This window comes from Diceros bicornis, chromosome 2, assembly GCF_020826845.1.
Source record: "Diceros bicornis minor isolate mBicDic1 chromosome 2, mDicBic1.mat.cur, whole genome shotgun sequence".
Taxonomy (NCBI): Eukaryota; Metazoa; Chordata; class Mammalia; order Perissodactyla; family Rhinocerotidae; genus Diceros; species Diceros bicornis.
In genome coordinates this window covers 46,727,532-46,871,710 of record NC_080741.1, presented here as the reverse complement: position 1 = coordinate 46,871,710, position 144,179 = coordinate 46,727,532, and the positions used below count along the sequence as shown (strand labels likewise).

Here is a 144,179-nt window from a genome sequence, read left to right as displayed (position 1 = left end):
GAAACTTCCCTTTTGTCATCTCCCCATTCTGCCCTCCTCCATGATTCACTAAATGAGCACTCAACTTCTGTCAGCTTTGATTTTTTGATGTGTGAAAACTACAGCCTTGGGAGTTTTAAGAAAATCCTTTCTCTCTCTCTGAAAAGTCTGACTTTCAAGACCATTGCCTTGCTATGAAATTTTAAGACTACTTCAAAACTCAAAGCTGAGAAAAGACATCTTTGATTCACGCTGTAGCCATCCCCCTCTTCCTTAGAGAGGTTTGCCTCTGCTTCCTGGCCCAGGCTGTAAGGGAGAAAAAGAATGGATTATGGAGAAAGGAATATATATTAGATGATATGCCAAACATCATCTCACTGCATTATTTAAAAATAGATATAAATGCAAACAAAAACTAAGAATAAATATCACTTTATATATGTCAAGTGAGGAAAAATGCTTGAAAAATCTTAATATCTAATGTGGATGAGGATGTGCTGATGTAGGCACGGGTGAGTATAAGTTTGTGAAAGCAATTTGGAATCTGATTTAGCAAAACGTATCACCGTCCAACCCCTCCAAGGAGAACAAATGCCCTTTGCAGGAGCGGATGCTCCTGGGTAATAGCCCTTACCCATTTGCAGGGGGAACACTCAGGAATGTGCTAGAGTTGTTCTGTACCACCCTTTGCACCTGCTGAACGGGCAGGTATGTAGCCAGAGTCTCCAAATCATTCAGGGTTGCAGGGGCAGAACCAGGAGATATAAACCCTCTCACCCCCCCCCATGAGAATGGCAGAGGGTACCTCGTGCCTGGCAGAGCCCTCGCTCTGTGAGGTTGGTATCATTCGTGGAGGGCTGTCCTTGTGGGGGCTTGGGGGACATGGGAAGCCTTACCTCTCTCTGGAAGCAGGCTGGGTTGCCTCTTGCTTTCTGTGACCATTTCCACACATTTCCATAACCTTATCATTAAAGAGACTTTGCTTCCTCTGCCTACGTCTATTGTATCTTTCCATTAGGCATATCACATCATGCAGCGACATCCATGTCACCATGGCTTCTTGACACAGGCCTCCCAAAAAGACTCTCAGCTGCTCCTGAAAAGATCATGCCTCTATAAACACTCAGACAGGTCATCACAATCTAGAGCTGTAACTACGGGGAAAATATCGAAACCTAGGGCTGCCCCTGCAATCAAAACAGCTTAATCCACGTTCCTGACAACGCCTGAATTTTCGTCAGCTCCACAGGGGTTCCCAGAAATGCTGTCTCATCCCCATAAGATAACCCAGCACCTGAGGTGATACCTCCCGGGTCAGTGAGTATATTTCCTGGAGTTACTATGTCACATTCCTTTGATCTGTTCATTGAGCAAACATCTATTCATTGAGCACCGGCTAAATTCTCAGTCCTGCCCTTCGTGGACAGAGCATTCGAGCTGAGACCGATCTTGGCTTTTTCACCACCGTGGTGCTGTGCGGGAAGAGGTGGGCAAACGTGACTCACTCTTTCAAAACTTGAACAAATTTTTCTGCTTTCCTCAAGCCAGGAGTTTGAATTCACCTTTGAAGGAAGTCTGCTTCTTTGGGGAAAAAGCCTTTAATGGATGTATTACTCAGGACTTTTTCGATTGTTGCAGGCATAAACCCATTTCAGACCAGCATGGGCCAAAAGGGGAATTTGCTGGTTTAGGTAACTAAAGCCCAGGAAGTTGGGGCCTCAGGGGAGATGAGAGCTAAGGCTCACTCAGGATTCTCTCCCTCTCTTCCTTGTGTCTGCTGTTCTCGACTCCTTGGCTTTCTCCACAAGGCCAGAACCAACTTCACAGCCACCCTTCCCCTCACTCTGGCACCCACACCTGCCCACTCCAGAAGAGATCCAGAGAATGTCTACCTTCTGGTCTTTGTGAGAGATAGAGAAGGGTGAGGAGGTCCCAGTAGTGACAGTAGCTGAGGACAGAGGTGAGGTAGGGGATGTTTGGAGAGCGTGTCTATGTCTCACAGGCCTCACAGAACCTTGGGAGCTGAGGTGAAGATCAGGGCTGCCATAGACTGTTGTGTAGGTTGTGCACTACACGACCCTAGGTACACCTCGCACTGGAGAGGGCTGAACCAATCTCTTACAAGCAACTACAGTGCATTGCCCATGCTGAGAAAACAGACCACATGTGACACAAGCCACAGACACTTAAGCAGGGGACACAGTGAGAAGAGCCAATACTAAAGTTGGGTCAGATGAACTGTACCTCAACCCAGACCAGTGGGAGCCTACAGAGGAGGACAACCCTGCAGAGTCCTCCTCAACTGATCTCATTTTTGAGATGAAAGGGGCTAGGGAAGATGCCCTCATGAGGGGAAAGGGCCTCATGGGGAGTGTGCATTCTAAATCGGCTGAAGGACACGGTTCTGTAAGGTTTTTTGGTTTTATTCTGTAAAGTTTTATTAAAGAATCACAAAAGGGCACAAATCCTAAGTGCCCAATTTGATGCATTTTCATAATTTATTACACTTTAGTAAACACCCCTGTGTAGCCAGCACCCAGACCAAGAATCAGAATTTACCAGCACCCAGAGCCCCTCAATTCCCCTTGCAGGCCTCAGCCCCGACCCCCGAGTCAGTGGTACACTTTTCCGAATGTGTGATAAACCTCAACGAAAGCCTCAAGCAGTACAGGCTGGTTTTGCCTAGTTTTGGACTTGGTGCAATGGAACGTGCAGTTGATATTCCTTCGTGGCCGGCTCCTGTGGCTCACCACCGTGTTTGTGACATGTACCCGTGCTGCTGCGTGCCATCACGGCTCGTGTGTCCCCACTGCTGTGCAGTATCTCACGGACTGAATATGCCTGTTTTAGTCAGCTCCGGCCACCGTAACAAAGTACCACAGTCTGAGTGGCTTAAACAACAGACATCCGGAGGCTAGAAGTCCAAGATCAAGGTGTCAGTAGGCTTGGTTTCTTCTGAGGCCTCCCTCCTTGGCTTGCAGAAGGCTGCCTCCTCGCTGGGTCCTCACCTGGTCTTTCCTCTGTGCACACACATGCCTGGTATCTTTGTGTGTATCCAAATTTCCTCTTCTTATCAGGACACCAGGCAGGCTGGCTTAAGACGCACCTTAACAGTCTCTTTTAACTCCATCACCTCTTTAAAGGCCCTCTCTTTAAATACAATCACATTCTGAGGTACTGGGTGTCGGGACGTCAACATATCGATTTTGAGGGACACAGTTCAGCCCATAACAGTGCCTCTACTGTTAATAGGCATGGGAGTAGTTTCTAGTTTCTAGCAATTATAAATAGGGCTACTGGAACATTCTTGCACATTTTTTTCAAAACATATGCATCCACTTTGGTTCACTCTCTAGCTAGGAATGGCATTTCTGGTCATACAGTCTGCATATGTTCAGCTGTAGTTGATACTGCCAAACAGTTTTCCAGTGTGGTTATCCCAATTTACTCTCCCATCAGCAGTGGAGGAGAGCTACAATTGTTCCACATCCTCTCCAACACTTGGAATTGTCAGCCTTCTAATTTTAGCCATTCTAGTGGATGTATAGTGGTATTTCATTAGAGTTTTATGTTGAGCCTTGAATGGACTGAACTGTGTCCCCCTAAATTCATATGTTGAAGCCCTAACACCCAGTGTGACTGTATTTGGACAGAGGGTCTCCAAGGAGGTAATTAAGGTTAAATGAGATCATAAGGATGGGGCCTGGATCCAATAGGATTAGTGTCCTTATAAGAAGAGACACCAGAGAGCTCTCTGCTCTCAATCCCTCTGTCCCCCGTCCTCTCTCTGTGCCGTGTGAGGAGACAGCAATAAGGTAGCCATCTACAAGCCAGGAAGAGACTCCTCACCAGAAACAGAATTGGCTTGCACCTTGATCTTGGACTTCCCAGCCTCCAGAACTGTGAGAAATAAGTTTCTGTTGGTTAAGCCACTCAGCCTATGGTATTTTGTTATGGCGGCCCGATCTGACTAAGACAAGTCCCTTTTTGTATACTTATTGGGAGCTTGAATATCTTCTTTTGTAAAGTGCCAGTTCAAGTTATTAACCCATTTTCTATTGAGCTGTCAGTCTTATCTATTGATGTGTATGAGTTCTTTCTGTATTTTGAATCCTCTGTTGGATATATTTATGACAAATATCCTCTCTTATTCTGTAACTTCTTTTTCACACTCTTAAGGGTGTCTTTTGACGATCGGAAGTTCTTAATTCTAATGTAGTCCAGTTTATTAAATTTTCCCCTTATGGTTAGTGCTTTTTGTGTTATATTTAAGAAATCTTTTCCTCTTCCAGGGACTGTTAATTTTAAAGGCAATTTTAAGTAAAAATCAATGAAGGTTCAAAGTAGGATGGGTCATTTGGAGAAAAAAATTTAAGCAACATTTTTATGTACATCTGAGTTGTAATGTGAAATTTTCAACTCCATAACATATATTTTAGATTTAATTAGATTGTGAAAATGAAGTTAACTGGGTGACACTTTTAAATATTAATCATTGAATATCAGAGTTGGAAGAATCTTAAAAGTCTTGCTGTTCGTCAATTTGATTCAGGTCAACAAATGTCCACTAGCCTGCTCTGTCCAAGCTCTCTGCTAGGAGTTAGGAATGTGAGAGGAGGAGAAGCAACCGCGTTCACAGGGCTGGGGCCTGGCAGGGAAGGCAGTGTGCACCCAAGTCATCAGCTGCGGATGCCGAGGGAGAGCCACTGTGAAGGGGCGTGTCCCAGGCAGCACGTGGCCGTGGCCCTAGAGGAGAAAGCAACATTTGCTTGAGAGGGGAGGCCTCCCAAAGACGAGAGGGACTTAGGAAGTGGATCTCAATCTGCTGCGGGTGAGTCTGAGGGTGGGTACGGACGGTGTTTTGTTCCAGGGAGAGGGAGTAGCTGGCCTGTGGTGCATGTTCAAAGGGGCTGGATTTGAATGGGGCGTGTGGAGTCTGCCTTACAAAGCTTCTGTGTGCCCAGACTCCAAACCTGCCTTCCTAAACCTGTGATGGCAACAGGTGACTGGCCAGGAAATCTGGGATCATGGATCCAAGGACCAAGGCCAGGATGCTGGGTGGGCTGCATCTCCGACTTGGTAGCATCTCATTGCCTAGATTGGCTCTTTGGGGGAGTAGGTGGTTTCTCAATTCACCGGAGAAGGCCCCCTTGCAGAAAAATTGGTTTGGAAGACCCAAACATGAAAAAGAAGCCATGGAAAAGGAGTCTTTCTTTGCTGAATCCCCCAGAGTGATAATTACCTCCCTTTATTATAACTATGTTTTGATTTTAAATGCCTTGCTTCTTGCAATAATGCATACCTGGCAAAGAAACAAGTTTGCGACTGGCTGCAAAATGAAAAATGATGGTCAGTGGATAATTAAGAAGGAATGGAAAGGCCCGGCCTCGTGGCTTAGCGGTTAAGTGCGTGTGCTCCGCTGCTGGCGGGCCGGGTTCGGATCCCGGGCGCGCACCGACGCACCGCTTCTCCGGCCATGCTGAGGCCGCGTCCCACATACAGCAACTAGAAGGATGTGCAGCTATGACATACAACTATCTACTGGGGCTTTGGGGGGAAAAAATAAATAAATAAAAATTATAAAAAAAAAAAAAGAAGGAATGGAAAGAGAACAGACTTGATTAAGCAACAACTGGGCTCAAGGCTATTCTAAACACTTTACTCATATTATCTTATTTGATTATAACACAAAGGTAGGGTATAATGTTCCCCATTTTACAGTTTCCATGAGCAAACAGAGAGTCAGAGAGGTTAAGTCACACAGTCACACAGCTCAGTTGGTGACAGAGCCAGAATTCACGCTTGGGTCTGAGTTCCACCTTCTCTGGCTAGAATTACTGCAAAGAAACAAAGATGCATGATGAGTGTGGGGCCTGGTTATTTCACTGCCACATAAAAAAAGACAAATACCCCAGAGAGGAGAGATCAGCAGCTTAGTGTGGCTTCAGAGGACCCAGGCAATTCCACAAACAGGTCACTCCTGGCCAAAACTTCTTCACTTCTCCATGAGCCTGCCCTTCCTAATAGTCACATACGAATGTCCCTGACTTTCTGCTGTCCTGCCTCCAAATGTTTCCATCTCAGCCTTTCCTTTTAGAACATTCTCCAGGCTTCTAAATAGGTTCTCTTTTCTGTTGGTAAAAAACAATAATAATTTAAGGCTTTGATTCTAAGCCTGTTACATATGATTAACTTTAACTGGGCTGCATGATGATTCCCTTATTGGCAATTTGGAAGTGTCCTTACATGCCAGTGGGCTTGAAAAATATTCCCTGAGAGCCTTTCTTGGTCTCCAAGTCCATTTATCTGCCTGGCGTTCTCTCCCAACCTTACACTCCCTCTGCCCTCCCTGTCTGCCCAACCCCCAGGTAATTAAGTATCTCACTGGGCTGTGCAATGCTCAGATCAAAGAACTCAGGGATGTTTCAATCAGCCAGCTGTCCCAGCTGCCCTGCATCTTCGTCAGAGTGTCTGATGGATTTCTGCACTCTCTTCACTCTGAGAACTCTTAGTTCAATGCCTTTTTAGGAAAGGATTCCCGAGCAGGAAAGCTAGAGAGGTTTTCATCTGAGGTGCTGCATATTAAACAGCGTTCAGGAGGAGATGAGCTGACATGATTGAGGAGCTGGGCTGGGGGGAGAGTAGAGATTCAAGCAGGTAGAAAATGTGGCTGAATGCTGATCAGGAAGGAACACAGTCACAGATGGAAGCTGTCTAAAAGAAGCCAGGCTTGGGAGAAGGCTCAGAAGAATGATTTCACCCACATGGAAAAGATGGTCATTGTTGTATTTTCCAAAGATGGATGCAACAATGTCTCCCACCCCTCCCCATTCCCCATGTTCTTCTAGAATCTTTCTGCTCCACCTTCAAGAGGTAGGGTCTAATTCCCCTCTCCTTGACATTAGGTGAGCTTCTGTAACTGTCTCAATGAATAGTGTATCCTTGAAGTGACGCTACGTGAGACTTCGGAGGCTAGGCCGTAAAAGGTGATCCATATTCCACCTTGCCCCCTCTAGTCCTCAGTCTTGAAGCCTTCAGCCCTGAGGCCACCATGCTGTGAGGAAGCCTAAACTAGTCCCCAAGGAGAGGCCACACAGAGGGCCTGACACCGCATGAATAGACAGGTGCCTGGCCAGCCGCCAGCTGCTTCAGCCCCGGCTCTCCACGCTCCAGCCATTGTCTGACGGCAACCACAGGAGAGACTCGAGCCACAATCGCCCAGATTAACCTTTCCCTAGCTCCTCTCCTACGGAAATCATGGGAGATGGCATACGATTACTGTTGTAAGGCACTAATCGTGGGGGGATTTGTTACGCAGCACTAGATAGCTGCAACAGTGGTCTGGCCAAGTTTATATGAGACAAGACATGAAGTAGGGAGTTGAAGTCATTGCAAATCATTTGAGGAAAGAAATAGTTTGCTGCCTTTCCTGGACTTTTCATTAAATTAAATTGATAGAATCCTCACTAGCCTAAGACTTCAAAATGATGCCATCCTTCCTTATTACAGCCAGATGTGAAGGCCCAAGCACCAGCAGCTTGACCACTGGCTATCAGGTTCAAACTGCTACTTCTAGGAGTCCCATCGGGGTGTCCTCTTGGGCCTGCTAACATGCCGCAATTTCTACCCCGCCTCTCCCCGACTTCCCGCTCCAGCTCCCACTCCTCCTGGCCAGGATCATTGCCCACAGGGCCACTGCCACTGCTCAATATCAAACACCAAGGTGCAGACCGAGGGTCTACCATCAGTGGTTCTGGGGCAGAGGCAAGGAGACCATCCTCCCCACAGCCAGCATCCCACTGTGCTCCCTGGACCCTAAGACAGTTGTGCTTGGATCCAAGGCCTCAAAAAATATCACTTGAGCAGTTTCAGTCTCTAATCCCTTTCTCTTCATGGTTCAAAGCACAGGTGCCATAGCATCCCTCCTGTAGTCTTTTCCTCTCCTCCAGCCCATCCCTCAAATATAACTCATCCCTCCTCTCCTCTTACAGATCAAAAGCTCCCATGTACCCAAAAAGATGCTGGGTGGGAGTAGAGTGTCTTTTGCACATTGAGGTCCTGCACAGCCCACCAAAGCTGCTCTCTTAACTGGAGTCATCTCAACAACGGCCTCATCTCCACAGTACGCATCGGACCTTTGAGGAGCCAGAAATGAAGAAAAGGACTATTTACATTGCATTTCAGTGAAATGAGGGTGAGGAAATAGAGACACAAGACCTGCTGGCAATAAAACTCTTTCAGCTACGGGAATCCTTCCTGGTGAATGTTGTGGGAGCATCATTGCAAGTTTCATTCTAGCCTTGAGCAGACACCAGTGCCATTATGGGAATACATAACAACAGAGTGATTTGCAAACTACTTTGGTTTAAAAATGCATTTAAATTATGCCAAGCAGACGGAGATGACTTTGCACCATAGACTGGAAATCGGCCAAGAGCTGGTTACCCGAGTCAAGGTCTATGGGATCAGTTGGATGCATTAGTGGAAAGGTACTGAGGTCTGCAAGGACAACTTTTGTTCTACTGAATGTTTTTATAACCAGACAGAAGAGAATCTCAGCTGAAATCTGCAGCTGTTTCCCCACTTGGAGTGTCTAGAAAAGACATTAAAGGTGAGGAAACTCTTTCTTGAGACCTTATGAAAATTAAAGACATGGTGAATAAATGAAAAGCAAAGATATAGCTGTGAAGAGACAAGGAAAGACATGTTCAGTGTTCGAGAAAGTCAATGGAAAAGGCATAGGAATGGACATGTAGAAGCAGAAACAACTGTGATCACAGACTGCAAATGAGATTCATCAGAGACTCTCCCACGGTGAGAAGCAGCATATTCAACACAGCTTATACTCATGGCCACTCAGATAATACTTTCCCCAGCTCCCACCTGCCCGGAGGTTTTTCAGGAAATAACCAAAATGTCCTCACTAAGAGCAGTACCTCACCCCCAGCAGAGAGCTCTGTCTGACCCACCATCTCTTTCTTTCCTCCCTGGCCAGGGAAATGATGCCCTTCTTTGACCTGCCCTCCTTTTCCTGTGTATTTCACTCCTCAAAGATGAATTAATTCAGTCTCACTGGAGCAGACGCATGGCTGCTTACCCAATCACTCCTCCAACAAAACCCAGTTTTAGCCTGGTCTCCACCTGCCTCCGTGGCAGTTACATGATTTGTGGAGTTGAGCCCATCCTCATCCCCAGGGGTGCCCTAATTAGTCTAACCCGGTGTTTGTGGTACCACGACTCTCGCCTGTGATTGGTTTAGGGAGGAACCCATGAAACAATTCTGGCCAATGAGAAATGAGTGAAAGTTTATGAGGAGCTTCTGGGAACTATTTCTTTACTGATAAAAAGACACACACAGGAAGAGATGCTGCTCCCTCTTATCACAGACGTTGTTGGGTCTGCTGATGATGCTGGATCTGTGGTGACCATCCTGGGACTAAAGATAGCTGAGGATGGAAAGAAACTGGGTCTTTGGTAATGTCATTGAGCTGCCGAATTATCGACGCTGGGGACATCCAAGCTTGGGTATTTTAATTGTTTAATCCATTTGCAGTTGGTATTTGTGTTGCTTGTATTTGAAAGTATACTAACTGACATAACCACTTAACTTTCTTCCTCCTCCATTCTTCTAACTCATGTCCAGTCGCCTTGGGGAAAGAGGGTTGGGGATGCTCTATCTCTATCTTTTTCCTTTTTCATTCCTTTTATGCACCCAAAGATGGCTCTAATAATTGCTGACAAGTTTAGGAAACAGCTCAACCTTGTACCTGTGTCATAGAAATGGAGACCCTTAAGTTTTAAAGTGAAATGAGAAATCAAGTTCCAAAGCATTGGTTCTAATTTCAGAAGTCACAGATATCTTTGAAAATCTGATAGGAACAAAGACGTAGCACCTTAGAAAAATGCACGTGCACACACAAAGTGCCCACGTGCTAAAGCTTTCAAGGAGGCTCAGAAAGCATTATTGAGAATCTCCACAGCTGAAAGTATATTCATGGTGCTGTGTGCCCAGCCTATTCTAGATTATTCTATTCAAGAAATGTGATGGAAAAAATTTCCTACACTAGAATTCAAGGGAAGGCTTTAAAACAGAGCAGTGGGTCGGGAGCAGGGTGGGGACATATTGTTCTCAGGAAAGAAGAAGTCATAAGGAGATGGGAGTGTATTCTCCAAAGGTTTGTGGAATGGATGGAGGCGGGGAGAAATTTGGAAGACAACCAAGTGGAAAAGGGAAGATGATCCGGAGCCACTCAGACGGCAGATGGTCACAGTGTGTGATGAGCTCCTCTGCATAACCCCTCAAATCTTCGTTGACTTTTCCAAACTCATGAGACATTCTTTTCCTACAGAAAAGAATGATGGGGCTAAGGTTTACATCTGGGTTTGATGTGAGGCAACACACACAGACCTGGACTGTGGAGACAGAGAATAGTATAAAGAAAAAAGTTAAAAAAAAAAAAATGATTCGGGGGCCAGCCTGGTGGCGCAAGCAGTTAATTGCGCGCACTCCACTGCAGTGGCCTGGGGTTCCCAGGTTCGGATCCTGGGCGCACACCGACGCACTGCTTGTCTAAGCCATGCTGTGGCGGCGTCCCATATAAAGTAGAGGAAGATGGGCATGGATGTTAGCTCAGGGCCAATCTTCCTCAGCAAAAAAAAAAAAAAAAAGGAGAAAGATTAGCATCAGATGTTAGCTCAGGGCTGATCTCCCTCACCAAAAAAAAAAAAAGATTTGTATTGGAATTTGCAGAAACTATGAGGAAAGCTCTGAATTACCTAATCCACTACACAGAATGTTTAAGTCGAATGTACCAAACCTCCAAGGGGCAGGAAGGCCCCAAGTGACGTTCAGATCACACACACAGCCCTGAGTTATAAGCAACGTGCCCAGAATGGTACAGTTAGTAAGTGAAGAGCTGGGATCCCAAGCTCATTCTGACTCAGATCCGCTAAGGTAAAGAAAAACATTTTCAACGTTATTTTTCTTAACCACTGGTATTGCCACAATATTGTCTTCTGTTTTTATTTTAACTGTGCAATAATCCAGCTACTTACATTATTCTTTCACTCACATTAACCAAGAATCCATCATATGGGTAAGGTATTCAAGGTTGGGTTTTAGCTAATATATACAAGCAAGATCTAGAAGAATATACCTGGAAGAAGATCCTCACGGTGCTGGATCAAGGGGGTCAGAATATAAACTGAATAAGGAAGAGTTTGTTGATATGAGCACACTCTCCCATGACACAGGATTTAGCACCCAGAGACGGTTTTAGAGGCTTGTCCTGACACCCTGCTGAGATGACTCTGGGAAGCTTGGAAAAAGCAATGCCCACATTAAATGAAGTTGAAATACCAAAACTGCCATGGAAGACTCTAGAGAAATGGATCAAAAGACTAGAAAGTGGGCAGCTAGAATGGGTCTAATCTATAAGACTGAAAGACTCCCTATCTGACTATTTTCCTTGGGAAGGCTTGGTGGTCACTCCATTTACCAAGGCAGTAAGGAATGCTCTGGTAAGGGGCACCAGATTTGTTGAGAAGCTCAGTGTTGGCTGTCTGCTGTAAGCAGATGATAAATATAAGAGTTACTATCACAGAACTGGGCTCCCTGGTAACAACGGGTCTGATGGGATCTAGGAATAGCAGAGTTGATGTGACAGCACTCAGCCATCGTAATCAAGGTGGGAGTAATTACCAGAAGGGATGACAAATCTGAAATGGCAACCAGGGGGCCTGACCTGCACAAATCTATGGAAATGGATAATAAGATGATGTTCCTAGTGCAAGATAGATAGGCAGCTATCAAAGGGTATTGCTTTATGTATATAATCAGAAATGATCAAGGATGAGCAGAGGGGCAAGGTCAGCCACCTGAATAAACAATCACAATCCCTTGCTCTGTTTCCAGACTTGAGCCAGTTCTCAGACTCAGAACCCATCAACTGAAGGAGATGTCAGGTTCCCATGGGGAAGAATCCTGCAAAATCATGCCAACTGAATACAGTAGTGATTCCCCCAGTCCTTCCCCAAAGAAACCCATGGAAATTACTCAGGTAATTGCACAATGAGGAAAGAGAAATGCCCAGATCTCTTGGCAGCAAAGGGCCATCATGGTCCCCCTATTAGATTGGGGCATGTAGGAGTCAGATAATAAATGACGCCCTAGCCCAGGTTCATCTCACAGTGGGTCCGCTGGGTCCATGGACCTATCCAGTGGTCATTTCTCCACCTCCCAATTGTTTAATTGCAAGAGACTTAGTTGGTAGTTGGCAGAATCTTTTCATTGGTTCCTTGACCAGCAGAGTAAGAGCTATGTTGTAGCAAAGACTAAGTGGAAGCTTCTGAAACCATATCCACTCCTACTAAGACAGGAAATCACATATGATATCACGCTTTAAGGGGATGAAGAGATTAGGCCATCCTCAAAAACCTGAAAGGTGGTCGTTCCCAATATATCCCCATTTAATTCAACAGCGTGGCCCCTGTAAAAATCAGACTGGCCATGGCAGATAACAATAGACTACTACAAACTTAACTAAACAGTAGCCCCATTGCAGCCGCTGTGCCAGATATGGTATCTCTATCTAAGCAGATTAACACAGCCTCCGGTAAGTGGTGTGTGCCTATTGATCTCGCAAATGCTTTCTGTTCCATACAGATCAGTTTACGTTCACAGGGGAACAACAGTATACACCCATGGTCTTGCCCTAGGGCTATGTTAATTCACCTCTCTGTCACAATAGAATCTAAAGAGACCTAAACCATCTAGATATTCCTCAGAATATCTCACTAATCTACCATAGAGATGACATTATGTTAATTGGACTAGATGTACCAGAGGTGGCAAGTACCTCAGATGCACAATCACTTCAAAGAATGGGTAATAAATACTACAAAGACTTGGGGCTGCAATGGCTCTGGGACACAGGGGGACATTCCATTCAAAGTAAAAGACAAATTTTTGTCTGTTGGATCTTCTACCTCTACCAAAGAAGCACAATGCTGCCTATGCCTCTTTGGGTTTTGGAGGTAGCATTTTGAGGAAAAAGCTTTGATCCAATTTTGGGGTGACACTAAAAATTGATGGTTATGAGTGGGGCCCAGAACAAGAAAGGGCCATGCAGTAGATCCTGGCTATGATACTTGCAGCCTTGCTGCATGGGTCGTATGACCCAGAAGATCCCATTCTACTAGGAATATCTGTGGTAGAAAAAGATGCTCTGTGGCGCCTCTGACAAGCCTCAAAAGGAAAGGCACAGGCAGACCCATAGGGTTCTGGATCAAGATCATACAACTGCAGGAAAGAACTATATGCCACTCAAAAAGCACCTAGCGTACTACTGCACCTTGGTAGGGACTGACCATATGACATGGGACATCAAATGACTCTGTGGCAGGACTGCCCATCATGAGCTGGGTAGCGTCAGACCCATCAATTCACAAAGTGGGCAGGCCTAGCAGCAATCCGTCATAAGGTGGAAGTGGCACATCTAGGACGAGGCAGGAACAGGGCCAGAGGGCACAAATAAGCTGCATGACCAGGCAGTGTGGACCCTCAAGCCACCCACCACTGTTGCACTGATGTCTCTCCCTCAGCTCACCCCTGTGGCCCCATGAGAGGTCCCTGTGACCAGCTGCAGAAGAGGAAAAGGCCTGAGCTTGGTTCCTGTGTGGGTTAGCTCAGTGTGTGGGTACCAGATGAAAGGGACTGCTGTTGCACTGCAGCCCCACACAGAGGTGAAAGACAGCAGGAAAGGAGCTCTTCCTGATGGGCGGGGCTTTGGGCAAAGTGCAGCTGGTCAGCCACTTTGTGTGGAAAGAGAGTGGCCTGAGATAATATACACAGATGCATGAGCAGTGAAGAAAGGCTTAGCTAGGTGATCAAGGGCCTGGGAGGAGCAAGATCGGAAGATCAGGGACAAGGAGTTCCCAGGAAGAGGCTTATGATGGCCCTAGAGGTGTAGGCAAAAATTGTGAGGATTTCTGTGCTGCATGTTAATGCCCATCAGACTATCCGCTGCAGAAGAGGCACTAAATAATTTAGTGAACAGGGTGATTTGGCCAGTAGATGTCAGTCAGTCTCTGTCCCCGACCACCTAGTGTTGGCACAGTCGGCTCCTAACGGAGTAGCCCTGTGGCAGAGATGGAGTCTGTGCATGGGCCAACAGCATGAGCTTCCACTTACCAAGGCTCATCCAGCTCTTGTACCTCTGAGGATCCTCCTTGCCAGCAACTGAGACCAACTCTGAGACCCCAATATGGTATTATCCTTCGAGGAGAGCAAGCAGCCACTTGGTGGGAAGTTAATTACCCGAGACTGGGTGGTGATCCCTCTTGTCCAGGACTGGCACATACCCCAGGTATGCGTTTTCCTTGCCACCTGAAAGGCCTCAGCAAGCACCACAGCTACACACAGCCCTTGAAAAGGTCCACTACAGGGAGCCCAGAAAGGTTCCAACACGGTTCAAGGGATTCTTCTCAGGGGTGTAGGAGAGAGGAGATAAAGGGAAGTTGAGATCTCAGAAGATCTTGATACCGACCCAAGACTCTCTTGTAAGATGTGAACTTTGGCACAGAGTTTAGATGATTCGTTTAACCCTTCCTGGGTCTCACACCAAGACCACAGCAACCAAGCACGTGGAAGATGGTGCATATTATCAGCTCTTGTGAGGCAAGGCAGATGTTTGCCTGGCTTCTCTGAAAATGTCAAGCCCAAACATTTCATGGACATTAATTACCCCAGTGTCTGTGCCAATGCTCTGTTTCAACTCACTAGAGAAGATCTGGTCTTTGTGCAGCAAGCAATTAAGAAAGAAGGAATTTTTGGATAGATTTCAATGAGATGTAAAATAAAAATAGTGCTCAATGCACACTTACGTATACATATGTATGATGTTTGTAGTAAAAGTATAAAAACATACCTGGGAAGGATTGACACTAGCTATGGGGTCGCGGTTACCTCTGGGCAGGAAGGGAGAGAAGGTATCTGTATCAGTTACTTCATCTTTCCAAAATGAAATACCATCTGGAGCAAATGTTAACTTGTACGAAATCTGAGTAGTTGGTACATAATTTTCTGTATGTTTGAAATGTTTTATAAATTAAAATGTCTTTTTAAAAATATATATAAATTTGTGGATGGAAGTCACTAGAGTAAAGGAGTCTTTCCCAGTGGACGGGTATAGCAAGACCCTCACTGAGGCTGTCTTTCTATATACGACCGATGGTGGGGGCTTGACCACAGCACTAGACTGGGCTTTCTTTAATGTAATCCGACAGCGTTAATTCCCCGCTTAAAATCCCTCCATGGCTCCCAGTTGTCCTCAGGATAAGCTGATATGCTTTTGGCCTGAAGAACCCAGCCCTCGATGATGGCCCCTTGACCTTGGTAATGTCACCTCTCACCACTCTCCCACATGCATTGCCTGCTCCCCAGAGGCTGAAAACTCCCTGGAACTCCCTGAGCACGCTCGCGCTCGCCTCTGAGACTCGCCCTGCTGCTTCCACCATCCGGTCTCACACCCACTACCCAAATCTCTCTCTTCATCCTTCAGCTCAGATGTCACCTCCCCCAGGAACCCTTCCCAGATAGAGCTTTCTGGTTGCTTGTGTGAGCACCCAGCATGCATTCACCCGCCCTCCAGAGACAGCCCCCAACATCCACTGGAGAACCACGCACCCCCGGTTCTGGCGCGCCTGCTGGAGCAAGGCTGAGTCCAGCCCCTCTCTAGGGCCACAGTGTGGGTGTGGGTACGAGTGCTGCACTCCGTTGACGGCCGAGACGGCCTCAGGGACTGCAGACGGGGAGACTCGGGCAGCTCGGGCTGAGTCAGAAACTGCTGTTGGACTGGTAGCCGAGAGACGAGGGAGGCTGGGCCGCCTTCTCGTGATCCCAGGAGAGGGCTCACGTGAGAATGGAGCAAACGTGAAAGGGAGGAAAATACAAACACGGGTCCCGGTGGTGACCAAGGCTGAGGCAAGTGCACCTGACGGGGCCGCCCCTGGGTCCTCGTGTATCTAAGCCAGTCGTTCCCTGCACTCATGCCCACACCCACCTGCCTCCACACCAGTTTACTTGGGGTTCTGTCACTTGTCATCAAAAAGGGTTGGCCAGGTGTGCCTGCCCTGCCTGCCTCCCCACAGACTATGCTTCCCAGGGCTCTTTGTGTCGTTCTCTGGAACCAGCACCGAATTTCTGTTTTCTTAAATCAAATTAAATGTGACTCCAAGTCCCTTTACCTGGAGGACGTGCCCTATCCATCATTTCCACACCTCCTGGGGATTCCACCAAAATTCCAGGGTGTGCGCAGTGCTGGGAAAATGGGGGAGGGCCCGTCTTGGTCCCTGGTGGACACCGACGTTACTTTGGCTCCTTCTGCTGCCCGAGGCTGCTGTCAAGTGCTTCTCGCCACCCCTGGCCTGGCACCGCGACTCCCCGTGACCAGGGATGCCCATCATAGCAGTGTCTTCATGGGGAACCCTGCCTGGGAACCCTAGCTGTGTTCAAGCCCTACTTAATGCCCAGCCTCCAGTCACTCTGCTCCCCTCACCCAACTAGGGCTGCTCCCCATCCTCCTCGAGCTTGCACAGGCCCCTGCCCTTCAGGATGCCACCGCGCTCATTCCTTGTTGGAGAGGAAGGCCTGAGGGAGGCCCCTCGCCACCCGGGCCCCTGAAACAGAAAGAGGCTGCTAACAGCGTGTGTGTGTGTGTGTGTGTGTGTGTGTGTGTGTGTGACAGAGGCAGTTGGTTGTTGGGTTTTTGGTTTGGGGGTTTTTTGAGGTGAAATTCACATAACATAAAATTAACCATTTAAAAATGAACAGCTCAGTGGCATGTAGTACATTCACAATTTGTGCAACCACCACCTCCATCTAGTTCCAAAGCATTTCCATCAGCCCAAAAGAAAACCCCAGCACCCAGTAAGCACTCACTCCCCATTCCCGGATCCTCCGGCCCCTGGCAACCACCAGTCTGCTTTCTGTCTCTATGGATTTGCCTATTCTGGATATTTCATATAAATGGAATCATATGATATGTGACCTTTTACATCTGGCTTCTTTCACTTGGCATCATGTTTTCGAGGTTCAACCATGCTGTAGACTGTAGCAGTACTTCATTCCTTTTTATGGCTGAGTAATAGTTCATTGTATGGATTGCACCACTTTGCTCTCCATTCATCCATTGACGGACACAGATGGGGTTTTTGTTTGGCCACAAAATGTTTATACAATTTTGTGTGTGTGTGTGTGTGTGTGTGTGTGTGTGTGTGTGTGTGTGTGTGTGATGAAGATCAGCCCTGAGCTAACATCCAATGCCAATCCTCCTCTTTTTTTTTTTGGTTGAGGAAGATTGTCCCTGAGCTAACATCCATGCCCACCTTCTTCTACTTTATATGGGACACCGCCACAGCTTAGTTCGACAAGCAGTGCATCGATGCGCTCCCGGCATCCAAACCTGCGAACCCCGGGCCGCTGAAGCAGAGCACGCGCGTTTAACTGCTTGTGCCACCGGGCCAGCCCAAAAATGTTTATACAATTTTTTTAACAAGTCACTAACACTTGCATGTCCCATGATTTCATCTAGATGTCCAGCTCCTCTTGAAAAATCAGATCTTGCAACCTGGGGCCCAGCCGACACCCGGGAAGCGGGTGCTGAGCAATGCTGTCCCAGCCCCTCTCTGCCAGTTCCCTGCTTCCTGGCTGTCATTCATTGCTCCCTACCTGAATCCTACAGGCACTTACAACCCTGGCCTGACCCTTAGAGCACAAACCCAGGTCTTTGGGGAGAAGGCAAAGGGGAAAGGGCCTTTTCTTTCTTCTCTGCTTGCAAGGGCAAGACATAATTAACATCTCCATGGAAGATCTCCCAGCCTGGAAGCCACCAAAGCAGCCTGCAGCTGGGGACCATGGTCAAGTCGCTAGCTTCTCTTCCCCAAGACAGGGGCTCTGTGAGGGCAGGGACTGTCCTGGCTAAGCCTGGCCAGGGGTCAGCAGTGCACTCATCTGTTCTGCCAACTGTGTCTTGTCCCCACATCAGCTCATGCCCAGGCTGTGGCCGTATACCAGCTTCCACAAACAGACTCCCGCCACTCTCAGCGTGTCGTGATTTCCGCAGATCTTGCTCAAGTTGGAGGAATGAAATAGAAAGGTCACTTCACAGGGTGAGGGGCCTTGCAAACTCCAGTCCTCCCTTCCTTCATGCTCCCCATCTCTCCTCACGGCTTCTCACACCAGCCTTGCTCCATGCACCAGGCTTGGCATCACATTTTCCCAGCAAAGGTGCATTGTTTTGTATGCTAGTGGCTGGGAAAGTAAGAATATGTTACTATTATTAAGACAAAACCTTGTTGAGTGCAGTCATTTGAGAGGAAAGAGGGGCTAGAACAACGTGGATGTCAGAGTTTTGCAGCTCAGGTCATTGTTCCAGCTGCAATCCCTCATTTTGAAGTGGGCTCATTAACCGAGGTCCCAGGAAAACCAGGCCAGCCCCAGTGGAGGATCGGAGCCTCCCTGGGGGCTCTCTCTCCTCTTGCAAGACCCCGATAAGCCCCTTTACACTCCCCTCTCTTCCCTCCCCTATATGGCGAGGACTGCACTTAGCAGCCCCGCAGGCATTGGGCATTAGCTAATTAACGCCTTCACCAGCTAGAGATTTTACACTCAGCAGTAATTATACACTGGGAGTTATTTCCGCAGAAGCCCACTCAGGACAGCTCACTTTTTAAATAAGGACAGGAAATTGTCTGCCCCCTGGGGGTGGACCAGTGCCTGGAAAAATGCCAACATTGTGGAATTCGGGGTCCTTTAATTCTACCATGTTCTGAAATGGTATCTTTTGAAGAGTGCTTGTGAGTCTAGGACTTAATTTCCCAAAATGAACCTAGCAGAGCCCAAAATAGCTCTTTATCCCCCCTCCAGAATGGAGTCCCAAGATCCTGATCTTCATTTTCCTGGAAGGCGAAGGGGAGCTAATCCCAGCGAGAGCCCTGTCCCTGGCACCCGGGACACTCACACTCGTGTCTCTGAACCCTTGGGAAGACTCTATGGGAGAAAGGATTTTCCCTGTTACTGGGAGGACTTGAAGCCCCCAAGATAGCCAGTGACTTGCCCACAGTCTTTCAGCCACTATGGGCCAGAATTTGCCCTGTCCCTCTGCCTCCCCGACCCAGCTGTCCAGGGCTTGGTTTTGTCAGCAGTACCCTCTGGCCACCTTTGGTTTGGGCGTGAAAATCTACTTGTGGTTTCATCACTTGTGTCCCCCATTTGGAATCCTTGGGTTTGGGGTTGTTTTTTCTTTCAGCAGATGAATCCCCATTTGGGGTCCCTCTGGAAGATGGACCAAATGAACGCTCTCAGAACCGAGCCTCTGCCTCCCCAGCCCCAGCCGCTCATACTGGCACTCCATTCAAAAGGTCAAGTCCCTGTCCCTAGGGCTGGTGAGAACACTGGCTCTGGGACTTCGTAATGAAGGGCAGGAGTGGGGGTGCCACATAGACACTCCTGGCTCCAAGGCAGGTGGGGTCACTCTGGCCCGGCACCCACTGGTTACCCCATTCTGGGGGCCGCCCTGAGCCAGCAGCCCGGGGCTGGGCATGTGGAGAGAAGCCCAGACAGGGCTTCTGTTCCCAACAGGCTTTCATCAGCATGTCCAGCCCTCACACTGCCAGGGGAGGAGAACCTGATGCCAGCACACAGGAGGGAAGACACTGGGACTCAGGGTCCCCCTGCCCTCCACCTTAACCTCATGCACCCGTTCCACAGATGCAGTGGCTCCAGTAACCCGTCCCATGTCGCCCAGCTGAGGCTAAAGAACAGGAGCCTGAAGCCCTTGGGAAAACAGGAGGAAGGAAGCCTGATTCTCAGCCTCAGATAGACATCCTCCAAGGCAGACCCAAAAACAAGAACTTGGTGGCCTAAGTCTCTGGGGTGGCAGATATCCTGATGCCCCAAATCCAGCCCCTAGTACAGAGCTACACTTCATAGGTCATCAATAAATGGCTGGTGGTGGAATGTTGGGATAAAAGAGGCCATGAACCCTTGTCACAGGCTGGGACGCCTGTTCCCACAGGCTTCATATGAGGCTTCATGGTCCATCTTTTTCTTCCCAGATTCCCCAGCCCCCAGGGGCAGCCCTCCACCCTAAGAGAAACTGAGACAAGGATGAGTCAGGACATTCCTTCCCTGCCGACTCACCCTGCCTGCTTGGGATCAGAATCAGCCAACACCCATTCCCAACACACTGGTTACACCATCCAGGCACCACCCACGCACCGATACCCACCCAGCTCTGCCTTTAAGGGTGACACTTGACTTGCTGCTCTTTGGAGGCCCACACCCCCTCTGTGGCTTTATCCTCTACTTTAACCCTCCCATAGAAGCACAGAACAGATTATCCCGGCCCCTGGGAAGCACCTCCAGTTCTCAGGAGTCAGGTAAGTAACCGCTGGTTTTTTACTCTGCATACTTCTGAAAGGACTGGAGGCTGCTATTTACAATAAGAAACAAAGAGACAATCTACTATTAAGGCAAGGAATGAAACAACAATAACATTGTAATGAAGTCCATGTGTGTTTGCTTGGCAGGGGCCAGGAATTTCTTGTATCAGAAATTCGGATCTAGAAATAGCACTGCAACTTATACAAAATCTTGCTCTGAGCCTCCTAGCAGGCAAGGGGAAAAGTGACTTATGCTGCTCTCATTATCAAATCATAGAAGTATACCACATCTTCTCAGGAACTCAAACTCCTAGTAAATTTTTTCTAACACAGAGAGAGGCTTTAAAAAAAAAATAAGTATTGAGGGGGAAAAAAGGAAAGCAAACTTACTGCTAGTTTTGACAACTTGACTACTAAAATCTAATTAATTATCGCCTGCAGAAAGCATTGAATGAGCATGGACTGAAGCATTCGTGGAAAGTTTTACAAAACATGCCAAGTTACTTTCCCTGTGCAGTTTTAAAATCAACTGTGGAGCCTGCAAAAATGCAAATTGCTGACCTCAAACCTAGACCTATAGACTTGGAATTTCTGGAGGGAGGGACCCAAGAATCTGCATTTCCCTTGTATTCCTCCATGGAATTCTTGGGCACTCTAAAATTGGTGAACTGATTTAGAACTTCCTTACACTTGGAAACTGCATGCCAAGTTGGACCCGAGGAAAGTAGCTCCCCTCCTCCCACTACTGTGGCTGTGAGCAGCAGATGAGGAGCAGCTGTACAGCACTGTGGTAGCTTTAAAACATGTCCCTAATTTCTCTGATACTTCTCACTTTAAAAGGTACTTCCCCTTCCTTTAAGTGTGGGTGTACTTTGTGACTTGCTCCTAACAAACAAGATGTGACAGAAGTGATAGTGTGTGATGCCCGAGATTGGGACATGAGAGGCATTATAACTTTCTCTTTGTTTTCTCTCTTGGGCTGCTTGCCCTGGGGGAAGCCAGCTGCCATATCCAGGGTACACCCAGGCAGCCCTATGGAAAGCCTAATGGTAAGGAGCTGAGGCCTCTAGTCACCAGCAGTGTGAGTGAGCCTGCTTGCTATTGGATTCTCCTGCCCCAGTCGAGCCTTCAGATGACTTCAGCCCTGGCCAATGGCTTGAGCGCAACCTCACGAGAGACCCTGAGCCAGAACCACCCCAGCTAAGCTGCTCCCAGGTTCCTGACCCACAGAAACTGTGAGATAATAAATGTTTGTTATGTTAAACCACTAAGTTTTGGGGTGATTTTTTTCTTTTTTCTTTGTTCTTTTTTTGCTGGGAAAGATTTGCCCTGAGCTAACATCTGTTGCCAATCTTCCTCTCTTTTTTTTTTTCCTCCCCAAAGCCCCAGTACCTAGTTGTATATTCTAGTTGTAAGTCCTTCTAGTTCTTCTATGTGAGCCACTGCCACAGCGTAGCTACTGACAGATGAGTGGTGTGGTCTGTGACTGGGAACTGAACCCAGGTCACTGAAGCAGAGCATGCTGAAGTTAACCACTAGGCCATCAGGGCTGGCTCTGTGACACTGTAGTCACAGGTTCAAATCCCAGCTCTACTTAGCAGCTCTGTGCCCTTGGACAAGGTACCTAACCCCCTGAGCATCAGTCCCCTCTGGCTGCCTCCAAACAGCAGAAGGGAGCCACTGCTTGATCCTCACATCCCGGAAAGATCACCAACCTGGAGTCAGATCCAGTGACTAGGATGCCCTGAGAACAGGGGGCCTGCTCAGTGGATAGCCAGTTCTCTTGAGGGAAGAAACTAGATCACATTTCCTTTCAAACATCTTCCGTCTTACGCTTCAGACAAAGGCTTTCAAACTTAAAAGTCAAGATTTTGTCAACTTTATTCTCTGCAGGACAATGGGTCCTGGTTCCAGTAGCCTGGGCTTGAGGAAGGCTCTTAGGGTACAAGTGAGGAAATTCAAGTTCATGTAGGTCTCCTCCAGTCCTGTTACCAGCTCGCAGCTTGCTTCTCCTGGCTTTGCTCCTTAGGGCTGACCCCCGCGACTCCTGCCCTTACAGAGAGCTGAAGGTCCTGGGAGCTCTACATCCCTACCCCTCTCCAGCAGCCTGTGGCCGATAACTGATGCATGTCGGGGACAACCACCAGCTCCTCTGCCTCCAGGCGAGACACGCCCAGAGCTCCCCCCCGGGATCAGGCCGAGGCTGCCACTTCACCTGAAACCTCCCCCTTGGGGGGCTTCTTCCCCTTCTCTCCGCCGCTTTCCCACTCTCCTGTAGGTTCTCCTGGGAACACTCCCTTAATAAATTGCTGGCACTCAAATCCTTGGTCCAGGTTCTGCGAGAATCTGACCTGAGACTGCGGGAACACACTGATTAGTACCCCCAAGAGCCAGGCCACGAGTTACCATTATTGGACATGTGCTTATGGGTTGGGCTGTGCCCTCTCCATTTACAGCCAGATGTCAACAGGCTTCTTTTGGGTGCCAAGTTACATTTGGAGAAACTGAGCATTCTGACGGTTAAGAGACGGGCCCAAGCCCCATGACAAAGGCAAGTGCTGGGACTCGGTCTCAGATCTCTTCCTTCAAAGGCACACTCCTCCTCGATCTAAGGAGGTGTTTCAACTTTTTTTTAACCCAGAAACACAGACCTACTTATCTGGTTGCCACTAGGACCACATACCTTCCAAAGAAGAGGCAGCCCTTGAAACTCAGCCATTAATGGCGGTGCCAGGATTCCAACCCAGCGTGGTTAGTTCCACCCTGGGCACAGCGCTAGAGAAAATGCTGCTGCCTGCTCCCTTGCAATCGAGCCTGGTGTTAAAATGTAGCTGGTGGTGATGGTGGACTCTCCAACACTGTGCCCCAAAGGCCCCGGTAGGGTGGAGAAGTGCACTTTCACATGAACCCACCAGTTCCAGCTTCAGACTCCCTAGGGAGATGGTCTCCGCTGGAGGCAGGGCCCCAAGTGGCACTGGAAATGTCTCGGGCGGGGGGTGAGCTGAGCCTCCTCGCTTTCACTGGGTTTCCCCAGGCGATCCTGGTCTGCCCCCGTTCTCATCTCCCTGAGCTTTCACATTGTGCTCCAGCTACCCTGAACACACAGAGCTGCTTCATCCCTCTTGGCCTTCGCTTGGGCTGTTCCATTTGCCTGCAGTGCCCTCTCCATGCTTCACTCGATCATAAGATGTTTATTATGTGGCTGGCAGTGTGGTATAGTGGCTAAGGGCTTGGGATCAGGCTTGAAATCCTGTGGCCTGGGCTCTGTTCCAGGCTCTGCTGCCGAACAAATGTGTGAATGTGGGCAAGTTACTCAACATCTATACAGCTCTCGTCATAGAGTTCTATAGGCCAGCACTGCTCTGGAGTAGATGCGGTGTAGACAGGGCACTTGAGACACAGAGTAGGTTCTTATTGTTTAATTTTAATTGATATGGATTGACTTACTTGTCCCCTCACCTGAACTGGTAGGATGTGCTTTGCTAGACAAAGAGACAACATAGTCAGGGCTGGCCCAGTGGCATAGTGGTTAAGTTTGCACACTCTGCTTCAGTGGCCCGGGGTTCATGGGTTTGGATCCTGGGCACGGACCTACACACCCCTTATCAAGCCATGCTGTGGCAGCATCCCATATACAATAAATAGAGGAAGATTGGCACAGACGTTAGCTCAGGGACCATCTTCCTCAAGTTAAAAAAAAAAAAAAAAAGAGGAAGATTGGCAACAGATGTTCGCTCAGGGCCAATCTTCACCAAAGATTGAAGAAAAAAAAGAAGAAAAAAGAGACAATTTAGTGTTGGAGTTAACAACTCAGACCACCTCCAGCTGAGAACCTCTTCCCAGGGAGTGTTGGGTTCAAATCCCAGCTCCTCCCTTTCCAGCTGAGTGACTTTGGGCAAGTCTCTGATTTGCTTCCCAGAGGTGTTGGAAGGATGGGTAAGTGCTTTGGACAGCATAAAGGAAGTGTCATACAAACGGGAGATGTTAGTGCCAAACAGGGGCTTCCTGGAGATGAAAAAGAGGCAAATGTATAGCTTTCTATGGTGAAATGTCATCACATGCAGGCCAGAAGTGGTGCTGCATTTAGAAGCTGGGGACCTACAAGTCCCAGAGGCCCCAGCTGTGACACATAAAGCTGATTTGGGGCTCAGCCAGAGCTCCATCAGTCCTAAAGGAAAGGAACCCCATAGAAGCTGGGCACTGAGAGTGAGGAGTTCTTGATAACATCAAGCTTCCATTCAGGAAGAACTGTGCATGGAACTATGCCGGGCACTCACGCGTTTTATGGTGGCTCGTTTACACTGATGACAACTCTGCAAAGCAGATGTCATTATACCCGATTTGTAGATGAGGAAACTGAAGCTCATAGGCGTGGCGACCTGCCCAGGGATACACAGTTCATTAACGGCAGTGCCAGAATGCCAACCTGGGGTGACTGGTTCCAAGGTGACAAATAACTGTCACTTATTCTATATTACAAATCTTCCTCTCCTATATTATCTTATTTGACCTTAATATCAACCTCTGAGGTAACAAATGAATCCCTGGCCCAGGTCCAGCTCACAGTGGCTCCATGTAGTCCAACCATGGAGCCGACCAGTGGTCATTCCTTCAGTCCCCAAATGTATAATGCGTATGGGTACACTTGGGAATAAAATCCTCATCGGATCTTTGGCCTGTGGAGTGGGAGCTACCGTGGTGGAAATGGACAAATGGAAGCCCTTGAAACTGCCGCGCCCATATCACAGCCCTAGGGGAATGGCAGAGCCTAGGGCCGCTCTTAACAACCTAAAAGATGCAAGGATGGTAGTCCCCTATAAAAGCCAGAAGGGTCCTGGAAGAGGACAGTGAACTACCTCAAACTTAACCAAGTAGTAGCACCAATGGCTGTTGCCAAATGCCGTATCTTTGCCAGAGCAGATTAACCAAGCCTCATGTACACGGTATACAGCCATTAATCGGGCAAATGCATTTTTCCCCCACCCATCCCCCAAACCTGATCCGAAAAGGGGATCAGAAACAATCTTCTTTCACTTGGGATGGACAGCAGCATACACTGATGAGCCTGCCTAAGGGTTGTGTTAATTCTCCTGCCCTCTATTATAATATAGTCCAAAGGGACCTACGTCACCTGGATATCCCTCAGAACACCCTTGGTCCACTGCGTTGAGGAGATCATGTAATCAGAACAGAGGATCGAGAAGTTGCAAGTGTGTTAGAGACATTAATAAGACATATGCATTCCAGAGGGTGGGAGATAAATCCTATGAGAGCTCAGGCACCCACCAGACTGGACAATTGTTTAGGGGTCCAGTGGTGTGGGAACATGCCAGAACATCCCCTCCGATGTAAAGAGCACATTAGAGAATTAATGGAGCGGGTGACCTGAGAGGATGGGGTGCCATCCTCTGAGAGTCTCTATGTACCCTGGCACCCTAAATCAATGGGCGCACCCTAAATCAATGGGCATCATATGGTGCTGTGTCCCCATTAGAGATAATACACAGTCTGGAAACCAAAGGAGGAGAGCCAGAGTGGCCCCACTTACCATCACTTCTGGGAACCCAGTAGGAGAATTTCATATTCCATCCCCACACTGTAGGTTTAGAAATCCTGGTTTCCAGGAAAGGAAACACTTCCACCAGTGACACAGCGAGACTTCCATTAAACCCCAAGCTGCAGCTGCTGCCCAGTCACTTTGGGGTCCTTGTGCCAAGAGACCAACAGGAAAGGAGAGGAGTCGCCCTCTCAGCTTAGGTAATGCACCCTGGTCATCAGGAAAGAGTCAAATTGCTGAAACACAATGGGGGCAGGAAAGAATATATTTGGCACCCAAGTGGTCCATAAGGGCGCCTCTTGGTTCTCCCCAATTTTGACAAGAAAAAAACAAGTACATGGACCAAGAAAGGCATAGTGATGAAGGGCACAGATCTTTGAGGGATGAGGGTCTTAGTCGCCCCACCATCAAGCCACCTAGACCAGTGGAGGTGCTAGCTCAGGGTGAGGGGATGTGAGAATGGGTGGTAGAGAAGAGGATGGTGGCTATCAATCACAGCCCCAAGACCAGTTGCAGGGAGGAGGGAGCTGAATGCCATCCCTCTAACCTTCCCCCTGTAAGATTCCCCGGGAGAAGAGGCCCAACAGAATCTGGAGGAGCTGCTCCCAGAACTTATCACATGAAACTAGGAAATTCAAGCAGTGCAAGAGGTGCTGTGTGCACGGCCCAGATATATCCTTCCTGCTCCAGGACTGAAGACTCATTCCCCCACCTCCCGATGGCTCACAGCCGAGTCCCCCCCAGAAACTTGCCCTCAGCTGCAGACCCCATGCCCAAGGTCAAGCTCTGTCCACAAGGGCAACCTGCAGACAATGACTGGTCACTGTGGCCCCACATCCTCACTCCCATTTAGGTCAACTCAGAAGACTATGGAAGAACCCAGAGCCCTCCATAAGATGGACTGAGGCCTTTGTCACAACTGAATCATGTTCCAACTCTCCCTCTAGGGAGAGCCTCTCTCTTCACTCTCCTAGAGATCTTGATCCCAAGAGCTCTCTCCAGCAAGCTTGGATTTTGCAGACAAATCTATGCCAAATCTGTTTCCTAGGGATTGACTTGAGACAAGAACCCCCATCCAAACAGTCTCCACTGAAGGCTTTGGAATATGAATCTCACCCTAAACTCAAGACAGCAAGAAGCAAGATTTTATTTTTCTATAAATTAACCCAACTTCCACAGAAGTCCCATTCTGCTGAGGTGCTGGACTTTTGCCCTGCTGTAAAGTCCAAGTTTGGGGGCTCACACTGGACAGAGGCCCCTTGAGGACCCTGCAGACATTCTGTCCTTGACACACCCACCCACAGCTCTGCCCCAGCCACAGGAATCCTTTCGAGCCTCCAGAAGAAGCCCCATGCTCCTCGACTCCCTCCCTGCCCAAACTCTTTTTCTCTGCCCCAAATCTTTCTAGTCAAAAGTTGTGAACAGGAGTGGGACAAATATGGCCCATGGAATTAGCTAGCATTCTAAATTTTTAAATTAATTATCAACATTTACAAATTAAGAAATCCCACATAAAAATCCATATTTTTCTGCTTCTCTGGAAAGATCAGACAATCTATCCTTTAATTCCCCCTTGCGGAAGCAAGAAGGAACAGCCCCCTTTGGCTAGACCAGCTGGCTGTGGTCATTCCTGCAGTCCAGCTGGCCTCCAGCCTGCCTCGCTCAGCCACCTCGCCTGCCTGGTGCCGGGGCAACTGCTTTTGCTGCCCTCGGCTCCCTTAAGGGCTCGGTGTGGCAGCTTTGGGAATACAAGTCTGCTTGTCTCTGCCCTTCTGAGGCCATGGTGGGGAAGGGGCTGGTGGTGGTGAGAGAGAAAGCACCTCGAGCTGGGTCATGAAGGCCGGAGAGCAGTTGGGAAGCAGAAAGAAGAGGAGAGGGTATCCCAGACCAGGAGAACCATCTGAGCAAAGGCCAGGAGGTAGGACCGGGCCGCCCCCGCTGTGAGACAGTGAGGGCACCTGTCTGCTGGAACCGTGGGATTGAGTCTACAGAGCAGTGGGGCAAAGCATGGTGGGTAAATTGGGGGCAGAGCACAGATAGCAAACTTGACCCACCCAAATCCCAAGCTGTGGGCAGCCAGAGACAAAAAGTTAACTGCTTCTCCTAGAGGTGCGTGTTTCTGAATGGCGTACATGGGAAAGAAGTGTGTTCACAGCAAACTATCCTCTGCACCCAGGTCTGCGCCAGTCCAAAATGCAATTCAACTCAACCCACGGTCTTGGCTAATATTTGTTCCTGGCTCTGTGCTATGCACAGGGAGGAGGGGGTACAATGAAGGCCAACGGTGGGGGTTGGAAAACACGCGTGCAAGTTCTCTGACATTCCTCACATCAAACCGTGGAATCCAATTCCCCTTCCCTTGCGTATGGGTGAACTTTGACCTTTAGCAACTCAATTCTAATTGAGAAAATACAGTGGGAATGACACTGTTTGACTCCTGAGGCTACATCATAAAAGGCCATACAGCTTCCTCTTGTCTGGGGATCTCTCTCACTCTCTCTCTCTCTCTCTCTCCCGGCTACCCTCCTCTGAGGAGGCTCAGGCCATGTAGAGGGAGGCCATGGGTGTTCCGGCCAACGGCGTCAGCTGAGGTCCTAGCCAACAACCAGTATCAACCACGCACCGTGTGAGTGAGCAAACTTTCAGATGATTCCTGCCCCAGCCTTCTGGCTGTCCCAGCTGTCACCATAAAGACAAGCAAAATAAAGATGGTGGTTGTTTTAGCCTCTAAGTGTCAGGATGGTTTGTGATAGAGTAATTGGTAACCAGACAGAAATACACAGACCCAGTCGTTGGAGGACCGACTAGCCCACCTCTTGACAACACGCAGCGGAGCACAGTATCTGGCAAATCCTAACACTCCTTAGCTGTCAGATGTTTATTCTGCTTGTTTTCAGATGGAATAAGTCAGTTCTGAACTGGGTTTCAGGTACGGAGCTGTGGACACCCAGACCAATGGACGTGCAGTCCAGGCAGGGGCAGTGAAGGAAGGCCTCACAGAGGTGAAGGCATGTGGGCCACACCTTGGAGGATGAGGAAGAGAATTGCAGGACAAAGGGCAGCACACGTCACAGACACCTGGAGGTGGAAGGGGCCTCGGAGCCCTCCGGTCAATCCCAGCCTCCTGGGTTAAGGATTGGCGGCGCAGCCCCCAGAACCCACGTCCTATCCTGGGTGTTCCCCCTCTTCAGGCTGCCTGGTGCTGCCCTCGGCCTGGGCACCTACAACCACAGTTCTCCTCAGCCCTGCAGGGACGAGGGACTTGCCGTGTGCCCACTGGAACTGGTCTGTTGACTGATTCCCGCTGAACTGTGTGCTCTGCACTCCTTATCTCTGTATTCCCACCTCGACCCCTGCAGGGCCCAGCAATTTCTTCTCACCTACTCACTGCTTAGTCAGCCCTGGAGTTAATTACTCAGACTTCATCAGGCCCTCATTGACGAGCACTGCCTTCCTGTTCCACTGCCAACATCGGGCTGGTTCTCGACCAGCCTTCCCTGCTGAACTGTGGCTTGGGGAGTAGATGGTTAGAACCAACTTCCCAAATGAACAGCTACCTATTATGCTTTTTAAGTTATAAAAGCAAGATAAGTACGTTACAGGAAGTGTTAGAAAATCAAGAAAAAAAGTTTACCCACGGTCCACCACCCCACCCTGAGCTCATTCTTTTCATCTTCTTTGTGTATTTTTTCCAAAACCGACAGCATTTTTCTAAACCTGTTATAGTCATACTTGACATGTAATTGTGAATCCTGAGTTTTCCACTGAATGTTGTAGTGCGTGCCTTTGTCATAATTTTCTGTCTTAATGAATACACAGTGGCATTGAGAGGCTGAACCACATTTTCTGTAACCATTACTCTGCTGTTTGCATTCAGGTGGCTTCCAGCTTTTCCCTGCAGTAAACTTCTTCCTTCCAGGAGCTGTTTTGGAAAGCAAAATTACCTCCTCAGGACAGATTCCTGGAAGAGAGAGAACTGGGTGGGAAGGTGTAGGCATCCTTATGACTCTGGATACACACCCCTTGTCCAAGATCACAGTGACTTTTTTTACTTTGAACTGTGATTGTTGTGGTTGATGCTGTTAACTGTTATGAAAGTATTAGAGGATAGATGTAGAAAATCTGGAAAAGTTGAAAGAAGAGAATAAAAATCACCCATATTTCACTCACCTAAAGAGAATCATTATCAGTAACATGTTGGTGTATTTCTTTCCTGTATTTATTTTTCTTTATGTAAGTTTTAGGGTTTTTTGCTTGTTTCAGTGCCTGTGTGAATTAACATAATTGTGATGATACTCTGAATAAATTGGAGATCACAATTTTCCTAGAGCATTACAGCTAAGCATTTTCCACTCTATTGCAAATCTTCGTAAATACCGAGTTTAAGAAATGCATAATTTCTCATTGGGTAGATGTATCCTCATTTACTTGCCCATTATCCTATTCGGGGACACTTAAACTGACACCAAATTTTTGCTTTTAAAAACATTTGCCATGATTAAATTTGCAAGTTATGACTTAAAAAGCAATTTGTATGTTGGGTAAATAGAAAAATGACGGAAATTCATAATAGAGGAGTTGACTAATTGGTCTGGATTGTGGAAAAGATTAATTTAAAACCTCTTTCCTAGACTCATGAATAGAATTTAAATAACCAAGGATTTTTTCTTTTGGTCTTGGTTCATTTTTTGACAATCAAAACAAACCCAGCAGAGAGAATACTGACTGGGAGTCAGGACACCCGGTTCTCTGATGGCTTTGCTTCTTGCTGGGTGACCTTGGTCAAGTCACACGGCCCCTCGGGACGTGATAAAATGAGCCAACTAGAGGCTGCTGGCCCTGGCCGCTGCTGCTCCCTGGCTGGTTCGCTTTCCTGCGCCCATACCTTTGTAAATTGAGCCTTCGTTAAGCGCTCCTCAGTCACCACATTTGAAATGCTATTTGCTTCCTGCCTCCCACCTCCAATGCACACAGCATCCTGGGGACACAAGTTCTAGAGTCTCCGGGCTCTTGGCCACTGGTGGCATGTGCGCTAGAGCAGAAAGTGCGTTTGATGCACAAGGCATTAAAAACGATTGATGTTGCTTCCTATGTACAGACATGGAAAGATAATCTTGTTACACTGAAAATAAAAAAAAAAACCTCCGAAGGGCAGAACAAGGTGATAGTATGTTATCATTTGTGTAAAAGCGAAATCGAAAGCTAGATACACACATATAAAAAAACGAGCTCAGGTCTTGGAAAGCAGCAGAGGGCTACGCAGTCACCATTGGCCATCATAAAAACTGGGGGTTATTGTTCCCCAAACAACCACGTTATTTTAGACTCGGGCAAGAGTTTGCTCACTGGGGAGGTCACTTGGTAAGTGACACAGGAATGGATGGACGAAGTGAAGCCAGTTTCCCCAAATGCTTCCTCAGCCCCAGGCTGACCTGTGGCTGAGACCTCCACCCCCACCCCCTCACTCCCACCCCTGCTCAGCCCCATCAACAGGCCCAGAGGCAGAGCCCTCAGAAAAGGCAACTAAAAAGTGAGCTGGAAGGAGAGAGAGAGAGAGGAGAGGGATGGGGAGAGAAAGGGTGGGGATAGGGAGGGAAGGGAGTGAGGAGAGAGAAATATTGGCCATCTTCTGAACAACCAGAAAGATCTTGGCCAAGTTTTGATGATGGTTCATTTAGGATAAGCTTGTTAAATTTAGATTCCTTAAAGGCAGTCTGCCTCTCGGAATGTCTTTCTGCCTCTCAGCAGGTCAGAAAGGCGAGGGACTGGTCCTGCATGGGATGGGACCTGAGGCCCAGGTTGGCCTGGCCTCCAGTCCCGGCCCTGTCCTTCCAGCACAGTAACAGGTGACCAGGCCCTGCCAGTGGCCAGCCTCGGGAGGGCTCGGCACCAGAGCCGCCTTCAGCTTACCCACTGAAATGAGCCCCTCCAACCTCTGACAAGGCTTTGGAGCAAAGCCACTGACAAAGCCCTGGGAGGGCAGAGACAAAGGAGCAGAGTCAATATTTTCCAGATGTCTTTTTCTTATCTGTCTGAACTAATCTTCTGTGACAGAGCAATTAAATTGGACAGAACCCGTGAGGAAAATGAATACGGAGCAGACATCCTGAATGATAGGGGAGGAGGTGGGAACTGCGGGGAGAGCATGGAAGGACAGATCCTGCCCAAGGCCACACTGATGACAGAAGCAGCCGGGACCCTGGAAGACAACCAGTCTCCTGGGGCCCCAACGCCATTGCTTTTGAATCTGCAGGATGCCATTTTGACAGGCTCCTCCAGCCAAGAGGCTGGGCTGGCCGGAGGAGAATCACTTGCTTGCTTTCTCTTCGCCTCCTTCCGGCTGGGTCAGCAACTCTGAGCAGCCCACACAGGCCGACCTGACCACAGGCCGTGTGCTGCAGAAAATTGCTCTTCTGACCTCCTACCCACTGCATCTGCCACCATTAGGGACTGAGCTAGTCAGTGTCTCCAAGTCTTTTGTATTCCTGAGAAATGACTCAGGAAACAGACAGAGATGAAAATGTTGTCATTCTGACAATAGCTGATGCTTTAGAGTGCTCGCTCCACGCCAGGACTGTGCTCAGTGCTCCACATGCAATAGCCCATCTGAGCCTCACAACAACCCTATCAGGTAGGTGCAATTATTTATCCTCAGTTTATAGGAGAGGAAACAGGCAGAGAGAAGTTAAGTGACCTGCCCAGGACCACACAGCAGGTTAGATTTGAAGCCAGGCAGTCTGGGAGTGTGTATCCTTAAGGACAGTAGTGCATCTCATTACTGATAAAGATGATGAGAGAACTCATCTTAGATCTGTGGCCAAGGAGCTCGTTAATACATCACTCGAGAATTAGACTGGCCTAGCCAATCAGTCATAGCTGCCGTGCCAGGAGTAGGTGGAGGTGGGCCCTGGCGCACATCTCACAGAGGAGCAGAGGACACCTGCACCTCAGAGAGAAAGGTCCCAGCCCCTGAGCAGAGCACGCTGCTGCACCTGAAGTGGGTGAGGGGCGAGAGAGAGCGGGGCCTCACGCTCGCCTGCAGCTCAGAATCGCCCCAGGAACTTTTAGATGCTTCCAATGCCTAGCCGCAACCCCCACTCCACAACTAACTCAGACTCTCAGGGGATGGGACTCAGGCACCCATATTTTTGAAACTCTCCAGGTGATTCTGACAGGCAGCCAAGGTGGAGAACCACTTCCTGCTGGGAATTTCTCCATGGGACGGTAAGACTGAGAGATCAACTGTTCCCCTTTCATGTCAATTTGATGTGGGATGTGGGGATGGAGAGAACAGCTGTAAGCCCCTGTCAGTCTCTTACACTTCAGTGTGAATTAGTTTTGGTCATGATTCCTTCTGTGATGGCTAAGATCCAGGCACCAAGGAAGTGGGAGTGTTTATGACCAAGAAGGGAGGGGTGTATGTTCTTGATGAGGACTGGACCGCAGAGAAGGCCAGTTCTGGCGTCGGTCCAGGGGGCCCTGGGTGAGAACCCAGAAGGAGAACTCGGAGATGAGTAAACATCATGCACTTCCGAGCTTGCTCCAGAGTGGGCCCAAGCGGCCATCCCATTACTGAGCTTCTACAGCTCAGAGTCAGATGGTGTCCTAGAAAACAGCCAGCACAGCCTCTGGTGACAGACACCTAGCATCTGCTGCAGACTTTTTTTTTTTTTTTTCTTTTCCCCAAAGCCCGAGTAGATAGTTGTATGTCATAGCTGCACATCCTTCTAGTTGCTGTATGTGGGACGCAGCCTCAGCATGGCTGGAGAAGCGGTGCGTCTGTGCACGCCCGGGATCCAAACCCTGGCCGCCAGCAGCGGAGTGCACGCACTTAACCGCTAAGCCACAGGGCCGGCCCTGCTGCAGACTTTCCATATCCTTGGGAGACGGCCCTCTCCACTCCTGATTACCTCTCTTGACAGGCAGCTCTTCCTTGCACCAAGCTAAAAGCCCCCTTCCTGCAACATCCACACTGTGCCCAGAGCTCTGCTCTGTAGAGCTGCAGAGATTGGCTGTTCAAGAGAACAGCCCTTCAAATGCCAAAATCCATCCACACACCCCCAGAACCTGCTCTTACCTAGACTAAATCTCCTCGTTCCCCGAGGGCTGCCCAAGTGGCCTGTTCCAACCTCTCGTTACCATTTTTGGGTTCCTCCATGGATGGTCATTATGCCACCAGGTACCAGAGTGACAGCTGTGTGTCCACTGGCCCTGAATTCTGTCTCTATCCTGTAATTATTCACTCAAATCCTCACTACAACACTATAAAACAGACACTGTGAAGAGCATTTTATATATGAGCAAGCTAAAGCTCAGAGCTGTAAAGAAGCTTGTCCAAAGTCACACAGCATGTTGTTGGTAGAACTGGGATTCAGACGCAAAACTGCCTGACACCAGGACTCATGCTCATCTCACCAAACCTCCCCTGTCAGTCCCTCCTGGGGGCTTCCCAGCACAGCAGACACTCTGAGCAGCCCAGCCTCCCTTGGCCTAGAGACTCTTCTAATCTTCTAATCAAACATGAGGTTGTCTTGATCGTTTCCCTAACGGCTTACCCGTCCCACCAAAGCTCAGGAGGCCCAGTCAGGTAAACTCTCCCAGAAGAAGCTCACACTGCCTCTGCTGAAGTCCACGCCCATCTCCCGGTCCCACTTTGGGGGTGGTAAGGACTGTTTGAGTTTTCCTCCCAAACATTTCCTTGTTTTTTTGTTTTTGTTTTCTTTTGCAGGGGAAGATTTGCCCTAAGCTAACATCTGTGGCCAGTCTTCCTCCTTTTTTCTTCCTTTTTTCCTCCCCCAAGCCCCAGTACATAGTCGTATGTAGTTGGAAGTTCTTCTGGTCCTTCCGTGTGAGCCACTGCTACAGCATGGCTACTGACAGGTGAATGGTTTAGGTCTGTGCCCAGGAACCAAACCTGGGCCACCAAAGCAGAGTGCGCCAAACTTTAACCACTAGGCCATCAGGCCTGGCTCAATACATCTTTGGTTTTGCCACTTCTGTTTCTCAGTATTTTCCTTGGAACTAGCCTTTGATCCTTCAAATACATTTTATTATTTGAAAAATTCAAAAAGTCCTAGAAAGAAAAACTAAAACAGCCGTAAAGTGAGGGACATGTTCTGGAATTATATAGTAGTAATTGATGCACAAGTTTGTGAAAATACAAAACCCCTGAACTGTAAACTTTAAAAGGGTATGTGATTTATATCTTATATCATATACTTTATGGTATATGAATTATATCTGAAAAGAGCTGTTAGTTTTAAAAAATAGCCCACAAAGCACATATTTTTAAGCAAGTAAAATAAACTTGGAAAGATCTTGAAAGTGTGAATGAATATACACCTCATGACAATCTCTTGTATCATGGACACTTTCAGCTTGTATAAACTGACTGCAAATCTGGCCATCCTTGACACTCACTCAGTACACAAAGGAATGTTCGTTAGGGTCATTGTGTAAAGCAGAGAAGGCTGGGGCAGCAGGCTCTGTGAACTGGGCTTGTTACTAAACTGAAGAATACCGAAAACTGGGAGGAAGGCTGTCCACATAGGGAGACGTGGGGTTTGAGGACCTGGCAGGCTCAGTTTAATACCGTTTCCGCTTTTCACTGGTTCTGAAGAAGATCCGTAGATGCGCCATGAATACTGCATTTCCTCAAATCTCCAATACTATCCATATATCTGACACCATTACTGTAGGTACCTCTAAGAAAGAAAAAACATACTGTTTTCTTGCCTAGTCATCTGTAAGATGCACCACAATTTCAGAAATGTTAACACGTGAGGAAAAAAATGAGTGTCTCTGAATCAATGAAATATGGTAAAAGTCTTCAAGGTGAAAGGCATTTGGGAAACCTTTGAGTTAAACAGGCCTCCTTATCGCAGGACTTGTCAGAGCTTATAATGTACTCACCTGCACTATGAGGCTCAAAGAAGGGGTAAGGAAAGAGCTGTTTCCTGCCTGCCTTGCTCCAAAGAACCCTTTCTACCAGAGCATCCCAGAGAAGGGGTGAGCTGAAGGGTTGACTCAGAAAAAACTGCTTTAACAAAAAGCAGAGCAAACGGGGACTGTGCCAAAAACCTGGGAGTATTTAAATCTGAAGAGAAAAAATCAAATACATTTTGGAAGAAAGACCTCAGAAAGAAGACTTTTGGAGAGAACTGAGGTGAGGGCAAGAGAAGGAAGAAGAGATGGAGAGAAACACAGGAGGCTGACATTTAAAAAAAAATCCAAGCTCCGCCCCAAATGAGAGGGAGTATAACTCCATATTCCCTACGTGTGGGCTGGGCACAGTGCCTTCCTTCCAAAGAGCACTGTCTGCAAAAGGTGGGGGCAGGCAGAGACACTTGACAACACGACCTCAGCCGGGTGATCAAGATTAATACCAACAGTGATAAGTCCTGTTGACAGTTTATACCCTTGATAAGATATAGTGGACCTGTCATTTTACCTCTGTGGTCTTCCTCCCCAAAACCCATGATCCCAGTCTAATCATGAGAAAAACATCACATGAATTCCAATAGAGAGGCATCTTACTATATCCCTGACCAGCACTCCTCAAAACTGTCAAGGTCATCAAGTACAAGGAAAGTGAAACTGTCACAGCCAAGGAGCCTGAAGAGGCACGACAACTAACTGTATTGTGGGATCCTGGATGGGATCCCAGAACAGAAAAAGGACACTGATACTAATCTTGATCACCTGGCTGAGGTAGTGTTGTCAGCCTGCCCCCACCTTTTCCAGACAGTGCTCTCTGGAAGGAAGTCACCGTGCCCAGCCCACCCTTAGGGAATGGTGAGTTATGCTCCCTCTCATTTGGGGTGAAGCTCGGATTTTTTTTTAAGGTAAAAAGTAAGGGAATCTGAATATAGATTTCAGTCAATAATAAGGAATTAATGTTGGTTCATCAATTGTAATAAATGTACCATTCCAATGTAATATGCTAATAGGGGAAAGTGGGGGGAGGGATGAGGAGGTACATGGGAATTCTCTGTACTATCTGCTCAAGTTTTCTAAAACTAAATCTAAAACTGCTCTAAAAAATAAAGTCTATTAATAAAAAGAAAGAAAGAAGAAAGGAAGGAATCCAAGGAGACAATTATTTGCCCTGCGAGAAAGAAAAGAAATGGTAGTGGTGCTTGAATATAACTGGACATCACCCATTCTGACGTGGACCTTTTGTGGTTCAGGCAAGTCTTCTAGCTGAGTCGTCAGAAGTCCATTGAGGAAAATGAACCAGAGGATTGTAATTAACATGACCATGTTCTCTGATCCAAAAATCCATTCAGGTGATCTGAAAATGGAAATGTTTTAAATCAGGACTCTTGTAGAAAATCTAAGATGGACAGTTGGCTGTATTTATTACTCAACTGGAAAAGAAACAAAAAGACCACTGACACAGCAACTTGGCTGAGAACAGCTGCAGAAATGTGATGAGAACGAGGAAAAGCAAATTAACATTTTAAGAAAGGAGATTGGTTTGGGTTTTCAAATATTTATTCCAACTAGATCTTGTTCCTGGTAAATGTTCAATAAATATCTATTGATTGACTGTTGGCTTCGTTCTTCCAATAAATATATTTTCAGTTGTGAGCACTGAGTTAAATTCTGGGGGGAGGTCATCCAGATAAATAAAATGGGATTCTTGTCAGCCACATAACCAGAAACTCTGTATTTCATTGGATTCGTATTTTAAAAACTTTTAACGTCTCTGAAATTGGGGCACATCTCACAGTCCTTGACGACCAGTGGCAGTCCTGGCATGGTCATCATTGCTGTACACACTCACACTTGGCCATAACTGTTCACATTGCATCACTTCCAATTGAATTATATGCATGGTTGGTTCTACACATATGGAGTTTAATTACCTTTTAAAATATCGTCAAAAAGATTACAATATAATTCAGTATGGAAATGAAAAGTTGGCATGGGCACAGAAAGGCATGGAAATAGGGCAGGGGGGCATAAATTTAATAGTAGAGTAGGAAATATTTGTCATTAGAGAGATGACCACAATTTCATGTTTTCTTGCAAAGCTATAACCAAGTGTTTATGGGACTTAAGAAAGAAATTAGAATTAGATTAAGCTGTTTTGTCACTGAGAAGTGTGCAAAAGGAGAGCAGACCACACACCAAGCAACACAAGGAGGGTAGAGGAAACTCTGAATCCACCCAGACAGATGAAGGTAACGTTAAAGTGACACAACAAAAGCTGGTGTGACCGATGCCCTGGCTGCAAAGGCTGCTGTGAGCATGCCAAACACCCATCTGTCAGAGGCGTCCCTCTGACTTTGACTGAACTTCTAGGAAATGTAATTCAGTTGAGGAAAGAATAAAACTATGAGTTTAGTGAAAAAGGAAAATGCTAACTCAACTTTGATATTCTTCAGGTTGGCTCAAAATGATCCTGATGATGTAGAAGTTCCAAGTGGTAAGAAAGGATCATGCCGGGGCCGGCCCGGTGGTGCAAGTGGTTAAGTGCGTGCTCCGCTGCGGCAGCCCGGGGTTCGATGGTTCCGATCCCGGGCGCGCACCAACACACCGCTTGGCAAGCCATGCTGTCGCAGTGTCCCATATAAAGTGGAGGAAGATGGGCATGGATGTTAGCCCACGGCCAGTCTTCCTCAGCAAAAAAAAAGTGGATGATTGGCAGATGTTAGCTCAGGGTGGATCTTCCTCAAAAAAAAAAAAAAAGAAAAGAAAGCGTAATGCTATAGATTAATTCACAGTGTTTTTTCTTTCTTAGCTATACATAAAATAATGGTGTTTCTTACCATGGTAGGAAATCATGCTATCTTTGATTTGCCAAAATCTACTATGTGTAATGAGGCTGGAAAATGAACTCTCTTCATTTGGGAAAGACTTGGATAAGGTAAGTCCTGAGGAATCTAAAGGCCTTAGAACTGAGGTAGCACACTGGGTATCAATAGATGCTAATGTCACGAAAAGGAGACAATTGGTGCCTCCTGACAGAAATCCACAACCCCACCCGTGAGGTGATCCTGCTGAAAAAATCAGAGGAATCAGATCAGGCCTCTGGATCCAACTATCAGTTTATAGAAACTGGAGGGCAAAGGAACATGTTGAATGGTGCCAGACTCAGACACGTTACAGGAAAAGTGACCTGGTTTCTTCAACAAATAAATTTTGAGAAAACAATAAGAGAGATGGGGAATCTATGGATTAAAATAGATTTAAAAGACATATTATGGACTTAGTGATTCACTTCCAAAGAACAGAGCAGGAAAAGGAGAAAATAGTACACTTATAGGGGAAGCCTAGAGACACCCTTAACCAAGTGATGGAAGCGAACACCCCCAGTGATGGCGTGTGGATGTCACCCACCCCTGATAGGAGGCGATGAGAAGGGCGCTCCACCTCTGTGGCCTTCTTACCAAAACCCACATCCCCAGTCCAGTCATGAGACAGACATCAGCCAAACCCAGACCGGGGGACATTCCACAGGATGGAGCCCTGGCCAGTACTCAAGACTGTCAAGGTCATGAAAAACAAGGAAAGACTCAAAAACCGTTACAGATCAGAGAAGCCTAAGGAGACATGATGACTAAATGCAATGTGGTATGCAAGATGGAATCCTGGAACAGAAAGATGGCATCAGTGGAAAAACTGGTGAAATCCAAATAAAGTCCAGAGTTTACTTAATAGTAAAGTACCAGTGTTAATTTCTCCATTTTGACAAATATATCACGGTATGTAAGATGTTAAAATCAGAGGAACCTGGGTGAAGAGTACATGGGATTTCTCTGTACTATCTTTGCAACTTTCTGTAAATATAAAATTAGTCCAAAATAAACAGTTTGCTTTATAAAAAAAAGCATACCAAACAATTGCAATACACGACCCATGTTTTGATTTTGATTCAAACAACTAAACTATTAAAAATGGTATTGATGAGACAATTCTAACTTTGAACACTGATAGATATTTGCTGCTACTAAGGCACCATCATCCCTTTAGTTGTAGGTGTGATGATGGCATTGTTATTACCATATGATCCAGGAATTTCACTCTGGGTATAAACACAAAAGAATTGAAGCAGGAACTCGAACAGATATTTGTACACCCATGTTCACAGCAGTATTATTTATAATAGCTAAAATGTGTAAATAATCCAAATGTATATTGATGGATGAATAGATAAACAAAATGTGGTATAACCATACAATGGAATATTATTCAGCCTTAAAAAGGAAGGAAATTTGGAGGCCCGCCCCGTGGTGTAGCAATTAAGTTCACATGCTCCGCTTCAGCTGCCCAGGGTTAGCAGATTTGAATCCCGAGCATGGACTGACGAATCGCTTGTCAAGCCGTGCTGTGGCAGTGTCCCATATAAAGTAGAGGAAGATGGGCACGATGTTAGCCCAGGGCGAATCTTCCTCGGCAAAAAAAAGGAAATTCTGACACACGCTACAACATGGATGAACTGAAGACATTACACTAAGTGAAATAAGCCAGACACAAAAAAACAAATATTGTATGACTCCATTTATATGAGGTACCTAAAATTAGCAAGTTCACAGAGACAAAATGTACACTGGTGGTTGCTCAGGGGTGGGGGGAGGGAGAATGAGGAGTTGTTGTTCAGTAGCTACAGAGTTTCAGTTTGGGAAAATGAAAAGAGTTCTGGAGATGCATGGTGGTGATGGTTGCACAACAATGTAAAGGTACTTAATGCGATAGAACTGCGCACTTCAAAACGGTTAAAATGGTAAATTTTATGTTATGCATATTTTACCACAATAAAAAAAAAGACTCCCAATCTTCTGGAAATACATACTGAAATGTATTGCGGATGAAACGATATGATTTCTGAAATTTGTTTCAAATAATAGAGGAAGTGGGAAAAGCGGATTGTTGGGTGATTGGGCACGAGCTGAAAACTGTAGAAAATGAATGATGGGTACAGGTGAGTTCATAATCCTATTTTCTCTATTTCTGTGTATGTTTAAAGTTTTACGTAACACAAAAAACCACAGTGACAAAGGAGATGAGGCCAGTTTGTTTCCCCACTGTCCCTGACTCAGGCAGTTCATGTGTAGGTTGGGCCAGCAAAACAAGCGTGCTCATCCCCATGTGGCCAGCGTCACAGCAGGTCAAAGAGAGACAGAGCCCATGTGTGCGTGTGCATGGAGCAGAGCAGAGCCGTCTTCCCAGAGGAGTTGCATTTGAGCTCCCTGAGGACATGGATTGGATTCTTAGCCCATTAAGTGACTGTGGGGTGGGAAGTCACTGCAAGCAAAGGCTGTGACCAATGGCTTCTGTGTGGCTTGGTTAACCCTGTCTTTGTCTGCCCCAGCTCCTAAACTAGGCAGGAGGGAAGTCTCAGAGACTCCGCCCACAATCCTTCTCCATCCCCTCCTCCTTCTGAAGCCACCTTCCCGTCACCAGACCTGGTGTGACCAAGGGGAGGGGCTTTGGCCTTTCTGGGGAGAAAAGTTGCAGCAGAGCAGTTGAGGTGGAAGCCACTCTGTGAAGGGCTGAGTGTCAGAGGCTGGCGGCCGTGTGGTGAGTGGAGGCGGAGGGCACGAGAATGCTGGCCAGCCCAACGCGCTGGCAGAAAGGGACCAGGATTTTTTAGGAAGGAGAGCTCATGGGCTCCTGGATGGAACTCGGCTTCAGCTCTGAAGGTCACATGCTGTGTGACTTCACTGTGTCACGTCCCCTCTCTGCGACTCCAAACGACAGGAGGTGACAACCAGGTGAGCTCTGTTGTCCCCCAGCTCAATGGTTATGTGACTCAACTCCCTCTCCAGGGGGAAGGAAATCCCTGAAAGCGTTATACGGGCCGCTTTCCTCCCAAACTCCAAGTGAAAATGTAGAAAAGAAAGCAGCAGGGCTGGCAGGTACGGGCCTGGCGCGGGTATGGGTCACATCCGAGGGTGTGCTCTCTGGGGAAGGGCAGGGGCTGGCTCTCTCTGCCCTGCAGGCAAGTGACTCGCAGGGAGCCGGCCACACAGCATTAGAAGGGAGCAGAGGACAGCTCTGTCTCCAGCTCCACTTCTCCTCTCTTTTTGCCCCCTGACAATTTACCTTGACCTCCTAGGTGACACGATTTGGGAAGGCGACAGAGTGTGGATCCCTGGGTTTCAGGTAACTTTGAGGTGAGCACAGAAGGTGCTCGGCTGCCTGCTGGCAAGTTCCTGAGTCACGTAGAACCGAGCTCACTCAGCCCCTATCCTTCCGTAGCGGCGCGACTACCCGCTCCTTGAGAATTTTCATTATTTTTCTTACTCATCCAGAACAGGAGTTGTACCACGTGGTTACCCCTCGGGCAAACTACTTGGCGAAGTAAGCCATTTCTGAGGAACACCTATCTTATCCACAGCAAACTCCTCTGTTTGAAGGCTCACAAAGGGGCCTCTGCCCAAACTGTGACTGGGTGGTTTTCTCCCTCAAACAGCAGTTGGCATTTGCAGTGACAGTAAAGGCTGTTTGTGCACTGAAAGAATCTCCACTTTGTTAACTTGGCGAATTGCCCGGAAAGCAAAATCTCAGAGAAGCTGCCTCATTCAGACAGATGTTCCTTCCACCCTCTGTGCAAGCCAGATGGAGTCCCAGGCCACCAGACACCAGCCAGTCCCACAAGGCCAGGGTCGCTGCCAAGCACCTGGAGTGGGCCACAATGGCTTCATTCTGGAAGCCAGAGGCCACATCACTTTCTAAAAATGAACTGTGCATTCATCCTTTCAGGGTCTCAAGTTTCAAGGAGCCCCCCAGGCTCAGCTGGCTGTGTTAGCAGGGCCATCCATGCATTCAGGGACTACATGGATCCATTCACTCCCCAACTATTTGTTGAGCACTGACTATGTGCCAAGCACCAATTTTGGCACCAGGAACATATAGATGAGTAAACCAGAGACAACTTCCTGCCTTGGGGAGCTGGTATTTTCATGATTGAATGAGATTGTGAAGAAGTTTGTCCCCAGATTTCTCTTTCTAGAACTCTCCCCTCCACCTCCACGGCTTCCATCCCCACCAAACGGACACCCACTCTCTTCATAGCAAAGGCAGTCTCAGCCAACTTTATTGTGTATCTGCTATGTGCCAAGCACCAGGCTAAATGCATTACATATATTAACTCACTAATCTTTACAACACGCTATAAAGGATGCCCTCTCAAGCCCCAATTTATGGATGAGGAGACTGAAACACATATAGGGTTGCCCAAGGTGGTAAGTTGCAGAGCCTGTATTTGAATCCAGGACATCTGACTGCAGAATCCGCATTGGCAGTCGCTGAGCCATTCCACCTCGCCCATTTAGGTCAAGTTTCTTTCTGCAGTGAATCACTTGGTCTGCTCTCCCTTAAACATTCTACAGCGCCAGAAAAATCTCCTATGCTTGCCTTAGGATGAGGTTCAGTTACAAGAGACTGGAAGCCCCAAATCACAGAAGCTTAAAAAAGAGAAGTTTATTCCTCTCTTGTGTAAAAATCCAGGTAGGTGTCCAGGGCTGGTGAGTCGCTCCATGATGCTGGCTCCGTATCTCTGGTTGCTTAGCTGGCTCAGGTGCACCTGGAGAGCACAGGTATGCTGAGGTGTGGAGTGTGCAAGTCTCCAACAAACACCATTATTATTCGAGGATCTCATCAATAAAAGGAACGGCTCCGTTTGATTTTACTCTGTCCATCTGTTCACTCGGAAGGGACCCTCACCATCCTTGGCCATACGTTTTACAATTTGACTCAGTCTGGACTCCGGGTCCTCTAAGCCTGGTGCACGTCACTCTGGGAACTCCTTGCCTCTCCCTTGGGCTGTAGCTTGTGCTTCCTGTGTCCAGAGGCGGATACACCATGAAGCTAAGAAAGCTCCGCTGTCTCTGTGCAGCCCCTTCCAAAGGCATGTGCTCACCTGGGTACATGTTTCTTGTACAATTTGCAAAGGCATGTATTTCAACTGCAAAAAAAGTTCTCCCCCCACCTCCCCTCCACCACTCTTCCTTTATGCAATGCAGCATTGAGTGGCTGTGGGCATTTTGGGATCTGGCTAAGGGGAAGCTGAATTGGAGATACATTTAATTGGGGTTTGGCGGTAGATATTTACATAATTCGCGGTCCCTTTCATGTACAGTTAAGTCATTACTTGCCTTCTTGTTGTGGTAGTGGCTTCCAGGAAGCCTTCTCTCATCCGCTGGGCTGACTCACCGGGTGAGGTGACCAAAAGGAGCAAGGCCAGAAGTGGTATCACATTATGAACTTGTTCTGGAGTGCCCAACCGGAAGTGTGTGCACAGTGGAGGAGGAGGAATCAAGTCTGATTATACAGAGCCAGAAGCTAGTCTGTAGAAAATTCTTCCAATTAGCAAAACTAAAATTTTAAGCAGAACATTTGGTTCTCTTCATGCCTTATCAAAAATGAAGCATTTTTGGGCCGGCCCTGTGGCTTAGCGGTCAAGTGCGGGCGCTCCGCTGCTGGTGGCCTGGGTTCGGATCCCGAGCGCGCAGTGACACACCGCTTCTCCAGCCACGCTGAGGCTGCGTCCCACATACAGCAACTAGAAGGATGTGCAGCTATAACATACAACTATCTACTGGGGCTTTGGGGGAAAATTAAATAAATTAAAAAAAAATTTTTTTTAAATGAAGCATTTTTTTCTGTCAGAAATAAATGGATAACGCAGCATGTAAAATTATCAATGTACCATATTATTTTGTTCTTTGTATTTAATAGGAATCACACAAATAGAATTTGTAAGAATTCCTGTATTTGTAGGGCACGACACTACGGTGTTTCTATGAACAGCGAGTATTTCTGTGTGTGAATTCACAGTTTTATGCATCCCAACAAATCAAGATTGCATCTCAGCGTATCTGATGCATCTTGTCATGATGAAGTCTGGCAGTTCCAGAAGAAATAGCACACACATTGATGAAGCAAAATGACCCGAAGAAATGATAAAGAGCTGCACCAGTGAGTTAATAGTAAAGATATCATGCTATTTTTCTGGATTTTGTGACATTTTTCAATTTTTTCAAGTTTGTAATTTGTTGTGATTTCTTGCCCTATTCTGAATAAATAATCATTTTCATACCTGAATTTCTATCTGCAACTCTGTATTCTTTTTCTTAAGGTGATTAATTTCAGCCCCACAAACCTGTATCCACTCCTCTCTGTGTTTCACGCATTTCTTGTTTTAATGGAACACATCCTCCAGTATTTTCCTGAGAAAATGTGTGCAGGAATTTGTGGTTTTTGTTTTAGATCTTGGATGTCTAAAAGTACCCTTTTTCTACCTTATCACTTAAATGGTAGATTGGTTGGGTATAGAATTCTAAGTTGGATGTAATTTTCCTTCAGAATTTTGAAGATATTGCTTCATTGTCTTCCAGCTTCTAGTGTTGCTATTGACAAATCCAAAGCCATTTTGATTTTTGTTCCTTTGCATGAGACCCATGTCTTGCCTCTGGATGCTAAAGAATCTTCTCTTTGTTCATAGGTTTCTGAAATTTCACATCATGTGCCTCAATGTAAGCCTATTTTATCCACCGTGCCGGACACTCCATGAGTCTTGAAATCTGGAAACTCATGTCATTTGGGCCTGGGGAATTTCTTGAATTATATCACTGATGATGTCTTTCTGTTTCATCTGCTATCTCTTCTAGGAAACCCATTATTCAGATATTGGATCTCCTGAACTGGACCCCAATTTTCTTAACTTTTCTCTCCTATTTTTTATCTCTTTGTGTTTTTGCTTTACTTTCTGGGAAGTATTCCAACCCTTCTATATATATACATACATATTTTATATCTAGAAACATTTTTTAAACTTCCAAGAACTCTTTTGTGGTTCCTTGAATATTCATTTTTTATAACATCCTTTTCCCGTTTCATAGATGTAATATTGTCTGCTGTCTAAGGAAGTTAGTAATTGTTTTTTTTTTTTTGCTCTGTTTTGGTTTCTCCTGCTTATATTGTCTTTTTCCTCGAGGTTTCTTATTTCTGTCTAGTTAATTGGTTGATTTTGACTCTTCTCTGTTAGAAGCTTTCCTTAGAAGTCTTGAAATCCTGATTGTCTCGTCATATTCAAAAGTGAGAGATTAAAAAGCTGAGTTGGTGGGGCTTACCAACTGGGAGACTCATGGTAGGGATCTGGTTAGCCTGTTGATGGGGATAAATGTCTATATCTTTAGGTCTTTCCTCTTGGGCTGGTCAGATTCCCCAGAAGGAGATTCTTTCCAACTCCAGCACATATGGTAAAGCCTTCTCTGTTGCATTCCGAGAAGCAAGTTGGGGCAGGCAACTGAGGAGCTCAGCGTTCACAATGCCTATGTTCCCTTTATCTACTTATTTTTCAGGATGTTTCCAGGCACTTAACTGTGCCTGGCACTTCTCAGCCCAGATCCCTCGGTTTTAACCTCTCCAGAAAACAGCGCTTCAGACTTCTGCTGGAGTGAAGGAGGGGCAGTTCCCCAGCCAGGGGGAATGGAGGGAAGGTTCTAACAATAGTATTTTTAGATCTAACAATAGTATTTTTCAAACAGCTTTTTCCCAGGCTTCCTTGTTTTCACTTCTCCTTCACCCTCCTGTCTCAGAATATCTTGTGCTGCTAGTTCCTGAGGGTTATTTGTGTGTGTGTTGTTGTTGTTTTGTTGTTGTTTTTACAATTCCACAGTATAAATCATGCAATATCTCAATTTTCCCCACTCCTGGATTAGGGTTCTGCTGTCTCCAGGCTCCTAAGGCAGTTACCACTTGTCCACCTGCTTTCCAGCTTCCAAGAGGATTTTGCTGTTGTCTTCTCTCTGTTCTCCCCATCTTAGTACGCTTATGCCTTTTTTTTAAATCTCTGTTTTGTAGCTTTTGTAGGGTTTCTGGAGGGGTAAAAATTAGATGGAACAGTGTGTTTTAAAACTCACCCTTCAATCTGTCATTTTTCTCTGGCAACAGACTATAGCTGCCCGGATTTTTTCCACTTCAGAAATAACCTTTTAAAATTGACTCCTTCCATTCAGCCATGTTTGAAAGACGAAACACTTCCATACCTTGGCAATGCTTTGCTCACACTCGACTCCAAGAACCAAGACATTACCTCACGACATCTTGACTTCAACTGTGTAGCTGGGTTGTCATGCAAAGGATGCTGATATGCCTCCCTACTTTTTTCATTTCTTTCTCTTTGCTGCGTTGTCTGGGACCATCACCAATCCTTCACATTTGAGAATTTTTGACTCTCATGTCATTTACAGAAAGTTAGTTTCACAATCTCAGGGAGGCGAGTTAAGCAAACTTTGGAGAAATGAGACAGTAATAAAATAACTTGTTCCCTAGGCTTAAACCATCAAGCAGTATTTCTGATATTTTCAATTCAACACACTGCCACTCTATTATTATTATTATTATTATTATTATTATCATCATTATATGTGGGAAATAATCGTACTATGGATGCTAGGAAAAGATGTCGGCATATATATGCCCTCTTAGAACTAAGAAAACAGATGAAATCTGCTTTCACTCTCCTGGTAAGCGTAAACATTTTTAAAGGACGTTTAGATTTTCTCAAGATTTCTTTCTCTTAATGAATTTGCCTTCAATTCTGTGGGGAGAACAAAGAACCTCTCTATTTTTCTCATTCTCTTCCTTTCCCCTAGGCCTCAGTTTCTCCATCTATCTGTCTGATGAGGGAAGTAGGCTAGAAAATAAACTCTGAGGTCCCCTACAGCTCATAGTCCAAGCTTTCCCACAGGTAGAGATGTGGGTGGGGTCAGGACCCAGTATGGACATCTCTGTTTCCCTCACAGACTGTGGCCTCCCTGAGGGCAGAATTTGCTTTATTCTCATCCTCGAAGACACACAGAAGAAAGGGGATGAACCCCCTAAGAGAGGATTTCTCACGCCTGTTCATTCTGAGAGTAGGGGCAGCCTGGAGAGGCTCAGTGCTCCCAAGAATTAATCAGAAGTTGGGGCTGGACTGAAGACTGATGCCCTTGCATGTGCTCTGGTTCCTGTCCCAGTCCTCCTAGGTTGTTCTAGGTGACCCTGGCCCAGCCTCTGGCTGCGCACTGCACAGATAGCCCCAGGGGGCGCGTGGAGTCATTTTGGCAGAACCCTGGTCTGCCGGCTGAGAGTCCGTGAACCGTCCACTGCCTCTCCTCGTGGCCCTGTGACCCTGGACTTGGTGTGTGGCCTACAGGTGGAAGGAGAACCCACAGGACCCTGGAAGCCAGGGAAAGGCGGCACACCGCAGCTGGGAGGAGAGAAAGGAGCCTAGCGCCATTGTTTTTACAGCCCAACGATTGACGTGAATGCCTCCCGCCCATACGGCACATACTACTCCACTCACAATTCAAGAAGGGAGTCCTTGTGGACCTGTTTAGGTTTCTTCTCTCAGTCCTTTCCTGCCTTATGCGTTCATTCACTCACTCATCCCTTCTTCAAAAATTTAACAAAGCAACTCCATTTGTAGAAAACCCTTCCCGTGCTGCTAAATCCTATCTCTAAATTAACTCGCCTGGCAACCTTGGGCAGGTTGCGCAACTCAGCAAGTCTGTTTACAGTCATCTGTAACGTGGAAGGATTGCTGTGAGCATTAGGACTACTGCAGGTGAAGCGCCCGGAGCAGGCTGCAGGCTCACAGTCCTGCAAAGAGTAGCTGCAGCGCCTGCTTTCAAGTCCAGTGAGCCTCCCGCCCAACTCAGGTAGCAGAGAGAGCACAGACGAGGCAGCCAGGGCTTGGGTGATCCGCAAGTATGATTCCCGTGCAAAATGCGGCGCATAGGGGCCTCCTTTTCCTGGACGGGGAAAGGAAGGCGAATTGGCTTCCCCAGGGGCCTTCGAGCCTTTAGACAAGAAGACCGGATTACTCTCAGCCTGGTGAGGGAGGACAGGCCCAGGATGGTGTCAACAAGTCCCAGCACCCTGGCCGGGAGAGGCGGGTGCTGAAGCAGGAAGAGGAGGAGAGGGGAGGGGACAGGCCGGGCCAGCTCGTACTCCCGCGGCGCAGGGCGGAGCTCGGGCCGGTCCGCCCGCACACAGGTGAGCGAGCCGGGGAGGAGCGCAGCGCAGCCAGTGTCAGGCTTGGGCGCCCGTGGCCGCCGCTCCGTGCCACGGGCCACAGTCGCTTTCCCCGCCGAGGCCGAGGCGCCCCGGAGCCATGGCCCACCTGAACTGCGGGGTCACAATCGCACTGCTGGGGGTCCTGCTGCTGGGCGCCGCCTTCCTGCCGCTCGGAGTAGGTGAGTGCGGTGCTGCGGAAGCGGGTGGCGCCGAGTGGTCAAGATGGCCCGCGAGCCGGCGCCAGGCGGAGGGGTGGGGTAGGGACGCAAGGTGCGGAGGGTGCAGAGTGGGGGACGGCGGCGGCGCAGTCGGGATGACGGATGGCGCGGGGTCCCCGGGACCGCCCGGCTCCCGGGCGCGCCGCGTTAGGCGCAGTGGCCTTACCCTCCAGGATTCCGAGCGACCTCGCCGTGGGCGCAGGCTGCGGCACGCGGGAGTGTCCCCGAGCGGGGAGCCCCGTGGTCGGGGGGAATGAGCGCGGCGCCCACCGAGGAGGAGGAAACAGCGCGCCGAAACCGATCCTGCTCGAAGTGGCGCGCCGCGCACTCGGGGGCTTTACTTGGATTCTTGGGGGCCCCCGGGTAGGGCGTGGAGAGGGAACTTTCCTCTCTGGCCCACCCTGTACCTCCTCGCCTGGACCAGGGAGAAGGTGCCGGAAAATAGCGGTTTGGCGCCCCGATATCCCATCCCTTTTCTCCTGTCCGCACGCTCCATTCTCGCTCTCCTGAAATTCAGGGACATTAATTTGAAATTGAAAGCGCCAGGTAGGAGAAGGCCGCCGGGCATCTGCGCCGCGGAGCCTGTACATCCCCCCGCCCCTCGCATCTCTGTGCAGTGGACTTGGACGGCAGAAGCGGGTTGGCAGAGGCGGACGTTCTGTAGATGTGTGTGAATTTCGAGTTGTTCCGGTTGGGGGAGGGACAGCCACATCCCAGCTGCTTGTGTCTGCAAGGAGGTGCCCTGCGGGCCCTGCAAGTAATAGAACAGAGAAATAACCTGGTTTCTTCAAATAAGAACTTGATTCGAGGCCTTTCCTGAAACTAGCACAGGTTTTGTGTTTTTTTAAGAGCTATCCAGGAAGAGATTTGGGTCTTTGATTACCCTTTGCTACACCTAAGGGGACCTGTATTTGGCAGGTAGAGAAATTAGGATAAATTAAATTGAGGAATAAAACTAAGCGGGTGAGGTGAACTTGGGCAATCCAACAACTGCCATCATTACAAATCCGAGACAGGAAAGCTTCCTGGTTCCTTTCTCCAACAGCATCAGGTGACTTCTTGCTGCACAGTAGGTGGAACATTGCAAGACCTCATTTAAAATATTGTGTGCTTGGGGGCTGGCCCAGTGTCATAGCAGTTAAGTTCACAGGTTCTGATCCCGGGCACAGACTTACGCACCACCTATCAAGCCATGCTGTGGTGGTGTCCCACATAAAGTAGAGGAAGATGAGCATGGATGTTAGCCCAGGGCCAACCTTCCTCAGCAAAAAAAGAGGAGGATTGGCATGGGATGTTAGCTCAGGGCTAATCTTCCTCACAAAAAAAGAAAAAAATATATTGTGTGCATATTTATTGTAATTTAGGACTGAGTTTTCAAGATTCCCTTTGAAGGAAAAAATCAGTTTAAGAATAAAGAGTAATTTAGTTAATGAAAATGTGTGTAAATGTGTGTTTGAGAAAAATGTGTGCCCACCACACTTGGGAGCTATACTGGAACTCTGGGAATGTTTTCGATGTTTCCGGTTGTTTGTGATAATGGTTGAGAACTCTTCCAGTAAGAATATGGTGTAAATCAAGGCATTACGAATGACAGCAATGACAGCCTGTCCTGAACTGGCTTGTGTTACATGTCTGATTTCTCCCTGTGGCCTGAAGAGGCTGTCCTTTTGGTCTCCAGTAGCTCCAATGGAGTTCCTTCCTTCCAGGAAGTTCTTGACTGTCAGAGCTACGTCTCATGGTTCTGTGTATAAATAGGAGGAAGCCTAGGAATTCTCCTATTTCACGTTCTTAAATCCTTCCTATGGTCTCAGAAACTGGTCCTGTGAGGTCACATTGCCAGGCTGCACTGAGGGCTATGCCTTTGTGGTAGGAACTGTTGCCAAGTACATCTGCTTTGCCTAAAGTTGTGGGGTTGGTCTAACCAAGGGGGGCCTTTGAGAAGTTACTAGAGTCTGTCCTGAAAGGATAGAGAAAGCCAGAGAGAGCCCTGGCCCAGAGGATTTGTTTTATAATCCCTGAACTCTCTTAACAAAGGCTCGGCAGAGTGGAAATGAAGTTGGTGTCCCTGCAGAGCCGAGAGTAAAGGAAAGCTCCCATCTTGGCGTGGTGTGTTCGTGTGAGTTCATAGTTCCACCAGCTCCCCACTTCCAGGGGTGAAGGACTGGTGAAACTGGAAGCAGAGACTTGCTAAAACCTCAACCTAGTGGCTTTCCAAGGACCACTCAGATACCAGAGTCTGGGTCAGTGACCCCATTCTTGCTGCCATTGTTCTTGCCAGAAATGTGAGCAGACGTCAAAGGACGCGTTCACTCACCCTGGGTGACTGTTGCCTTCATCATTCTTCCGATTCAAATGAGGAGCTGCTGGCTGTTGTCTGGAATGTGTAACTGGCAGGGCTGATGATCCCTCTCCCTCCCCCACCCCCTCACAGATTTCTGACTTGGAGTCAGAGACGGCTGCTCTGCTGGTAATAGAGATGTGTTCGGGTGCCGGCTTGTCAGCCTCAGGATTCACCTCATATACTGCCGTACCATCTATGATGACTGTACAAACGCTCTTCTAGGAGTTCTCCCAGGCTTCAGTGTGGGGCAAGGAAGTTGAAAACAATAATTAAATTGTTTTAAGTAATATATAGTCGTAGAAAAATTGACAATAAATATAACCAAAATGGAAAACAGTCGCCTGTGAGCAAACCACCTTTGTCATTTTGCTGCACAGTCTTCTCATTGTATGTGTTTGTTGTGTGTGTGTTGTGTGTGTGTGTGTTGTGTGTGTGTGTTGTATGTGTGTATAAAGCCAAAAATGGGGCCATCCCGTTGTATGGCTTTAACCAGTCCCCTACTGTTGGACATTTAGATTGCTTTCAATTTTTCCTACTAAAAGTAGAACATGCTCAACAATAGGAGACTGCTTATATCAATTTTGGTAGGTATGTTCAATGGAAAGACATTAAAAATTATGTAGCACAGATTCTATAATGACATGAAATGATGTTATCTTTGTGTTTCCAAGGTTATAAAATAATATAAGCTGGACTATCCCATTTTGATACATCTGAGAATGTGTTCTTGTGGCTATATTGTTCTGCACATTCTTCACTTTTTCTGTGACTAAAATTCTGGAAGTAGAATTGGTGGGATGAAGAGTAGAGAAAACGTTAGGGCTCTGGATACATACTTGCATGCTGCCCCGTGGAGCGCTTATCCTGACGTCCTGGTGTCCATTCTGGCCAGCAGCATGTGAATGCCTGTTTCTCACACTCCCCCAGGCCGTCATCATTGTTGTTCTACTAGCATCTATGGAAAAAGCATCTTCTTACCTCTAGTCCAGTAATCAGGGTCTGAACAGTGTTGGAGGATATTCAAGAATTTTAGGAGCACCCCAGCTGGCTGGTATTAAGAGTCCAGCAGTGCTTTTTTTGCCAAAAGAAAACAGAACTGAGTCTCTTGGCTTATAACACAAGCCTCACCTGAAATTTTGCCCAGCAGTGCTGATGTGGGTTCAAACAGAGAAGGGGGACAGAGTTTGCTGGTCAGAAGGACCAGTGATTGAGGTCAAGGTGGCTGGGGGGCAGTAGAGGATGACAAGATCCCTGATATGGGAGACCCATGGCTAAGGCTCTCCACCTGGATGACTAAGGAAAGTTCATACCCTTTAATTATCATTCTAAATTATAAAAATTATCCCACAATCAAATTATTTCAAACCACTTCCTACACCCTTGTAATTAGCCCATCACCTTCTCCTGGGCAGCTGGAAACATTGTAGACAACTGGGCAGGGAGAGCCAAGTTCCCTCCCTCACCTCTTTGTAGCCTTGGGTTTGTATTCAGTACATCAGTTTTTAAAATTACTCACTACTACTTGTAATAGCTAACATGTATTGAGCATCTGCTCCGTGCCAGCCACTCTTCTGAGTATTTTACATGTAAGCATCTCCCACTTAGCATCAGTAATTCATTCCTAAAAACCAGACATTCTGCATGAAAACACTCACCAATGCCCTACGTCTCATTATCTCACGTGGGAAAAACTATAACATCTCATTGCACAACTACTCAAACCCCCAACAGCATAGAGAAACACAGGCAGATGCCTATATATGATTAACAACCAATTCTGTGAAATGTAAAACATGTACGGCATCACTTTCAGATTGCCGTAACATTTCTATGGTTTTTCGCAAACAGCTGCTTTGTGGGTAGTAACTTACTGCACCCCCTTTGCTGACCCTCGGGGCTTCTGCACTAGATCCTGACATTCAGCCTACTGTATTTGCAATATAAGTCGAGACTTTCCATGTATCATTTTGTTTACAATGTTGTGTTGTGTTTGGAGATGTAAGTATATGTTTCCTAAATAGACATTGGCCAAAAATAACTATGATGGATGAAACATAAGTTTTGCAGTGTTTGAGTAATAAAAACTAAGCTGTTTCTCCCGAGAAAATGTCAGTCGAGGAGGTGTTCTTGAGTAGACCTGCTAGTCATTTAGCTCTCCATCCTCAAGCAAGTACTCCTCCTAAGCCCCTGTAGAGAGGGGCACAGAGAGGTGAAGTAACTTGCCCAGGGTCACCTAGCTGGTATGTAGTGATGCTGAGATGGCAGCACAGGTAGTCTGGGTTTGGAACCCAGCTCCCGTCCCCAGTGTGCCGTGCCCTCTGTGCACAGCGGGACTCCTGAAGACAGCATTTGCCAGTAATCCTAGAGACAGCATCTGAACTGCAGACAGTTTCTATCATTTTGAAAAAATCAACCAACACTTACTGAGTGCTGTGTTCATGGTTGTTCTAGGAATGTATGTGTGTTTGTCATATTCGAACAATTTAAAAACTGTGCTTAGAAAAAGAATTACCTGTACATGATAACAAAAATTCAAATAGTACAAAATGGTGTGCAGAAAAAGTATATCCCCTTCTACCTCTGACCCCAGGCCTCCTCCCAGAGGCAGCCCTGGTTTCTTGTGCATTGTTCTTGAACTATTCTACACATGTACAGGTTTATAAATATGTGTACCTTCCTTCACACAAACAGGACCATAAATATATGGTATAGGAGGTGTCCTATATGCTCCTTGGTTTTCTTCACTTAACAGTCCATCTTGGTGCTCACTCCATATCAGAACATATGGAGCTGTCACAATCTTTTTGACAGCTGCATAATAGTCCTTGTCATGGGCACACCATGCTATATTTAACCAGCCCCTTATTGATGGGTTGTCTACAGTCTTTTGTTACCGTAAACAGAGCCTCAGTGACCATCTTTGCAGTTGACTTTGTTGGGTAAATAGACAAGTTTATCTGTAGGTGAAATGCCTGGAGGAGGAATTACTGGGTCAAAAGAGTTTGTACAGAAAGAGTCAAAGAAGAAATAGAAGAAAGTGAGTAACAAAGAGGTGAGGCAACCTGCCCAAGGTCACAGCTAACAAGTGGTGGTGCTGTCTGTGAATCTGGGCAGTCTTGTTTCAGAGCACAAGCTCTTAACCACCCCACACCGTGGTTCACTACTTCCTTTCTTCTTTCCGGTTGAAACTTACCATAAACTTTAGACAAAGGAAATATGTTGAATTTCCTTTCAAATACTGACTTTTGGTTAAGTGATCAGAATGCCATGAGCACTATGTATAGAGAAGACTGACGACAGGCTGAAGTGGGCTCTGGTAGCCCCTCATGTTTACAGTGAGGAGTGATTAGTTCTGACTGACTTTTTACATTGACAGGTCTAATAGTTAAGGTGGAACACACTTTAAGCTGCTGTAGCACACAAAGCCAAATGTGTACAATGGCTCAAACACAATAGATGTTTATTTCTTGTTCACATAAGATCCCAAACAGGGTATCTTCCTCAAGCAATGATATGGGGACCCAGGCTCCTTTTACTTGATGGCTCCGTCATCTTCAACATGTGGCTTCTGTGTTCATCCACATCAAACTGATAGAAGAAAAAAGCACGAGGGGTCTCACAGGGAGGTCCGGGAATGGAAGTTGTTTCACATCACTCCTGCTGCCATTCAGCGGGCTAGAACTCAGTGGTGTGGCCCCATCCAACTGGAAGGGAGACTGAAATGTAGTCAAGGCAGTGGGCAGAGTGGTAAGATCACCAGACTTAAGAGTCAGGACACTGGGTCTAACTTCAAGTCTTGTCAGCAGTTAACTTTATGACTTGGGAAAAATTGCCTTGCCTCTCTGGGCCTCAGTTTTCTAATCTTTAGTGTAGGTTCTTGGACTATGCAGAGGAACCACCAGCCCTAATGTTTTATGAGGTGATTTAAATCAGAGCTGATTTGTGGATCTGCTGGAGACCCCGAGCTAGTGGAACAGCTCAGGCAGGTTCATATCCAACCCCCATGAGGTAGGTGGCTGGAACTGTGCCTGGCTCACAGCAGACAATAAATATCTGTGGAATAAACAAATGTATAATTCAGGTCCGCCCCTCATGCCAAGTCTTTCCAGGAGACTGAATGAGCTTATAGAAGTGAGATGACTTCTTCAAATCTCACTGTTAGAGGGTGGCAAGGGGAAGAAGTTCTAAAGGCGAGGGCTTCTGGCTCCAAATCTGATACGAATCAGACAGAAGAGGAGGAGGAGGGAAGTGCAGTCCCATTGACTGCCTGTGTGGACTGGGAAAACTAGAAAGTAGAAAAAAGAAAATGTGGACTGACAGATGGACCACAGCTCTCTGTGTTCCTGCAGAGGGTGGAAGAGACCTCCCCGGTAGTCCAGGTTCTCTGCCTCGTCCCAGCGCCGGGGGTCTTCACTGCGTAGAACATGCCCATAAGTCTCTGCTGGTCCCTTTATTCATTTATTTTTTTCCCCAAAGCCCCAGTAGATAGTTGTACGTCATAGTTGCACATCCTTCTAGTTGCTGTATGTGGGACACCGCCTCAGCATGGCCGGAGAAGCGATGCGTCGGTGCGCGGTCGGGATCCGAACCCAGGCCGCCAGCAGCGGAGCGCGCGCACTTAACCGCTAAGCCACGGGGCCGGCCCTCTGCTGGTCCCTTTAAACATGTGTCCAGGAGAGAGTGGATGGGGGTGTGGGTGGGTTTGCAGGAATGCAGTCCACTCCTGGAAACTTCCAGGGGAATAAACAAAGAATGATGGAGAACTGCTTGTGATACAGTACAAGAAGCAGGATGTAAAGTAGTGTGTATGTACAGTGTGACTCTAGTCATGTTATCTTGCTGTCTTTCTGCCTATATCCCATGTGAGTTTAGGAAAAAAGACTGGAAGGAAGTAGTTACACCAAAAGTATCTGGCCTCACGGTGTGGTTCACCGAGTCCTCCTGCACGAAGGACGGTTTCTTGGTCGCAATGATGATCATGACAAGGACTTTGCATTGTCCTGCATGTTCTCCCTGTCTGAACCACATTGCTCCACGATATCCCAGTGCCATTGATTTGGTTTGATTTTCTCTAAATAGTAATGCTGAATTTGTGATAAATTATAGTAGAAAATCAGAATTTGCTTTATGGACATTCACTTCACAACGTTATGAAATTAAAAGTTCTTTCTTCAATTACTATGCTTGAAAAATAATCTGCACTTCTCAATTCTCTCCTGAGTGGAGCCCAAGCCGAGGGTGCCACTGGAAGCCTTGTTGGTCTGATGTTGCTGGAGGGGCTGTCCTCATGGACCAGCCGTCCATTCTGCCAGATGGAAACGCAGCTCGGGAATATGACTCCGAGGCCATTAAGTGCCTCACCTCAGGGCGTGAACATCTGTAAATAATAAATTTGGAAATGTCTTGAAAAACAAATTAAAACTGTTCCATGAGCACAGATGGTATAACTTTCTTTAAGTTTTTAATGAAGTACAAATACTCCCTACCCTCAATAGCAGAAGACCAAAGCACTCTGGGTGAAATGTGCCATTTCTGCAAAAATGTAGTAGATGCTGATCTGCTGCTTTTGTCTGGGATAATAAAAGACAATGTCCAGAAATGAGTTTCATCAATTTTCCAAGTCCAAAAATTACATGGAATTTCAGTCAGACTGTTGTTTTTGTTTTTGGGTCTGCCCACTTGGCCATGTGTATACAACGCTTAGAGACATGAGGAGGCTTCTGCAACACTTGACAATGTGTGGTCCAGCTGGGATCTGGGCTAGGATGGTGTACGTCCAGGCACGTGATGGATTCATTGAAACAGGTGCCTTATCTTCCATTACTGATCTGGTGGTGGGAACATCAGGCTATTTCAAACAAGGATGTTTAGCTAAAAACATCGTTTAACCTGAGAACAACTCACAGACATATGGTGAGAGATCCTGGGACATCATGCAGGATGCAGAGGTGGTGAGATGAAGCCCCTGAGTTTGGAGGGCTCAGGGTGTCTCTTGGACCCAGACAGACACTCTTGTGCAGAATCCACGCCAGCCGCAGAAGAGACGCCAAGAGCCAGCAGCACAGAGGGAGGAGTTATATGCTGCTGCTCCTGCTGGAAGTCTGCGCTACGCTGGAGGCCCCGGGCAGCCGGGGACACTCTCGGGAGGACTCAGTCTGTGGTGATGGGCTGTCCTCACCGCCGACCACCCTGCTGACAAGTCTCACTGGAGTTGGGCCTTGGAGCATCTCCAAGGCATGGACCCAGCATCTCTCAGTCACTATTGGCTTCTGGGTTCTAGCTCACTGCCATGTTTCTCATTTCCTAGACTGCGCATCCCAAAGGGCTCAGATTCCTGACTGGGAACTGGTGGAGGGAGAAGGGGCAGAGAAATGGAAGGACTCTAGCCAGCTATCTCACTGGGCTCACAGTTACCTTCTAGTTTTTTTGGAAGCAACCTCATTCAATGATGCTTTGGAGTTGGGCAAAGCTTGGTTCACATCCTGACTCCGCCACTTGTTAACGAGGTGACTTGAGCAAGTTACTTAGCCTCGCTAAGACTCAATGTCCTTAGTTCCAAAATGGGGGCAGCAGCACCTCGTGGTTGGGTGGAGGACTGAATGAAATAATGTCTGTAAATCACTCAGCACAGTGTCTGGCCTAGAACAGATTCCTCAGTTAATGAGAATTGTTTTTACTTTGATTATTTGAGTTGGGCGCAAGAAGAATTGAGATTTTCAACAGCAGACAATCTGGACCAAATTGCCAGGCCGGAGTTTGTGTCACCGGTCGTTTAGGTTGTTTTCAGCTTCCGCTGCTGCCCACTGTGCTTCAGTGACTGTCCCAGTGCAGTCGACTTCGGGTACTTGTGAGGACATCTGGGGGGCAGTTCCTAGAAGTGAAGCTGCTGGATTAAAACTGCAAGAAGTTGTTCTCAATAACCTAGAATAAGTTTTTAAAAGTTGTTTGCAAGTGAGTGCCTGCACACACACACACACACACACACACACACACACACACATACACACACACACACACTTCCTGTTAACCAAGGGACTGACCAGACCGGTTTCATATAACTTAAATGTCATGCCCAACTACATGTGAGAAATGAACGAAAATGCCCCAAAGGGCTTCTGAGGATTACAGCTATCCTTGTGAGCAGGTGTCATAAACCGAGACTGGGCTGGAGTGTTCCAGGCCGTGAAACCAGAGCTGTATCTTCCGTGGAGCCTGCAAGGCCCCCGCCTTTAATCCCTGCTGAGAGATGGTTGAAGGATAGCTGAACTGGCCTGGAAATTGCTGACAATCTTATCAGGCACTTCAGCCTTGATCTGTCAGGAGCAAGTTCTCAACTTGTCAAAACATAGAAGGCATTTTTCAAATTGTAAACAGTGCCCGGATCATCTTGCAGAAGCACACCACAGCCCAATGCAGCCGAACCTTTGGAGTAACATCTTCCAGCCTCCCTGGTCTCTGCCTCTGTGGGGAATACAATCCTAGTTCCCAGCCAGGAACCTGGGATGCTGGAAAAGGTGTCCCCCACTGGCACCTTGAAACTCTAGATAAGCATCTTCTGTTCCTTGCCCTGGTAGCTAGAGACTGGAAACAACCCAAATGTCCATCATCAGAAGCCTGGTTAAATAAATTATGGTACATTCAAACAGTGGAATGCTATGCAGCCATTTAGAAGCATGGGATAGCTCTCTGTGTACTGATGTGGAGTGACCCCCAAGATATATTACGAGAAGAAAACACAAGGTTCAGAACAGGGAGTATGGCATGCCACCTTTTGACAAAATGAAATGAAATGAAATAAAATAGGGGTGGCAGATAGATATAGACTTACGTATTCATAGATCCGTAGAGTCCCTGTGGAAGGACACAAGGAACTGGTATCAGTGGTTGCCTCTGGCAACAGCACCAGATTCAAGGTAAGAGAAAGACTACAAGTCAAGTCTCTTTTTTTTTTTTTACTTTGTGCTTCATGTATTATTTATCTAAGGGTAAACGTGCTTTTCAGCTTTATTGAGGAATAATGTTCATATCATAAAATTCACCAATCTCAATTGCACTCTTCCATGGGTCCTGTCAAATGCAGGAAATAACATTTCCATCACCCTGCAAAGTTCCTCCAGACCCATTTGCAGTCAAGCCCTGCCCCTTGGCCTCTGGCAACCATTGATTTGCCTTCTATCATCACAGTTTTGCCCTAAGAATAGTTTTAAATTTTAAAAAATATTCAAAGCCATGTATGAGTATAGCAATCAATAGTTTTGTTGTGTTAAAAAACAAATTTCTTGAATGTAGATCCTGTCTTCAAAAAAGTCTACAGTTAGGGGCTGGCCCGGTGGCACAAGAGGTTAAGTGCGCACGCTCCGCTGTGGTGTCCCAGGGTTCGCCGGTTCAGATCCCGGGCGCGCACCGATTCACCGCTTGGCAAGCCTTGCTGTGGCAGCATCCCATATGAAGTGGAGGAAGATGGGCATGAATGTTAGCCCACGGCGAGTCTTCCTGAGCAAAAAGAGGAGGATTGGCAGATGTTAGCTCAGGGCCGATCTTCCTCCCAAAAAAAAAAAAAAAAAGTCTACAGTTGCTTCCTGTAGGAGTTTGGCTGTGTAGAGGGGTAGAGTAGAAGAATTAAGTCACTAGGAATCGAGGAACTAATGACCAAAGCTGCCTTCACTTGGAGCAACTTTTCTTGGAAAGAAACTTGCTATGCTTTTTGGGTTTTTTCCCCTTTTCTGTTTTTTTAGGGCCTAGCACTTTGATTTTTGCCTAGAATGTCTTGAAAAGATCTAGCCCAGTCCTAGGTCATTTTGGTAACAAATTCCACAGATTTTGGAGGCTCCTGTTAGATGCTGGACATACAGAGGTAGAAAACCTTGGTCCTTTGCTCTCCAGGGGATCACTATCCAGAAGGGATTCAAACATGTAAACCAGGGGCTACAAATTGGTGGCCTAGGGTCTTGGCCTAGTTCTGTTTGATGTGTCTTGAAAAAAGCTGGATTACAAAGTATTTAGCAGAACATGCACCCTCTGATTCAACGAAGCCCTCCCTCGCTCTGTTGGCTTTTCTCATTTACATTACCTGCCTGGACCCCTGAAAGCATTTCAGTTTAAGACACTTTCCAGTGTGATAAGTACAGCAAAAGATGTGTGTATAAGAACCACAGTAAAGATTGTCGATGGTGAGTAGCTTCTGTAGGCAGGCAAAGAGAAGGAGGAGGACAAGGTGTTCTCCTGGTGTCTGTGTGACATCATGACGAAACCCAGGGATTGGCCCTGGAGCAGAAGCGTGGCTCTGTTACTCATTACCAATAATCCCACAGCGTTGTTTTGATATTTTAAAAGGGTTCTCCCACCATCTCTGAAAAGACAACTTGCCAACTGATCCACTATCTGGAAAAATGTAATTAGGAGTTAATCCTTCCATGTATGATTTATAACTGGAGACCAGCTTTAGGAGCAAAACAGAATGTAGTTGAATGAGGATTAAATGTCTCATTACTCTGGGATTTTAGAGTTTTGTTCCCATCCTCCTCTTCCTTCCTTGGCAATAGCACTTAACAGTAGGACCAACTCCTACAGTGAGGAAGGAATATGGTTCATGAAAAGGAAAGTGCTCTGAACCACAGTCTCTCTTCCTTTCGGGAGTAACCATCTGCTTTTTTCTTCCACCTGCCAATACGATATGCTTTGGAGCAAGGCTCCTCAAAACCCCATCTCAGCATTCTTGGCCCCTCAACTTGGTTTTTCACCTCCCTGAATTTTTGGCATAATTATCTTAAGATCCCTGCCTAGTCCCAACACTGGTACTGTCGGGGGGCCAATAATGGCCATCCTAGTTGATGTGACACCTTCCATAATGACCATCCTTGTTGATATAACTTCATCCATAATGGCTGAACACCTATAATGTCCATTCTTATTGATTTAAGACCTTCCATGTCAATACCTTCCATAACAGCCATCCTCATGAACATAACACCTTCCTTGTTGATATAGTGACCATCCTTGTTGATATAGTACCTTCTATAATGGTCTTTCTCATTGACATGACACCTTCTGTAATGGTTGATCTTGTTGACATAACACCTTCGGTAATAATCATCCTTTCATGTATCGTATTTCATAATGATCCTCCTCATTGACATAACACCTCCCGGGGACTTTCCTCTGGGTAAGGAAAGCACGTGTCTGTCTGGCCTCAAAGATTTCCTGGAGTGTGTAGACTTCCTTTGCTGACCTGTTTCACCCCGGGCCACCTGGTTTGCCAGAGGAATCACTTTATGGACCTGGCCTGCAGTTGTTTGAGAGAGCTTCATTCAAAGACTTATTCTCCAAGTCAGGCTGTGTGCCTTGACACACCCTTTAAGATTGCTGGAAACAACAACAACAAAAGGTACTAATCCCAAGCCCTTAAAACGGAAGGTTTAAACAGGCGATGTATTCCCAGTTGGCTGCCCTGGTCCCTGGGATGATGATACACCCACACTCCCCAGTCATGTCTCCCTAAGTGATCAAGAGGTTGGGCCTTTGCAGTTAGGAAGCAGGTAGACCTAAGGCCCCCAAAAGACCAGTTTCAGCCCTCTCTCAGCTACCCTTGGTGAGGGCTGACATCCCCTGGCTGCAGTGGGTAGATGCCGCAGTCTGTCCTTCCAGTTACAGCAAGGATGGAGCAGGGGCTGAATCAGCTGGTAGTCATCCTCCAGACAGTGGTAAAGGCAGAGTGCAGACTGCTACCAAAGTATCTGGAGTAAAGGTAATGAAGGAGGCGGTGAAGAGGAGGATGAGAGGATGAGCAGATGCCCAGGACTTGTCTTTCATGAGGAGGAGTTGGGGTCAGGGCTCTGAGGGTCAAGATTATAGGCCAGGGGAGGGGCTCATAAGAGGTGGAGAGTCTTGTTTGGGATGACTAGCTTCCTTCCTGTCCATGGAACATTTCTGTGGTCAAGGAGCCTCTGGACTAGGGCAAAGGGCGGAGTGGATATTCAGAGTGGGTGTTTGGAAAAGAAAACACCCGTACTTCTCTCTGTGTCAGTGGTGTTGAGGGGTACAAACTGAAACAAGTCTCTCTGACCACTGCCCCTCCCTAGCTGGGGTTGGGGTGAACACTGAAGTGACCTTGAGGGTGGACATCTTGGAGCAGCAGCAGTGCATGGGCTTTGGAGTCAGGCAGTCCTGGGTTTGAATCTCAGCCGTGCATCTTCCCAGCTGTGAATTTGAGCAGTTTACCCAAAGGAAATGTATAGAAAGTGCCTGGCACATGGCAGATGCTGAACAAACGGGGGCTGGTAAGTTATTGCCATCATTCCTAGATGCCACCTCCCACCAGCCCTCCGCCTTGGCCAGCCCCTACACAGCCTAACATTTCTGGACTCTTGGGGTTTTAAGGCCGGGCTTCCCGCTGAATCTCTCCTTGATTTCTGGTTTTCCTCTGAGGACCCTCCTCTTGTTTTTGCTCTGCCCTCTGGGTGAGATGACCAGCTATGAGCTCTCTTGGCCACAGCATCACCTTCTCTCTGACCCACGCATCCGCCTCCGTCCCTGTCACCTTCCAGCATCTGGACACTAAAGCTTACAGTAAATACAATGTTTTTAGACATCCTCATTGATGTACACTTCCATAAAGGCTGTCCGCTTGACATAACAACTTCCGTATTGGTAACTCAGTTCAGAAGGGAAGGTTTGGTGTCCTAGGCAATGCTTTATACTTGTCAAAACCCCTTTCCTTGAGCAGCTCAGCAGGTCCTGCCTGACACCCCATCTGGTTACAAGTTCTGTATTAGTTTTCTATTGTTCATAACACATTGTCACAAACTCAGTGGCTTAAAACACCATCCATTAATTAGCTCACAGTTCCGTAGGTCAGAAATCCAGATATGATGTGGATGGGTTTTTGTGTTTTTTTTTAATTTTATTTATTTATTTATTTTCCCCCCAAAGCCCCAGTAGATAGCTGTATGTCATAGCTGCACATCCTTCTAGTTGCTGTATGTGGGACACAGCCCCAGCATGGCCGGAGAAGCGGTGTGTCGGTGCGCGCCGGGGATCCAAACCCGGGCCGCCAGCAGCGGAGCGCACGCACCCAACTGTTAAGCCACGGGGCCGGCCCATGGATGGGTTTTCTGCTCAGAGTCCCTGAAGGCTAAAATTAAGATGTTGGCTGGGCTGTGTTCTTATCTAGAGCTTGGGATGCTCTTCTAAACTCAGATGGTTATAGCAGAATTCAGTTCCTTGTGGCTGTTAAGTCTGAGGTCCCCCTTCCCTTGCTGGCTGACAGCCAAGGCTGCTCTCAGCAGTTAGAGGCCACTCATATTTCTTGCCATGTAACCCCTGCCATCTTCAAAACCAGCTACAGAGAATCTCCCTCTTGTCGAATCCCTTTCACACTTCAAATCTCTGTAGCCAGGAAAAGCCCAGTCTCTTTTAAGGGCTAAACTGACTAGGTCAGCCCCACCAGGATAAAGTTACCTGGGCCATACAACATAGCTAAATCACATGAGTGATATCCCATTTTATTCAGAGTCCCTCCCACCTCAAGGGGATGAGAATATACAAGGGTGTGGGTCATTGGGGGTCATCTTAGAATTCTGCACACCACAGGGTTCAGAGGCTCAGGGGCTTTGTCCCATCCTTGGGGATGGTAATGATGGTGCCCATCACTAGTTGAGGGCCTGCCATGTGCCCAGCCCCATTCTTTGTACTTTACACATAAGGTCTCATTCTAATACTTGTAGAAGCTCCATGCAGTTCGTGTTTTTAGCCAAATATTACAGATGAGAAATCTGTGGTTTAGCGAGGAAGGGTGGCTTGTCCAAAGGGGCCCAGCCAAGTGCAGGCCCAGCAAATGACTGAGTGACTTCGCTCATGAAGCAGGATGCTACTCACATCCGGTTGAGTGATGGAGGTCAATACTCAAATGACCCCCAAAACTGGTCTCTGTCTTAATAGAACCTTCTCTCCTGCTCCCCCTCCCCCCTCCCTCCTGAGTGGATTTTAAAAGCTCAGGCTGAACTAAATCAAAGGTGGATGTTTTAGTAATGAAACATTTCCCTGCCACCCCCACCCCTGACTCTAGCATTATCCTTTGAGGGACGATGAATAATAAGGTAGAAATAGGCTGATATAACCTTCTGGAAAAGCCCATTTTAAACTAAACTTATTTTTAGTTTAACCAGCTCATGGCTTATGTTCAGACAAGAAAGTTTTCTTTTATATTGCTCCTAATTGCCAAAGAATGCAGTCCTGTCAGAACATTTCTCGCGGTAGCTATGCTCGCCTGTCCCCAAGCTGGTGTCCATCGTTCAGTCTGTAGCACAGAGACGGGAGACAGTAAAGGCCTTCGTGAGCTGGTAGCTGGCAGGCGGAGTGATGTCTTGACCACTTCTTCACCTTTTGGAGAAATGCTCCCACTTATTTTTCATAACCTTTTGCCATCTTTTGAGTTTTCTAGTTATTGACATCATTTTTTGCTTAAAGAAAAATTTCTCCCCCTTCTTACAAAGCAATTATTGTGTATATATATGAATTCTAGTCTGTGAAATTTTGTGCAATTTTTGGTTGTTATTCAAATCAACGATTAGCAATTAATTCTCAGGTTAAACAGTGAATCACATCTACTTTATGCTACGTGAAGTAAGCGAGACACAAAAGGACAAACACTGTATGATTCCTCTAGCATGAGGTACCTAGAATAGTCAAATTCATAGGGACGCAAAGTAGACTGGGGGTTGCCAGGGGCTGGCGGTAGGGAGAATGGGAAGCTGTTTAATGGGTACAAAGTTTTAGTTTTGCAAGATGAAAAGAGCTCTGGAGGGCTGGCCCTGTGGCTTAGTGGTTAGGTGCGCGTGCTCCGCTGCTGGCGGCCCGGGTTTGGATCCCGGGAGCGCACCGACGCACCACTTCTCCGGCCATGCTGAGGCCGCGTCCCACATACAGCAACTAGAAGGATGTGCAACTATGACATACAACTATCTACTGGGGCTTTGGGAGGAAAAAATAAATAAATAAATAAATATTAAAAAAAAAAAAGAGCTCTGGAGATGGTTGGTGGCAATGGTTGCACAATGTGAACGTACTTAATGCTACTGAACTGTGAACTTAAAAATAAAGTTCAAATGTTGGGGCCGGCCCAGTGGTGTAGTGGTTAAGTTCACATACTCCACTTTGGTGGCTCAGAGTTCATGGGTTCAGATCCTGGGCGCACGAAAAAAAAAAAAATTAGTTCAAATGGTAAAGTTTATGTTATGTGTATTTTACTACAATAAAAAAAATGGGGGAAAAAGAGTTTGCAGAGCTTATTTGTGTGTAGTAGAAAGATGAATGCTCTTTTCCCTTTTCTTTTTCTTTCTTTTTTTTTTTTTTGTGGTGAGGAAGATTAGACATGAGCTAACATCTGTTGCCAATCCTCCTCTTTTTGCTGAGGAAGATTGGCCTTGGGCTAACATCTGTGCCCATCTTCTTCTACTTTATATGTGGGATACCTGCCACAGCATGGCTTGATAATCGGTGTGTGGGTCCGCACCCAGGATCCAAACCTGCAGACCCTGGGCCGCCAAAGCAGAACGCATGAACTTAACCCCTACACCACCATGCCGACCCCTCCCTTTTCTTTTTTAATTATTTATTTTTTACCCCCACCCCCCGCAAACACACAAAAGTGAAGCACACATTATGATTGTAAGGCTTGCTTTGTAAATGTGCACGTGTATCGCATTCTAACCCTGTGCTTAGAGGAAGCCTTGACATGCTCCAGCCCCCTCCTTTCCTAAGGCCCACGGATGTGACCCTCCCACCCCCACCATAACTCGCTGCACTTGGGTTTCAGACCCCCAGTAAGGACCACTGAATCAGAAGCCAACAGGCCGGCCCCGTGGCTTAGTGGTTAAGTGCGCGCTCCACTGCTGGCAACCCAGGTTCAGATCCCGGGCGCGCACCAACGCACCGCTTCTCTGGCCATGCTGAGGCCGCGTCCCACATACAGCAACTAGAAGGATGTGCAACTATGACATACAACTATCTACTGGGGCTTTGGGGGAAAAAATAAATAAATAAAATTATTAAAAAACAAAATCGGAAGCCAACAGGCTTTTCTCCTCCGTCGGCAAAGGTGGGCAAACAACAGTTTGTTGTAGTAAGAAGTGTAAGGCTCTGCAAGAACCCAGGGCCCTGAGGGCAGAGACTTTGAATCCTTTGTCCGATCAATGAGACCCCATGCCCAGCACTGTGCAAGCACAGAGGAGGACTCGGGAGGGGTTTGGTGCATGTCCAAGAGGATGGATGAGGGTTGAGCTTCTCATTAGAGAAAGTTTCAAATAGTTAGCAGTGGTTTTCTGAGTTTTAAAAACTGTTTTATTGACACATACAATAAAGTACGCATATCTTAAGTGTACAGCTTGATAAATTTTATAATGCGTATACATATACACATACACATATAGACAGGTGTGTGTGTGTCATTCCAGCACCCTAGAAGTTTTCCTCTTACCCCTTCCCAGTTAATACCTGTTCCCCAGAGGGTCACTATTCTCACTTACCTGAGCATAGATTGGTTTTGTCTTCTTGAACATGATGCAAATGGAATCACACAACATGTAGTCTTCTGTGTGTGATTCTTATTTGATCATCTCCCTGCTAACTTTTTATCAGAAGAACTTGAACAATTTATTTAATCCCTGATGGCAAGGTGGGGCCGTTGGAACAAAGTACTCTAGGGCAGGAGCACTAAAGAGATTAGAAATACAGTAACTTCTAAACAGTTAGCAGCGGGGAACTACGGGCCCCCCGTTCTGTGTCCGTCCCTGAGCTACATACGGATGGGTTTTTCATCTGCTCCTCTGGTTCTTCCCCATCTGTCCCTGTGATCCTTGGTGACTTTCATGGTTATCGTGACTCACACTTCAAGGCCTGACACAATGAATCTTTTGAACATTTCATAGAATGTTAATGTGATTTTGAACTGGCCCTGCGGCATTTTAGCATATCCTCATGAATTATTTACCGTGGTCATAAACTGAGTTATATTTGCTGTTTAGTTCTGCAGTTTCCACATCTGAAGTCTGTTATTATGCAGCTTTCTCTACATCTGTGGTTCCTCTTTGAGATCCTTCCCCCACCCAGTGCAGCTCGATTCAATCTGGAGTTAAAGTCCATGTCTTAGGTTGGCAAGAAGCCTTAAAATGGCCACAGTCCTAGAGAGATTTATGCACAGATGTGTCCATTTGCTCCAGACTATGGCCCAGACAGGGCCCACAGCCCAGCTGTGGGTCTCTAACATACATCTCTAACATGGCGTGCGTCTTTGATCATGACAGGGAAAGATACCACAGAGGATCTGGGTGGTTCTGTGCAAACCCATCACCACTTTAGAAAAATAATTCAAAGCACAGGCCCTGCGGGCAGTGGATCACTAGCATCCCCTTTGGAGGATCGTCTAGTTACTTTAGCAAATAAACAACTTACATTGTTGCATATAAATTTCTTTCCTAAGGAGTTTGGGAATTAAGAGTAGGGAGTGAATGGATGGACACACAGTCCCGTCTGATAAATTATTCCAGCAAGTTGGGTTGACGAGGAGCGCACACATGTTCTTTTTAACATTGCTCTTTGAACTTTATTTTACTGGCCTCTAGGATCATTCTAGGAGCTATAGAAATAGTAAACTATTTTAAGGGAACTGTGGATCTCTCACTGAGGGGGTGGGAACATGATGTCCTTTGAGCCCTGAAGTTCCCGGAAGTGACTCCAGAAGTCGGGCCCAGCCTCGGTCATCTTTGTATGCCATCCCTGGCCTGGACGGCAGCTCGTCATGACCTTGAGTGATGTGGCCAGAGTCAGCTTTCATCAGAACTGCACCATCAGTTGTGTTTGGGCCTTCCACTTCCCCTGTGCATGCCCTGGTCCTACTCCCTGTGCCTTCCTCCCTGCCCTGACCTCCCCAGTGCAGTCCTGTGTCCCATCCTACCCTGGAGAACACTTGCTCACCCACAGGCTATTTATTTCTAACCGTGTTCGATGTCCAGTCCTTCCTAGGATGTTAGCTGATCATTGCAGCATTTAGTGGGCTGAAGATGTGGCCTTCTCCTCTGGGGAGCCTGTGAAGCTGTAATAGTGGGATGGCGGGTGAGTTCTTGTAGCCACCTCTGGCCCAGTATCTTCAGTCGGGAGGTGCACATGTTCCTTGGGGCTGAGGAATGGAATGGTCACCTGTCCTGTCACCCACCTCTTCCTCCAGACTTCCAACAATAGCCCGGAGCATTCCCCGCAGCATGGCCCGACCCCCACCCTTGCCCCAGCTTCTTTGTGGGGATGCCTTTGGCAGCCATCATTCCACATCCCTTTACTCCAGAGAAAGAGAATGAGAGATCTGCCCTGCTGCCTCACGGGCTGCTTTTCCCAAGCCAGCCAGGGGAGTAGGTGGGTGGAGTGGGGAGGGGCACCAGGTAGAGGTGGAGGGGGACCGTTAGTGTGTCTTATCAGGTCTTGCTGGATTTTCAAGCCAATGGACAAGTGCCTTGACAGCTTAGATATCAGAAGAACAGGTGGGAGTCTCTTTCCAGGAGGAAGCATTTCCTGTTAAGCCAAACCAGAGACCTGGGTTGAGATTCTCTCACCCCAACTAAGAGAAGGAAATCTGGCAGATGGAAATTTGGGGAATTCTCCTAAACCTAGGTCTGATTTCGCCCCTGAGTCTCACTGACGGTGGCCTTGAGAAGGGAGCCCCTCCGGCCGGAGTTCTGTAGGATGCTTTTCTGCCCAGCCCTGGCACCAGCCCTTTGTACCCAGTGCTTCGTTCCAGAGTCGTGGCCGCTTTTCTTTTGCCACCAACTCGGCCACATGCCTCCTGTGCCCAGAACCCCCAGGCAAACCTCACGAAGCTGCAGAGCCAGCAGCGGCTAAACATGCCAATTTCCCCGCGTAAGGTGCTTGCACCGAGACGCTGCCAAAAAAATACACAAAAGAAGAAACATGCTCCAAACATTTTGAGTTCCAGGGAACTTTAAATCTTACATTTAAATTCAAACTACACTTTCAAATCATTTCAAAATAAAGAAAGATTTGTATTAATGCAGTGTGCCCGTTTAACTATTTTAAACAAGCATATTTCCCTTTTGATACCCTGGAGAGCCAGCAGCCGGGAAATGCTTCATTCCAGCTTGATCGACTTTGTTGGTGAGAACAAACCATTCGCATCAGAGTTCCTGGCTGTGTGTGGAATTCCTTGGGCAGGGCCGGCTCTGCTGAGTGGTCATTATCATGACTGGGCTCCAGTGTCAGACTGCTCGGGCACAAACCCTGGCCCTGCCTCTTGCTAATCACATGTGCCTGGGCAAGTTACTTAACCTCTCTGAGCCCCCAGTTTCTTCATCTATAAAGTGGAGATTCATACTAGAACCTACTGTACGGGGTAGTTATGGGAATTTATAAACACTTATCAAATGCAAGCCTGGAGCCTGCACGTATTAAGCACTCATTGACGTTCGTGGTTGTTATCTTTTAGACAGGCCTGGTGTCTAGATTCCCAAGGCTTTTCATCCAGGACAGACTGATTAGTTCCTGGAAGGGCAACTTGTGTTGTGGTTCTTTTTTATGTGAATGTGGGAAACTAACTATTTCCGGGTGGGCAGATGGGTGGTCTTCCTGCCGTTGGTGAGACTTGCACCTCAGTTTAGCAGTCTGTGAAGGGACCTGGCCACGTCAATGTCAAATGGATGTAGGGTGTCTAAACCAGTTGTCCCTCCGCTGCCTGCAGGCCTCGCTGCCCCAGGTCCACTGGGTTAGTAAGACTCCAGGTTTGGTGTATGACCGTCTGGCACCCCTCCCCACAGCAGGTCCCACGGAAATGGGTTATGTTGGTGGTGATGCCCAGCCCCTGGGGTCAGTCAACAACTCCAGCTGCTTCGTAAGAATGGCAGCACTTCCTCCTGTTCTGCTGGTTGACTTAACCAGCCTTGGCAGCTTCCATGATGCAGCTCAGTGTGGTACCCTGGGGGAGTGGAGAGGGCAGGTGTGCTGCTGGGGTCAAACCAGGATGCCCCAGCTGCCTCCTGAGCTCAGCAAACTTGGGGAAGCGAGGTCACTTCTCTGAGCCTCCAAGGAGTGCTGGAGTCACATGAGTCAACACATGCAGAAGGGCCTAATAGCCAGGGAGCAGGGCCAGGCCAGGGCAGGGAGGGCGTGGAAAATGTAAGGACGTGCTTACACTTGCACAGCTGAGAGTGGTGCCTCCTTAAAGCTGGCCCCTAAGTGCCTTCCCGGCCTCACCCTCATCCCGCCCAGCCAGCCAGGACTCTGGGCTTTAGACTGAGATCCAAGCTGCTGCTACAGTTATTCCCCTACCTAACACCCCTCAGTGGTGCCCCATCACCAGTGGTAGTAGTTGTAATATGCTGCCATTAATAGTATCAACCATAATAACAGCTATCGTGGATTGACTGCCTGGCACTGTTCTCAGCACTTTATATATATATATATATATATATAATTATATATATACAGTATATATATAATTCGTTTGGTCCTTACAATTCCCATATTATCCCCATTTGTAGATAAGGAAAGTGAGACACAGAGAAGCTAGGGAATTTGCCCAAGGGGACACAGCTGGTAAGTGGTAGAGCCAGGAATAGATCCCAGGCAGTCAGATTCTAGAATCCAAGCTCTTAACCACTACACAAAGCTAGTAAGATGTGCTGGTCCCGCTGGGTGAAGCCCAAACTCCATGGCCAACAACCAAGCCCCTTCCTGGCCTGGCCCCTGCCTCTGTCTCCAGCCTCCTCTACCCACATGTTCCTTGCCCTCTGGCTCAACCAAACTCGCTGGAGTGGCTCCAAGGAACTCATCTTCTTCACACCTTTGTGACTTTGCACCTGCTGTCCCCTCCACCTATCCTTCCTGACCCATTTCACTATCCCCGGCTGGCAAACTCCTATTCATTTTTCAAGGCCCATCTTAAGTCATGCCTCCTCTGTGAAGCCTCCCATGAGCACCCCCAGACAGTTAATAGCTGACCCTCAGTGTCTTCAGTGTACCTTGACCTACCTTGATGCCCTGAAATTGCTGACCATTTGGTGGTGTTTGGTCAGGCAGATAGACATTTTTGCCTATTCACATTCAGCTTTGTGAATTCAGCAGTTACTTCCTGCAGGGAATAAAGGCAGGAGAAATCATGTAAATGGTGTGAGTGTCACCACAGGGAGGGGTGGGGAGCAGTGAGGTGGAAGGGTGAATTGCCATCCCTCTGCTGGTGTCACTTCCTCAGGCTCTGAGTAAGCATCCACAATTTAACAAAATGTATTTTGCAAACCTGGCCCCTAAAATCAAATCACTACTTTATCTGGTGCTCAACCCGATAAGCAGGGATCTGCGCCATGGATGAGCAAACACCAGCCGCAGCCCCGTGGACTTGTTAGGAGAGCAACATTGGCTTGCACTGTGGTATCTTCCTAAGAGAGGACAGGGCTATTTTGGCCAGAAGTGATTTTCTCCTTATGGGCTTGCTTTGGGATCTGACTCCCACGCAGGCCGTGATGACCAGCCACGCTGACTCAGGATTATACTGCTTGGTTCCTGCGTCCGTCTCCCTCAACATCCTGGGCACTCCTCTGGGGCACCATCCACCTTAACACGTACCTCCTGGTGCCCAGGCTGTGCCCAGTCCTGGGCTGGGAGCTGCTCAGTCCACTTTTGTTGGACAGAGAGAGTGAGTGAGAGCCGAGCCTCCCAGGAAACCACACCCAGATTTGAGGCAGCTGGTTCTGACTCATCTAAGAAATTTTAAATCACGTTTGTCAGTCCTTCAAACTGTATTTGACAAATCTGGGAGCAAATAACTTCCCTGCTGTTTATCTAGTGGCACCCCCTAATCCTTGCATTTGTTTCCCTTGCAAAGAAATAGGATGATGGGGAGAAGAAATAACAGCAATGTTTGTATAATATCCTGTGATACAGTGATTAATGAATGGTGAATAATGAATGGTGATTAAAACAATTGGAAATTCCCGCCGGAGAAGCTGCTGGTGAGGCAGAAACTGGCAAAGGTGCCCTAATAAGGAGAGGTTGGGAGGCAGGGCAGTGAAGAAGAGAGCTGTGAGTCATGGGCCCAAGTGTGGTGCCTGAGAGCTTTCCCGAATGCTCTGAGGCTGAGAGCCCACGCACGCCACAATGAGACCTCGACATCACGACAGAAGCTGGAGCTTTGTCTGGGTTTCTGTGAACCTGGGTAACAGATCTTCTGAAACACTAGACCAGTGAAATACCAAGTTCCTGGAGAGACGAAAGAAAGAGATGTTGAAGAAGAAAACGCCCATCCATTTTCTTTAAATTACAGGACATTTTTCAAGCACTGAGATGTGCCGGCCTGACTGGGGGTGGCAGTGGTGGGAGGCTGAGATTTATTCCAGTGTTGGAGTTTCCAGTTTCAAGGGATGATTAATGGTGGCGAGTGGGGAAGAGGGAAAACGTGCAAGCAAGATGTTGTTCTCAAGCTCCAAGCATTTGTGATAAAATGAATTGTAAGTTATTTCCCCCAAGCAGTGGAGTCTCTCTTCTGCTTTTATCACAGTGAAATAAGTGCCTCTAGAGTGTGGAATCAGTGGGAGGTGGGTCAGGGGAGTCCAGGTTTCAAGTGTGTACATGTTGAATCGTTGTCTTCTCACTCCCGCTCTCCCCCTCCGGCTGATACATTTATCATTTAGGATGAGGCAGGCAATTGAAAATGACAGTCCTATGGTTGATGTGTCCTTGCCTGTGACACTAGGAAACAGCCCATAATATCAGTGGTCTCCTCCTGCTGCAAAGGTGGGTAAGCCCTGGCTTTGCTGCACATGTGACTAGCTTAGTGTGTCCTCTGGGCTATGAGCTGGAAGCCAGGTGGGGATTACACCACCCAAGTTCTCTGGTCTGGGGCACTGAAGGAGTGGTGCCAACTATGGCTGAGCAGGAGAACGTGCTGGGTTGCTCATCTCCAAGTCAGAGCAAAGAAACTCCGTAAGACGTTAAAAGTACAGTCGGAGTGAGTCATTCAGCCCTTACAAGACTTCCTCTTCTTTGTTTGCAAAATCAGTTTAGATGAAAATCTGGGTTATTTAGACTCAAAATAAAAAATATAAACAACAGAGGTAGCATTAGTGATTCAGGAAGGAAGAATTGGCATATTCAATTACTAGACTTGGGACCGTTGGCTTTCCATATGGAAAGAAAAATAAAAGTGAATCCCTACTTCCCACCATACAAAAAAAGTGTTTCCAATACAGAGTCCCAGGTCCCATGTTGGGCATTCTGGGACTTGGGGCTTCATCATTTTTAAAGCCCTCCACAGACCGTTTAGAAACCCCTAGTCTAGACTATTACCTCCCTGGGGGCAGGGACTCCGGCTGTTTTTGTCATTAAATCATTCGTACCAAGTATGGTCCCTGGAAAATATTATGAACCCAGAAAATGTTTGTTGAATGAATATATGATTTCAAAGATTCTAAACGAAAAAAAATGAATTTCTAAAATAGATTATATATTTTTCTTTGGCTGTCATTAATAATAGAATAGATAGTCCTATACACAGAATTATTTGGGGTATTGACCTGGCTGAAAGCAGTAGAGAAGAACTGAGAGGAGAAATTTTAGTGAGAACAGCCTTGTTCTTCTCGAAATCTAATTTAAAGCTATTTGAAAATATTACACATTTTCAGAGAGAAACCAGGCCCACCTAAAAATATTATTATTAAGCTATATTTTAACTGTGGTTATGATTATTCTTTTTTTCATTTATTAAGTGCCTACTTTGTATAGAAACACAATCTTTCTAGCACAAGTTTTTTCCTCTTTTTTGTTTATTAAGGGATAACTTACACATAATAAACTTCACCAATTTTAGGTGTACAGGGTGATGGATTGTGGCGTTTGTGTACAATGTGTGATCACCACATGGTCAAGACACAGATGGTTCTCTCAGCCTACAGTCTCCTCTGCCCTTTGTCCTCCATCCCCGCCCCCACCTCCAGCCTCTGGAGACCACTGATCTGCTTAGTGTCTAACACTTAATTATAATAATAATCATCATAATGGTAGAGTCAGGAATTTTAAAATGTTTTGGCCAACGGGTGTAACAGCACACAAAGGAAAAATGAGACTGGGAAAGAAGTTGGTGGCCCAGCCAGCTGGGCTGCAGCCCTGAGCGTGGTGACAGCTGCACTTGACCGTGAATTAGCCTCACCGGAGCCCCAGGGTTGGAGGCCACAGGAGAGTGTGCTGAGCCCTCGGAGACCAGGTGCTCCAAGAACTTTTTACAAATAACGTGGTAAGATATCTTTATGATTACAGAAGAAGAACACAAGGGTTGACATATACAGCTCGGATATCAATTTGACAACTGGGTTTCTGAACATGGATCTGGATTCTTTTTTTTTTTTTTTTTTAATTTTTATTTATTTATTTTTTTCCCCCAGAGCTCCAGTAGATAGTTGTATGTCATAGTTGCACAGCCTTCTAGTTGCTGTATGTGGGATGCGGCCTCAGCACGGCCAGAGAAGTGGTGTGTCGGTGCACGCCCGGGATCCGAACCCGGGCCGCCAGCAGCGGAGCGCACGCACTTAAGCCACGGGGCCGGCCCTGGATTCATTTTTAACCTGATATCTTAAAGAACCCCTGGGCCTTCCGATCTATCTCAGAACATTCTAAATGGCTATGCTGCTTGAAGATGAAGCATTCAAGTAAATAAACTTATGCTTCTAGAGGATGTTTTCTCTCTCTGAGGCTATTAATTAAAAAGCTCAGAGTCCCTGGTTCCCACCAAGATATGTTAGCCCAAACTGAAATACAGGAATGTGGCATGTGTGTGAGAAACTAAACGCAGCAAAGACAAGAACGTGGAGTTTGTTTTTTTTTGTGTGTGTGAGGAAGATCAGCCCTGAGCTAACATCTGCCAATCCTCCTCTTTTTGCTGAGGAAGACCGGCCCTGGGCTAACATCCACGCCCATCTTCCTCTACTTTATTTGGAACACTGCCACAGCATGGCTTGCCAAGTGGTGCGTCGGTGTGCGCCTGGGATCCAAACCAGCGAACCCCGGGCCGCCGCAGCAGAGCGCACTCACTTAACCACTTGCGCCACCTGGCCGGCCCCAAGAACATGGAGATTTTATATGGAGCTGTTGGGAGGCGTGTAACTTCTGCCTCTATACGGGCACCAGGCACTGTCTGGATCCTGAGGCTCCTACTGAAAAAGACAGGCTAGTTCCTGCTGCCTTCCTGGAGGAAGGAGCTCGTGTTCTGATCACAGGAGACATGAACAAATTAACAAAAACAAATTAACGGTACTCTCAGTCAGAGAGGAGAGCAGGAATGGACGTGAAGTAGGTACAGGACAACAAGGGAGGGGGTGGGATGGGCACTGTTAGGTGGCTGGTCAGGGAAGGCCACTCGGAGGAAGTGACCCTGGAGCTGAGACCAGAACAACAAAAAGGAACTAGCTCTTTTTACAGAAAGAGCATTTTAAGAATCAGGACCAGCATGTGCAAAGGCCTTGAGGTGGGAAAGAGGTTGGTGTGTTCAAGAAAGAAGGAAAAGGTGGCCAGAGCACAGTGACCAAGGTGGAGAGGGGTAGAAGCTGAGGTTGGAGAGTTAAGAAGCTTTACTCCAAAAATGCAAACCTAAGCCCTCTTGAAGAAAAGTCATGGGGCCGCCCCGTGGCATAGCGGTTAAGTGCACGTGCTCTGCTGCTGGCGGCCTGGGTTCGGATCCCAGGCGTGCACAGGTGTGTGCGTGCTCTGCTGCTGGCGGTGCAGGTTCGGATCCCGGGCGCGCACAGATGCACTGCTCATCAGGCCGTGCTGTGGCAGCGTCCCATATAAAGCTGAGGAAGATGGGCACAGATGTTATCCCAGGGCCAGTTTTCCTCAGCAAAAAAAGAGGAGGATTGACATGGATGTTAGCTCAGGGCTGATCTTCCTCACACACACAAAAAATAAATAAAATAAAGTCAAGCAATCTGATTAAAAAAAGAAAAAAGAAAAGTCATGAAACCAGCTATGTTGGTGCCCTGGTGCTCTGAGAGATGCGTCACTGCTGGGCAGTAGTTCGGAATGCTTACAGTTGCAAAATCTCTTCTTGCTTACTCAAGTACTGGTCATAGACTCTGAACTGACAGGGAAGGTAGCGTTATTCTAGCCCAACCTCCTCATTTTACAAATGAAGGAACAGAGGCCCAAAGAGGGTAAAGTTCTTGCCTGATAAACCGGGGAAAATATTTGCAGTTAGTTATCACAGGTTGAGGGATCAATTTCCACACTGTATAAAGAGCTCCTGGGGGTCAGGGCTGGAGTGAACAAGGGGGAGAGAGGTACCAGAAGAGGTTGACAAAATCCAGACATTTGATCACACACCGCTGGGGTGTGGGATACAGGCACGCTCGTGTACTGTGTGGGAGGGGAAGTGCTACAGCTCTTGTGCAGGCTTGCAGTCCTGGTAAAATTAAAGCTGGCTAAAAACTGGGAAGAACTCAAATACCACTCAACAGGTGAATAGATAAGTAAATCGCGGGCTCTCCAGACAATGGAATGCTACTCAGCAATAAAAAGGAACAAATACTGATCCCTGTGATACATGGATGAATCTCACAAACATGAGAGCAAAGAAGCCACAAACATGAGAGCAAAGAAGCCATTTATATGAAGGTCTAGATCAGGCAAAACTAATTGATAGTTTTCTGGGACCAGGAGTGGAGGTTGACTGCAAAAGGCACCAAGGGAAATTTTGGGGGTGATGCAAATTTTTGATATCTCGATTGTGGTGGTGGTTCGTGTGTATACACATTTATCAAAATTCTTAAAATGAATAGGTCCTTTTTAATGTGTGTAAATTATATCTCAATAAAGTTGATTTTAAAAAGCAAATTTTAAAAAGGAGGGTGAAAAGCATAGCTGGAACAAAGCTTTTGGTTAAACTGCTGTTCATTGGCTAAACACTCACTGAGCACCTTCCACGCACTGGCGCCGTGGCAGGTACTGCCCGTCTCTGTGCCAGAAGACGGTGGGACAGAGGCAGCAACTCCAGCCCTCTCTGTGAGCCGCTAGGCTCCCTCTGCGGGACCCACCTACAGATGTCCCATCATCCACTGCTCCCAGGCCATCAGCCACCCAGAGACCCACAATCAGGACCCAAGTCAGGGAAGGGGCAGTGGCTACTAAGGAGAAAAGCGGCTCTTCTTTTTAGTCCGGGAGGACTTAAAAATCAATAAAGCAAAGGGAATGGGAAGGAGTTGGGCTCATTGGTGATTCTGGGCACCATCCTGACACCTCTGTTTACTAACCAACACCATCTCCCTTGCTTGGTATTGTTTGTTCAGACGATTTTGCTGAACCCCAGTCTGAGGTGTTAGCACTGTTTTGCTCTAACTTTCCAAGTTCATTGCACAATATATTTATATCTAATTTCTGCAAGTTTCCCTAGTGTCCCCTACTGCGTATATGTACATACTGGGCGTATGAAGTGCCCAGGGCAGGAGACAGCAGCTCTTTGCGGGTAAACATGTCTCTCTACAGATAGATGGTTTCTGTGTGTGGACTTTCATCTGCAGTCATACTGAGAAAAGGTGTGACATTTTCTCTGATTGCTATTTAATACTGCACAGATGGGGTATCTGAAAATATACTGCTCAAGACATCTAGGATGTGGTATAGTGATTTTAATTTTTAGAAAAATTAATAAGCCAAACAAGAGATGCATGTCAGTGCCCAGCCCACAATGGCCCAGTTCTTTCCCACTGGTAAGGACAGCACTGTCATTTTGCATCATCCCCCTTCTCAGACAAGGGGGGAAGGAACAAAGGTGTCAAAGAGGGCATCTTCCTGGACCAACTGAGGGGAGGACAGCAGGTTTGTAGACCTGAATCCTCCTGCTCACTTCATTTTTCTTCCTTCAGAAGCTTCTGAGATTGCTGTGCCACGTGGAAGCGGCATTACGGTTGTCATAAAGCCCGGGACCCCAACTTTGCCAGCAAAACCCTGTTACATCATCATTTCTAGAAAACCTATGACCATGTTGTCCATCAAATCTGGAGAAACAACAGTCTTTTCCTTTAGCTGCCAGAATCCAGAGAATCACTTTGTGGTAGAGATCCAGAAGAATGTTGGTAAGTATGCACTCGTGGACTGTTGGGCCTCCTGGCCTCTCTTTCCTGTACTAACAGCCTCTAATGCTAGAGAGGTAAGATCTGTTCTGAAACTGTGTGCTCTGCTTAGCTCTTATGTGGCCAGTCACGGTTCTAAGTGCTTTACATGGGTTAAATTGTTTAATCCTCGAAACAGCCCTATGAGAAGTTCACAACCAGAGTGACTTGCCCCGGATGGCACAGCTAGTAAGTAGTAGCAGGACAGGAACCCAGGCACTCTGGCTCCAGAGTCTTTGCCTGTAACCACTATGCAACACTGCCTCTTAACGGAGCTGCGGTTCTTCAGGTCTGTGATGCTCAGTCTGATGTGCTGAAAACATCAGGCTCATGAGGAGCAAAACTCAAAGGAGCTGGAGGACAGAAGAATTGGAAGTTTGAGGAGATAAGTGGAAAGTGGGTCCACAAGGCACAGTGGAGAAAACAGCAGCTTTGGAGGCTGAGGGAGCTGGGTTTGGCTTCAAGCTCCAGGGCTACTGATCATGTGACCTGATCATGGGGCTTCATGTGAGCGACTGAACTGCTTTGTGACTTAGTTTTCTAGCCTGTACAATAAGAGTGATTGTACCAACCAATAGAGCTGTTATGTGGATGAAATAAAATAATGGATTGATAGTGTATGGCACATAAGAACTCAACAAACTGTAGATATTGGGTATTACTATTATTCATAATTTAAGCTCAGGATAGGAGAGTGATATAAGAAATAATAATCAGGCAGAAAGAATTAAATGTATAATTTCCCAATCACTTTAAGTTGGGCATGCCAACTAGGAACTAATAGATGTAGTAACAACATGGGGAGCACTATTTTGATCCAGTCGAAGCCATACTCAGAAAATTTCTTCACCTTTAACTGAAAATAAATGAATCGGGCAATAGATCAAGAAGCAAGAAAAAGGATAAAATAAACCATAGGAAGAAGGAATTCAGAAAAATAAAAGGAGAAATTAAAGTATGTAAAAGCAATTTTTAAAACTATGTCTGATAACTAAAGCCAAGACCTGGTTCTCTATAAAGACCTATTAAACAGACAAATCTCTGACTAGTCTCCTGGAGAAAAGAAAGAGAAAATACAAATATACAGCATTGAAAGTATAAATGTGGATATAATGACATATACAATGGTGATTTCTAAAACTGTAAGAGACTATGTACAACATTATGATAATAAATGTGAAAATCTCAATGAAATAGATGATTTCCAGGGAAAACTTAATGGACTGGATTGACTCATAGAAAGATAGGAAACCTAACTAAATAAATCACCAAGGAGGAGATTGGAAAAAATGTCCAAGATGGAGGAGAGCAGGGTTTGGTTTAGTTAGAGACAGTTTCAAAGAGGATCCTATAAAACTTCAAGGAGAAGATAATTTCTATGATATTTAAACCATTCTAGAGGAAGATTGGCAAACTTTTTCTGAAAAGGCCAGATAGTAAATATCTTAGATGTTGTAAGCCAGACGGTCCCTGTCACAACTACTCAACTCTGCTGTTAGAACATAAAATCAGCCATAGACAACAGGTAAACAAATGGGCAATGATGTCCCACGTGTTAATTCACAATAGCAGGTGTTTGGCTGGATTTGGTCCATGAGCTGTGGTTTGCTGATTCCCATTCTAGAGCATAGAAAGAGGAAATTTCACAGTTCATTTTATAAGGCCCTTACAACCCTGTTGTCAAAATCTGCCAAAGCATAAAAAAGAAAACCATAGGCCAATCTCTTATGAATATACATGCAAAACAATCCTAAATAAAATATAAGTATATCAAATCCAAAAAATGCATTAAAAGACTAAAGAAACAAGAGGGAGGGTTTGCTGGAAGAATGTAAGGATAGTTCACCACTAGCAAATAGGGTAATGTAATGTTTGCATTATTAGGTTAGAGAGAAAAAGCTACATGTGATCATCGTAATGGATGACTTTAAATGTTTTTAATAAAACACTCTTAGTAAACCAGAAATGGAGAAATATTTTCTCAATCCAGTAAAGTGTATCTATCAAAAACTGATAGCAAATATCGTATTCAACAGTCAGACTTGGAAGCATTACTAATAAAACAGGGAACCACATAGGATTCCCATTATGCATGCATGCTCTTGGTCACCATTATTCAGAAGTTCTAATTAAATCTTAAGGGATAATCTTAATAAGTACATCAACTGTATATGAAGCAAAATATAATATTTTACTAAAGACAAAAGAGAAAATGTAAAGAAATGGAGAGATATACCATGTTAACTGATGAAAATCTCAGTATTTTAAAAGTGTCAATTCTCCTCCAAATTAATTTATCAGTTTAAGTTAATTACAATTAAAATCTCAATGAAGCTTTTGCAGAGCTGGGGAGAGTATGGATATACTTAAGAATCCAATAGAATGGTGTGTTGCTGTTAAAAAAATAAAGTAAATCTGTGTATCTGACATGGAAAGATGCCCCGGATAGTTTTGTTCCACTGAAAACAATACAGCTTATAGTAAGAGAATAGTTGGTATAGTTCAATCCCACTTTATTAAATATACACAAATGCACACACAATCGTACAGAGCCCAAAGTCTGGAGGAATAAACCCTAACATGCTAACCTTATATTATTTCTATCGCAAGTGAGGGAGGGGAACAGGTAACATTCATTTTCTTCTTTCTGTTCTTCTATACTGTCATTTTTTTATAAGCATGCATTAGTTTTATAATCAATTAAGCCAATAAAGTACCATTTTGAAAAAAGAAAAAGGTAACCAATGACACATGTCACAAGACAAGGCTCTCAGTCCTACGATGCCACACACAGTTTACTCTATAGTAAAAACCCATGGTTTTCAAAAAACAGTGTCATTTCTGAAGTGATTCACAACTCATATCATTTATGAAAATATTAACTTCTAACATAATAAAGCTAGACACTGGAATCAAGTCCAGAGTTCTGCCTGCCCCTCAGTTTTGTTGTTGTTGTTGTTGTTTTTTGATGAGGAAGATTAGGCCTGATCTAACATCTGTTGCCAATCCTCCTCTTTTTGCTGAGGAAGTCTGGCCCTGGGCTAACATCTGTGCCCATGTTCCTCTACTTTATATGTGGGACGCTGCCACAGCATGGCTTGATATGTAGTGCGTAGGTCTGCGCCCGGGATCTGAAACTGCGAACCTCAGGCCACCAAAGCGGAGCTTGCAAACTTAATCACTACGCCACCGGGCCAGCCCCTGCCTGCCCCTCGTTTTTAAAACCTTTCCTGAATAGGCGTTCTGCAAGTTTCCACGTTTGACACTTCTGTCGTCATCGCTTTTTGAATAGTCCGATGAAAGTCAATGGAAGTAGAAGTCTGTGCTGAGGAAAACAAGTTGTGAATCACTTCTGAAATGACTCTTCTCCATCCCCTGGGTAGGAATCATTTTAGTTATTTAACATCTTTGCACGGGAGACACCTCTGTCGTCATCGCTTTTTGAATAGTCCCATGAAAGTCAATGGAAGTAGAAGTCTGTGCTGAGGAAAACAAGTTGTGAATCACTTCTGAAATGACTCTTCTCCATCCCCTGGGTAGGAATCATTTTAGTTATTTAACATCTTTGCACGGGACGGGGAACGGCTGAAGACTTGGAGGCATGCCCATCATTGGACTCCTCTTACTATGTGTCCATCCTAAAACCAAAGCTCTTAGCAACGAATTAAAAAGTGCTTGCACATTTGACTCTCCCCACGTCACATGGCTGGTAGCAGAGCCATGGCTAGGAGATGGGGCTTTTTGACTCCAGGTTCTTGGTATGGAATTAAATCAGAATCACTCAGGTACCCAGGCATGTGTATTTTTTAAGAGTTCTCTAGGTGAGTTTGGTGTGGAACCACGGCTGAGAACCACTGCCTTAATAGAGTTAAGTGATCCCACAAGAGTGCAGGACCCAGGAGGAGCCACTCCACGTGGCCCTGGGCACATGGGAGGTGTGGGTGAAAAGCTATGAAAGCTATGTGGCTTGATATAAACAATGAAGTTTCCATGAGCTCCTAAAAATAGATACTATCTTTACTGACACACAGGATCTAATTTTAGCCACATTCATCACCTTGTTAGCTAACCATTTTATCGGTTAGGCAGCACAGCGCGTTGGCAAGAGTACGGGTTGACCAAACACAGCCAGGGTTTTTGTCCTGGGATTGTGTGCACTGCAAGCACCACACTCGTCACCAAGACCCCAGGGCTGCTTTGCAAAAATTAGAGGTTTGGCGTGGATGACCCCAGAGGTCCTGGATAGTTCTGAAATTCTCCCATAATTCCACTTCGAGTTGGCAGTGCTTTCAAATACCCCACTGGAGCAGCAGTAAGGTTCGCAAATTATCATTAGCATGGCCAGAGCCCACAGACCTTTCAGATTCCTGGTGCTGGAGGCCACAAGAGCCTTACTGTTCGTTGCCTGCTTTCTCTTACTTCTTCCCCCTGCCTTCCTCTTATTTCCTCCTTGACAGCAACGATTCTCGCTTTGTTTTAAAAGGCTTAGGAAACAAAGTACATCAAAGGACGTCATTAGTTGTTTGCCTTAAAAAAAAAAAATTTAACTGCAGTGGTAATAAAGCGCCAGCATTAAAGTCACGAGGCAGGAAGACAACGGTGCCTCCGGGTCCCAGCCGTTAAGGGGGTTGTGCACTCAGAGTGTGCTCAGTATGTGGAGGAGTGTGTTGATGGGAAAACTAGTTTTGAAAGGTGGAGCTTGGCACTGTGCTCTAAGAGTTGTGAAACCGTAGCTCCCTCGGAATAGGGAAGTCGGATAGCCCAAGCACAGGCTCCACTGCAGAGGGCCACCCTTGGGCTTCCAGTGAGGCCTGGGCAGAGCCCACCACCTGGACACCAGTAACTTAATCTGGAAAACACAGTGGTCAGGAGGTGTCTTGGTCTGTTTCCCTGGAAGCAGAGACTGACACGGGGATGTTTGTTTGTCATTTGTCTTGGAAGTAACCTACGAAGAAGTGAGAAAAGCAGGATAGCGCAAGGGAAGAAGTAAGCAAAGCTATGGTTTTAGCTGAATTGTAGCCTCAGGCTGATGCTGGCATGTGAGTGGTGTCACCAGGTTGTGTCACTTGAAGGAAGGAGGGCAGGCTTTTTCATTCCTGCACTGGGCAGTGACGGCTGCGGGCTGCTGCTCCCCCTTGGGATGGGAGTGACGGGGCAGCGAAACCTCTCAGGCTTTTCTAGTCCAAGGCCGCTCCCCTAGCTGAGGCACTGCCCCAGAGAAGGATGAGCCATTGGCCACCAACACTCAGGCGACCAGGGGATGGGTGCACTGCCTGGTGGAGCCCCCAAAGAGTCTACTACAGGGCTGAGGAGGAGCTGTAGGTGGCCTGGTAGCGTTTGTGACTAAGATTGCTTTTGTGACTGTTTCAGACTGCATGTCAGGCCCGTGTCCTTTTGGGGAGGTTCGACTTCAACCCTCACCATCGGAGCTGCCCGCTCTCAACAGGACTTTCATCTGGGACGTCACCGCTCACAAGAGCATTGGTCTAGAGCTGCAGTTCTCCAAGCCTCGTCTGAGGCAGATCGGGCCTGGGGAGAGCTGCCCAGACGGAGTCACGCACTCCATCAGCGGCCGCATCGATGCCACCGAGGTCAGGATTGGAACCTTCTGCAGCAATGGCACTGTGTCCCGGATCAAGATGCAAGAGGGAGTGAGAATGGCCTTACACCTGCCGTGGTTCCACCACAGAAACATCTCTGGCTTCAGCATCGCAAACCGGTCGTCTATAAAACGTGAGCACACCACTCCCTCCTTGCTATTGGATGAGGTTGAAACATACAAAATCACCGCTGTTCTAGGTCGGAAATGGGCAGATGTCGGCAATTTTGTATGATTCAACCTGAGTACCTTAAAGGAGGATCCCACTCTTCTGTAAGCGATGGGGGCCACTCACTCCTGTTGTGAACCCGCCCTTCTCTACTAAACACACCAGTGGTGACTCTTTTTCCTTCGTCCTCTGTGCATGTGAGGTTTGTTTTCAAGAAATGAAATGAGATTGATTCTATAGACCTACCTAAATTGCTGTTTCTGATTTCTTTGTCCTGTCTTCTATCTCTTCCACATTTTCTATCGTTGTATCATTGGTGTGCTACAGCCGGCTCACACCAGCTCATGAGAGCTGATTGTTCAGGAATGTTGTGAGCTGAGGTTGAACAGAGCCATTAATAAAAATAAAGTTATATAAACTTAAAATTCAATAAACCAATTTAGAAACAAAGGTAATATACTCAAAAACTCATCATGTCCAAATTATTTTACTGCATTTTACTATTATCCATGCTCTTGAAATTATTTATGTCGATTGTATCTGTAGGTGGAAGTAGTGTATGATGGTGAGCTGCTGCCCAGCTCTTCCCAACTCCACATTCAGTCATCTCACGTTGGTAGCTTGAAGTCAGCCACGGTGGGAGTATTTACACCAATGAAGTGGGCAGACACTACAAGTAGGGCCTTTTGTTTTTCTCCACTGAGTCGGTTATTAAACATTTACTTGCACACCACTGATGTCTCCTCATCATAGCATATCCAGACCCACTGCTCAGGACCTGAGACTCACCTTCACTTCTCCTCTAACCCCCTGCCCTTCAGCCATGGACCACCAGGACGGGGTCTAATTGCCTCCTATTCTTTCTTGTTTGGGTTCCACTCCCAATAGGGCTGTGCATCATCGAGTCTGTGTTTGAGGGCGAAGGCTCAGCAACCCTGATGTCTGCCAACTACCCGGATGGCTTCCCTGAGGACGAGCTCATGACATGGCAGTTTGTCATTCCCGCGCACCTGCGGGCGAGCGTCTCCTTCCTCAACTTCAACAATTCCAACTGTGAAAAGAAGGAGGAGCGGGTCGAGTACTACATCCCGGGCTCCACCACCAACCCCGAGGTGTTCAGTCTGAAGGACAAGCAGCCCGGGAACATGGCCGGGAACTTCAACCTCTCTCTGCAGGGCTGTGACCAAGATGCCCAAAACCCAGGGGTCCTCCGGCTGCAGTTTCAAGTTTTGGTCCAACACCCACAAAATGAAAGCAGTGAGTGAGCCCACCTTCCTTTCTCCTCCTCCTCCAGCACTTTCCTTCCTTCCTGGGTAGTCTGCTTGGGGTGAGGTTCCCTTCCTATTTCTCATCTGTGTCTTCTGGAACCCTTGGACTCTGCACTCTGAGAGTTTCAGGAAGTGCGTTGCTAGGCAGTGAGACAGACTCATTGGTGAACGCCTGGCATGTCGTTCTATTTCAGCACGATAAAAAGCAAACACAATCTTGCATTTAGGGTACTAAGTTGTTGTTAATGAAAGTGTTAGAAGGTTACCTTCTAGATCTCATGTCTTGACCCTACCATGTGAATCGGGATGTCATCATCAATGATAATAACCAACACTGTTATTAGCTGAGTGCCCCATACCATGGGCACACACTTTGCGTGCAAAGCCCTGCCCTAAGTATACCACTTACATAGTGTCAGCTAATCCTTATTACAACCTTGTAAGGGAGGCAGGAATTATCTTCATTTCCTGTTGAGAAACCAGAAGACTCAGAGAGGCTATGGAACTAGCCCAACATGACACAGCTTGTCAGGAGCAGAGCAAGCTCAGAACCCAGAGCTGGTGCTCTGGACCCTACTGAACCCCCGGTGGGTTGATGAGAGTTAGATTGCACATCATTCCACATACAGTTACTGAGATGCCATAGACCTAGAGAAGGGTCATCAGGGCCAGGAGTACGCTGAGGCGATGTGCCCAGGGTACAACATTTAAGGAGGCACCCACTCTGAGGTGGCAGTCTTACGGAGGCACTCACCCTCAGGTCATGTAAGTACAAGATCAGCCTTTGAGGGCAAGCGCCTCCTTCAACGTGCTCCCTGCGTGCCTCGCTTTCCTCAGCGAGGGGAGTGGTGTGGATCTTGAGATGAAAGGTCCAAGATGAGTTCAGAGTGGCTGTTCCTGGGACTCATCTATGAGCTGGAGTTTGTGAGTTGTAACAAGTGATCTGGAACCAGAAATCTCTAATGTGTGCCGAGGATGGGTCCTGTCCAGAGGGCTGATTTTCGTCCCTGTTTTTATTATTTTTTACTTTCGGGAAGTAGGCAGAACTAGGCAGAAAAATTAAGTGGCAGTGAGAAATGATGTGCTGTTTATTTTTTTTTTATTTTTTTATTTTTTAAACTATGGCTTATTTTTATGGAGACCTTTATTTTATTTTATCTTTATTTGTGAGGAAGATCAGCCCTGAGCTAACATCCATGCCAATCCTCCTCTTTTTTTTGCTGAGGAAGACCGGCTCTGAGCTAACATCTATTGCCAATCCTCCTCCTTCTTTTCCCCAAAGCCCCAGTAGATAGCTGCATGTCATGGTTGCACAGCCTGCTAGTTGCTGTATGTGGGACGCGGCCTCAGCATGGCCAGAGAAGCGGTGCGTCGGTGCGCGCCCAGATCCGAACCCGGGCCGCCAGCAGCGGAGCGCACGCACTTAACCGCTAAGCCACCGGGCTGGCCCCCTAAGTGCTGTTTATTTTTGAGGGCGGATAAACATCTGAGAAGTGACCGTGTGGGGTCCACTCGAGGGGTTGCCCAGCTGGAGCTGCCTCGGGAATGCCCTCTCGGTGCCCACGTGGAGCCAGGCTCCTCAGGTAGCTGCAGCTCCACCCACAGTCCTTCTCATTCACAATAACCACGTAGAAGGCATAACTTTATACATATCTGTGTTTGTGTGTGTGTGTCCATTGACACATCGTTATGATTCCACTGTCACAAGTTTATCATCAGAGTGTTGAAGACAGCCGTGAAAGGATTTGGAAATAGAGTAGGCTTGAGTTTGAGAAGACGGAGGGATTTGTTTATCTTCTCAGTCATGGCAAAGTGCTGCTGATTAATTCTGCTTCCTGTAACATCAGCTGGGTTGATTTCTAAAACTAATCAAATTGTTCAACATGCTATAACCAGCATCAAGAAGGGTATGCCTTTAGTTCTGGGGCAAATAAAGAGTGATTAACTGCAGTTTAGAGATATTTAGCAATGTCAAGGCTGAACATAAAGTAGGGTTTGCATTTTTCTAGAGGAGTGAGTGGACTTGGCCAGCAGGAATATCTTTGGGGTAAAATTAGGCTAAACTGGACTCCCTGAGAGCTCCGATTTCTGGACAACTCCATCTCGATCCTTTGAACCCTGACATGGACCCTAAATTTCAAGGAATTACCCAAGGCAGCCAGTCCTGTGCACCCACACATTTGTCTGATCCAGTCTTAACTATCCTTCATTCGATAAATATGTGTGGGCAGCTTGTTTTGGCGGCAGCATAGCCCAGGGGTTCAGGGCACCTATTCTGGAGCTGGCCTGCGTGGATTTAAATGCTGGTTCCCCTACTTACTGTATGACCATGGGCAAGTCACTTAACGTCTGTGTGACTCAGTTCCTCATCTTAAAATAGAGATGGTAGGACTGCCGCCGTAGGGGTGTGTGAAGATGAAATGAGGTAGTGCCTGGAAGGTGGTAAGCACTCTTTAAATGTTATCCTGCAGTGTTCTAGGTCAAGGAAGGGACACAGGGTTGAAAAGACATAGCAGTTGTCCTTAGAGATTAGATTATGGCCCAAAAGAGATAGGAGACTTGTAGGACGCAGGAGTTCACTTCTCAGGAGGATTTTCAATGGTGTGTGGTGGGGTTCGAGGCAGGGAGCGCACCTCAGGCTGGGAGGAAAACCAACAGGAGACTCGTGGCCGAGCCTGGCCCTTCTCAAGCTACCCGGGAGGCCCCGGACAGTATGTGCCCCTCACCGCCACAGGAAGGGGTTCTAGGTGCTATTTCTGCTCTTTCTTAGCCTTGGAGATGAGAAAGAAGAAGCTGGAGAGTTGGGGGAGGCTTCAAGAGACTGAGTCCCCTGAGTGGGAACCTCTGTCCTTGCTTCTCCCGAGAATGCTGGTCCCCTCCTCCCGCTGTACCTCCCTGAGCCCAGGCCAGGGCCTCTTGCCCCTAACTTGACCTTCCTTTATCCCCAGCAGTAGGAAACACTGCTCAGACCAAAGCCACTACCCCGAGAGTGCACATATGAATGGTTTGCATTCATCACATGCCATGTTCTATTTATCCATCTGCATGCCTGTCTCACTAAACTCCTTCCAACCAGGAGCCTTGTCTTATTCCTCTATCTTCTTACACCCACCACAGTTTCTGGCACATTTCAGGCCCTCCATAAACCCTACTGCACTAATCTCAGGAGGCAGCCTCTTGTCCAAAGTGGCTCGAGAGTCAGATGCACCATCCAAAGGCATAGCCCATCAGAAGGGGCAAGGCAGCTAGGACACAGTGGGGGCTCCCTGAGAGTGGCTGCTGCAGAAGTCAGATGAGGGGAAGCGCATCAGAAACAAGAGCAGAGGCAGAGCCAGGAGGCCTCCTCAAGCCACAGAGGGTGGCTGTCACAACAACCATGGAAAGCCAGAGCCTTAGCAAGGGCTGAGGCAGCCCTCAGAGGCACCCAGCCAGCCCAGACCCCTCATCATCCACAGCAGGATCTGACCGTAGTGGGTCCAGGCTGCAAAAAAACAATTTCTGAATGTGGGCAGCAGGCAGATGTTACCTTGAACCTAATTGTCTGCCCAAAAAAACCCTTCTATCAACCCTCTCTCTACTTTGGTGGAAAATAGCATATAAGCTCAAACGAGACCCAGAGGACTCCTGCAGGGAATGTCTTTTCATGGCTTGACCACAAGCATCCTGTGTCTTAAGATGAGTAATGTACGAGCTGCCCAGGGCCTGAGGAATGGCTGATCTGGCCGGCTGTGGCCGTATGTGTGAGCACTGATGGCTTATGCTGCCTAAAATGTGATGTTGGAGAGCTCGATTCACGTTCATCTCTACCAAACAGATCTTGTTTTTAAGTGCTCCAGAATGCACTCTCTTCATTTTGGATAGTACAATACTACCACGTCATAAATTATTATGGGTGTTATTACCACTTCATTACCTGGAGATATAAAAAATAATTTTGGTCCTCTTGGAGTTTCACCTAATAGTCACAGCATAGAGAGGGCTTTTCTATTGTCCTGTGCAGCTTGTTTCTCTTCCTATAATGTTGTTTCTAAAAGGTTCAAGTGGCCCTGCTGATAATGATCAGATGAGTTAATAGCAGTCTACCCATGGACATTATTCCCTTTAGCAGGAGCAGACTGCTAGCCTGCTGCTGTATGCAGCCTCCTCCAGCTTTTGGAAGAGCATCGGAAATAAGAGCAGAGGCAGAGCCAGAGCCAGGAGGCCTCCTCAAGCCACAGAGGGTGGCTGTCACAGCAACCGTGGAAAGCCAGAGCCTCGGCCAGGGTGGAGGCAGCCATCAGAGGCACCCAGCCAGCCCAGGTGTTTACTTGTGCTGAAAATACCAAACAGCCTAGTGTATCTTCAAAACCCGTGGGTTTCTGGGTTATCATGACTCAGATAAGGTAGATGGAGTTTCCAGCGTTGCGCACCAGGTGCTTCTGTTGACTGCTCCGGGTCACTGCTGGTTGTGGAAGCCGTCACACTGGTTCTTCTTCAGCTTTTACAACTTCCAGAAACCACCAGAGCCCTTAACTAAATGCTGACTTTGTTTTTTTTGTTGTTGTGTAACTCATGCTCTGTGAGTCTTAAATTTGTCCCGGTGGAATTGACATGTATTGTGGCCTCTGACTTCTTCCGGTGGAGCCCATTTTCATTTTAAAGTAAGAAATCTCTAAGTACCCCAAAAATGATTAGGGGCCTTTATGAAACTTCCGTCAATAACCTAATCCCTTCAAAGGTTCCCAGGTCCATAACTCTCAAATAGTAAGAGATTTTCTTTTTTGTGGGAGGGGTCTTTTTAAACCTCAGGCCCAAACGTTTTTTACATGAAGGAAACATCTGAAGTGTTGTAGAAAGAATACAGGACTCTTTTGTGGCAGGAAACTGGGTCCAAACCACAGATCTGCCCTCTGTTAGCTGAGTGACTGTAAGCAGTGAATTTAAACCTCCCCGTGGTCTCCTCTTTCACCTGTAAAGTGGCAACTACCACACCTGCTCCATCTCTCTGTAGTGAGGGTGGGATAAGGCAACTTGTCAAAGCACATAGAAGACACTGAGTAAAACTCTGCCTTGTCTCTCTGTAGATTGACGAATTTTAATAGGGGACATTTACATTTAAAGCACCCCATCTGTGAGACAGGAAGCCTACACATTTCCATCCTGCTTTGCCTGCAGAAGCCACCTAGGAAAACATTCCTTAGGTGGGGTCAAAACAGTGAAGATGAGTTTTAAAGGACAGTAAGAAATGGGCTGAATGGGGGGCTAGGAAATTGAAAAGCTAACCATCTTCTAAATCAAATCATAGTTAAGTTAACAACGTTAGGGGCCGGCCCTGTGGCTTAGCGGTTAAGTGCCCGCGCTCCGCTGCTGGCGGCCCGGGTTCGGATCCCGGGCGCGCACCGACACACCGCTTCTCCGGCCATGCTGAGGCCGCGTCCCACATACAGCAACTAGAAGGATGTGCAACTACGACATACAACTATCTACTGGGGCTTTGGGGAAAAAGAAATAAATAAATAAAATTATTAAAAAAAAAAAATTAGGATATATACTCCAGTTCTGGACATGACATCTCTCTGATTGAAGCACTATTAGCCATCATGGTAAAATTTACCTAGAAATAGACAATAAGAACTAAAGAAAGGAGTCAGCAGATAAAACAACTATTAGACATTTCCCTAATTATGCTTCTAATTTGGCATAGTTAGTTCATTAGTTCAAAGAGAGCAATTCCATTAATGAGATGGTTCTTGTTACCAGGAAGGAAGAAGCCTAGCAGACCCTCTTGGGAAACAGAGCTTTCCCAGCTGGCATTGAACTTACTCGCTGAAGCTGCAGGCAGGGAGGCTGAGGGACCTGATGGACGCGTCGGCAACACCCTTGAACTGCAAAGGCAGCACCGCCTTGCGCAGGCTCCTTCCTAATTTGATGGCTTTCTATAAAAGCAGAATGAATGAAATTAAAAAGCAAATCAGTAAAAAGTGATCTCCAAGGATTCATAGTGTAGAGCCTTCTGGAAATGACTATAAAGTGAAATGAGTCTTTTATAAAGTAATCTGGTAATCTATTCTAAATAATTGAAAAAATATTCCTATCTTTCACGTAACAATCAGCTCTGGGACTTTATCCTGAGGAAATAGATAAAAATTAAACATGCAAATGTGCTTATTACAGTCTTTTATTTCTAATGGCAAACCATAAAAATCACCTAAAAGACCAATAATTGGGCAGTTTTTCAAATTACATAAGAAATACATGAATATTTTCTTATTAAAAATTCAAACATTACAGACAAAGCTAAAATGTCCCCTCACCACCTGTAGTGTCCCCACTTCTAGGCCCCTCTTCTGAAGTAACCACAGTTTTGGATTTGTTGTACTTCTCTCCAGATCTTTTTTCTCCTCATTTACATACATAAGTATGTACATGTTGAAATAGCTGTTTTGTTTTACATAGAGATTTTATAATCAAATGGTATCATAGTCTACATATTGTTTTACAGCTTGCTGTTTTGCTCAATACTATATTTGGAGGCTCTTAGATCAGTATATTTAGATCTCCCTTATTCTTTTTAACTACTGCATAATATTCCATTCATGAATATTCCATAGTTTATTTAACTATTCCAGTATCAGGTGGTTTCTAGTTTTCCCCAGTAACATTGCTGTGGTGCAAACGTGGGCATATATCCCCATGTCACACTGCTGGGTTCACAGGGGTGCGGGTTTTTCATTTTTATACTATACACTCTGTTTTAATTTGATTTCCTCTGATTACAAGTGATGTTAAGAACTCTTCATATTTTGGATATTTGGACGTTTATATTTCTTCCATGAACTGCTCAATCATTCTATGTTGCAAATATTTTCTCACAGTGTGTCCCTTGTCCTTTAATGTTATTTATTTATTTAATGTTATTTATATTAATGTTATTTATATAATTGTCAGAGTAGTGGTTTAGTGGTTAAGATTCAAGGTGCTCTCACCACCATGGCCTGGGTTTGTTTCCCGGTCAGGGAACCACACCACCCATCTGTCAGTTGTCATACTATGGTGGCTGCATGTCGCTGTGATGCTGAAAGCTATGCCACCAGTATTTCAAATACCAGCAGGGTCACCCATGGTGGACAGGTTTCAGTGGAGCTTCCAGACTAAGACAAGCTAGGTGAAGGAACCAGATCACCCTCTTCCAAAAAATTGGCCGTGACAACCCTATTAATAACAGCACAGCATTGTCTGATACAGCACTGGAAGGTGAGAGGATGATGCAAAAAGCCCAGGCAGGGTTCCACTCTGCTGTACGGAGTTGCTAGGAATCAGAATCCACCCAACGGCACTAACAACAAATTATCACAGAGATATTTTCATCTTTTTTTTTTTCCTTGTATAATTTGTGTTTACTCCACATTTATAAGGCTATTCTCTTTGTTTTTATTGTGGTGACTGCTTTGAGGTATCAGTCTAAGTTTATTCCTTTACTAATGGGAGAGACAGTTCTCCGGGCCCAGCCTATAGACTGGTTCATCTTTTTCTCACTTATTTGAAACATACCATTTATTAGAGACTAAATCATAATATTTGTGGTTCCATCCTGTCTATGAATCTTCTATCCCTGTGCGAACACCACACCATTGTTAATTACTATTCACAGTAGGAGAGTATTGAAATAAGGAATGGAAATCTCACTTGGTTGACTGTTACGCAGCCAGTAAGATTAATGAATATTGAAAAAGATTAGAGAATATGAACTCTATAGTAAAATAAGTAAAACTATATAAAATAATAAAGTAAAAGCTGAGTATAAAATTGTACATGCACTATACTTTTAAGCAGGTGAAAAGATGCATGATGTTAAAGAACAAAAATTCAACCGAGTAAATTTGATGATCTAACTGTTTTTGTTTGTTCGTTTCTTTTTAAATGTTTTCTCTCTTTATTTCCAATATCAACTTTTTTTTTTTTTTCCTCGAGGAAGATCAGCCCTGAGCTAACATCCATGCTAATCATCCTCTTTTTGCTGAGGAAGACCGGCTCTGAGCTAACATCTATTGCCAATCCTCCTCCTTTTTTTTTTTCCCCCAAAGCCCCAGTAGATAGTTGTATGTCATAGTTGCACATCCTTCTAGTTGCTGTATGTGGGACGCCGCCACAGCATGGCCGGAGAAGCGGTGCATCAGTGCGCGCCCAGGATCTGAACCCGGGCCGCCAGTATCAGACCGCGCGCCCTTAACCGCTAAGCCACAGGGCCGGCCCCTGTTTGTTTGTTTTTTGTGAGGAAGATCAGCCCTGAGCTGACATCTGATGCCAATCCTCCTTTTTTTTTTTTTTTTTGCTGAGGAAGGTTGGTCCTGGGCTAACATCTGTGCCCATCTTCCTCTACTTTATACGGGATGCTGCCACAGCATGGCTTGACAAGCGGTGCGTCGGTGCACGCCCAGGATCTGAACCTGTGAACCCCGGGCTGCCGAAGTGGAGTGCCTGCACTTAACTGCTGTGCTACCGGGCTGGCCCATCTAATTTTTTTTTAAGCAATTTCTGAGTGGGTCTAGCAAGTAGAGAGATACTCAGAGGAGTTGTAAAAAATGGAAGGTTTTTATAGGCAGAAGGAGGGTGGGCAAGGATGTTATTAGCAAAAGAAAAGAAAGGATTGTTTCAGGCCAGGACATCTTCTTTGGGGGAGCACACCAGCAGGGGTTTTATGCAGATTAGCTCACTGGTACTGGTCAGGAAATTTCAGATTGCTTGTGTAAAGATCACATTCCTCAGAAAGGTTAAAACTGCAATCAAGTCTTGGTTTGCTGTCATGGGGGCAGATCACTCCATTTTGGGCCTGTTATTTCTTTTTTAACAATACATATGAACAAAGACTAAAATGAATTTGAAGAAATGCGAGCAGTTAAATAAGGCTGGTAGAAATGCAGTCCCTTATTTTTCTTTTTAAATTTCTTTTACAGTTATTGTGACGTTGCCTTAATAATAAAAAAATCTTTCCAAGGTTTTGTGCTAATTTTTGCCATTTCACGGGCTTGCCAATGATCCATTCTTCACACCTGTCTTCTATCTGTGGTTCCAGATAAAACCTACCTGGTTGACTTGAGTAACGAGCGAGCCATGTCGGTCACCATTGAGCCGAGGCCCATCAAACTAAGCCGAAATTTTGTCCGCGGCTGTTTCGTGTGTCTGGGGCCTTGGTCCTGTAGCACCAACGTCACCCTGACATCTGGCTCCAAGCACAAGATCTCTTTCCTGTGTGATGATCTGACACGGCTGTGGATAAATGCCGAGAAAACCATAAGTACGCCCCTATAGTTAGTGCACTCCTCCCGGGCCGTGGGTAGTTCTCCCTCCCCTGCCCTGTCTCCTGAGTGGGGTCCACTGGGTAGGCTGTAAATAGTATGATCAGAAACGTCCTCCACAGTGCAGAGTGAGCAGGGGCAAGTGCACGGTGAGCAAGGGTGAGCAAGAAGCAGACGCACTCCCTATGGGACCAGCAGCCTCAGCTGGAACGTGCATCCTTCAGAAGTGCATTCCCCGTGTCCATGCTCATGTCTCCCTGCGCAGCCTTCTAGTCTCTCTTGTGAACTCCTCTCCTCTGCGTAGCCTTCCCCAGCCTCTCCCGTCCACCTGCACCCTGCTTCCACACTCACCGCCTCCTTGTCTTCTCTTGCAGGAGACTTGAGAGTCTTGAGGTCAAGAACCATCCCTTTTTTTTTTTTTTATCCCTGTGGCCTTAGCAGCGCTGGGCATGTGCTAGTCACATCATAAATGTTTGATGACTAGAGGGCAGCCAAACCAATAGCCACCTCCCGGCTGGGCCGCCAGGATCTCTGACGTGGATGCTCGTAGAGTCTCTACAGATGCAGCAGCTGAGGCCACGAGAGGCAAAGCAGCCTGCCTGTGGCCACCCCATTGGGAAGTGGCGGAGCTGGAATGAGAGTTGAGATCTCCCCAACTCCAGTCCCTGCTCTAACCACTACACAGAATGGCCTCCCCACAGATGGGGACACTGGGCATCAGGTCTGGGAGGAAAAGTATGTGCCCTGCCCACATGGCACTTAGCATCTAAGACACAGATACACAGAGGAGAGAGCTTGAACCAACAGGAAGCGAAAATTTCAACCCTAAAAACTCCCCAGAAGTTGGTCTGTCAGTTTGGTAGACAGTAAGAATGTGAGAGAGCAGGAGGGGAAGCTAGAAAAGGAGCGTCAAGGAGCCAGCGGTGGAGGACAGCGTGGGAGAGGAGAGACCAAGGGGATAAGCAAGAAAGCCTTGGGCTGACTGGAGAGCTGGGGCGATGCACTTCCAGTCTCCTCCCCACCTGGGTACCATGAGCACCTCTTTTCCAGGCTGCATGGACCACCGGTACTGCCCCAGGAAGTCCTACTCACTCCAGGTGCCCGGGGACATCCTCCAGCTGCCTGTGCAGCTGCACGACTTCTCCTGGAAGCTGCTGGTGCCCAAGGACAGTCTCAGCCTGGCGCTGGTGCCGGCCCAGAAGCTGCAGCAGCACACGCACGAGAGGGCCTGCAACACCAGCTTCAGCTACCTCGTGGCCAGCGCCGTCCCCGGCCAGGACCTTTACTTCGGCTCCTTCTGCCCTGGAGGCTCCATCAAGCAGATCCAGGTGAAGCAAAACATGTCGGTGACCATCCGCACCTTTGCCCCCAACTTCCAACAAGAGGTCTCCAGGCAGGGCCTGACCGTGTCCTTTATACCACATTTTAAAGGTAAGGGGGTCTTTCCCTCTCTCCCCACCTCCATGCCCCCTCGGCCTTTCTCGTTTGAGCATTCATCTTATTTTGGTTTTGTGATTAAGTTGTCAATGTGAAGATAAGGGACTGGTCCTCACACAAGAAGTTTGCAAGATGGTGAGTCCTGATCCTGACTTTACCATTAACCTAGTGTGGAAAATTCCAGGAGTTAGAAATAAGACTCTCTGCCAGTGGGAGGTGATGGCTGGTAGGCAGCAGAACAAATAATCAGTTTCGAGTCTTTTTTGGAAGCAGGCAGGGCGTAAATGAGAACTAACCAAATATTCCTGAGTCCTGGGTTTTTAAGGTGGTAACATAAAAATCCTTATTCAGACAGGTTTATGATTCTGCTTTGACAACTCAGAATGCAGTGTGGAGAGCACAGAGGAAGGAATACCGGGAGGGGGGTGAATCTGGAGCACGAGGGTCCTGGCCTCCTGCCCGGTGGAGCAGACCCCTCCCAGCAGGCTGGTGTGTGATCGTTGGTCTTCTGAGGCAGCAAACGGAGTCTGAGTCGGTCACAACAGTGAACTCGATGTGGCTGGTTTTAGAAGTCCCGGTCACTACTACAAGTTGCTCAAAGTTAGAGGCCATTTTAAAATTGACCAAGACTTTCTTTGAGGTTTACTTAGTACTTTTGTTCTCAGAGGCAGGAGTGGGAGGGAGGGAGAAGGATCTTGGGACGTAAGATGAAGGTCAGTGAGGCTGCCTGGCATCTCCAGGGCTACCAAAGAAACTCCTGCTGGGGAGTCTCTGAAAATAAGACACGCTCTCATCAGTGCGGAATGGTGGGGGTTTATCCGGCCTGAAGGTAAGTTATGGATTAGTCGACATGTTGGAGGCTCTTTCAGCTTTGCAATTCTAGAATTCTTCCCAGAACCTGAAGTTTTTTTAATTTCTGGAACAGAAATCAGTATAGACCAGTCCCACCACAGAGCAGGCCATTAGATGAACGCTAGCTATGGTGAGGGCACTTCTGAAAGGAAGCTGAGTTTGGCAAACTGGCTTGTTTTTGGTCTGTTTATTTGTTTTTTTTCCAAAAGGGCTGAGCACCTCATTTGACTGAGACTCGAATCCTGTGCTGACCAGTACAGTAGCCACTAGCCACATGTGGCAATTTAAATTAACAGTAAACAAAATTAAAAATTCAGTTCCTCAGTCACACCAAGCGCATTTCAAGTCTTCAGCAGACACACGTGGCGGTGGCTCCTTTACTGGACAGCGCAGATACGGAACATCTCCATCGCTGCCAAAAGCTCTAGCGGACAGCGCTGGTCTAGACAGTTTAACAGCGCCTCCTCCACCACTCCCTTTTCTCTCTTTTGATTGAGTGAAACAACGTCTGTCTGGATTCTCTTCCCTTTCCTGCAGAGGAAAGTGTTTTCACGGTGACCCCGGATATGAAAAGCAAGGTCTACCTGAGGACCCCTAACTGGGACCGGGGCCTGCCGTCTCTCGCCTCGGTGTCCTGGAACATCAGCGTGCCCAGCGACCAGGAGGCCTGCCTGACCTTCTTAAAGGAGCGGACCGGCTTGGTCTGCCAGACGGGGCGTGCGTTCATGATCATCCAGGAGCAGAGGACTCGGGCCGAGGAGATCTTCAGCCTCGAGGAGGAGGTGCTCCCCAAGCCAAGCTTCCACCGTCACAGTTTCTGGGTCAACATCTCCAATTGCAGCCCTGTGAGCGGCAAGCAGCTGGACCTGCTCTTCAGGGTGTCACTTTCCCCAAGGACAACGGGTAAGAGTCTTTGATGCCTTTCAGAGATGGTGGGGGACAGCAAATTGGCAGCTGAGGGATAAGGAGCAAGCCGGGAGGCGAGTCATAAAACACAGATTTGAGTCCTGGCTGTCCATGTAGCAGTCAGCTATTGCATCATTAGTGCTGCATAAGAAACCACCCCAGAAGCCACTCAGTGGCTTAAAAACAGCCATTTATTATTGCTCACATGTTGGCTGGGCAATTCTGGTCTGAGCTGGGCTTATCAGGGTTCATTTACTCGTGCACCTGCAGGCTGCTACAGGTTGGCTGGAGGACTGTGCTGATCTTGGCAGGCACTCTTGCATATCTGCGGCCCAGCCAAGATCTGCTGGGATAACTGGGCTGCCTTGGCTTTTCTCCTCATGGTCTCTTATCCAGCCCAACCTATTCTCATGGCAAAGGCAGAGAGATCCAAGAGAGGCCCGAGGAAGCATGCAAGGTCTCTTGATGCTTACGTTAGGAACTCACACACCGTCCCTTCTACAGCATTCTTTTTGCCAGCCCAGATTCAAGGGGTAGACAATAGATTCCACCTCTTGATGGGAGGAGCTGCAGAGTCACATGGTAAAGGACATGGTTCAGGGAAGGGGAAGAATTAGGGCATTTTTGTAGTCAATCTTCCACCGTCATTTACTCTCTCTCTGACATAGAAGTCTCTTCCCTCCTCTCATCCTCCTCATCTGTAGAGAGTAGATGATAATAACGACCTCATATAAATATCACTGGGAATTCAGTGTTGGTGATTAAAATGTGGAGACCTGGAAAGTGTGACACAGGTACACAGTGCTGGCATTTTTTAGTTAGTCCAATGAAACATTGGAATCCATGAAATGCCCTTGGTGGCGGGCCTCAGAGCCAAGATGAGGAGTTTGCCTTTCTGCTCAAAGTTGCAGGATGTACTGAAGAGTTTCAGGCAAGGAAATACGTGTGTGGCCGGCAGTCTGTGGTGGGGCCATGTTTGCCCTTTATTCCAAGATAGTCACAGAGCCTCACAGTGTCAGAACCAGAAGGGACCCTGGAGGTTGTTTCTCCCGGCCCTTCCCTCGCTGGCGGTCAGTGAGATTGAGTGTCCGCCCACAGCCACACAACTGGAGAGCAGCACGAGAACTGAAGGGAGCCAAAGCCCCAGTGAAAAGCTCTCCCGTGCTCTCAGGTCCGCTCCTGGCTTTTCTTCCTCTCTTACACTCATTTTCTGTCATTTATTTCTATTCCTCTTTTCTCTTAATCTCACCTTTCGTTTTCTTGTCGAACAAGCAAGAAATTCTACATCACTGTTCCGTGCAGGGCTCCTTCTCTGATTTTTCTTTTTCTTTTTTATTTCCTTTGTACAACTGCAGGAAAAGAACAGCACAGATGAAACCACCCTCTCCTTGACTCCTTCCCCTCTGACTTTTGACTCCCTGTTTCTCCTACACCCCTCCGCTCTCCTCTCCTCCACAACACGTTGTGACGATGGGGGGAACACATGCGGTATAGGCCAGGAGTAGCCTTGGAGTAGATCTGGTAGGTCCCCCGGTTCATTTTAGTTATCCATCGCTGCATAACAAACCACCCCAAGATTTAGTGGCTTAGACGATAACCATTTTGTTTGCTCCCAATTCTGGGGTCAGTGATTCGGACAGGGCCCAGCAGGGTGGCTTCTCTCTGCTCTAAGCTATCTGGGGCCTCAGCCAGACGCCTTGAACAGCGATCGGGCAGCTGGGATGGTTTACCTGGAGACAGATGTCTGGCGCCTTCGTGCTCACTTTCGGCTGGGTTCCTTTGTTTGTTTTCCTCACGGAGTCTCCACATGGCTAGCTTGGGCCTCCTCACAGCCTGGTAGTCTCAGTATAGTCAGACTTCTTATATGGTGGCTGGCTTCCCCTCAGAGAGAAAGTGCAAGAAGCTGCCGGGCGTGTAAAAAAGTTAAGCCCAGAACCAGCACAGCCCAGATTCAAGAGAAAGGGAAATAGGCTCCTCTGAAAGTGAGGAGCAGCACGGGTGTACGGGGTGGGGAAGGAAAGGATGGAGGCCATCTGTGGAGACTGTCTGCTCAAGTTCGTCATCGGCCTAACCCCACTTGTCTCCTCATCTCTCTCCCTTGTGTCTCTGCTCACAGACCTGACTGTTATCATCATCGCAGTGGTGGTAGGTGGTGCCTTCCTGCTGTTTGCCCTCGGACTCATCATTTGCCTTGTGAAAAGGAAGTAGGTGGAATTTCTCAAACTGTCTTCAGCCGATCTGACACATCCTTAGGTCACAAAGACCAGGGCTACCATTAATTATTGACTTTTTTCTTGCTTCCCATTTTCTCCCCAAAGATCAGTTTTACGTAATATTGCCAGATGTGAGTTATACTTGGAGGGGAAAAAATCCCATACCTCACAGGAAAAAAAAAAAATCAAAAAACAAATACATGTGTGATAGTATTTTAGCCTGTGGCTTTTATGCAGCTGCCTCAGCACAAGTCCCCTGTGAATCACTTACTGTCTGCTCATTAGACTGTGATCGTTGCAGGGGTGATGATGATGGGAAAATGCTCACGTCAGCCCCGCCAGACCAGGCTTCTGAACCCGCTCCCTCTGTCGCCCTGAGGAAAGCGAACACATGCTGCCCCAGCTTGTTCCCTCCTGTTTCTTAAACAAACTGTCTGTTTTATGCTTGTTTATTGGACTCCAGACAAGCACCAAAAAGCCAGCCCTGTGGGTAAGAGGAAGGAAGACCCAGTTAACTGACTCCTTCCACCCCCTCAGGATGACAGCTTCTGTTTTATGAAAAGAGAGTGTTGACCTTTTTAGACAGAGTACACGCTGCCACCAGATTTTATCAATTCTGCTCATATTTCTGATTAAAGCCACAAGAGATGGGGCAAATCTGTTTTCTTTCACATGATTTGACCTTCCAAAGAGTTTAAAAAAAAATTTTTTTTATTAACTGGGTCCCTGAGCAAACAACTGAAATTGCTAATCAACGAGGAGACTGTCTAGAAATGTCTCCACTGACAAGGAAGGACCTGCGCGTGGCAGATCCAGGGAGAGGCCTCATCTCCGTGAAACGGGATTGTACATATATTGCATGTGGGGAAAGGACTTCTTTTAACAAAACATCATTTCATTGTTTCTCTCTGGCAACTTTCTTGTCTGGGATACACAGTATGTTCCACCCAGACTGGAAAGCATGGCATTAACACTGGGCCCCAGCTTCCTCATCAGGAGGGAATTGAGTGAAGGGAGGGTCCAGCACTTGCCTCCATCCCTAAACTGCCCCAGTTCTGGCCGGAGAATCACCAGCCCCAGGCTTGCCGTAGGGGAGGCCACTGGCTGCCAGGTTTGCATAAGGCCGATCCGTCCCCAAGTTGGTATAGGAGGGTGGACGGGTACTGCAGTGAGAATGAGGGAAGACAGCACCATTGAACTTGTTCATTAAGCATGTATTTCTGAAAGTCTCCTGGGCACTAGGAACCATGCAAGGTGCTGGGGATACAACAGTGAGCAAGACACAGTCTCTTCTCCCACTGCCCAGGGGAACAGAGGGACTAAAGAGGCAGGCACATAAAGAGACAGCTTCAGGACTGCATGAGAAGAGCTTTGGCGGGGACAAGCAAGGCAGTGTGGGAGCACAAAGGAGGGACATCCATCACAGGGCTTCAAGCAGGAGCCTTTGGAACCCGTCATCCTGGCCAGAGACTCAATGTTACAAGCTAAATGAACTAGATTTATTTTTATCTCAGTAAAAGTACAGGATGTCCACAATTAGTGAACCGCCAGCCTGTGCATTATATGGTCCATTATGTTAATTGAGCTAATGTCCTCCATTTGAATCACTGGTCAGCTGAAAAGTCAGCGACCCTGCTCTTGGCTCGTGGAGATGGAGAGTGAAGCTTTGTTTTCCATGACAGAGAGTGCTAATGCCTGTCTGCATCTAAGTACCAAAGAATGTTACAACCCAAACCTTAATGGTGTTATGGAGGAACTCTGCACCCGGCCTGCATTGTCTTCTTCTTAGCTGTTCCCCTGTTGGAGCTTACTGCTGAAGGGACTGGATCCCTCTGCTAATGCTGAGTTCTGCCGTCCCCAACTCCAGCTCAAAACTAAGAAACAGGCTTCCATCCGGAGTCTTGTATGTTATGTAGAATCTAGATGGTCAGAGCTTTGCCCCATGCAAATGAAGGATGAAGCCTTAGCTACAGGAAAGTTCTGAGAGAGTCGTAGAAGGTGGGCCTGGGCTGCCTGGGCCTGATGTGGTTGGGCTGGGGCACCACCCCTGTCTAGTAGGAAAGGGGCTGTCAGATGTCTCCACCATCAGGTACCATGCGTCTATCGAGGCGAATTCAAGCGCAAATAGTGTTAAAAATTCCCTCCCTAAACCCCTGTCTACTCCCTGTTTCCATCTTGAAAACTGGAGACAGAAGCTGGTCTTTTCTACATGTTCACTGAGAACAGTAGTTTCAGTTTCAAATGCTAAGTCATTTGAAGGACTTGGGGGAGCCACGGTCAGAAACCTGAAGGATCTAAGTTCCAGTAGGAATATATGAGTGGTGCATATGTAAGATCTTTTTCTTCCTGACTTCTGTCTTTGTTCTTTCTCTCAGGAGGAAAAAGGAGATAAACAAGGGCCCGGCCATAGGTATCTACAATGGTAACGTCAATACCCAGATGCCAATGCAGCCAAAAAAGTTTCAGAAAAGACGAAAGGACAATGACTCCCACGTGTATGCAGTCATCGATGACACTATGGTATATGGGCATCTGCTGCAGGATTCTAATGGGTCCTTCCTCCAGCCAGAGGTGGACACCTACCGGCCCTTCCAGGGCCCCACGGGGGACTGCCCTCCCTCCCCGCCCCCCATATTCTCCAGGGCCCCGACTGCGAAGTTGACGGCAGATGAACCATCCCCTGACTTCTCTCCTGAGTCTGAGAGTGAACCGTACACCTTCTCCCACCCCAACAAAGGGAATGTAAGCAACGGGAACACGGACATTCCCTTGCTGGATGCCCACAAGCCAGCGGAGCTAGGGGAATAACTTGGACCCATCCCAAAGACTTTGCATAAAGCAGGGCACTGAGACACCCTTTAGGGTCCCCAACCAGAAATCCTAAAGAAGAGGAATTATATGGAAGGACTAACAGAAGGTTTTCCTGGATGCCACCAATTTCTGATTTCCAAGTGGACTCATTTCGATGATGAGACGTTGAAAATGATGAACTCTGATCTGGATACAATCATCACAGTTCATGTCCATCTAAACTCAGGTTGAGCTGTAAACCAGCCTGTAATGAGAGGGGAGTGTGTGAATCACCCAGGACAGGGTTGCGATGAGCCCTGGATTTGGATTTGGATTTAGACCTCATCAGGTCGACAGTTCCAATCCCTAGGAGGCTGCCGAGGTCCCTGCTCTCACTGGGGTCCCCTGGATGAAAATGACAATGTGCCTTTTTATTATTATTATTTATTTGCGGTCCTGTGTATTTAAGAAGTCGAATGTACAACCGTACAGCTCTGTTCACCTGACCTAGTGACAACTTATGCTAACTGTGTGGATGGCTGGGTTTTGACTTCTAGTGATGACCACTAGATAAACATGTGCTCATCCCCTGGGAAGTGGGAAGAATTTGCATTCTGTGCAGCCAGAAGAGTGTGTGTGTTTGAGCAGCGTTGATGCATTGACGCGTATCTGATTTGATAAGAGACTTCTTCGTTCTCTTGCTCTGCATGTGGTTACCCCACTACAGAAATTCATTGAGTCCCATTGTCCTTTAGTCTTGGAAATAAGAGAAATTTCCTTGAATTGCCATGTGTGGCTCTCACAGCTGCAACAATACTTTGGCATTTAAACAGAAATTCAGAGAGTATTTTCAGCCTCTAAAAATGTTTGAAAATACACCAGAGAGTGGCCACCTGGATTCGTTTCCTATTACTACTGTAACAAATTACTGCAAACATGGTGGCTTAAAACCACACAAATTTCTTATCTTATGGTTCTGGAGATCAGAAGTGCAAATTGGGTTTCATAGAGCTAAAATCAAGGTGTCAGCAGAGCTATGCTCCTTCTGGAGGCTCGAGGGGAGAATCCGTTTCCTTGCCTTTTCCAGCTTTTAGAGACTGCTCACATTCCTTGCCTCCTATGGCTGGTCATGCTGTGGCACTGTGACACTGAGCCTCCCGCTTCCCTCTTTCACTTATAAAGCCCCCCTGGATAATCCAGGATAATCCCCCATCTCAAGATCCTCAATTTAATCACACTGAGAAGTCCCTTTTGCCATGTAAGGTAACATATCCACAGGCTCTGGGGATTAGGACGTGGACATCTTTGGGGGGCCATTATTCTGCATACCACACCTTCCTGTCACTGCAGGAAAGACTACAAAATGATCCAGCCCACAGGTGTGTTTTGTTTAGCCTGCAGAATCTTTTTTAAGAATTGATTACTAATATTTAAATTATAAATTTTTTACATAAAAATCCAGATCAGAAGATCTGGCCATGCTGGGGTTTACATTCTCACCTGACAACAACTGGCTGGAGTTGAGAAGCAACTCCACCTTTAGATGGGGCATCTGCTCACCAGTTCACCACAGTCCCCACCACTCCCTGTCGCCTCCCACACTGAGGCCATGTCTGTTGCTATTGTTCAATGCCCCTGCACAGTTGCTTTTCTCATAATGAAATGGAAAGTTTGGGACCCATATCTCCTATCAAATGAGAAGATAGGCCCTGACGCTGGTGTGTGTTTCAGGAAAGCTTTTTTTTATACCCCGGCCTTATTCCTCATTTATCCTAGTTACTCCTGTGGGCATTTGCCTTTGTGGCTCCTGTTCTCTCTGGGAGGAGAAGGATTGTGTTATGGCTTGTCAGCACAGGCCAAAGTTCAATATTTCTGTGGCAAAACCTCCTTTGAAAAATAAGTGCACTTCATTGTCTTCAGTGAATTCACCTTGGAAACACACCACCTGGACTTGTTCACGTGCTACTTTGCTTCCATGAAAAGGAGTTTTGCAATCTCCTAAACGGTGTGTACTCAAGGCCTCTTGAACTCTTTCCAGAAGGAAGTTTGTTGTTGGTTTTTTGTTTTTTTTTAATTATGCCCTCGGTGCTGCCTGTGGCACCTTTACTTCTGCGAGGCTGGATCCTGCCCAGTTGCCCTTGGCCTCTTCACCTGAGATGCTGGCAAACTCCCTCCAAGAAGGGCCAGAGGAGGGCCGTGGCTTCCCTCCTCAGGTGAAATTGTATTGTTATTTAAAATCACCATTGGAGCCCTGGCCCTCCATTCTCTACCTTCCCCGACCTTCTGGCCTCTTCTGAGGTTCACTCAGTCCATGCTCTGCGTTCCGCCCGCAGCGTGGCTGGCCGTCTTTGGGCTGGCTGTCACCACACACGTCACTTTTACTTACAAGGGCCCCACTGGCCATTTTCTTTTAACTGAGAGCTGAAAACTCCAGGCCAAATTGCTGTCTTCCTGAGACCTCAGGTGGATTTAATGTTTTCTGAAGATATGCTTCCTTGAAGGGGCCAGCCCAACGTACCTCTGGCTCTTTTCTTTAAAGCCTAGGCCCCGCTTATGTAAAATATTTCAGGGTCACTGGAAACCAGTCAAACACATTTGTTGAAGCCTGCTGTGTGCCAGCACAGTGCCCCTCCACAGTGGGTCTGCCGTTGCCCAGGCTGCCCTCACGCCCATCTGCTGTACCTGTGAGGAGGCCTGGCTCAGCCAGGACTGATCTCTAATGCTGGGGTCATTTTGCCTGGGAGGGGAATGTCTCAAGGAAGAGTCAAGGGGGAAAAGCATAAGTCCGTGGGACATAACCTTGGTCAAGGTTAGAGGACTGGTTTGTGTGGATCTGCAATGCTTAACTGGAAATAATTTATTTGTTGTAGGTACTTTTTAGATAGCATTTGGTTCATTTCCTACACTTTTTTAAATAAACAAATATACCCAAAAAATGAGCATCAGGTTGTTTAAATGCTTCAGCCGCTTGTCCCCTGGTTCAGCTGAGGCCCCAATTTCCCAGTTGTTTACTGTGACAGGCTCGACGTGGGCTCAGCAGATGCCGTCTTCTCTCTGTGTTTATGGTACAGGAAGCCTGGCTTTGGGCTGCCAGCGGGCAACTCAGAGGCCAGAGGTTGTTCTGTTCTGTTCTTGTGGAGGGAATATGAGCCCCTGAGTGACCACTCCCAATACCTGACCCCTGTAGGGGCCTGGGACCACCCTCACCACTGACTGCAGTGAGCTAGCTCTAAGCCCAGCATGGGGCACCAGGCACCAGAACAGAAGCAAAGGGAGGGTGTGGGAGAGGGAAGCTCGAGGTGGGCCCCCACGATCCACCATGCACCTGGAGAGGAGACCCAAATGCATCGAGGAGACCAGATGTTGCTGCGTAACAAACCAACCCAAACCTCAGTGACTGAAAAACAACTGTTTATTTTGCTCATAAATCTAGTTTGAGTAGGGCTCAGCAGGAATGGCTTATCTCTGCTTCATGTGGCCTTTCTGGGGCAGCTCAGCTAGAATCTACTTTCAAGATACATGGTGGCTGGGTCCCAAGAGCACGTGCTTTCAGAGTCAGGGAATCAGAGCTGCCAGTCTCTCGAGACCTGGGCCTGGAACCTGGCTCGGTGTCACTTCCATTCTAGCCTATGGGTACATCAGTCACAGAGCCTGCCCGGATTAAGAGGAGGAAGCAGAGACCCCCATGTCTCAGTGGCAGAGAGGTCAAAGAATTTGCAGCCATCTTTAATATGCTAGATGGGGCTGGGGGGATCAGAGCCATGTGGCCATGCCCTCGGGCGGCACTGACCAACACCGTTTTCCTTGATCGCTGGGTCCACATCTGGGCCACATCCCACCTCTCTGACTGCCCCTGCTCCTGGATCCTGTTTGGGGAGGTTCAGTCTTCGGCCTTCTGGCCTTTTCTCCTTGCACACTGCCCCGTGGGTTTCCAACCATGTCCTATATTCTATGATAATGCCCCAAATCCTAGCTGATACCCTCCTGGGCACCAGGCCCCCATTTCCAGCAGCCTGGTGGATTTATCTGCTCATATACCCCGTGTACCCCAAACATGATTACCCCAGAGGTATATTCATCCTCTCCTCATCCCCTTGCCCTAAATCTTCTCCCTCTTTAATGTGAGTTCATTTCCTGACTCCTCCCCTAACTAGCTGTGTGGCCTTGGGTTGGGTTCTTTTTCTCAAATGTCTACACAAGATTAAATCTCCTAAGGCCACTTCCATCTCTAAAATGCTTTGATTCCTCCAGTTACCCAGGCTTAGAATATTGGACCCAACTTTGGTTCATCCCTGTCACTCACCCTGATTGCTCTAGAATCTTCTCCTATCTGGCCTCCCTTTTTCCATCACTCCTTTTTTATCGTGTGATACCCTTGCTCTGAAATCTGTGCCTCCAGATTTGTCCCTCAGAACGAAATCCTTGCTCTGCTGCTGGAGGTGTGACACCTCCAGTTTACCGCCTGGCCCTCCTTACCTCTCCAGACCTCTCTCCCTCCACTCAGCCCACGACCTCACAGCTCCATCCCAGCAGAGCTCAAAACCCTCGGGGGGCACCATGGGCACCCCTGCCCACATCTTGGCTCCATGCTGCCATTCCTGGACAACTCCTGGCCAAAAGCTGCCCTCCCTCCCTACCGATGAAAACATTACCAGGGTTTCAGAGTCTCCCACAGAGCCCACTTCCTCCAGGAAGCCCTCCAGCTCTACTGAGCTCCCTCTCTAAATGCCAATAGGCCTTATGATTCACAACACTCTGCACTCAGGTTCAGCAGTGTCGTTCCTTAGAAGTTTGTGCTTGCATGTCTTTTGCCTAACAAGACGGTAGTTTTCTCAGAGGTAGGAGCCCATATTTTGTACTTGGTTCATCTGCCTCCCATTGCCCCACACAGCAGGCCCCCCAGGAATCTGTTACATGTAATTGTCAGAATAGAGACACTGTACTTTAGCAGTGACTTCAGGCAGGTGTCAGACTTGAGGCGCCAGAGGGAGGGAAGGAATTAGACGCCAGGCACAAACTCTGCGCTAGGAGCTTTGCAACCCATATCTCATGTCAGCCTCTGAGGATCCCAGCAGCGTTTCATCTCCAGTTTACTGGTGACAGAAAGAAGCCGACTAGGAAGATGGGCTCGCTTGTCCGAGGTCACAAACCTGCAAGATGCGGGGCGGCAACTACGTGGCCTTTCCACCATGCTCTGCTGCTCAGCTCAGCCTGGGAGGACGCTGTTCTCCTGGGATCCAGGATCAGGTGAGGGGCTGCCAGGGATGGCCCAGGGCTCCCACAGGATCCTTGTCTGCCCGTCTTCCTTCCTTCCTCCAAGAGGCCACAAACTTTGGGGGAAAGGAGCCTCAGGGACACTGAGCCAGGACACAGGGCGTTCCCGCTCCCACCTGTATCTACCCACATGCCCTCTCCGGACTTTGTGTTGGCAACTCCTCCCCCAGCACAAGGACCGGGATCTGGTGCTCGAGCCACAGAGCAAAGCACCTACACCCTCCAGGCCGCTGCCCAGCCGTCTCCCCCACCCTCCCCCTTGCCCTCAGCCCACACAGAGGGACTCCTGCTCCCAAGGGAAGAGCAGGAGTTTTACACGTTTTACACCAGTGTGGGTTCCAGGATCGCTGTCAAAAAGAGCCATGTGGCACCCTCAGCCAATGCTCCGCCGGGGCAAGCAAACGGTCCCGCACAGCAGGGCTCGCTGGTCTGTGCTGGGGCCTCACAGGGCTGCCTTTTGGCTTTAAAGGTGCTTATGAGGAAATAGGAAGGCCTGGAACTCAGTCTCAGCCCCACCCATTCTCTCCTTGCCTCAGGCCTCTTAAGACCCTCTGGCCTACCCCAGGAGCTACAGGGCTGAGCCAGTGTGGCCTTTTCCCCAGCCTTTGATGAAGGTAATTGCAGGGAGCTGGACTGTGGACATTTGAGACCCAGACAACAAACAGGCCAAGAAAAGGTTTGCTGTAAGTAGTCTACAGGAGTTGGGAAGAGAGAAGACCCAAGACAGATGTAGGAAGAGCTCCCGCCCCAGCCTCCCACCCCAGGCCAGCAGCCCTGTGGCAGCAGCAGCAACAGCAGCACCAATTGCTCTGGTCTTTGCTCAGCCCTCGCACCAACTACTCTTTTCAGTGCTTTGACTCCCTGGTGCTCCTTCCCAAAACCCTGGAGGCAGCTCCAGGGCCGTGCCCCCTGTGCAGTCCCACAGCCACCCCCGCCCCCCACCTCGACCTCAGAAGGGCTCGCACTTAGTTTAACGCACCACTGTTACCAGTTTGCAATTATTAATAATCATTGAACAAGGGGCCTTGCATTTTTATTTTGCACTGGATCCCACAAGTTCTGTAGCCAGCCCTGCCTGGAGGTCAGGGCTGTTAGGATCCCTCTACTTAGAGGACAAAGCAGGCTCTGAGAGGTTAAATAAAACTTGCCAGAGCCCCACAGCTAAGTGACAGAAGCCAGATTTGAGTCCTCGAGTGTCTTAAACTCCATCAACCTCTTTCTTCAGGGTCTGGCCTCGGCTTGCTAATCCAGACTTTCCTCTCCTGTGTACCCGATTTTTTAAACTCTACCAAAGGGCCCTTCTGCATTGCATAGTTATTAACTGGTTAAAACACATCATTATTAGGCTGACAATCTGAAAAGAGAACATTTATAAATAAATCACAGGATAGACTATAGAACTGTTCTGTTCTTTACAGTAGCCATAGGCCACATGTGGCTATTTAAATTTTAATATTAAATTAATTTTAGTTTAACTTGGTGCTAATTAATACATCAAAATATACTGAGGCTTCCCTTTCCAGGTTAAGTGTGCATGATGGTATACAGAAGAGATGCTAAGGTCCCAGGTGGGAGGACTAGAGAAAGGGATACGGAGTTTACACTTGACTTGAATGTGCATGTGGGGGGCTCTGTGTGAATATATCGCACCCTAAAGCACCTTATTCCCTTTGAGTTGAGTTTCAATAAACTACAATTTTTCACGCCCTTCCCCCAAAAAAACTTAGTTGCACTAGCCACATGTTCAAGCGCTCAATAGCCACATGTGGCTAAGTTGCTGTAGTACTGGACACCACTGATGTTTCATTTTCATCATCACAGAAAGCTCTATTGGACAGCATTAATACACTGAATATGCTTACTATGTGCCAAGAACTCTTCCAAACTGTTTACATGGACAGTTTTACCAAATCCTCATATTTAACTTTCAAGCCTTATTTGACACAGCGTTGAACATCCCCTGTCACTCTCCTCCATTAAATATTTCCTTCTCTTGGCCATCATGCCTTCAAACTTGTTGGTTTTCCTCCTCCCCTCTGGCGTCTCCTTCTCAGCCTCTTTTGCTGGTTCCACCTTGTCTCCCAATCTCTAAACATCAGAGGGCCCCGTAGTTCAGTCTTCAGATCCTTCTCTTTTCTCCTGCGCTCGCTTGGTGGCCTCCCTCAGTCTCATGATGTTAAATACCATCCACAACCTAAGGGCTCTCAAGCTGGACCTCTCCCCTGAATTCTGAATTATGTCTCCACCTCTACTCCACTTCTCCACTTGGCGTCTAATGGGTGTCTCAAATTCAAAACACCCAAGACTGACCTGCTACTCTCCCTCAAAACCTGCTCCTCCCATTGAGGGTAAGGTGGAGGAAACAGGTTTGCTCCAACTCAGTTGATGGCAGCGCCATCCTTCCAGTTGCTCAGACAAAAACCTTTGGAGTCCTCCTCAGCTCTTTCTCACACACCCATATTCAGTCCACCAGTAGATCTTAATAGCTCTTCCTTACATCCAGAATCCTCCATCTTCCCACCTCCACTGCTTTCGCTTGGTCCAAGCCACCATCATCTCACACCTAGCTGGTGCAGTCACCCCCTGATCGGTCTCTGTGCTTCCACCTTTGCCCTCTGCAGCCTCGTCTCAAGCCAGCAACCACAGTGATTCTGTTAATCTATAAGGCAGATCTTGCAATTCCCCTGGTCAGAGCCCTCCCAACGCCCCATTTTATTCAGAGTAGAAGACAAAATCCTTCCTATGGCCCAGGAGGCCCTGCTAGACCTGGCCGTATCACCTCTCTAACAGCAGCTCCTACCAAATACTCCCTCTGTCATCCTACTCCACCCACGCCAACCCCTTGCTAATTCTTGAACATTCAGCCTCATAGCCTTTGTGCGAGCTTCTCTCTCTACCTAGAAGGCTCTTCCACCAGAAATCCCCTGGGTCTCTCCCTTACTTCTTTCAGATCTTTACACAAGTGTCACCTCACTACCTCAGCAAAAGCCCATGTGGCTTCCCTAGCCACACTCTCTAAAATGTTAAGCCTTCCCCCAACCTCTATGCTTCATATCCACCTTCCTTGCTTTATTTTTACTCCTTAGTAATGATCATCATCTAACAAACTATAGGTTTTATTTATTTATCTTGCTTATTGTTGGCCTTCCAACTAAATTATAAGCTTCATGAGGCAGGGATTGTTGATGTGTTTTACTCCTCCCCATTCCAGTACCTGGAACAGTACCTGGCATATGGCTAGGTTCAAGTTCATGTAACAAAAACAAATAGTGGCTTAAACAAGATAGAGGCCTATTTTCTCACATACATGATGTTCAGGGGTAGGGCCTAACCTCTCATCTTTCTTCTTCACCATCCTGGCTATGGCTTCTACCATCAAGTGTGCCTCATGGTCTCATCATGGCTGCTGGAACTTTAGCAATCACATACACATTCCAAGCAGGAAGAAGAGAGATGGAGCAAAAGGACACCTTCCTCTCAGGGGAGGCAGTCCCCATTAAAGAACTTTCTTGGGAGCTCCACTCAACAATTTTTGATTATACCTCACCTCTATCTTCAAGGATGACTGGAAAATTAGCTGGGCACATTGGTGACTCTGACAATGTAAAGGTCTGTTACGGAGAGGAATGAGAGAATGGATACTGGTTAGGCAACTTGGCATCTTTGCTTCAGTCTTGGTTTCTTATGTATTTGTTGTAAATCTCTCAAAAACACACAGCCTTTGTTTCCAGCATAATGTGACAGTTGATTAGATGGCTAGATTCTCTTCATTCAGACATTTATGCATCCAGCTAATTTCTTTTCTCAGTTTCTTGCCCTAGCAATTTAAGAGCCTTTAAAGAGATTTTCTCCCCATCCTATCACTTTCCTTAGCTGATTAGAGACCACTCTGGAAGTCACTGTGTGTTTTAAATAGTTTCATCCTGTTTTTATGTACCAGAGAAATGTCTCCATTAAGAAAATTGAGTATCATTTGGCATTTAAAATTTTTTTCAAAAGTGAAAATGAGCATGTTTTTGGCGGGCTTCAAATGAGGGCCATCGTATGATACAAATGTGCCCATTATAACACCGGGAAAAGATCCTGAGTCTAGCTGTTATATGGTGATGTTTTGTTTTGTTTTGTTTATGTAATGGGTGTTAACTAACCTCAAAGCACAATTTGTCCCTAAAGTCTATGGATGTGACAAAGAGCAGCGGTCACCAATGAGGCCAAGTGAACTCACTTGGACAATGAACAAGCTAGTTGGAACTGTTCATCCGTGTGGGAGCTTTCTTCTTCTTACAGAGTTAATCTTTATTTTCCCCATTTTTGAGCGGGGCCTGAGTCTGTTGAAACTCAAGGCCTCTTTAAGCCTTAGTTGAGGGTAATATTTGTCCTTCTGGCCTCAATGGAAAAGAACAGCTTCTAGATGTTTTCTGCCTGGCCCCGGTTGGTGTTCCATTCCACGGCCCGGAGTCTCTCAATGCGGTTTCTCAAACCTGTGTCCAAACTGCCTGGAGTACTTATATCACACGCAAACTCCTGGGTCCCACACATAACTACCAAGTCAGAATCTCTGGGTCTGGAGTCCAGACATTCTCAACAAGCTTCTCAGTCTTCAGCCAACTAGCCAAGACTTGTATTCAGAAAGGGGCTTGTCTTAGTCCGTTCCGGCTGCTATAACAAAACACCACAAACTTGGTGGCTTATAAGCAACAGTAATGTATTTCCCATAGTTCTGGAGGCTGAGAAGTCCAAGATCAAGGCACCAGCAGATTTGGTGTCTGGTGAGAGCTCTCTTCTTCATAGATGGCCATATTCTCACTGTGTTCTCACATGGTAGAAGGGGCTAGAAAGCTCTGTCAGGCCTCTTTTATAAGGGCACTAATCCCATTCATGAGGGCTCCACTTTCACGACGTAATCACCTCTGAAAGGCCCCACCTCCTAATACCATCACATTGGGCATTAGGTTTTAACATATGAATTTGGGAAGGGGACAAACATTCGTCTGTAGCAAAGATCTGGATGAGACTGGGGGAGACCCATCCAGGATCTCCTTCCCAGTCTGAAATTAACCAGGTACTGGTGGGTGGGGCTGCTGAGGCACAGAAAGGCTACAGATATAGATCCAGGGCCCCCCAGTGCCCATGCAGGGGCTCAATGTCACCAGCCAAAACTGCAAATACTGAATTAGGGAACACTCCTCAGAGAGCAGTGGATCAATTTCAAGTCAACCTGTCAGTTCCTCTGGCACTGGCCTAAAACAAAGCCCTGGGAAGCAGATAACCACCAGTAGTTCAGACCTGGAACTATCACAGCCAAACTCCTGGGGCCAGTCCACACTGCATCAGACCCACCTCTGTGCAGGTGACTTGAAACTGGACTGCTGTCTCTGTGGGGGAGGAATCCTCTACTATTTGCCTGAATCCATTCACTTTTCCAAAATTTTACCACTAACAAAGAACCCTGCAAGATCTTTGAAGTGCTCTTTCTTTTCTTTTTTTCACTTTTCTCAACTTTAAAAAAGTTGTTTTACATTTTATTATGGAAATCTTCTAACATGCACTAAAGTAGAGAGAAAAGTAAAATGAACACTAACACGTCCATCACCCAGATTCACCAGTTATCAGCATTTTGCCATTCTTGTTTCATCTGAAGTTCTTTTAACCAAGACTAGCTGCCTGGACTCTCTGAAGTGGCAGGACCTTGAAGAACCTGCAGGTGGTTACCTCTACCTCCTCCAGACTCCTGCCACAGAGCTTAGTGGCCACAGCATCCCTGGGACCTCAGGAAAATAGAGAGAACACAAAGACCAACAGGCTTGCAGAATCCTGGGAACGTTTATTCACCTAGTGATGCTGGTGTAAGGGATGTCGGTGCTGTTTCTCCTCTACCCATCTCAGTTTCATCGGCTGGAACCCTGCAAATTAGACTGACAAAAGACAGATTCACAAGAGAAGAACAACAGAAGTTTGTTAAGGTGTGCACAACTCATACACAGGGGAGAACTCAGTGATGAGTAACTCAAAAGGGTGGTTAGAACTTGGGCATAGGGGTCGGCCCCGTGGCTTAGCAGTTAAGTGCGTGCGCTCCACTACTGGCGGCCCGGGTTCAGATCCCGGGTGTGCACCGAGGCACTGCTTGTCAGGCCATGCTGAGGCGGCATCCCACATACAGCAACTAGAAGGATGTGCAACTATAACATACAACTAACTACTGGGGCTTTGGGGAGAAAAAGGGGAAAAAAGGAGGAGGATTGGCAATAGATGTTAGCTCAGGGCCAGTCTTCCTCAGCAAAAAGAGGAGGATTGGCATGGATGTTAGCTCAGGGCTGATCTTCCTTACACACACACAAAAAAAACTTGGGCATATATAGCACGTTAAAAGAACACTAAATTTGTAGAGAGGTGACAAGACAAAGGAAAAGGACTTTGAGCTTCTAGAGGCAGCAAATTTGGAAAAGGTAAATATATGGGGGAAACTATGGAAGAGAAGGGTTGTTTTAGCAAGTGTGTTATGTAGCTTTCTCTGGTGCTGCCTTTGGGCTGAAAAGAGTCTAGAGTTGTCTCTGGTGAATAAGAATCATCTTATCATTCTTGGTAGAGAGAGAGAGGACAGAGTTTTTCTTGTGTCTGCTTCTTCTCAATTGCCTTCAGCTCAAAATAATCCTTATGCCAGGGTAGCATATTTTGAGGTGGGATACTCTGAACCTCCCGTTCTCCTATTTGAAACTTCAAGAAGTTTCATATAGTAAAAGTTGAGTTGGTAGCTGTGAAGAGAGATTTGGGTTAGAAATTGTGAGTTAGGGGCCGGCCCCGTGGCTTAGCGGTTGAGTGCGCAAGCTCTGCTACTGGCCGCCCGGGTTCGGATCCCGGGCGCGTACCGACGCACTGCTTGTCCGGCCATGCTTAGGCGGCGTCCCACATGCAGCAACTAGAAGGATGTGCAACTATGACGTACAACTGTCTACTGGAGCTCTGGGGAGAAAAAAGAGAAAAAAAGGAGGAGGATTGGCAATAGATGTTAGCTCAGGGCCAGTCTTCCTCAGCAAAAACAGAGGAGGATTGGCATGGATATTAGCTCAGGGTTGATCTTCCTCACAAAAAAAAAAAAAAAAAAAGGAATTGCTGGGCCGGCCCCGTGGCTTAGTGTTAAGTGGGCGCGCTCCGCTGCTGGCGGCCCGGGTTTGGATCCCGGGCGCGCACCGACACACCGCTTCTCCGGCCATGCTGAGGCCACATCCCACATACAGCAACTGGAAGGATGTGCAACTGTGACATACAACTATCTACTGGGGCTTTGGAGGGATAAAAAAAAAAAAAGGAGGAGGATTGGCAATAGATGTTAGCTCAGAGCTGGTCTTCCTCAGGAAAAAGAGGAAGATTAGCACGGATGTTAGCTCAGGGCTGATCTTCCTCACAAAAGAAAAAAAGAAATTGCAAGTTAAGGGATCTGCAAAGGTGGAGAAAAGCATAGAAAAGAACAAATCTAAGTATTTGCCCCACGCTTTACTGAATCAGTGTCTCAGACTCAGGAATAAGTCACTCCAGTTAAACAGTTGTGTTTCATTTCAGGAAGTGGTGGTGCAGGTAGGAGTAGGGTGTCCAGCCAAGTTATGCCTCTATATTGTATGAGCAGTCAGGCACTTAATGAGGGACATTTCCATAGAAGATGAAGGGAAAAAAGGTTATGGTTAGAACAAACTACAAACAGTTTTTTGAGTCCAAAGCGTAGTTAGTTGAGAAGATTTCTAGGTGTTGGGCTCGAAGCATTTTTAGATGGTGGAGTAAGAATAGCAGTCCAACGAATTTCCTAGTTTGCAATTTGAGTGTCTGGTGATGACATATACATCAATGTCACAGTCGTGGACATTTCTCAGAGCAGAGCATGTAAGTGTTTAGTTTCAGTTTGCAGGACTCGCCTTCTCTTCCTTCTTCTCTTTTTAGATAGTCCCAATAAGGATCTGGATAGTGAGGTTTTAGTGCTCTGTGCACCAAGTCGGGAGGGTAAGAGAAAAATTGGAAACGAGTTAGTTACTGCCAAAATGCACAAATGGCAGGATCCAGTTTACAAAGAGGTAAAAGAGCTCACAGACAGTGAGCACAGCTAGAATTCGACAACCCGGAAGGGGACCCATCGGTTTTTCATTGAAACATAGAATTTCTCTCTACAATCATCTCCGTTTCTATCAAAGATAATCAAAGTAAAACTATTTTGTTTGCAAAATAAGTCTAGTCTCATTAAATTTGGCCTGATTATTTACATATGTGCAGCAAGAATAGTAATTGACCATATAGGCTCCTTTAAATCAGCTTTGCTGGAACTTTTATAACGAACATAAGATGGACTATTAAAAGCTTCTCAAGGCAAGGAAGCCAAGTCAGGAACTTGCCATCAGACTTTACTTGTAATACCTATAGATTTGAGTGAATTCCTCTCCTCAAGGTTCCCAATATATTGTGAGGTTCTTGCGGCTGCCAGGAAGTGAATTCCTTACTCACCTGTAAAGCTGGGAACCCTGTAGCCAAGGTACTAAGACAGTATTCCAAAAGGTTTTGTAAGCATTGGCTTACGATGCTTACATAAAGTCAACCTTACTTCCTTAAATCTGTCTAGTCATATCTGATTCTACTCAACATTCTTAAATACAACATTTCAGTCAAAGCCTTGGTAATATAACTAATGTATCCAATTATGTCCTGTTCTAAGGAGAACAGAGTTTTATTGAACTTATGCAAATAACTATATTACCATGAAAATAAGGATATTAAATAAGAGTTTCCAGATTTTTAAGGGATCAGATAGAGAGAAAAAGATAAATGTTTCATTTCTGTTTATAGAAGTATCACAGACCAGATTGTTATAAGTGAATAGGAGCAGACTATGCCACCCCAAAATATTCCTCTTTGGCATAAGGATTATTTTAGGCTGATTATCTTTAAGAAACAGCAGACACAGAAGCAGCTCTGAAAACCGAGTAGAAGTTCCCTTTTTGTAAGAGCAATTTACATATATAAGGGAAATCTTCATTTGTAAGGGTGTCCCTCTCTCCACCAGGAAGAGGAGGATGACCAAATCTCTAGAAACACTTATCAATGAAGAAGACAACAACTTAAATCCTCATAAAAACCATACCCTTATTTACTGTGCTTTTCCTGGTAACTTCCCATAACCAACTCTCCCCGCCCCCCATCAACATCTTTCTTTTGTCTTTAGCTGGAGATGGTATGTAAGGTGGTAGCTTGGGCCATACGGGTGAGTTACTTAGATTTCCTGGGTATCGCCCATGTTACAGGAGATATACATGTTATTAAACTTCTGTTTGTTTTTCTCCTGTTAATCTGTCTTTTATTACAGGGGAGTCTCAGCCAAGAATCTAAAAGAGTAAAGGGAAAATTATTTTTCCCCACCGACATAAGGTATAGATAGTTTAAGAGAAAAGAGAAAAAGGTTTGCTTAAGTTTGGAAAACAAAACATTAAAGAACCAGTAATGTTTCAAATAAAAATTCATAAAAAATTATAATCATCCTCATCAGTTCATTCAATCTCATGTGATTATTTCTTGTTTTGCTTAATTTTCAATTAGCAGTTTCATGAAGCCATCAGCTTCTCCACTATAGTTCTGGGAGCTTTTACTCAGTCAGTGGTATGATTTTAAAGTTATCAGAAACCAGTACTCCAGAGTACTTGTAGGAGTCTTTTCTATGAATCTCTTTGAAGACGAAGTACTTTGGGATTGTAGCTGATTGCAAAACTTTTCAGGAAAGCATCAGAGTAAAACAATAATTGTCTGTGAATGACAAAAGACTTAAAATGTCCATGGTTAAAGATCTGATGAGAGTTCATTAACATTCAATGGACAAGGAAATTTGGTTTTGGCCATTCTAATAGGTGTGCAGTAGTATCTCATCGTTGTTTTAATTTGCATTTCCCAGAGGATATATGATGTGGAGCATCTTTTCATATGATCATTTGCCATCTGTATATCTTCTTTGATGAGGTATCTGTTAAGTTCTTTGGCCCATCTTTGAATTGGGTTCGTTGGTTTCTTATTGAGGAGTTTTAGGGATAACAGTTCTGGAATAACAGTTCTTTATCAGATGTGTCTTTTGCAAATATTTTCTCCCAGTCTTCGGCATGTCTTCTCATTCCCTTGATATTGTCTTTCACAGAGCAGAAGTTTCTTACTTTAATGAAGGCCAGCTTATCAATTATTTCTTTTATGGATCATGCCTATGGTGTTGTATCTAAAAAGTCATCACCATATCCAGTGTCATCTAGGTTTTCTCTTATGTTATATTCTATGAGTTTAACAGTTTTTTTTCTTTCTTTCTTTCTTTCTTTTTTTTTCCTGAGGAAGATCAGCCCTGAGCTAACGTCCAATGCTGATCCTCCTCTTTTTTGCCGAGGAACATTGGCCCTGAGCTAACATCTGTGCCCATCTTCTTCTACTTTATACGGGATGCAGCCACAGCATGGCTTGACAAGCAGTGCATCGGTGCACGCCCAGGATCTGAACCCACGAATCCTGGGCTGCCAAAGCGGAGCATGTGCACTTAACTACTTGCGCCACAGGGCCAGCCCTGAGTTTAACAGTTTTGCATTTTACATTTAGGTCTATGATCCATTTTGAGTTAATTTTTGTAAGGGATGTAAGGTCTATGTCTACATTGAGGGGTTTTTATCCTTATTATTCCTAGTAGTTTCATTTATATATATTTATTTAAAATGTTAATCCTTAGTAACTTTAATTTCCAGTGAAAACTAGGAAGCAGGCAGTTGTTAACTGTCATATATCAGCATTCTACAGTAGATTAGTAAATTTGTTAATACACCATTTCATAATTTCTAGAGGCATATGTTTCCTCATAGTACAATAATACAATTTTTCAATGTGGCAAAAAAGAACATGTTTACTAAGAGACCCAAATATCTTTAGTCTCTCTGCAAAAATTAAGAAGCCAAAAATAGATGAACTTAAAGTTATATTTAGCAATTAGTGTTGCAATATTTTATCTTTTTTGGAAATGATCTAGATATTCAATGAATAGCCATCATTTAACTTAACTTGGCAGAAGTTTAAGGTTTCCAGTTACCAAAAAAATTTTGAAAATGATGTTTAAGCAGACATTATAAAACATAATTATTCATTGAAAAGTTCATTTATAAATTTTTGTGTCAATTTAATTCATCAAATCAATTTAATTTACTTGTTCCTAACAATTCTGATTGGATTGTTCATGAAAATTTCAAGAGACATCAAAAAGCTAACCATCATCTTAAGTTATTTTTCTTGTTGATAAATCAGACAAGTATCAAAAAATCACAGAAGCAAAGAAGCTAAAAGTTAAACATATGGCTCTTTCTTTTTGTTTTTTACTGCCATGCTTGACATACATCAAGACATTTATTTTTATTGTACATTTTGTTCTTAGATTAAATTTATAATATTATAATCCTGAACATCTATTACAGGTAACATAAGCTTTTTGACTAGTAAACCCAGGTAGAATAAAATTGTATGGCTGCATTTTATGTAATGTTGATAATTCTGAAGGCATACCTGCTTTTATTTAACCAACAATCTTAAACTAGTCTTATTTATCCAAGTTTATCCAGATCACATGAACTTGGAAAAAAAAGACATTTGGATCAATTCCTATTTTTTAAGAATTTTAGAAATACTTAATTTATATAAGCATTTATTTTTTAAAAACCAGTTAAAACAGAACTCTTTTATGGGATTTTTATGAAGTAATTTTGGTAACATCATCTGGAAAGAAAACACCACTTTTACATAACATACATACCTAGACATAAACAAATAGAGATCTTATAGCTTTTATTTTTAAATTTTACCCATGAATCAGGCAAATATAGTAATACAAAACTCACAAGTGCATATAAAATAGATCTGAATTGTGTTTCCTGCAGATGGAACAAATTAATGTGCAGTGAGGGCTGAAGGTTTTTACCAATATTTGTGGCGACTTCAAGATTTCATTTGCCCTTAATAAGTAATCGTATGGCGGCTGTAGACTAAATTCTGGATGAAGAACCCTTTAGAAAGGCCAAGTAACAGCTTGTTTCCAAAAAGCCTCTTTTTCCCTTTTTTTTTTTCCTCTTCAGTCTCAGGCAGTTGCTTCAGCCAAGAATTATCTCCTGAGTGTTTACATTTCAAAGACATCGTAAGATTTACATCTTAAAGGGACAGAGAAAAGACTGGGGTTTTTCCTAACAAGGAGTTTAGGGGCTTATTATCAGCAATCTAGGACAATTACTATGTAAGGTTTTTTTTTTCTTTGCAGTGGGGGATCCTGGATACATTTGTAAAGGGCTTTGCATGGGAAGGCCTGGAGTTGATGGGGTCTGATTACAGAGTAAGGGACACTAAACCTGGCCTTGCTGTGTGTTTCCAGGGCCTTTGTTAAAGCTATCTCCCAGCTATCAGTATTTACAGAAGTCTTACACCTGCCTGACTGCCTTTTGAAATTCTTAACTTTTGTTCTCAGTTTTATATAGCATCTTAAAAAAAGAACACTAAATTTGTAGAGCAGTGACAAGACAAAGGAAAGGGGCTCTGAGCTTCTAGGAAAGACAAATTGTGGAAAGTGAAATATATGGGTGGAATTGACGGAAGAGAGGGTTGTTATGTAGATTCCTCTGGTGAGGTCTCTGACCTGGTAAGAGGCTAGAATTGTCTCTGGTGATTAAGATTCCTCCTGCCCCTCCTGGTAGAGAGGAAGGAGAGTGGAGAGAAGTGAGATTTGTTGTGTCTACTGCTTCTTAATTGCCTTCAGCTCAAAATAATCCTTATGCCATAGTGGCATATTTTCAGGTGAGATAATCTGAACTCCTTCATAAGGCAGCATTCTGTGGAATAAATGAAATAAAAAAGACTCCTGAGAACCAGCTGGATTCTGTGTGGCTAACCAGGACCTAAAAACAAAATGGAGTCAAGCATCCACCACGGGACCAGTATGTAGCCATAGTCTCTGTTCTCAGAAAAAACAGAATGCACTCTTAAGCTTTGACTCTGCCAAAGTTCCTGATTTTACAAAAGCCCCAGCAGCCACCTGGACCTAACCAATGAAACTGTGACCTGTGCCAACCAATCAGGACTAACCTGGCTCGCATCCCTCACTTGCATAAGTGGACCTGAGTGGGAACCTGGGCGGGAACTTTTTCTATAAAGGCAGCCCCCTTTCTTTGTTCTCCTGGAGAATAATTTTGGTTTGCTGCTGGAGGCCACCTCTCCCTGATTTGCAAACTGTATGAGCAATAAAGATTTCCTAACTAAATTCTTGTATTCCAGATACTTTCGTTGACAATTCAAACTATGTAACACTTCATCCCAGGCAACAGCATGTCCTGTGACAAAGGGTTACATACGTCAAACTCTCTCCCACAGTGCACAAACTGCGTAGTTGTCCCCCTCATCACCATAACAACCAACATCCCATAGTAAGCATCCAGTATCTGGAGAAATGGGAAAACAAGATAGCAAATGTGATCTTCACTCTAATTATGAAGCCTCGGATTCTAAGGGATCTTATATAGCAATCTCACCTTCCTCTTTTGGGGTCTTAGTACAACATCCACCCTTGAACATAGAAAAATCCCCAGACAGGTTCCGGTGCCCTTGACATCTTGCAACAAAGATACTACTCACAGCTATATGTGGCATGCCCAATAATCAGCATCAGAAGAGAAAGGGAATATGAAAATCATATAAGGTGCCCATCTTCAATAGAGGGAAGGTAAGGAACTCTAGCTCTAACTCTTGGGATCATACAAATGTTATGAATGATATAGAAAGTAACCTACGGTTTTATTGCCCTCTAGGACATTAATCAGATTTGTGTGCAACTTTTAAAAAAAAAATTATTTTGATGTGCCTTTCCCAGTTCCTCAAATGCTCTTAGCTTCACCAGCTTTGCCCCCTTATTGGTTCCCTCATTAATTAATGAGTTGAATAAAACCTGTGGCTCGTTTTCCTTCCATTTGGCATGAAAGTCATGTTTATAACTTTTTTTACTTACGTTTTGACACAAGAATTGTCCACTGAGCCTGCTGTCACAGTAATGAATGCGCCTTGTCTCAGCTGGCTCCCTCCAGACCCCATGTCCCACAGACAATGTCTTATTGGCTGAGTCCAGGTAACAGGGTCCACACCTGGCTGTACCAGATGGGAGAGAGGAAGGATCCAACCCCTTCAGCATCCAGAGTGGAAGGCAGGCTCTGGGGAAATGCCCCCAAGTAGACCAAGTAGAATGCCATTGGGAAATGAGAATGGATATTAGGCAAACCAAATATGACAAATGTCACTACTCCTTCCTTTGGCCTGCTGTGACCTAGTGCAATCCTCTGATTCACGGATGAAGATGCTGGGGCTCACTTCCTAGTCCAGCTATGCCACAGTCACTTGTTTGCTGCTCCTTGAGAGGCTGCAGAGGACCACCTGGAGAGGGGGCTGGTCTTTGAGGTGTAGAAGAGGAAGACAATTCCTTTACCCTTTAGGTCCTTCTGGCTGGTCTAAGAATTAAATTGATATGAGACACAATAACAGGAGAAAATCAAACAAAGTTTAACAACACGGGTAATGGTTTGGGTCTTCAAAGGGGAGGAAGGCAATTTACATGGAGATGCAAATGCCAATGTTTGATAAGCAAGTGTTTGCTGTGCCATCTATAGATAATGTGACCCGAGAGACAGAACTTTGATAAAAATGGGCTTACTAGTGCCTTCCTGTCTATCACTTCTAGTCTACATTATACTGTAGTTATCTTATGGTATTAGCTCCTTCCTGAAACAGGCCTTTCTATCTTAAATTCTTTTAGGCAGTTAGGGGGAAGGCCAAAGTTTCTTTCAGAGTCTTTTGTCCTTAAAAACAATCCATCCAGGGGCCAGCCCAGTGGCGCAGCAGTTAAGTTCACGCGGCCCGGGGTTCACTGGTTCGGATCCTGGGCACGGACCTACTCACCACTTATCAAGCCATGCTGAGGCGGCGTCCCACACAGAGCAACTAGAAGGATGTGCAACTATGACATACAACCTCCTACTGGGACTTTGGGGAGAAAAAAGGAAAAAAGGAGGAAGATTGACAACAGCTGTTAGCTCAGGGCCAATCCTCCTCAAAAAAAATTATAAATTGAAAAAAAAAATAATCGAGCCAAAGAGACACATTTTGGGGTGGCCAATTCTGATCCCCTGGAAAGGGAAGCACTGCCACTGAGGCCCCTCATTGTGTTCCAGGAGCAAACCCACAGAGGATGCCACAGGCCCTTCACCCACCACGTGTCAAGGAGATGGTGCAGGTCTACCAATTTGTGCATGGGGGTATGTATATCAAACACAGCCTATCTCACTTTTAGGAAACATTTGTCCTCAGACTGAAGAAAACCTCAGAATTGCTGAGAGGCAGCTGGGAAGTGCCAGCTGTGTGACCCAGGGAGGCAACTTAACCTCTCTGGGCCAAAATTTCCTCAACTGTAAAATGTGAATTCTAAATACCTACTTAACACGGTGATCGTGACGGTGGGGAGAGATGACGTATATGACAATGTCTGAATTTAGTAGCCACCCTTCGTGAAATCCACATTGAAGAGGAAAAACATCGCCACTAGGGTGCTTATTCTGGCTTGGTCTCATCTTCAGCAAGCTGGTTGTCTCCTCCTGTGAGTTGACAGTTGTCTAGCTAATGGTGTCAAATTCGAAGACGGTGTTCTCCCCGTCCTCTCCAAACTCATTTAGCTGTCAGCCCCAGCAAGCTGGCATATGATCTTACAGCACTTGTGCAGCCCTAGAAAGAGATGTTCCTGGGAGAAGCATCAGAGTGTGAGCCGCGTGGGCTTGACAGCCAGGAACAGGGAACTGCAGTCTCTTGTTTTGTAACTCTATTGCAGTGATCAGATCTTGGCTGCCCAAGTCTGAGGCAGCCCTGGGCATGTGGGCCTGTTTGACGAGGGCACCCAGCTCAGAGATGGACCCCCATGGAGACATGGGAGTGGGTGCAGCATTCCCAGCATTGTGGCTTGAAGTAACCATAGCAACTGTCCAGTCTTTTCTCCCTGCTCCATCCCCATCCCCAAAGGACACCTTTCCTTGGTGACAAGGGGCAAGACAAACAGCACCACTCCTTTGAAGATGGTCAGAAACTCATTGCTTCTCCTCCAGTGCAGAGCCAAATCAGTGCCTCTAAGCATTTGAAAAGTTTAAAGAGAAGTTTGAAAAAAATGTTGTTAAATGGTAACTGTGAACAGTGTTTGCCTTCATGGAGGGAAACTGTGTGACTGGGAAACTTCTCACTGCGTACCCTTTTGTAACTTTTGAATTTGACTGCGTACGCTTTTGTAACTTTTGAATTTGAACCTTGAGAATGTATCTCTTATTTTTAAATAAAATGAAAACTTCTTTTTAAAACTTGTCAAAACTCAAGATTCTGTGGTTGTTGAATGTCTAAAAACAGTGTTCCAGTCTTGCCGGCTCTAGTGAGTCCAGTTTTTTTCACGGACTTTAAGCCTCCATTCTCCCCTCCCTACCCTCCCCATCCCCCAGTGCTGTGACCAGTTTGGCCAGATTTCACCCTGCTCTGGTCAGAGATCCCAGGTTACTCCCTAAGAGACTAATGTCTGGAAAAGACTGGAAGGGGTAGCAGCAGAAATGCTGCTCAGACTCTGCTGGAAGCCTCTTCCACGCCACCTGTGGGGACTCTGAACTCCATCCCGACACCCACTCCTTGTCAAAAGTGGATATTCCCAGGGCAAGATGTCCCCAAGGGGCTGACAACCAGCCCTGGGACAGGAGGTGTTGGGCTCCCTCCGTCTGGAAAGAGGAGTCCCGGCACCAGCTGGCAAAGTGATTTCAAGCCCCTTCATGCATTCCTCACTTTGTCCAGGATGTTCAGATCTGACCCCTCAAGGATCCAGGTTGGAGGAGGGACTAGAATCTGCGCAGACCTTAAGCCCAGGGATTAGGGTTGTGAGCCGGTCTGGCTGCTCCTGGGAGTTCAGGGAGAGAAGCCCACCATGTGAGAAGGGCTACTCGGAAAATCATTCTGTGGCTGCTATGTAATTTGAGGGGAAAAAATATTGTAGACAAAATCCAAGTCCACAGCCCTGTACAAAATCCAAGTCCACAGCCCTGTGGGAGTGAGTAAAGGAGCCTCTCTGCCTCAGACTCGGATTAGGCGTGTACTTTGGACCCTGGGCTGGCTCACTGGGTCTCAGCAGGGGCCAATTCCATTCTTGATCCCTTTCTTCTCACAAGACACTAATTGCTTGGCTGCCTGCCACCCACGGCACTGCCTGAGCTGGTCTGTAGGCTGAGCAAGGGCAGGATCATTTGATATTCCTGGGTAAGTCTCCTTCCCCTCCTTCCACCTCAGGACCGCCTTCCAACCCCTCACCAAGGCTGCCACCGCCACCCCATCCAGACCCCTGGTGGCTGCAGCCACTCAGGAGGCCAGCCTGCAGGCTGTCGTGGGTCTTTGATCTCGATGATTGTCAACTAATTATACTTCTCTTTTGATTGGCAAAGCACTGTCGGGGGAAGAGGGAGAATCTCCCTCTGCCCTTTCCCTTAAGGTTCTTATGGCTGGCCAAATAATCAACAAGAGAGGTTAGCAGGAGAAAATAATACCAAGTTTAATAACATGTATACATGGGAGAAAGCAGGGACACTGCGTTTCTCAACACAATAGCAGAAATTCTCGTCTTAAATACCATGTTCAGCCAATGACAAAGGAGGATTTTGGGGGTTGGGGGAGTCAGTTACAGGAGATTACCACTAAAGCACAGTAAACAAGAGTAAGGTTTATTCTGCAGCCCCAAGGCCTCACCTTCCACATTGATAAGTCTCTAGAAGTGAGCTCATCTCCCCTCTTCCCAATACAGAGAGGGAGATACCTTTACAAATGGAGATTTCCCTTGTAAATGTAAATGATTGTCTGGCAACTCCTCGCAGGGTCATCCAGAGAATGTGGCCAGAGAGACAGAACTTCTGATAAGAGGGGCTTGTTGGTGCCTTTCCTATTGTAACATTTACCCTACGTTATCTTTACAGCCATCATCTGTTCCAGGAAGAAGCCACCATGTCAAATTTTTTAGGCAGTTAGTGGGGGAGGTCAAATGTCCCTAGAGAAAACAACCAAGGTAAAGAGATAGATTTCAGGGTGGCCAAATCTTGATCTCCCACAGCACTTTCACAAGCATTTTGTTTTATCCCACAGGCAGCACTATGCCTGGCACTGAATAACTCAATAAATTCTGAATGCAATCGGTCCTTATAACCAATCTGTGAAGTACAGCGTGGACTAATCAGTACAGCAGGACTAATTATCTTCTTCCTCTTCTTTTTTTATTAATTTAAATGAGGAAATCCAAAGAACATGTGATTTTGCCTAAAGCCTCGCAGCAAGAAAGTGGCGACGCATGGGAGGACTCCAGCCTCCTGCTGCCCAGCCTGGGGCCCCTTCCATTACACCCCATGTCACCCAGGGTGTGTTTATAAAGGTTTTTGGTGGCTGCCCATGTTTTAACTCAGTATTTCGGGGCTCCCGATGGCAGAGGCCCTCCAGAGCCTTAAGGCAGGCGTTCTCCTGGGCCTGTGGCCTGGGGATTCCTATAACTCAAGATCCAGCCTGTTTCCCTTCTTTTGCTTACACTTCTTTCTATGAGTAAAGTCACTAATGGGCCAAAAAGCTCAATATAAAGTTGCCAAAGGAGAATGAATCAGTCTTTTTACTCTGAGAGCCCCCATTTCCAGGAAAGCCAAACATTCGTGAGCAATGGTCCTCTCCATTCCAGAAAGACACTGATATAGGTAATTCGTATATCAAGACCCACAAAATGGAGGCTGCCCCAGTGGCCTGGGCCACATCACAAATCTAAACCTAAGTCAGCCTGCACTTAACGGGAAACACCTCACTGTCGAGGAAACCTAATACACACCAATCACAGTCCTCCAACTCAGCTTTAGCTAGCTCACCCTAGGCTAGAAAACAGGACTTACTAGCCTTATAAGGAAATCCCTGCCCTCCTATCCAATCGTTCCCTGTTTCCGAGCTGCCTCTTGCCCAAAATCCCTCGGGAAGAGTACACCACTTTCCGACGTGAAGGTGGAGAAAATGCCCCCAAGACCCGACCTTCCTTAGCCACTCACCACCACAGCTTTGGTGCAGTTGCTCCCCTCGAGCCTGCCTGCCCCCCCCCTTGGGGGTGTACTTTCGCTTTGCTAATAAATCCTCCTCTGTTAAAACTTCCGCTGTGTGTCCACTCTCAAATTCTTTTGCGTCTATGGACCAAGAACCTGGAACCTCACTACACCGATCCGATCCCACCGGTGCTGGTGACAGACATGCAAATGAACTCTGTCCAATAGAAAAGATAACATCAAAGGTTATGGTTTTATTGCCTTGTAGGACATTAACCAGTTTTGTACTAACTTTGCCATCTTATTCTACCATTATTTTTCCCACTGAGTATACATTTACTATATATCATGATTCTTCAGAAAAATAAATAATTCTTGTGGGCTGAGTGTTTTTCTAAAACAAGCTACCACCTTCAAGAGACAGAGAACAAAATGCATCTGAAGCACCCAGCAATTCTGCTCCGCATTGTCACTCACTCAGAGATCTGGGGTTGGCTCCCACACTGTTGCAGGAAAAACAGAACAGAGGAAGACTCCACTGATATTCAGCTGCAGGAGACACAGAAGGAACTTCCTCATCCTGTCTACCAGAGTGATCTGTTCCAAGGGAAAGGTTAGAAACAGGGCCGTGGTGGCCTTAAAGAGACTACCGAGAAGGGCTTGTGGAAGGGCTGGGGACACTGAGGGAAGTAGGAAGCCCCCACATGGGGCATCCTCCGAAGGTCTAAACAGTCTTGTCTCCTTATCTAGCAGCAAGAGCTGAGTTAGTTAAACTGGGGCTTGCTCTAGCTAAAGAATGGCGTACCCTCCAGCAGGAGCGTGTAGGCCCCCTAAGTACGGGGACTCAGCCTTAGTTCACCTCTGTATCCCTAGGAAAGTCAGAGAATGGGATGCTAAGGGAGGACCCATCTACACTGTAGACTCAGTCTGATGAGGACTGACTACAAAAAACATGACAGAACTTTCCGGGGTGATGAAAATGTTCTTTATTGTGATAGAGGTGGTGGGTTCTGTGGAGGTAAACATTTGTCAAAATCGATCAATTCTACACTTAAAACAACTACATTTTATTGCATTTAAATTACATCTCAATAAAATTGATTTAAGAAGAAAAAACACTAATCAGGATTTCCTGTATTTTTAAGATAGTTTGTGTAGGGGAGGAACTCTACCTTATAGTTCCTTCTAGCTGATTTAAGAATTAAACTGACATGAGACAGAATAACAAGAGAAAATTAAACAAAGTTTAACAACATGTATACATGGGAGAAACCCAGGAAAACTGAGTATCGCCAAAATAGCCAAAGCCACCATCTTAAATACCAACTTTGGCTAAAAACAAAGGAGGATGTTAGGGGTAGCAGAAGGGGAGGAAGGCAATTTACATGGAGATGGAAATGCAAATGTTCGATAAACAAATGTTTGCTGCGCCATCTATAGATAATGTGACCCCAAGAGAGAACTTTGACAAGAATGGGCTTAGCAAGGATCCTCCCAGTCTATTACATCCAGAGTTATCTGTGGTGATGGCCTGTCCTGGGGACAGGCCTTCTGTCTTAAATTCTTTTAGGCAGTTAGGGGGAAGGTCAAAGCTTCTTTTAGAGTCTTTTGTCCTTAAAAATAATCAAGCCAAAGAGACACATTTTGGGGTGGCCGATTCTGATCCCCTACATCTGTAACTCTAAGCAATGCCTGGTTTACAGAGGCCAAACTTCACTCTCCTACCATCTTCAGAGTTTCTATTTGAAATGCAAATACTTACTTATAAACACAAATACTTGGGGAGACCCAGTGGAGGCAGAAGCCTTTCCTCACATCTTTAAGAACAAAAAACTAAGATAGATTCATAATTTGGTATTAGCTGACCAATTGCCCTTCATTTCATCTGGTAAAAAGCAAAGAATTATGAAAAATTAGAATTAGACGGAATGTTAAATATCATCTAGTCATCAACCCATTCATTTTACAGATGAGAAAGCTCAAGCCCCACTGAAGGAAGGATAATTGGGAAATGTGTTCTTCAGAGGTGATCCTTGAAGTCAGGGGTTAGATCTTTCCAGAAATCTTTCTCACTTCCTCTTGAATGGCAACCCAGTGATATTTCTGCAAACAGTCTCTTTGAGAAACACTAGCAACAGAGATACTTCCAATAATGAAGGTAAAAATGCCTTATAGCTTTTAAAAAATGTCTAGTGTCAAATCACTCCAGTATATCCAGAATGAAGTTGTATTTTCAACTCTGTTTTCCTTAAATAACATGGATAACAAGCTCCTTTTGAGATAATAAAGCTTTTGTCTTCGGAGTTAAAAAAATAAAAAAATCAATCAAATTTATTTTCTCCAGGCCAAGCACATCGATTTTTAAGATGAAAATTTACACTTACTACAGAAGCTGCAAGCATAGAGACTTCTTGCACAAATAGATCAAGATGTTTCTATTTGTCTTCAGATCCTTGCCAAGGGTTGAGCAATAATTGAGCATGGCATCACGTCTGCTTCAGTCTGCAGGAAGAATTTTAGTGCGGGTAGCACTAAACTGTGTGGTATTTATTCTGCTAGATATCCATTTCAATTCAGTTTTTTCAATTCACTCTTATTGAATACCCACTATGTGTAAGACATTGTGCTGAGACTAAGTGCTGGTGGAGAAGAAGTCACCATGTAAAATGCTATGAGGGAGAGTCCAGACACAGGGTGGGTAGGTAGGGGGAGGAGATTACAAACTTTAGGTGGTAGCATTCACTCATTCATCCCACAAGCATGGCATGCTTTCTTGAGCTGTTAAGACGCCTCTAAACTACCAGGGGAATGAATGTGGGGCTGTGGCTGGAGGGGCAGTAATAAAATGTGATGAGGGCTCTTTGCCAATTTTTATTCAGTTTTCCCAATTCTGAGCTTTTGTTTCTAGCCCTGCTCCCAAGGCCACAGACTCTGTTGCAAGTTATTTACATTAGCAAACAAGCTACGATAATCTATAAACTAATTAAGACATATTGCAATAGTTTCTCAGCAACATTATTGAACTAATAACTTTCAATTTGGATACTGAAAAAGAACATCATGCACTCTATCATGGCCCTCAGGAACACTGAAGGCCGGAGCAACTAGAAGGTTAGATTCTGCACCCGTAAGAGACAGGATCACCTCCATATTTTACCTGGATCCAAACCTCTGCAGAGAGAACTGTGGTTTCTTTAAGAACAGCAACCTAATATTTTTCTCCCCGAAGGAGAGAGGAAAGCCATATTTGGGCCGGCCAGGAATAAAAAGAACCAAACAGGCTGAGGTGGGAGGGTGGCACTCTGGGGCGTTCTTGATCCATCTCATCATACCCAGGGTTTGGGGTGGAGACAGTGGGCACTTCTACAATACTTTAGTCCCATCTCAAGTTTCTGAAGTGATATTTTCCAGGTGCCCTTTCCCAGGTTTTTTGAGGCCCCAAAGAATCAGGAAGAGGGTTTTGAAGATAATGGCTGCGCTAGGGATGAGCTTCTGCAGAACAAACACTATCCTTGACCTCTCTCTGAACAGCCGCTCTAAGATGCTAAATGAGTGATGACGTGAGGAAAGGGGAAGGGAATCAATGAGCTTTTCTCCTAGGTTGGTCAAATTCTTCCAGCAAATTCCTGTGAAAGGGCTCTTGCCACAAGGGGATCATTGAATGAAGGACTGCTGGTGCTCAGGAGACATCTCAACAAAATGACAACAAAAATCTCCACCCAAAGATCCTGGGTTACCTCAGTCCCATCCTTCCAGATCTTTCTAGTTTAAAAGGTAAAGCTCTCATCCTGGGTCTGTGAGGCAAGAGGCCGGAGGCCAGACTCATCCTGGTCTCTCCCTGCACCTCCTCTCCCAGGGGAGGATGAGGCACATCTTGAGGCATATTTTTAAACCAACTGTTCCTTGTCTCCGTCCTGCCTCCCACTTCCAAGGCAGGATTTTAAACTATGTTTAAAATGGACCCGGGTGAGGACAATTGGGGCAAAGACGCAGAGGCCTGAGGGGCCCAGAGGGTAAGAAAGACCCTCGAGCCTGGAGAAGGAGAGCGGAGAGAAAGTGAGGTCTGGGGAAGGTGGAGACCCCGCAGGTGAGGCGGCGGTGGGGGGGAGTGGGGGAGGACGTACGACGACATGGGACGGGGAGGGCACGGAGGGCGTGGCGTGGAATCTGGAGAATCGGGGGGTCGTAAGGGGCGGTTGGGGCGGTTAGTCCCGCGGCGGCGAGCCCCCGCGCCCCCCTCGGGGCGCCGGCCCTGCCCCGCACAGCCGACAACCGCGCAGCGCCCAGGACGGGGCGCGGAGGAGGAGGCCGGGAGCTGCCGGGCCGGCCCCCCCGGAGCCCTCCACATCGGCTCGGGGTAGAGGCGAGGAGCCCCGGGCCCTGCTCAGGGCGCAGAAGCCCTTTAACCCCAGGTTTGAGGCCAGCAGCGTGAAGCTGCTAGGACCCCACTCGAGGAGGCGGATGGAGAAGGAGCCGTTTATCCAGGTGAGTGCCGGGCCTGGTTCCCGTGTGCCCCGCTGAGGACAGAGTTGGCGTGCGCTCTCAGACCGTCCGCCTGGCGGTTTGGGCCCGCTTTTCCTTTGGGAGCCTGCATTTCCCCGTCTGGGCCCTAGTCCTCCCCCAGTTGAGGGCAGAGCTAAGAATGTTGGCGGTGAAATAGGACAGTGTGGCCTAGAGGCGAGCCCGCTGGGGCAGTCGTCAACGTGGGCAGCTGCCCGCTGCTCCAGCCGACGGGACCCAGGGAAGAGCTAGAAAACCTTTCTGTTCCCCTCTTGGAGTGCACAGTTCCCTCAGTCTCGTCCCTCCTAGAGGCACTAGTGTTCCTGCCCGGCACACTCTGCTTCCACTCACAGTTCAAGTTGGCTGTTAACTTTGGCCTCTTAAGTCTCTGGAAGGAGACTCTCATTTGGTCTGTTGTTCTCCCGAAAGGCCCGTGCATTTCTAATTTGGTGACGGCTCTGAGAACCCAGATGGTCCCGGGGAGAGCACCGTGAGGGCTGCAGGGCGGGGCGCTGGCGCCTGCCCTGCGGTCTTGCCCTCAGTGGCGTCCTTCTGGCACACAAAGGAAGGTCGGGGAGCACTTGCCCATCTGGGGCTCGCGCTTCAGCCACGCTCAGAGGTGGACTGTGGACCCCATTCCCGGGGCCGGTGTCCCTCTCCCGTCCTTCCTGACCCCTCCCTCAACACTCCTCTGTCCAATCTTGCCAGTCCCCACACCTTTCTCTGGTGCTGTTCCCAGGGCCTCCCCAAACCTCTTTTCCTTTGGAGGAGGGATGTTTGTAGGCTGGGGTATGCTGCAAGGGCAGGGAATTCCCAGTTGGGATGAACTTGGTCTCCCCTCTTCTCTATCTCCTACGTTCCCATTTCCAGTTTTATTGTCCGTAAAATGATCAGATTTTCACTCTCCCTCACTTCATCTCCTCCTGTTCTCAGAACCTTTGGGCTTTCCCTCAACCTGCCAGTTCCTCCCATCCATGAGCCGGTGCTTCTTGTGTGCCAGCCATTGTGCACAGCTTGCTCTCATCCCTGACCTGATTAGGACTGATTAGAACCTGTGAAGGTTACATGTGTTTCCACTTTTATATGAATTGTTCAAGGTCACAGAGCAATAGAGGAAGAACTGGAACTCTAGTCAGGAGGTTCATCTACACTTCAGCTGTGTGTACTGGAACCTTTTTTCTGGCCAGTGTCTTGCCTTTAATTTCTTCTCTTTTTCTTTCATAGGATGGATCCAGCCCCTTGGAGATAGACTCAGGAGCTGAAGTCATAGAACGGGTCAGGACCTGACCCCCTGTGGACCACCTGTGGATGCCCTGTAGCCAGAGACCACCAAGAACAAAGTTGGATTTCTTGATTTGTTGCGATGAGAGAGACTATTCGATGAGGAGCCCTGGGGCGTCCCAGTATGAAGGTGTTACAACGGACATAAAAGAATTGGACTTGTGTTAAGTGATGTGGGGGAAGTTTCAAGGAAGTAGGGGTTTGTTCTGGATTGGGTGCTATCAGGAAGCAGGATCAATTCTATGATCAGAAATTTCAATTTTTATATAGAAAGTGAGACAAAAACAGCATAACTAAAGCTGTGGTTGGTAGAGACGGCCGTCACTTGTGTTAGCTGAGGGTGGGGGATGTTGGGTGATTTTTTGATTTGCACAGTGACCTTGTGTTTGTCTGTGCTCGGATATGATTACGGAATGGTCTTGTGTTGTCAGACCTTATCTGATGTTGGTCGTCTGTGAGATTGGCTCTGTTCGACAGGAGAACGTTGCAGCCTCGCTATGAGCACCTGGCCAGTGGGAGCCTAGAGCTAGGGACTACTTTTCTGTTTCTCACTGCAAAGGCAAAACCTGGTCCTCAAGTTCCAGCCTTCTCTATATCCCAGTCTCATATCTTCATGGTGGGATCATCACATTTGAAGAGGAAGAAGAGGAGGAATGGACAAGACTAAGGAGGGGGATTTGTTTAATGATGGGGTGAAATAGCATCTTAGCTTAGAGGAGTCATATCTCTGTCACCTGAAGGGATTCAGGGTTCCATTCCTCTATCTGGATAGAATGGGATTCCAAAGCCGTGTTGGTGGTGGGGTGAGGAATTCGGATAACACTGGTATGCAGGTGTCATCTGAATTATTGGAGGAAGTTCCAGGTGGAGGGGTGGGGAAGGCAATAAGAAGTGGCCGTTCTTAGTACAGATAATCCTCATTTAGAAATACAATCCACTCTCTTGGGAAACGTATGTAGGGTGATCGTACATCCCAATTTTCTGGTACATCTCTGATTTTAAGTAATATAACTATTTAATGACCTTGGATATAGTTTTGCTACATATTATTTTATATAATTTTATTTTTTTAGTGAAGGATATCCATTACTTCTCTGGGCCTCTGAGAAGCAGACAGTACAATGGGATTAGACGTATGAGAGATTTATTGGGGGAAACAGCTGTGAGGGATCAAGGGTTCAAGGGGGCAAGAGTAGGCAGGGAGAGCCCTCTGCAATTCAGGTCTGACCCCTGTGCAAGGAGAGAGGGGAAGAAGAACTGGGGAGGAAGAACCCTATACTGCAGTGAAGTTCTGAGAAAATCTTGGCCTGGCTGTTGAGGAGTCCCCACGCTCAACTTTCCCATTCCAGGAGTCCCCTCATTGGTGGGAGTGGTTCAGCACTGATGCCCCTGCTGTGCTCAGTCGTTGCCCAGAGGCAGCCAGGGAAAGACTGGTCTCCCGTCTCTGGTGGTGGCAGCCGAGGCTGTCAGTCAACTCTGCTCCCTGCAGCAGATTCTGTTAGAGCCATCTGAGTGGCACCCTCCATGGCCATAGGTTTCTTTGGTCCCCAATACCACTTTTTTTAAGTCATTGGACCAGCTCAAGTCCTAGAAGCAGAGGCCAAGACGGGATTCGACATGCAAGAAGTTTTCCAAGGGAAATGCCTATGAAGGATAAAAGGGGGGAGAGGAGGAAAAAAACCTATACAAATGAGATTTAAGCTGTGTACTGCTGGCGAATAAGTAAATTCATAGAAGAGTTTTAAAAAGAAAAGCCTTTGTTAAATCATACGTCCTGAATTTTGGCTTGGGAAATATGGTTTCTTTGAGTCATAAGTGATGAAATTGGATTTGAAACATCAAACAACTAAGGTCTGCCTCAGCTACAGTTGAGGCTCCTTTCTGTGAGGGCTTCCCAGGTACCCTCTCTCTCACTGCTTCTCAACTTCTCAACAGGGGGTGATTTGCCCCCCATGGGACATCTGGGGCTGTCACAGCTGGAGCCGGGTACTGCTGGCATCTAGTGGGTAGGGGTCAGGGATACTGCTAAACATCCTACGATGCATGGAACAGCCTCCATAACAAAATTATCCAGCCCAAAATGTCAGTACTGCAGAGGGTGAGAAACTGCCCTACTGATCAGCTCCATCCTCTTGCAAGGAAGCCCGCAGCATGGGTGACTTAAATGGGCTTAGTGAGGAGACTCCCGGTGACTGGAACCTCCTAGATGGGGCAGCTCATCCCTGAACTAGCCCCAGAGCAACAGAGCTACATACAGCCGTCTCCTCACAGTGGACCGTTCATAAAAATCAAGCATTCTGCAGAAGAGCAACCAGAGCCTCTTTCCTATTTAAACAGCAAGTTTTTGTTTAATGAATGCTCCAGACCCCCAAATAGATTTCCAAAGATGTAACTAAAACACAAAAAATCCCTTATATAAGTTACGGAAACTCTCACGTCAGAAAGTAAAATGCTTTAAAACTTGATCCCAAGCAATATGCTTTATATGCAGTAACATCTGAGAGAGATGTACCCACGCCACCCTGACATTCTGTCAGTTGTATTTAGAATGTAATTTGAAACTTTCCCAGCCCATCTTGCTTAAAATCTATGGAGTTTGGGGGACTGTCAATAGAAATTTTTCTCATAAACAGTGGCTGAAAAACATTGAGTTTCCTTTTTCTCCTCCCCGTTGACCTCTAACTCTGGGTTTTGTGTCCCAGCCAACATGACAAGCAGTGCCAAGAGAATTCTGCAGCACAGGGTTGTTAGAAGGAGCCCTACATTGAGATTCCTATCTCTGTGCACTGAGTCTTTACAAGGTAATATGTTAACACTGAGCATCGGAGGAACTGGTGACTTTGTCCTTGACTGCAGGGCGTGGACATAAAGTGACAGCACAGTGGTAAGTATACTTATGCCTCATCCAGGCTCCACTCGCCTCCACTCTGTGTGTGCCCTGGTAGTCTGACCAAACTGCACTGCCTGGGCCTACTGCTCGCTGCCTTTGAGCTGGGTTCACCCAGTGGGGAGCACCTGCAGAGTCGGGAGGGTGGGCAGAGACAGGTGTTGGGATATTTGTCCCCATCCCCTCTGTGATCTGGGCTGCATTTCTGTCTGTGACTGGGTCCCTTCACAAAGAGATCTCTTCCCATGTGTACCTGCTGCACGGCTCTGGTAGCTCTATTTGCTCCCCTGCCCCTTCTGCCTTACAGGATACTCCCTGCCGTGGCAGGCCTCTGAATGCCCTGCTGTCCCTTGCCCATTTGCTGATAGTGCCTGTATCTCTGTAAATACAGGAGTCCTCACTTTGCACAGCAGTTTGGGACTGTAAAAATGATCGTGCAAGCTGAAACTGTGCGAAACAACCTTAATAATCAATGGGAAAAATTATGATTGTTCAGTGACCTTTCAAAATGCTTGTCAAGGCATTAAAACCCCCTTACTGTGAGTAAGAGAAAACGTAGCAAAAATTAATATTAAATACACTCATTTGAAACATCAGAAACACTGAGAATGAAAGTATTTCTTTGTAAAAGTCTTACCAAGAATAGTTTGAACAGTGCTTGCCTGCTCCTCCTTGTCCGATATCTTGATGCAGAGTGAGCATCTTTTCTATGCCTTGGCAAATTGTCATACTCCTTTCTAAGTTTGGATCAGCTTTCAACATTTTATCCTTTTTACTTTCAATGTCACAAAATACCTACGAGAGTTCCTTTAATGCAGGTTTTTGCTGGCGTCACCGATGAAAGGACATCGTCCTTTTCATCATTTTCTTCACTTTCTCATTTATGTATTAAATTCACCTTCCCTAAGTTCCTCCAGCTGCATATCCAGAGTCTCAAATGGCAGCAGTGTTGACCCTCCCACAGCCAGCTATTTCTTCTGTAGCTCCATCTATATTCTATTCAAATTTCACTTCCAACATTATCACTTGTCATTTCTTTGCTACATTTTCATCTTTATCGGGCAGTTCCCTCTTTCAATTATCCATTTGTGTAAAATGTCACATGAGTTTATCACTGGGAGACAAGAAAGCAACACAACCGCACACTTTGCTGTCTGTGCTTGAATTGCATAACCGATGTGCAGTGACTAGTCACCAACAGGCTTTGAAAGAGGTGACATGATTGGTCACTGATCATGCCGTGCATCTGTCATTTACATAGTGATTTGTGGACTGAAGAGCTAACAGTCCAATTATACTTCACAGTTGATGTACAAATATAACTGAAATTTTAACCATCTTGTTGGGGGACTGTTGGTGTTATATAACTAAAATAATTGAAATTATGGATAATTAAAATTCATGCATATCAGAACTGTGCAAAATGAGGACAGCCTGTAGTCCTTCATTACAGTCTTCTGAACTCTCTGAGTTGGATTCTGCTTCATGCTGGGACCGTAACTGACACAGGGCACAACTAACTCTCCAGGGGGATGGAAAAGAAAAAGCTTCGCAGAATTCAGCCGAGGTCTGCCAAGATACACGCTGTGGCTTTTGACTCAGGATCAGCAATCAGTGATTCTCCCATCCAGGTATAAGCAGGCAGGAAGGCACTTGGGGTTAACACCCTTCTAGGTCCAGGCTCTTCAAGAGGATCCAAAACTAAGGCTGAGGCAGTCATGCTTAGGATCTAGGAATCTGCTGGAAAAAACCTAAGGTTTGACCCAGCCATCCAATTGAAAACAAGTTTCTCCTACTGAAAGACCCTCGGCAGCAAGTTTTGGGGAACCAAATGAATCAATCATCATTGCTTCCTTAAGATCTCTTGATTCTCCTGCCTCCTAGCTTCTAGTTCCCTCCCAAGTTTAGGCTTTGGGTCTACAATGACTTAATGGCACAAACTGCTAATTACCTACCATTTGCCCCTTCTTCCTTAAAGAAGTTTAATTTTATTTGGGGTATCAAGCTACCTACCTAAAGGGTTGTACTTCTGAGCCTTCCTTGCAGACAGGCATTTGACAAAGTGCTGGCCTATGAAATATAAGGAAAAGAGAAGCCTCCTCAAAGGAAGCTGACTGGACCTTTCTTGCCAGTCTCCCTTTTCTTTTACTTGACGCCTGGAATGTGGATAAAAATGGAGCTCCAGTAACCATTATGGACCATGAGGTGACCTCAAAGATGGAAAGCCCACACTAGAATGGTAGAATGGGAAAATAAAAGGAACCTTGAATCCCCAAGACCATAGAGATGCCATAGTCAGCATTAGACTACCTGTCTTCAGACTTCTGTCTTGTCTAAGGCCCTGTTATTTTGGATTTTTCATTATATGCAACCAAATCTAATCCTGATAAACATACCTACTTCCTACTGAAATTAACTTATTATACCAAGTCCTTCAAGTCAAACCTCTACTTCCTGTCAAAATCAATATAAAACAGTAACCAAACTGATTGTAGCCAATCCTGATGAGCGTACATGGTACCACCACTCAATGCTTAGAATGGTAGGAAATTCAGACTGAGGCTGACCATGAGGGGAGAGATTCAGGGACTGATAGGTTTCCTCCAAAATCCTAAGCTAGTAGGCAGCTAGCTTCACCTAAGCCAATGGTTCTTAACCACCATAGCTTGGAATCACCTGGAGAGCTTTAAACACTCCCAGTGCCTTGTCCTACTCCCCAGAGATTCTGATTTAAGTGGTCTAGAGTGCAGCCTGGGTATTGAGTGTTTTAAAAGTACCTCAGGAGGGCCGGCCCCGTGGCTTGGTGGTTAAGTGCGCACGCTCTGATGCTGGTGGCCCGGGTTTGGATCCCGGTGCGCACACCGAGGCACCACTTCTCCGTCCATCCTGAGGCCGAGTCCCACATATAGCAACTAGAAGGATGTACAGCTATGACATACAACTATCTACTGGGGCTTTGGGGGGAAAAAAATAAATAAATAAAATCTTTAAAAATACCTCAGGTGATTCTAATGTCTGGCCGGGGTTGAGAACCACTGACCTAACCTTCAACTTGGCCTGGTCTGTATTAGTTCAGATCCAACTACGCTGCCAGACTATCTTCCCAAGAGAAACGTCTTAGCAGCAGGATGATAGGTCACAGCTGAGCTTGCTGTGGTTTTGTCCATGTGGGGTAGTCTTATTTCCACAGCTTTTCCATACAGTGCCATTGTCTCATGGTCTTCGTGATTGTGTGCCAAGCAGTGGGCTAGAGGCTTTGCATATATGTAGTTTTCACAACAGCGATGTGAGAGAGGCATTATGCCCTCTCCACAGATGGGAAACTGCCTCAGAGAGTAATCTTAAGCCTGGGTCACCATGGTCCCCAAGGGATGGTCTTCTGCTCTCACCTCCCAGTGCGCATGCTCTCATCACCCCCAGAAAGCTGAATTGGCTTGTGGAAGCAAGGTGGGTGAAAGCTTAACAGATGTGGATTCCAGGCCCTTCTCCGCTGCCTTCTCTCATGGCCTTGGAGACAGTAATTCAGAGGGGATTTGAAAAGACTGTGGTAAGAGATAAGCCAGCCATGGCTGACAGAAGAAGCTAAGAAATTTGCTCTGCCAGGCCTTATGCCCCAGCTCCTGGCAGAGTGCTTGGCACATGGTAGGCACTCAATACTTACTAGTTGGCTGTTTGGAGAAATGGTTTGCACAAAGCTTCTTTCTACTAAGAATGTGAAACTCTTGGCTCATTCTCCAGCAAGCTGCGTGACCTTCGCTGTTCTCTTAACCTCCCTGTGCTTCAGTGTTCTCATCTGAAGATTGCACTGGTCTTTGAGATGTCTCTCTCCTGGCTGTGCTCTTACACTGCATGAAACAGCAGTGCACTCTAGTGGAGGAAATGGTTGGTGGTTTTGTACGTTGTGCCATGATTTTTAGCTTAAAGAGTCATAAACCAGTTCATAAATGAGTCACCCATAAAAAGCAGGTGACATAGAAGCTAACATTAGGCTTCAGAATTAGCCCTAGAAAATCTGGGTGGAAAATGTGTTTTTACAGGATTCTCTACCAACAATCACAAATACACACCAATGCACATCACTGTCAGCTCCTCTTTCCAAACCTTTCACAATCACATCATGAAACATCTGAAAACTTTCTTCAAGATCCAGGAAGAACTTGATGTATATAACAGATGGCAGGGCCGGCCCCATGGCTTAGCGGTTAAGTGCGCACGCTCCGCTGCTGGCGGCCCGGGTTCGGATCCCGGGCACGCACCGACGCACTGCTTCTCCGGCCATGCTGAGGCCGCGTCCCACATACAGTAACTAGAAGGATGTGCAACTATGACATACAACTATCTACTGGGGCTTTGGGGTAAAGATAAAATAAATAAAATTATATAACAGATGGCACGTGGGCATTGGAACTCAACAGATCTTTGCTGGAATTCCAGCGCCACCCATGGATGTTCTTGGAAAAATTATCCCCTCTATATCTCATTTTCCTCAACTATAAAATAGGTTTAGTAATACTGCTCTCTTAGGTAATTATGAATATTAAATGAGATAGTTTCTGGGTTGTTGCCAGGACATAGTAAGGGGCTTCTGGGTCAGTGCCCAGCACACATTAGGAGCATATACATTGCTCATTTTGTTTTTATTAATATCTCCATTTTCTCTTAGAGAAGCCAAAAATCAAAGGAAGAACGAGCCTGGAGGTTTAAGGCACCAGGGACACACCAGTGGATTGATGTTTTTAGTTGGAGCAAATATGTGTATGTGTGCAGGAGGGAAGGTCACATTCCACAGGCCAACTCTGACCAAGGCTTGAACCAGCCTTCTCTGCTGTGCAACTAGCCATTGTGCAGTAAAGGCTATGGTTTAGGGAGGGTGGGAGAGACGTGGGGGGAGAAGGGGAACCAGGAAGGATGTTACTTGTAATGGTTCAAGCAGGAGACTTGGGCCAGTAGCAATGGAACTAGAGAGGAGGGGACAGATCGAAGACTTCTTCAGAAAGTAAAATAATGGAGTCCTGATGGTTCTTTGGATCTCAAGTGGGACAGACTGAGGTACCTGTGATGCCTCACAGGTCTGGGGCTTCGGTGACTGGGTAGGTCTCCAAGGGACCTCCCATGGAGAAGGTGAACTCAGGAAGAGAAGCAGACTTGATTAGGAAGACGCTGAGTTCCCTTCTGAAACATGTTGACTTAGGTACCTAAGGACTTCTAAAAGGCAGTGTCCACCAGAATTTGTACCTGTTTGGGATTCAGGAGAGAGAAAGCAAGGGCCTGTGGTCACTGCAGAAAATGAAATGGCCAGTGCAGGGGATAAGCCTTGCTTGGGCAGAGGAAACAGCCACCAAACAGCTTTCTTTTCTGGAGAGGATTCTACAAAAGACGTTCCCGAGGACAGTTGGGCAGAATCTGGACTCGAGAGTCTTAAGAGATCATCTAGTCTAGATCTCATTTTGTAGATGAAGAAACTGGGGGCCGAGATGCCCCACAGGCCTTCTCCAGGATCCCACTGCAAGTGCCACCAGGACCAGCCCCCGGTCTCCCAGGGCAGCCCCTTCTCCACGCTGGGGGTCTCCATCTCTACTTCCTCCCTGGCTGGGATGGGCTAGGCTGAGGAAGGCTGTAGGAATGGCCAAAAGTGAAAAGAGGATTAGGGACAGGAGCGGCAGCAGTGATGGGACAAGGAGGAGAGAGCAAGGCTCAGTAGGGCCCTGAGCACATGGCTCCAGCACATTAGCAAGGACCAACAAGCTAACAGGGAGGACCCTTCACAGAAACCGCCTTGCCAGCTGGAGAGTCGCTCACCTTTCAAATACATTGTACTCGGAGAAAGGGTTTAGGCCAGCACTCTTCAAACCTATTTTGCTAGCATTCTCTTAACACATTTACTGTTAGTACCCAATTAATCAAAATATCACAGATATGTTACGAATTTTTATATACATGATTAAACAGGAATCTCTTAATCAGATGGATGGATTTTTCTTTAATTGGTTCATGTATCCTAGAATGAATAAGCAGGGTTCTGCATCAATATTCTGATTTTTCACTTTTAGAGTTGTAAATGTCGAGAAACCTTGATCAGATAAATAAGTTGGTGGGACTGAAAAGAATGTCATTTAATATTTGAGTTACTAAAGTACAGGTCAAAAGTGCTCTATCATTGGAAACGATTTTGCATGGTCTATGATCTGATGGCTGGATTAGGCTCTTCTCTGAGGTTGTTGAAGGCAAAGAATTGGAAACACTAACCTTGCAAAAGGAGTTTTTACCCAGTCTTGTGCTTCCTCAACACCTACACCAATATTTCAGATTGTCCCTTTGTTTGGCATCCCCCAAAGCTTTTTACACCCCAGGGCAACACACCATGGTATAGAGGGAAAAGGGTGGTTGTGACAGAGGGCTCTGCCACCAATTCTAGTAGAGCAACACAGGAGCTGAAGATGTAGAAACCAATTGCTTATCATTGTTTATATACGCCTTGGAAAATTCTCCAAATTTTGTACCTCTGAGCCAGGGCTAGGACTAGTGAGGTGAGCAAGGCACTCACAAAATTTAAGGAAACTCAGTAATCATGATAAACACCCAAAAAACTCAGTAATCATGATAAATAACATTTTAACGTGATATTTTTAAAAATCAAAATCAATGCAAAAAAATCCATGATAAACAAAACATCAAAATTTAAAATAAAATCAAGATCCCCGGACAGGTATAGCCCAGGCTGAAGTCCACAGGTCTCAGTGTCCCAAACGTAAGAACATTCGTGGCTGATTAAAGATGGGTGACAATTCTCTTGCCCATACTGCCACCTGCTGCTGGAAGCAGGCAATGCTTGCTGCCTGCCCAAGGCGTGCCACGCAGTGCCTCTCCACCAGCACCCACACTCACGTACAGAGGCATGGTGCCCTCTTGCGGGCAGCCACCCACTTCTGGAACTTTGAATAACCCCTGGCCACCTACATACATCCTGCGAGAGAGCTGAGTGAGCCCAAGACTCAATGTTGCAAGACCTAGACTTGAGTCTCAGCTTTGCCTCTGGGCCATCGTGAACAAACCGCATCACCCTACTGAGCCGCAGTTTCTGCACCTGTGAAGGGACTCATTACCTCTTCCCGTAACTGAATTGCATGAGATGCTTTCTGGGACAATGCCAAGCAGACTGTCTGTTTACAAAGTGTGCCCACAATTCACTGTAAGCTACCTCCCCCAGCCCACCCCACCGCCATGGATCAAATCAAACTATCTCAGTTTATTACTGAAGGCAAGCTTGACACACTAACCAGGAAGAAAAGGTGCTGCAGAAGTCCACACAGTGGAGAATGCCACGGCTGATGGGATAAGGAAGACTTCCCCTGGGAGATGTCGCTAGAGCCCAGCCTACGTGGTTGGATGGGCTGGGTCACACCAGGAGCTGGCCAGGAGCCTCTGGGAATCACTAGGCCACTTCTGATGTTTTATTTCAGGAAAGTTCCAGGACATGAAGCGAGCATCACAGTGGTGGTGGAAAGGCCAAGGTCCTTGGAATCAGCCCTGGGTTAAATCCTGGCTCTGCTGTGTGACCAAAGGAAGTCACTCAACTTCAAAGGAAGCCTCGACTTCTCTTCTACAAGATGGGATAATAGCACATCTTGTCCTGGGTGGATCAGATTAATAAGACAACGTACTTAAAGTTCCTGCAATATGGGGGGCTCAATAAGTGGTAGCTGTTCTTGCTAGCAGGGAGCTTTCTGTGAGGAATGGGAAGGAAGGGGACACACCAGTCAGGCATTGTTGGAATTGTCATATTTGGCTCCTAGACCAGCCCCCAGAGTGTGCTGGGGAAAGATGAGGAGGCAAATCCCTCTGTGGGCAGCCTCTGTTCTCAGTCCCCAGCCCCACCCCCAGCAGGACTCAGCATGT

The 144,179-nt window shown here is 46.6% G+C and overlaps 1 protein-coding gene across 2 annotated transcripts; it reads left to right on the top strand.

The window, feature by feature from the left end:
• The first annotated feature begins 48,998 nt into the window (after window positions 1-48,998).
• CDCP1 (CUB domain containing protein 1) lies at window positions 48,999-106,139 on the top strand. 2 transcript variants are annotated; one of them, XM_058556515.1, is made up of 9 exons: window positions 48,999-49,173; window positions 78,454-78,660; window positions 84,067-84,429; window positions 85,353-85,721; window positions 94,785-95,006; window positions 96,058-96,438; window positions 97,834-98,199; window positions 100,319-100,406; window positions 102,791-106,139. In XM_058556515.1, exons 1-9 carry the CDS (start codon window positions 49,092-49,094, stop codon window positions 103,221-103,223), a joined length of 2,511 nt encoding a protein of 836 aa, XP_058412498.1. In that variant the 5' UTR covers window positions 48,999-49,091; the 3' UTR covers window positions 103,224-106,139. The 2 variants fall into 2 exon arrangements, with proteins under 2 accessions (XP_058412498.1, XP_058412494.1); XM_058556511.1 differs by having other exon boundaries at window positions 78,451-78,660.
• Window positions 106,140-144,179: the final 38,040 nt, after the last annotated feature.

What these genes read in the sequence shown, in the direction of transcription:
- CDCP1 (XM_058556511.1), top strand. Translation starts at nt 49,092, where the DNA reads ATGGCCCACCTGAACTGCGGGGTCACAATCGCACTGCTGGGGGTCCTG. An exon ending in AAACCGGTCGTCTATAAAAC is followed by an intron (nt 84,430 to 85,352) that starts GTGAGCACACCA and finishes CACTCCCAATAG; the next exon opens with GGCTGTGCATCATCGAGTCT. An exon ending in ACACCCACAAAATGAAAGCA is followed by an intron (nt 85,722 to 94,784) that starts GTGAGTGAGCCC and finishes CTGTGGTTCCAG; the next exon opens with ATAAAACCTACCTGGTTGAC.